Below are 126,863 nucleotides of genomic sequence, written 5' to 3' on the forward strand. Positions count from 1 at the left end.
TACGTTGCGTTGTGAAGGCAATATAAAGCTTCTCAATGATCAAAATAAGTGTTTGTCAAACTGCTATATAACCAGTCTAATTTTTCTGACAAAACGCTTGGTTAAAAATTTTTGATTTTTTTATATTTTTGTAAAAGGGTCAAAGTAAATACTTTGTCAAAATTTAATGAAAATTAAACGAGCCAAATTAATTTTAGTGAAAGTGTTGGGTACCACCTTAACCATGCAACTATCCCATGTGTAAATTCAGAACGTGATGTTTATGTCAATTTTTTTTTCAATTTCGTAACAGACAAGTTTTATAATGTTCAATTGTTGAATTTATATTGCATACAATTTTGTCATTTGATTTTTTATTTATGTCTTTGCTGTATTTTTGTTGTCAAGTTGCATTATATATTTTTTATATTCATTGAAATTATCGTGATCTTAGAGAAAATATTACTTTTTATATTAGTGTAAATGTATTGAGTGAAGAATCACATCGGTGAAGATCTTATTTTGAAAATTGCCATTGAGACAAATGAGACGGTATGATAAGCTAACATTTGGTCCGTTAATTTCGAGTTTGTTTTTTTCCTTCTTCAAAATTAGCCTCTTGTTATACATAGTATTATTAAATGTGAATCAAGGACCGACCCAAACAAAGATATGTTAATACCGTACAAAAAGATGACAGTCACTCCTATCCTCTTGTGCATAAAATTTTGAGTTAAGTTGTCGTTTTATGTCAATTTCCCACGTGTTTTATGACATCACAGGTAACATTGCTGCACAAGCACTAAAGTGTCAAGGTTAGATAATCCAATTCATTTCATAATAACTTTAATTTTGACTGACGTGATTTTTCAATACTATTTTTGCAACTGCAAAGTCCAAATAATTATATATCTTTTATCATACATCCTGCTACATGATTTTGTTATCTTTGAAATATGTTGTGTTGATAATTAATGTGTGTATTTTAAGCTTTGCAAATAAAAATTGTTGAATGATCATTTTTCTTTTTTATTATATTTGTTGACAACTGTTGTACTAGCAAAATAAACATGACGAAAGACACATGTGGAGCAGGATCTGATCACTACTTCGGAGCACCTGAGACCACCCCGAATTTGGTACTGTTGTTTGTCTTTTAGTCGCATTTCGTTTTATGGAAAGTTTGCTATCGCAACAGTTTTCTAAGCCATCGGCCTCAAACCGGAAATGGACAGACTATCGCAAATGTCCTACTCAAAGATAATGTAGTACTAGTGTTTGAATACTGATTCTAAGAAGATGCTTTTGAAATTTTGAGTCATTTTGAAAAGATTACAGCTTAAATAAAAAAAGGAATGAATGTTCATCGACATTTTAGATGAATTTAACTTCATTTTGAAAATGAGTATCACAAACTCGCGGATTTGCCATGCACTGAAGATAAAATCAAAAGAAATCTACGCAAGACATCATTTAATTAATGAATATTTCATGAATGAACATTTTCCCGCGCAATTTTTACTACGTACGATATTTACATATGTTTATTATTAAATATTAAGTAAAAGCCGAGTGTATCGAAAGAATCCGGTATGGCTGAAATTGCTGAAATGCATGTTTATATTTTGACCAAGCCGTCGGATAATTGACAAGTGATAATGGTTTGATTGAACAATCAAACAAAGGTGACAGAAATACTTGATAATCATATGGCTTATGTCACGCGACAAGGATGATTAAAGATAAATACCGGCTATGATAGAAAAGTGCATATTTTTGTCAAAATATCGATCGGAAAGTTTTGATGGCAAAACATTTGAAATTTTTTAAATACCGCTATTTTAATACTAACTTTATCACATTCTAATGCGGATTTAAGGACCTTCACTCGTCCATCATGCTCACAGTCACGTGGATCAAACTGACAGCAGAAAAAAACATTGACCCAACGACAGTTCATATCACAGCCTCCTCAGTGTTACAATTAACAATTATATTTGTACAAACTTCTACTTAGAATGCCTCAAATTTAAATTCACAGCATTAACTCAAAAATGTTACAGAGTTATAAGCACCTTAATGAATCTAGTGTATATAAACTTTTTATTTCTGTCGTCATACTTCTATTGCTATGCCCCCACCGTATTAGTTTTACCTTTTTTCCTCTGTAAGTATGTACATCCAAAGATTGGTTTCTGTTCTCTAACTTTTGTTTGCCTAAACCAAATTGTATGAAACTTATACGAATGCTTATTACCACAAAAACTAAAAATGGTACTGCGCAAAATTGATAAAAAAAACACCACAAAATAAGCTACCGTGTATAACATAAAATTCCATGACATATGAGGTGTAAAGTGTTTATTGAGTTGTATGCAAACTTCTGTTTATGCTAAACCATTCACGTCTAAAGATCACCCTTTGCATTGGTGTCATGTCATAGATTGAACACACACAATATATTTATACAAAGGCACCTGTATGCACGATGATTTTTTTGCCAATTTTATGGTCATTTTTAAAAAATTTCTGTTTACAAAATTTTGAATTTTTCGAAAAACTAAGGATTTTCTTACCCCCGGAGTAGATTACCTTAGCCGTATTTGGCACAACTTTTTGGAATTTTGGGTCCTCAATGCTCCTCAACTTTGTATTTGTTTTGGCTTTTTAACTATTTTGATCTGAGCGTCACCGATGAGTCTTATGTAGATGAAACGCGCGTCTGGCGTATAAAATTATAATCCTGGTACTTTTGATAACTATTAAGAAAGAAATTTCTTGCAGAAAATAATACAAATTTCAAATATTAAAATACAAGTCTAAAATGAGGGGGCCACCAGAAAGAATTATTTCGTTTACTGATTCTTAACACTCGTACATTCGTTTACTGATTCGTGCATACAGGTATCAGATGTAGAGGAACCATTTGTGGGACGAATCAGTAAACGAAATAATTCTTTCTGGTGGCCCCCTCATTTTAGACTTGTATCTTAATATTTTTGTATTATTTTCTGCAAGAAATTTCTTTTTTAGAATTGGCAAAAAAATCATCGTGCATACATGTTCCTATTTCCTTTAAAAATACTAAGTGTATAGTGTATACTGTTTAGGTGTAATACCACCAAATCATAGCACGTCACATCCGGTTGTATACGAAGAAGGATCGAGAAAAATATTTCCTTGAATTTGACAGTAGTGGGGAATTAATCATACATTTCATTGCAGTAAAACAAACTGTGTGATAAACATATATCTAGGGGGTTTATAAGCCCCATATATTATTAAATATTATGTTTCTATAGAATATATTGGAAACTTTAAATTACATGGTTAAAAAAAGCGATGAAAATGTAAGTGGTGAACTTCCAGTGATGGTTATTTTTGTTTGTATGCAATGAAATCTTAAATGAAATTTTGTCTATATAAAAAAAGAAGATGTGGTATGATTGCCAATAAGACAACTCTCCACAAAAGAACAAAATGACACAGAAATTAACAACTATAGGTCACCGTTCGGCCTTCAACAATGAGCAAAGCCAATACCGCAGAGTCATCTATAAAAGGCTCCGAAATGACAATGTAAAAAATATCAAACGAGAAAACTAATGGTTTTATTTGTGTACAAAAAATGAACGAAAAAGAAATATGTAACACATAAACAAACGACAACCACTGAAATACAGGCTCCTGACTTGGGACAGGCACATACATACAGAATGTGGCTGGGTTAAACATGTATATTACTGGACAGGATACAAATTTACTCATGCCAAGTATTTCTTCGTTTGAAACAAAGATAAATTCTGCACATTTTTTTGAAAAGTGCACATTTAAGAAAGACATATATGGGAAAAATCAAAAGTATAATCATCCACATTACACTTTTATACATCAGATCAAAGAAATAAACTACACAGTGCATTTATCAATCGAATGACCGCTTATTGATTATTATTTCAAAGTACATTGCATATACACTTTTAACTGGATTGGACAGTGATGTAAATTATCATATCTCAATATAAAAAAAAATCCACAATCATGTTTTGGACATGATTTGTGTCCTGTGGTTAAGCCTTTGTAGAAGACTTATTTTGACGATGTGCTGCCGGTTATTCGATTTTTATATAAAAAAAAATGCAACATCGACCTTCTTTGTTTCTTAGGTTGTTTTGATATTATGACCTTTTTAAAGTGATAAATTATATTCTATCATTGTTTACGTCATTCGAAAGAAAAAATCAAATTCACATATTTGAAAACTTCGATTAAAGTCCCGTAGGCATATGATTGATAAGACGTAGAAATAGACATAGTTCTCACCGTCACAGCTTCTTTCAACTTAATTTTAGACACTTTTGTTTTAAATTTGCATAGCTTTTTTAGACAGTTGCTATTATCACCTTTTTATGCTTTTACAATTATTTTAAATTCTTAACAATTTTCGCATGATTACCATTAAAGTTATTGTATTTATCTGATAATTTGTACAAAAAAATATAACAATTTGTTCACACCATATATATATATATATATATAAAGAAAAGCCAAAAAATAGATATTTATAAGAAGGTAAAAAATGGCTTAACAAATTGAAGAATGTCGCATTGTATATTGAAACTCTCATTTATTGATTGTTGGTTGCTTAACGTCCAGTGGCAAATATTTCATGCATATTCAGGACGAAAAAAAAACTCTCATCTAAGAACCAGATCTAAATAGCGTAGCATTCGATACTTGTTTATGTCCAAATATCATCAATAAGCATGATACATTGTATGGGTATCAATTATAATCACCCCCCCCCCCACCCCCCCCCCAAAAAAAAAACCCCAACAACAACAAAACACAACCAACCTAACAAACAAAAAACACTCCACCCCCCTAAAAAAAAACAACCCCAAAAACATCTTGATATCATAATTTCCACCTGCAATGGATAATTCTATGTAAAAAGAATATGAAGTGAGAACACGACGTAAACAGATAATTTCGGCCACCCACTTAATAAAGCACTATCAGTATAAGTCCTGATAACATAATTAAACCTTTTACGTTCGTTATCACTACCAAATATTGACACACTAACGTCAGATTCGGGTAGATATAGAAGTACATTGACTTTCGTGCATTAGTAACCCATTTATAATTTAGTTTTCTCTCTAAGATAAACACATATTGATAAAAAGCAAAGAAATCAAAATGATAAGTTATGTTTTCAATATATGAAAAAGCAAGTCCGTCAAAACATTTTTTAAAAAGAAAATCAGGTGATTTATAAGTCCAAACAAAACACTTGCACTGTGAACCAAACTCTTAATCTTTGTTCAACACAAAGTCCCTCTTATATTCAGGTCACGAAATAAACACACGGGAGTAGTTTGTACGACAAGATATCTAGGTATGTAGTGTAGTTTTGCAACTTTTCTTGTATCATTGTAAATCATTAAAATCCAAATCAGATCAATTCATACTGTTAGTAAGATGCCTTTTCCGTCTACAACACACCGTAAAAGGTGGTTTAGTTGTTATCTCGCCACACTTTTTCGGTTATCTATCGTAATTGTTTTTCAACGAATTCGTTCAAGTATCAATGGGTTGATTTGGATATTTAAGAATGGTTCGGTTTTGTCATATTGGTGACATAATCGATTTCCTTTCGCAATCACTTTGATGTTATAAAATAGGTCGTATTATTCCTTCCATGCAAACGCACTGCAGGTAACCTTCAAACAATTGTTAATAATTTTCCCTATAAATACTATCAAGGAATACTATTACAAGTAGATAAGTATTGTTTATACATGTATATATATATAGGTACGAGTAAAGTATTTTTTTTTTCATTATGAATGACTATTTGTATTGATAACTGGGAAATGTATTTTATTTTTTGTATCATTATATTTGTTTAGTATTTTGACAAAGTTCATGGAAATACATGTACAAATGTATACAAAATATTTTCATTGTCGGAATATTAGTAAATGAAATGTTTTTCTGCGAGCTTTAGAAACAGGACAAAAGACCACGGCTCGCTGACCTTTCTCCTGTTTCGTTGCTAGTACAATTACGTTTTATATTTCACACAATGTACATATATTGCTTTTATTCTGCAATTTATACCGGGTACTTGGGCGTTAGTTGTATCATTGCATCTGATTCTTCTAAGAAATCGACATTAGTTGAAACGCGGACCGCGAAGAGGACCCCACCATGGACAGAAACACATATCCATACTACCGCTTACTAAACATGGAAGCGGGTAATAGGATACATGTAGTCTCTTGTACATGTTTAAATACCTGGTATTCGTACAATAGTCGGCTGATTGCAGGATAATATAAAGTAACCGCAATAAAAAACAACACAGGACGGGAATATTCAATATGCACATATAAAGTTTTGGGTTATTAATTTTGTTTATAATTTTTTTTTACACTAGTAAGTTTCAGAGTTTATTGCAAACAGAAGTCATTGATGACGCAATGTTGTTAGCCGTCCCGGGCACCCAATAATGTTACCCGATAACTTGTTGTTTCTCTTGACATCGCTTACTGAGAAAGTGAACATAGTAACTAGTGTTGGAAAAAAAACCAGTGAACATATAGTAACTTATGTTGAAAAAACAAGTACATACTATTTAACTACCTTGTTGCGTTTGTTAATGTCTCAGTATTGGAAGTCTGTATTTATTTCATGTTAAAAAAAGAGGTTACGATTCGTTTCTGTTTGAAATAATATAGTTTTTCTAGATATCACTTTTTGAACCGTTTAGGTATATTTAAGTGCGTTGTATATGTGATACGTTTTAGTTTTATCATTGATAGAAAAAAAGTAGGTCACGAATTGTTGAAATAAATTTTCATCGTATTAAGGTGAAGTTAAACAGAACTATCGTTTTCTTTTTCAAACTATTGGATAAACCACACAAAATAAAAGAAATCCGTATAACCAATAAATCTGTGTATGCTTAAGAACTCAGAGTCAAGCTGACAAGTTTAATGTCGGATATACAACATCAGATTTGTTATACCCTTAATCACTTAATGCCTCGGTGGTGTAGCTGTTTACGAAAATGTAAGACAATAAAAATAAAAACCAAGGAGTAAATAAAGACTCACAAAACCAAGGGACATTTACATCAGCAGTTTGAATAATAAATAAGAAACAACACTGCCGCCACTAAAAACCGGGAGTGAAATCAGGTGCTCCGGAAGAGTAAGCATTTCCTGCACCGTATATGGCACCCGTCGTGTTATATCTTTGTTCAGTTCGGTAATGATGGAAGTTTATTATGACTGAGGAAGAATATCAGATATGATTTCTGACACACTTTTGTCATAATGGCTAATGTTAGACATATATAGTTACATTTTATGACTGAGAATGTATTCTATGGCAAGTCTCTTTCTGAGATACACGACTTAGATTTGCATTCAATTACTGAGACCAAAAATATTTGAATAAGTTATATGTTACCAAACATGTTTGGGCAAGACAAATCTTAAAGATAATTTCTCAAGGTTTTCTGTCATTTGGGTGATTATTGTTGTTGTCTGCTATTTATTGACAATGTGGTTGGATTCAGGGACTCAGAACTAGTCGCACGGTGTTAATGCATGTTAATTGTGGACTTAATAATATGATGACCTGAAGATGTTTGTTTAAGGCGACATATCTTGTATAATGCTCATCTGCATCCCCTTAAACTTATTTTTTTCATCGATCTTTAATTATAACTTTTTATGAAACGGAGAATTATCGATTGTTAAATATTAGGAGAGAAAAAGGAAAAATAGTAAAAGTTGCTTAGTAAAGATTTGAAGGGTAAGTTTTTTGTTTGTTTCAACAGCAAAAGATAGTGGGTTTTATGCAAATTAACAAAATTCAACCAAAAGTGCACATCTCAAATGACAAAAAGTAATTAATGTTACATTTCTTACACTTTCTATCATATAAAGACTATTTTTTTCAATTTTCATATTTCTTTTGGTGAACCTTGTAACAACGTCTCTTGAAACCATTACTTAATGTTTGCGCTTCTAACATACATGTATATGTCTGTTTATTTCATTATCTCGATCTTAAATTAAAAAAATAAGCAACCATAAATAGATAATTCATAGTCTTTATTCTCACTTCAGTCTATCGTTGTCAATTTCTTGAAAGATTCCTAGTGTTATGCTTCAATCAACACATAATAATAAAAGAGAAAAAAACGAAAAAGGAATCGTTTATGAATTGATACATAATCAAATTACGATATGAAGCGAGGACGTCTTTTAAGATTTAGATTAAGTATGTAAATCCACTGCACCCAAACCACGACTTTTATGAATGATATATGAGTCGTTGTAACAAGTTTTAGCGATAAATCCAGATATCTTACTATGAAATCATAGTAAGATAACTTACAAGTACTTCCGGTAAAAACCTTGATAATTAACCATGTCTCAATGTGGGATTTCTACAGATTGTAAAATATGTTAGTCTACAAACAATCCTAACATTGTATTCAATGGTCATTTTGCTTTGATAAAAAAGTATCGAAAGCCTAACGTTTTTAGATCAGTATCCTCGTAAACAAGTTAGGAGGTGTGGTATGATTATAAATTGATCAGCATTCCAACAAAGATAAAGAGATTAAGGGGATTAACATTAAACGGTCACTTTTCCGCCTTCAACATTGAGATAAATACAGGCCGTCATCTTAGGGAATTGCATTTAATGAAAAAAATTAATCAAGGACACCGCGGGACTGTATGGCCATGTCTTGTTGTAAGCACATACAGAATTAAGTGGGATTGTTATAATGTACATGGTTTATCCCGGTATCTGAAAGTTAACTGAAAAAACAAATACAATCTTAATGTTTAACATGTTAAATGAATGGGCATGTTAAATTCTTTAGAATAGTGTTTATCTAAATAAAATTGTATCTGTTCCAAAAAAGCGCCTTTGACCGTGCTAAGAAATAAATACAAAGTTACTCGACCGAACCTCGTAGCCGGATTCATCTTAATTCAACTGTTCTTATTCAAAAGTTTTTCTTTCGACATATACTTACATTGTTAACTTGCACTTTTAAATTAACTGGCGCGACGATTTGTAGTACAAAAACACGATAAAAAAAACATAAACAAATAGGTATATTATATTTGCCACTGGACGCTAGACACAAATTAATCAAACCATTATTTATCTTTTAATTTTTTATTGATTGTTATCATTTTGAATCGCCACATGTTAAAGGCTTTGCAAATGATGGTGTTTGTATCTGGCTTCAGGTCACAGTAAAGTCTTTTTTTTTGGGGATTCGAGCGTCACTGATGAGTCTTTTGTAGACGAAACGATCGTCCGGCGTATATACTAAGTTTAGTCCTTGTATCTATGATGAGTTTATTCATAAGAAAAAAATCAACAAAAAAAATATAAAGAGATGGTAATCCCGGAATACTAAGATTTGTTAATATTCTATCTGTATTTATAATAAAAATATCGGAGAACTGAATTGATCGATGAATTACAGTTTGAAACGTTCATTGGCTAATATTACATTCATGATAAGGGCACAGTCTTGATACAATGGGAAAAATGCTAGTTGTTGAATAAGTTGAAGAGTCGATTGATGCTGGCAAGTTTAAAAACTTATCTGGGTTAACAGAACACCATGATAATGGTGCGAAAGATGATCAAAATTTATCAGAAAATTATTCAAGAGAAAAGTAGGAAAATCCATAAAAGCTGTTTGTGAATTTTCGTTGATGACAATACTAACTTACAAGTCCTTGAAAAAATGACGAATAAAACATTGAGAATAGAAACAGGGAATGTGTCAAAGAGACAACAACCCGACCAAAGAGCAGACAACAGAAAAAAAGACTGCTACTATTAATATAAACATTTACTTTGCGTTTATTTTTTATCAATATATATATTTGTAAATCTCAAGCTGATATATGATTATTTTCTATCTAGTTTATACTTGAATGTTGTATTTCTATTTCATAAAGGACCCCACTTCATAGAAGTCTATTTTTTTTTATAGTCAAGGTCTACTTCAAAGGGGTCTATTTGATAATTCAAGGTCGATACAAATGCATATCCTTACCTTGAACCTATTGATAAAGCTATTTATCAAAATAAATTATCTTAAGTAACTTATACAGACCACCATAAGATGTAGTTGTGCGTTCAGTGCATAGCCTTGAAAATATTCTTCGAAACTGTAAGAATGTTGTCAACGTGCACACATTACAGATCGGTTAATCGGATCGTTAACATTTATTTTAAGATGTGTTGAGAAATAATTCTTTAATTAACTAATTTCTAAAGGTTTCTAATCAGTTACATATTTATTTATTTATATATCTATTTATTCATTTGTTTATATACTTATTTATTCGTTTATATTTAGTTTTGATTTCCCTTTTTTATTGATTTAATTTGTTCTATATCCATCGCATCGCTGGAATTTTACAATGGCTAGCGCTTTCAAACTTATCGAATATTCGAATGTCTGAAATAGCTTTGGACAACGAGCAAAATGGCTAAGTAAAATAATTCAAATGATTGATGTTATTTATATATTTATAAGAATTTTTATTTTTCAGGCGACTGTTGAAGAATTGGATATTTGACAATGAAGTCTATTTTGCCGATAGTTACAATTCTATGTATGTTAAGTGTCAACCCCTGCAAGAGTCAGTTAAGTCTAGCTGGTGTCGACATTGCTGGTATACTAAGTAACTTGACCATAGAGCAAAAGGCTGGTTTTTTAATAAGTTTTATAGAAAATCCACCATTATTCGATAAACTTGAAAATGTTTTTATTGCCGGTTATGAACTATTTCATGAGGAACCAACGTTTGAACCAGATATATTAACCAATCTTATAGAATGGACTTTAGATGAACTACCATTTTTATTGCAGAATCAAACATTTAAGGACAGTTTGCATATTATTGTTGGAGAAATGAACAAGGCGAATCTAACTATTTTGAATATGACAAACGAATTTACAATAATGAATGGAATATTTGCACAAATGGACTGGTTTTCTATAATAGGTAAAATAGGAGTAAAAATTGTCCAACCTTGGCTGATAAAATATGGAGTCGATAAGAACATTGTAAAGGCTGTCATACCAGCAATTCTTCAAGAGGGAGAGGTTATGATTAAGACTTATCTGCCTTCATTACTACCGGGCTTAATAAGGGAATTAAATAAGTTTGATGCAGGTTCAACGGCAGTTACGCCGACTCAGGTTGCGTCCAATACTACTTTAACCCTTGAACTGCCTTTGATAGCATTCCTTCACAACAATACAACAACTCGCAACGCTAAACAGTTACTATTATTTCATTATATAACAAATCATTCAGCGATGTTTCCGAAATTGGAACGGCTCCTTCTATCAGCAGTCCCTTTCCTAAGTGAACCCCCGACAATTCGAGATGAAATTTTACCTGTCTTACTTGCATGGGGTCTTGGTACTATTCCAAAATTCTTACAGAGTGAAATGTTCAAGAACAGTTTCCATTATTTCGTGACGAAAATTAATCAAGCCAATGTAACTGGGTTAAACATTTCGAACGAATACGAGTTCATAAATGGCGTTTTTAGCCAGATTGACTGGTGGGATATAATTAGTAAGATTGCGTCTGAATTTGCTGTTCCTTTGTCTGCCAGCGTTGGTATGCAACCATCCGTGTCGGCAAGTATCATCCCGCAGTTAATCAATGAACTAACAGATTTACTTAAACAGAACGGAGGGAAACTAGCACAAGAAATAATAGAGGAAATGAATAAAGCTGATATAGCGAAATTAGAAAGAGTTAATTATACCAGTAGCTTTATTCTTAATTTTCTACAAAACCTTGTTCTACAGGATGTTCTTCCCGATATGCTTTCCAAACCAACATGGAAAGCGCTGGTGTCTGCAACAGTTAAAATTCTTCCAGTACAACAAAAGCTGTCTGTAGTCACGTGGTTTTTGTCTCATAATGTGCAGTTGTTTGGTCAACTTGAAGATATTCTTTTATCAGCTCTGCCTATTCTTGTTCCGATTTCGCATCTAAAGCCTGAAATTAGGCAGCATCTTGTACCTTGGGCATTAGAGCACATTCCTGATTTTCTCGATAGCAAATTATTTCAGAATGCTGTCGATATAATGGTGTCTGAAGTTAACAGTGTGAATACGTCAAGTTTTAACCAAACACATGATGACATGTACATGAGCGAGTTGCTATCTGGGTTAGACACAGTTCGTCTGATACGAAGAATAGCAACGGAAGTAGCCTTACCACTGTCGATGCAGTCTGGCCTGAGACCGGAAGTTGCAACATATATGATTCCTGTAGTCATGCAAATACTAGAACAGGTAACAAAGACTGATCTAGCAAACGGATTGAAAATACTTATAACTGAAATGAACAATGTAAATTTGACTGGCTTGGATGTACGGGATCCGAAAAGTTTCGTTCAAGGATATGTTGAAAAATTAAATATGAGAAATATATTAACTGGAATACTTGTGCAGCCGCATATTAAAGCATTTTTGGTTTCTTCATTGTTAAAATCACCACAAATAGTTCTAGACATTGGAAAGATTTTACTTTCATCATTCAGTCTAAGCGACATTCTTTCCCTGCCAGCAGATGCCACACTTACGTCAACGCAACAATGTTATAATGGTTTCATTGACTTTATTGAAAATATACTGAATGGACATAAATCAGCCATAAAAAGTAAGTAAAATTGTAATTTGTAATTTGTACAACATTACAACTTGTACACAACATATATACTTCTCACGACAAAATATATTCATATCATTTATTTAACATGTTCTCAAAACATATTTGACCTTCTGCTGTTGTCTGCTCTATGGTCGAGCTGTGGTTTCTTTGACACATTCTCCATTTCCATTCTCAATTTTATTTCATGAATGCTTATTGATGAAATTGTTAAATAGCAAGCAATAAGGAATGGTATTGTGCGTTCGGTTATCAGTCAAAAACTAAAGTTACGTTGGTGAAAATATTTGTGACAACAAGACACCGGCATGTACTTACGGTCATCCGATGTAACAAAAGGATTAATATAATCATAATAATGGAACATTTTTTTTAAAGAAATGCATATAAGACTTATGTCCTTATCATTTTGTTTTAGTGTTTGATGCTTTTGGAAAGCCACCAACAGGTACATTAGACGGCAACCTGCATTTCATTGGTTCATACGACGAATGTTTAGGAGTAAGTCAGATGCCATCAGCACCTGCCACAAGATACTGCAGAGCAACATTCAAACTGCCGGAAACACTTATCAACCAGACCATGGGACATATTGTGAGTTCTATAATGAATTTAGATCATTATTCTGACATACCAATGATCATAAAACTTTACATTCAGAATTATTTTTAATCTCAATTAAGCATAAATAGAAGAAAGAAGTCTTGCGAAAGAGCATAACACTAATTCGTTACATAATTAACGTAACAAAAACAAAAGAATAATCCAACAAGAACAACAAAATGTTTGACGAAAATAAAATTTGAAAATTAATCATAAAACATAAATAGAAAACCAAATAAATACAAGTAAAACTATTTTAATGACTTTTCTATTGACAAGCACGAACATCAAGCTCAAATTCATTTTTTTAACGTAACAATATCTTTATTGCATTAATGTCCTGTATCAATTTACTAAGTTTACTAAGTCATATCCTGCATATACGATTTCAATCAGCCCTATTCTCAACTATATTACAAATGGCAAATGGATTCTAATTTTCTCTCTGTATTGAAGATCCATTGATGGCCTTGGCCTGTTTCTGCTCTTTGGTCGGGTTGCTGTCTTTTGTTTTATACATTACCCGTTTCCATTCTCTATTCTAATGTATATTTGTTTCCTGAGATATTTGTTCCGACAATACGTTCGTAATTAGCAATAATAATTTTACCAATGTGCAGAAAATAGTACATTTATATAAAGTATGAAAGTCTAAAAGGCTCGTTGGAGATCCGAAATTGAAAATTCTCGATTCAGTTTCTAATTTTGAATTTCAAAATAATCGAATTTCAACTTTAAAATATCGAATTGTAAAACTTCAGATATTGAATCACCAACTTCGAATACATGATTCTTTCTTGCTTTCGTAATACATATTGTCAATTATTGTTCTGTACTATTATAGGAAACATTTGGTGTACCTATAGCTTTAACTTGGGGTATGTGTCTCGATTCCAAATGTCATTCTGAAGATATACCTGTTTTATTTAGACTAGGTATGTTTACATATAAAAGAGCACATTTGTGGAAAATATATTTGTATTTAAAGAAACAAGCTTGCTTTATAATTATATTTACCATGAAACTAATTGAAATGGACCAGAAAGAATGGATATCATATATGTAATCAGTTAGTTTTCATAATGAAAATTAAATTATAAACATTAACTATTTCATGGGAAAACAGCATAAAACGCAGCCTACACGTACATGTACATTTTAAACGAAAGTTTTTCTTACTACTTTTTGTACGCGTCAAAATCAGTCTGAATTTTCTTTATACTTTTAAGTTTATTACGATATCAGAATGCGAAGTTGAAAGTAAAATAAATTCGGTACAATCTTACTTTCAAGTTTTATTCATATGATAAATGTAAATATGTTATAGGCATGCTTCAGATGTTTAATTTGACTCCTGACAGTGTTGTTTGTAGTGGTGAAAAGCCTGACTTCTCTACGGACACTCCAGCAATCTCAATATTGTAAGAATTTATAATATAACAATAACTATAGAAAACAAGGGAAATGACACAAAATCAGTACATACACAGAAAAAAGCTTACAATGCGAAGGAGCATAGCATATTATAGATTCCTTTCACTGCACGAAACAATTGCTTACTAATGCCGTTTTTTTTATCTTAATGATTTTTGTCATTTCTTGCCAAAACACAGCAATTTGTTGCTCATGCGGCGTAAAGCAAATACCAATCAACCAATCAACCAATCAACCAACCAACCAATCAACCAATTAATTGTTCTGTATGTATATGAGTGTGATGTATGTTAACACAGTTTTGGTTGTTCATGTTGTTGGAATGCAATTATTGTTAATTTATCAATTTATGTCTGTTCGGGTTGCTTAACCAATTTTGTCTTTATAACGGAGTTATACTCAACTGTTATACAATTCGAGGTTTAGTTAGCTATAAAACCAGATTAAACCCATGATCTTTTGAAAATGTATGTACCACAACATGTATATGGCAGTTGGGTTTCATTCGTTCCACCGATTGGAGACTCTAGATTTTGTCAGTATTAATTGACCTGTTTTAATTTGCTGTGTAGTACGGTATTTTCGTTATTTCTTTTGGATCTTGGAACAAGTGGAGTATGGGAGAAGAACCTCGTTTCTCTATATTCATCCCTTTTACTTATAATGTTCGACATTTGTAAGTGTTCGTGTTTTTATGTCCAAAGATTGAGGTGAAATTGTGTCTGACAAAAACAACTTAAATCCTGACCGTTTGTCAACTGCTAGATTACTTTCGACGTTTAGTTTGGTTGCTGACTCATTGATTTATGCCCTCTATCCTTTTATTTTGTATTATATAAAGCTTTGTTCATTTATTGTTTTTATCAACCGCAATCCTTCAAATTATTCATACAGTGAGACATTCAGCTAGCTATAAAACCAGGTTTAATCCACAATTTTCTACATACAGATACAAAAATGTCTGTAACGAGTCATGGATATGACAGTTGTCTTCCGTTCATTTATTGTGTTTGAGCATTTTATTCTGCTATTTGTTAAGGGCTGTTTCCTTTTGAATTGCCTTTGGGTTCGGTATTTTTATTATTTTACGTTTCGAATTAGATAATTGCATTTTATGAGCACCGTTTTATAAACTTTCTATTATTTTTATTATTGTAATGCATTACTTTTTAAAATAATTTCTTTCAATTCCAAAAAAAATCAATTTGTAAATACAAATCAGATTCGTGCATACACAAAATAAAATTAACAGTGATTTTTCCCCTCTTTATCTGAAAATTTTATAAATCTTTTGACACTTTAGAGCTATCATGGTTGTTGTCGTTGGAATCGTGGTGTTAGCAACAGTGTTTAATGAATGTTATGGAAATTTGTCTGGAAAATCGGAAGAGAAACGGAACAGTAAAAATATTTATACAAACCCCTCATTCCTTGGTGAAAATGGTACAGCTTTAAATTTGATGCCAGGTGAACTGAAAAATGGTTCTTTTAAAAAGTCTTTGGAAGAAAACGAACAAAAAAACGATGTATCTGATCTTGAAGATGATGAATTAGGTGAGGTATTTAAAATGAACAGTTTAAATACTGAGTAAAAATAACGCTCATAAAACACCATCATCAAAAGAACAAGAATGTTTACCCTTTGAAATGAATTTGAAAAAATACATCGGGGCACCTTAACTTGATCCCCCCAGCTGCTTCTGAATTTCAAACAAGGTCAAAATGGTCATCGCTTCGTCTGTTGTTGCCAAACTAGCTTTGCAAGTTTACTAGCAACTTCTAAAATAATGTTCATGAAAGAATAATGTTACTTGCTGAAACGTTCATTTCTTCTTTGAGAGGAATTTTGGGGTTTCAGTAGTAAAAGTGTGGTGAGGTTGTTTGTTTTAAACGAATAATATAGGAGTTAAAACAACAAATTCGTGTTTCTAAAAATAAGTAATAGAATTGCGAAACCCCTGAAAATTGTAAGCTTTAGTCGTATGCAACGCAGGAATTGCGATTTTAATTGATCTATTCAAGTAATTTTTCAGAAAGACCTACCAAAGTCACTGTCGGAATTGAGAAATTGATAGTTGCATCTTACATACAAATAATGTTATCTCAAAATTCAGCATACTCAAAAATAAAAAAGCAGTAAGGAAACAGTAAAAAGATGAATTATAATCAAATATTTTTTAAATGTTAATTTGATGTACTTTCAGGTGTTTTACGTCGGATATTAGGATCATTTTCAATAACTTCTAATGTGCGGACATTGGCATCGTTTGATAGAGATCCGGAGGAAATTTCATGTCTTTACGGTATTCGATTCCTAACAGCTTTATGGATATGTATTGGAAATGCCTACCTTTATAATGCCATATGGCCTCGAGTTGCCGGATCAGATGGTTCTGTTATTTGTGAGTATGAAGGATAGCTTTTACGCTCACAAATTTTGAAACTCACATAAGCAGTTATTCATTGTTTCTTACTTTGTGTTAAATGCTACAGTTATGTTCGTCACTAAAGCTGAACTTTGATATTTGAGTTACTTTTTGTGAATTGGTTGTTATATTTTGCATTTAAACATTGTAGCAAACCAAATGCCAGCTGTAAGCTTATTGAAAAGATTTACCTTCCAGTTTGTTTTCTCAGGAGTATTTGCTACAGACACGTTTCTTGTTATCAGGTGAGAAAACGTAGATATTTTTATATAAGAATTGTAGCAAACAAAATTAAAAAGTAAAAAAAAAGAACTACGCCACTCATTAAAGTTATTGTAATTTGATTTTGTCATTTGATTAGGGACTTTCTGTTTTGAGGTTTCCTCGGAGTTCAGTATTTATGTGATTTTACTTTTTTCATAATTGTTATGTAGATGGATTACGCGCCTGGTGTACAACATTTTAAGATTGGTATCTCTGATTTTTCTTGTTTCCAAACGCCAATAAAAGAGTATGTAAAAGAACCAAATCATTTTATTGCTGTATTGTTGATGAGTTAAGGTATTTCATTTTGTATGTATCACCGCCAAGTAGTCGAAACTTTAGTGAGTACAGTATGCAAATACCTTTAAATTGAAAACATTAAGTTAAACTAAATTTACTGTCAATTGACTTGTTATATAAGCAGATCATGTAGATGGTGTGGTATATTCTGTTACTATACATATGCTATGTGTGTGTTTGTTATGTCCTTGTTTGTTTGTGGGCAGATGTCTCTCTGCATAATTTTTCTTTGACGTAGCCAAGAAAAGTAATTGCACAAATTAAAAAAAATGCTGACATCCCAGTCGTCATTACAGTGCTTATAAAGGTAAGCTCAGGCTATTTTTAAACAAGTGTATTACTAATAACATTTGTTTGCGCTTTATTTGATTTTTAAAAAGATTTTCACCCTTATGATATGGAATTCTGGTAATAATGTCTGTGTCAATGATAAAAATTCGTATTCGTAATTCTATCTTAAAATTTCTTGTACCTCTTTTTGTGATATATCAAAATATCTTTATTGCACTTAAATTCAGCGTATAACATATCTGTGTATTTGCAGTGGATTTATTGTAACTAGCAAACTCTTATCAACAATGGTCAGAGATGAAAAAATGAAGGTTACCGGCATCCTTGGTTTCTACGCCCGAAGATATATCAGGTATTTCCTTTAAATGTTTAACTCTTATATTAACTGATGACCTATTAAATAGCACACTGGATATCATGTAGGGACAACATATATTATAAATATCACTTTTCAACAATCGGAGATTGCGAGATTTTCATGCTGAAAATATATTGATGCAAGTAGAATTCTTGCAAAAGACAGAAACAAACGTAATGTATCTACACCTGGAAGAAACGTTTAAAATAGAAAAACTCAACTTCAATGTGGAAACGGAATTGTTTTTTTCTCAAAGGTTTTTGTTTTTGTTTTCATGAATGGTTTGTACAATTATACAAAAATTGATATATGTGAGGTCGATAAGCAGGCATGCACAAGTTTTCTATTGAAAACGGATTATTTTTATCCCAAAAGAAATATATATATATGTCGAAAGGAAGAAAACCGTCTACAAATCCGAATTTTGAGCAATTATATAACATTTCGCTCATGAAGGTACAGTATATTTTTTCTATTTTTGTTTATAACATATTTGATTTAATCAGGCAAAAAACGCCTTTATGCAAATTTTAATATGGATTCAAAACTGTTTCGTTTGTCCTCCATGTAAAATCAACACGGCTTTGTTTTCAGATTAACACCTGTCTATATGATAATTCTGATGAGTTATGCGTTTCTATATGCATACATCGGTGATGGTCCAACATGGCCTAAACAAATAGGCCTAGCTGACAGTTGCAGACAACGTTGGTGGTATCATTTATTGTATGTTAATAATCTAGTTGATGTTGATGGACACACGATTTTTCAACAGGTATGTTTGTGCATCGATACAGACTGAGTGTCAACCATAAAATATCAAGAGAAAAGAACTGGAATTTAGTTTAAAACTACATTTCCAACTACGTTTTATATCTGCTCTATGATCTGGTTGTTGTCACTTTGTCACATTCCTCATTTCCATTCTCAATTTTATTAATCATGACAGTTAAAAAACAAGAAGAAAAAAAAACATCACCAAAGATAAATATTATTACATGCATATATATTACTGTCCCTTTGCAGTGAAGAAAGATACATCAATGATATTCAAACTAAAAAGACGAAAACAAATAGACAATGTCATGGGGAAATAAACAATACAGAGACAAGGTAGAAACACACAACATTAAATAAAACACAACTTGTAAAACTAAAGACAGAGTAACACGAAGCAAAGTAAATACAGGTTCTCCGGACTGGTAATCTTATTTTGTACAGATAAGCGTTGCACAGTGACGAAACAAGCAATGAAACATATTTGTAAGAGTGGTTGACAATGTTCAATTTATGTGCGATCATAAAGATTCCCCTTTGAAAATAAATCTTACCAACCTGTGTACGGCCATTTCTTTTGAATAATTGTCGTAATTTTCATTTAACTTATGATAGTCAAAAAGGGTACATGTATAATAACATGTCATTGATGATATTAAACGTTTCGTTTTATGTTATTACAGTGTATGCCGTGGTCTTGGTTTAATGCTGTAGTTATGCAACTAAATATTATAACACCTATACTCATCATATTATTCCTCATGTAAGTTTTAGCTAATATTTTAGAGAGAATTATTTTATACAGACACATAGTGATTTGAACTGTATTAGTGTATTATTACAACTGGTGTTGTTTACATAACACTTGATACAAACGTTTGAAATTATCCCCATAGTGCGCATGTTATGCTACAGTAGAAACAAAATATTCAATTTAAATATCAGCATCTTTTTATGCATATTTTTTAATTCTTTAGGGTTTTTTTCTCTTAAAGTTTGAACAATTTCGGATTCAATTGGTGATAACGCAAAATAAATCACGTAAAGCCTCATTGATATCGTTGCTTGATGACGAATTCAACGGTTATCGATCTTTCTCAACTTCTTTTTTTATTTTATGGTAATTTTGTTTAAAAGATAATCTTCATTATCATAAAGTTTGTCTTAAATTAAGAAAAATCTATCAATTCCCCAATTTGTCATACTGTTTTAAATAATCATCTTTTTTACAATTTTACAACAGCTCCCATCGGCTAGGTTTTGTCGTAGCGATCCTACTTATGACAGGAGGGATAACTGCGACTGGTGTGAAGGAACATAGATACGGTGGAGACCTGCTTAGGTATATACATTATAGGCTTTATATTTTTAAATCTTTTGATATATTTTTTTAAAATTTTTTCTTATACATAGTTATCTTTTAAAAGTATAACAACAGAACCGAATTAAATAAGCAAGTATGAAAGACATGAATAAACAAAATACATATCACAATAACACAATAGCGGGATCTATAAGTGCAGAAATATTCTTGGATTTAGACAGTTTATACACAAAAGGACTAAGAGATTGATATATAAAACATAATCATTTTTTTGTGATGCGTATTTAAAAAAAATCAAATAAGTTTACGTAAAGGATAAACACAGGTGTTTTGGTTCATGCAAAAGGAAAGCTTTGAATAAATTACGAGAGATTTTTTCATGACTTTAGTCTACTAATTATTAAATGCAGGATACACAACTTCAAAACAGTACTTGAGCCAAGTTCATTGAAATTAACCATGTTCAATCATCAATTATTATACAACTTTACTGGGAGATGGATTTATTCATTTTTCCCGCTCTTTTTTCGAATACTATTTGACTCCTATATAAAATTGCACTATTATAATGTTTATCAATAAGCAAATTATGTTTTAACTAACTTTGTAGTGCTGTAACAGATCACGGGAACTACTGGAATTATATATTTACCGCTCCATGGTGCCGTGTAGGGACATATTGTGTTGGTGTTATGTTGGCGTATGTTATGTTCATCAAACGACGAGCGAAACTTGATGTGGTTTGTATTTCTTTTAAACATATTCAAATTCACATGCCACTATTTTTTATTCGAATCTATTTGTAAGATATGTAGACGAACAATAGACATAGACGAGTAAGTTGAAGGCATAATGAATATTACAAGATTAAAAATGTAAATAAATTGGATAACTAAATAAATTAATTGGTCGATGCCATACAAGGAATGCATTGATTTTAACCGGTATGATATATATTTATAACATCAAATCAGATTTCAATATCAAACTTAAATTAGACAAAAAGTGGAATCCATTTACAGAATATCATGACAAACTTTTTCCAATTTTTTTATTGCAAAACATTTTATTCAGACAGTTTTATAAAATGCCTTTTGGAACAGCACCTGAGTCTTTTCATGTAGGTATATATATTTGAATGGTTTCAGATTTTGTCATGTTGAGCACTATCGGATCATACGGTTTTGATTTTGATAGTCGCTGAAGGAAGTAACGGGACCTGTATAACCTTAATTTCCATTTATTTGAATTATACGGACTTGTTGTCTTAATACCATTTATCCTTAGTTATTTTACATTTTTAAGTAGTGCCAGGTGTAAAATTGAATATAGTCTTTTAAATTTTTTTGACAGTTGGTAGCTGTGATTGGTTGGATTGTTTCCATATTGTTAGGAGTGTTTATCTTATTTGTATCCTATCTAAAATATATGGAGAATGCACCAACATGGACGTTCCCCGAACAAGCAGCTTATGAATCACTTAGTCATCTGGCATGGGCCTGCTGTATTGCATGGGTTATTTATTCATGTCATCATTACAGAGGAGGTTAGTTATAACATTGTAATTGGCCGTTTAAGAATCTAGAGCATCATGGGTGATTTTATTGTTCGTACCCCAAAGTGAAAATAACGTTACGCCATTGGTTGAATTGTTTATAACGTTTTAAACCAATCAAAATGCTATGGTGAACGCTTTCAAAAATATTACCCAGGAGGCGTTTGATTCTGAAACGGCCAATTGCAGGGGATATTCTAAATATGAGGCTCAACAAATACAAAATGCTTAGTTCCTTCAACAGAAAACTGCTTGTTCAGGAAATGCATTGTGATCCACTATAAAAACTATTAAATCGAATAAATTGCCAGACAAATCTTCGTTCAAGTTATATTGCCTGTTTTTCATTGCCCTACATTTTGAAAGCTCTATTTGATTTGTATTAATATGGTAATACAATTGTAGTATATACCGCAAACTTTTAGATATTATGTAATATTTTATTATACCTCTCATCATAGCGCTGCTCTTCAATGTTAGTGATAATCTTTGTTAGACATAAAATAAATTACTCATTGAAAATATACAGATTTAGACATAAGGTACTCAGTAATGGTATGATTTTCATTTTCTGTAAAACATACCCCCTTTCAAACAACAAAGGCTAGACAAATTTAATCACACTGGCTAGAAAACAGAAAACAGAAAACAGAGAGTGATGCAGCATTTACGCGCATATACCCTTGACATTAATGACACCAATGAAAGTAAAAAAACAGTTTTTGGGTAAATTTGTTAGCACGGGATCGATCGGCGAAATCTTACCGACTAATAAGTCTTATAAGATGTAAAAACTTTTACCGAAAATTGCGCTAATTCTATAAACTTACGGTATTTTGACAATTGATTTACATTGTCATTTCGGGCCTTTATAAAGCTGAGTACTGTGAAAGTACTTTTATTCGTGGGGTACCAATTTTCGTGGTTATCGTGGATGACTTTATCCACGAATTTAAGTGTCCAACGAAATCAAACAATCTGAGAATACTTTAATGGCAGTCACAGATCTACAACCGCATGCACGATTATAACCATTTAATCTTTAATAACCGAAACTGCACAACTTTTGATCTTTTCATTCTCATAAAAAAATATTTTGGTCGATAAAAGTAAGATTTCGGTATTGTTATGCAAGTATGATAAAGTGGTCATTTTATATCCTCATTGTTTTCGTACATATGGGAAATAATAATTTCATGCTGGGCTTGATTTTGATAAAAATTAATTGACACTTCAATTTACGTTTATGGCATTTGTTTATGTTACAGTTCTCTTAAGTGACATTTTTATGACCTCATTAACACATTTGATGGTCTTTAATCCGTTGATCACTTTATCATGGGTTAATTAGTGTTATCACAACGATTTACACGGTCAATGTTTACTTTACAATTTCAATCCAGACTATTTGTAACCTTTTTTTCTATAATTCTTTTTTTAAAGAAAACTTAAATCCACGAATTTAAAAACCCACGAACATGTAAATATTGCTAAAACCACGAAAATTGATACCCACGAATTAAAGTACTTTCACAGTATGCGATATGGTCTTTCTTATTGTTGAATCCGTACGGTGACATATAGTTGTTAATTTCTGTGTCATTTTGGTCTCTTGTAGACAGTTGTCTCATTGGCAATCATACCGCCTGTTCTTTTTTTATATAGTATTGATATGTATACTTTCGTATCTAGGAACTTTTCAAAACTATTTATAATGTAGTATTCTTTAGTTTCTAGGAATGTCTTGCATTATAACCATGTAATATCTGTATCATTTCTCGATGCTATCTAAAATTATAAAGAAAACGTTTTGTATATTTTTCAGGATTGATCAATACAATGTTATCATGGAGAGGATTCATTCCACTATCAAAATTATCATATACGATATACTTATTGAACCCAGTTGTTATAGCCATATACATTATGTCAAGAAAGAGCTTATTATATGTAGATGATCTTGATATGGTAAGAACATATTGCATTTTTCACTTATCATGACAAATGAAGATCAGGTTATGATATGAAAAAAAGTCTTAGTCCGACATATTGTTCACAAGATAATTCAACTTATGTAGTTTGTAAGTAGGTACATACTATGACATTGTGTGTCTTCATTCATAACACCTCTTAAGTTAATTCTCTGCCGGATTATGAAATGTTCATTCTGAAACGTGTTCGAGTTACGTGGTCATTGTTTGTTGATTTATTTTGATAGATATTGTTATTACATATTTTATAAATATTTAGATTAAGTGTCACGAATGCCTTCTAGCAAAATTACCAAGTTAGATTCGTTGCCTATTCAGAAACTGTATTACGTAATTGAGAAATTGACAACTGTATAATATTATATAAGTACAGCATACAAGCTTCTTATTTTGTTACATTTTATATGGTTAACAAAGTTATTGATTTTTTTTGTTTTACAGGCTTTCCTAATAGTTGGATATTTTGTGGTCACCATCATTGGAGCCTCTGTGATATCTGTATTCTTTGAAAGACCATTCATTGCTTTAGAGAAGGCATTCAGCCGAAGCTCAAATGCCAAAATTGAACTAGGCAAAGATGTGTAACTCTTACTATCCTAGTAATTTTCATTCCATAAAACTTTGATGAACAAATACTGATAACTGACTTGAACTTGTATAACATGTATAAGTAGAAAGCAAGCGATGTGCCAAACAGCTCATAATTGTAAATGTGCCATATAGTATTCTTTGTTTAATATTGAATTCCTTGATAAAGAACATATCAGTATTGCATGCTAGTTAAACACTAATTGATATTTTGTATAAGTTGAAAACAAAACCGAACACGGAGCAGTTAGATGTCAACATGCATTTAATGTTTGTAATAAGTCTAAATTGAATGCCATTCTAGTCATAAAATACAATGTAATGATTATAAGTTATTGATAAATGGTGTACATGTTATTGATTTAAAACATATATCATTCCGATTTATACGGTAATGATGTTTAACAAAATATGGTTATTTTATGAGATATTAGCATTATTATCACCTAACGTTTATAAACGAATATTTAAGTAAGACTTCATTTTTTACGAAAGACAGTCTGCTTATATCTAAGGCTACAATAAAGCAGCATTACATCTCATATTGTTGAATCCATTAACCTTTTGTTTAAGGGGGTACCTAACACTATAGGGAGATAACTCAGCTGAACGTTTTAATGACGTTGTGTTCATAAGGGAAATTAAGCTTCTCAATGATCAAAATTGGTGTTTGTCAAATTGCTATATAACCAGTGTATTCTCTCTGACAAAACGGTTGGTTCAAAATTTTTAAATTTTTATATTTTTGTTAAAGAGTCAAAGTAAATACATTGTCAAAATTTAATGAAAATTAGACGAGCCAAATTAATTTTAGTGAAAGTGTTGGGTACCACCTTAAACGTCAGGTATTGCATTTCGTCAAAACAAACATCTTTGGTATACTATTATGAGTTTCATTATTGTGAATACAATTAATGGAATGTCATAGTTTTACAAGTATTGTTTGCATGTGATTTTTGTAGATAAATAATTTTATTATCATTTTCATTTTTACAGTTCAACTGTTTGCTTGATTCTAAATATGTAGGTCTTTGTAACTTTGTAATAAAATTATTTTTGGCTCTGACGTATTTTTTAATTGCATATTACATTAGAAAATGGGGTATGAGTGCAAATGAGACTCTCCCTCCAAGTTATATTGTGTAAAAAGTAAATTTTGGCTCAAAACAATGAGCAAGCTATAAAGGGTCCCAAAATGACTAGTGTAAAAAGTAAATCCACCAAAATTTTGAACTCCGAGAAAAATTCAAAACGGAAAGTTCCTTATCAAATGGCAAATTCAAATTATAAAATACATCAAACGAATGGACATTACCGGTCATATTCCTGACTTGTAAAACATTTCAAACAGGAAAACCACTGGTCCTATCTATATAATAAACGAGACAAACTTATGAACCAACAAACGACAAACTCTGTACAACATGTTTGTTTGTTAATAAAGCGTAACCGATAATTTCTTTAACTCATATATTTAAGGTTTCTTACAACTTTGTCATTCGTCTTTTGATCTATTTAAACCTGAAATCTTTAATGATGCTAGATACATTAAGTTAGCATTGAATGACAGATAAAGAAATGTATTAACCTTTATAAAGATCGTTGTATCCACCAAGTGTATATGTTCCGGACCATATGAGTATTTAGACCATACGCGTATGGTCATGACCATATGGGTATATACTCATATGGTCGGGGTAATTAACACTCTGTTACAGTTTACTTTTAATACTTCTAAACCCTTCATATGGTATGACCGTTCATTCAAAATACGCTATCATATAGGTAATTTTATCATTATATTATAATAAAAAGATAAGCTAAATAAAAATAAGAAGTTTCACATAGTTAATTTTACTTATTTGTCAAATTTAAAGTAAACACATTTTATACCGATGGTCATTACCGATTAGTTATTACGAGTAATTGGCAATATGTCGACTAAAAAATTAAATTCCAAAAAATTCTTAATGAACTGTTACATAAGAAGTCACTGGAAAGTAGCATACTATTAGTTTATTTAAGTTGTGTTGTGAAGATGGTGTATTGCAGTCATTTTACGATATTTGAGATCTAGAGCTTCTCAAAAACACCGTAGACATCAGAATTGCCAAAGACCTCGGTATCACTGTACGCCGCTGCAAAAAGACTAGTTTTTCACTCGCAAACAAAATGTGTAAATGAAAAAGATCGTGCAAATGCAAAAAAGCTATGATACTGTGTGGAAGTGAATGTCATTCAAACCTATATGCACGAATGTAACTAGCGATGAAAACTAACTATGGCATCAATACTTTTTTTACGTAGTTTTTTGGATTATAAAATTTAAAAAAAAATGTCATGTTTTAAACCATCACTGTTTTTTTAGATAAAGTTTTTGTATTATTGAAACGTTTATAATGTAATTTGAAAAAAATACCTATACCTATATGGTCCAAATACTCATATGGTCCGGCCCGTTAATAACCAAACGAGTATTATACTCATCTGGTCCGACCATACGCGTACGGTCGGACCATACGCGTACGGTCGGACCATACGCGTATGGTCGGACCATATGAGTATACGCATACGGTCATGACCATACGCGTATGGTCCAAATACTCATATGGTCCGGAACATATACAAAGCACATCGAAATTGCTAGGGTAAGCAAATCATAAAATAAAAGTTCACAACAATGATGTGCTGTCGTTTTGTTATAGTTATATATGTTGATATATATGATGATAAAATAAAGAATTTAAAGTCGAAATTATAAAAAACAAGTACAAACAGACAATCATGGATAGCTATATATAGGACTATGACGTGTTTCATGGCACTACAACGACTACTAAATACAATTGAAGACGTACACATACCAATTGCGATTATTCACAGTTACAGAAAGCTATTTCCAAGTCAAATGGTTCCCATGGTTATCAACCGTCATGCTTATACCGTGAAGGCCGTACCTTGACCTATAATGGTTTACTTTTATAAATTGTTTTTTTTGGATTGAGAGTTGTCTCATTGGCACTCATACTACATCTTTCTGTATATATTATGTTGAAAATATAGACGTTGCAGATATTACAGAATCTTTTCCTGTATGTCTGCTAAAGCTTTCCAAACAATTGTTTTCGTATAAAATATATGTCAAAAACGTGTGTATGAACTAAATAAATTGTAGGCATATTCAACCAAACTAACTTTTTTTATTTTATAAGATTGTAGAGAGACAAAAAACTTAAACTAACTGTGCATTATGAACAATTTCGAATCATTCCCATAAAGCAAATTGACAATCAATCCCATCAGATAATTGAAAAGTAATCGCAGATATTGAAATAAGCAGGTGAAATATAAAAATAATTAATTTTTATTACTAGTATTTACAGTTCTGTTCTATGTATCTTCGCATAGATTTACAATTATATGAAAACTTTCAAGTAATGTCTTGCTGTCAAACTCGCTGATGATTCTATTTAATTTCAATATTGGAAGTTCATAATGTATTTCATCAGTTGTTAATATCCTTGTCCTTTGATCTCTGGTGTCATATTGACAATACAAACACCTTTACTTGTTTGTATTCAACTGAAAGACTGAGAGAAGTTTAGTATTAGATGTATGATGTTTTTTTATTGTTGTTAATGGTTTTGAACTATGTTCGTAACTACTAGTGGTCTCAGATCTGTACTTGGTGTCTGTTTTGTAAGGAATATAAGTATACCCTTCTACATTTGTATCATTGCTTGTGGTAATACAAACACGTTCGAACATTCATCACAAAATAAACACCGATTGTTCATGGCCATGCACATTTTTGTCAGAATAAACTGCTACACAGCTGCTTTAGTACAAATAATCTTGATGTACTGTTTTAAAGATGCATATTAAATGTACATCTGTAAAGCTGCAAGGCTGTATATAAATTGTACGTCTGTTAAGTTTTATCTTAAAGCTGCAAAGCTGTATATAAACTGTACGTCTGTTAAGTTTTATCTGAACTGTACAATATGGGACAATATCCCTAATGCGCCTTGAAATCGGGAACTCAAAAGTCACGTTTAAACAAAAAATGTCTGTGTAGTGATATTTGACACTTTTCTATGATAAACAAGTGAATGAGCTTAACCATTTGAGTTAGTTTAGAAAGTAGGGGAAAACAAATGTGTAAAATCTATGGAGCTATTAAATGTGTTCAAAGTATTAAATTTTCAAAGAACTTATTGTGTTAAAAATGGGATTATTAACCATGAGGAGCCTTATCACAAAAGCATACTCCGGGTTTGCTAATTAAAGGGAAAAGTAATCTCACTTCGTACCCCGAAAATTTAACCACATATGTCAAAATGTCTCAGCTTCGAAACGAGCCATCACACATATCGAAGTTAACGATATGGACTTAGCAATAGAAGAAAACGTTACCATTACGGCCTATGTAGAAACTAATGCGCATCTATCCCCAGTAGCTGTCGTTTGTTAATGTAATTTTAACGTGTTTCTCGTTTCTCGTTTTGTTTATATAGATTAGACCGTTGTTTTCCCCGTTTGAATGATTTTACACTAGTAATGTTAGGGTCCTTTAAAGCTTGTTGTTCGCTGTGAACCAATGCTTCGTATTGAAGACCTTATATTGATTTATAATGGTTTACTTTTATAAATTGTTATTTGGAAGGAGACTTGTCTCATTGGAACTCATACCACATCTTCGTATATCTATGTACATCTGTAAAACTGTATATAAACTGAAAATGTTTAAAGCTGTATATAATCTGCAACTCTGTACAAATGTTTATTAACTACACATTTTTAAATCTGTGTAAAAGCTGAACACATAGATTCAATCCCTGCATCTTGTGTGATACGATATCTATCCACATTTATATATACAGCTTCACAGATGTAGTTTATATACAGTTATACAGATGTACAGTTTATATACAGCTTTACAGCTGTACAGTTTATATTCAGCTTTACAGCTGTACAGTTTATATTCAGCTTTACAGATGTACATTTGATATACATCTTTAGAACTGTACATCAAAATTACTTGTACTAAAGTAACTATGTATACTTGACTTTAATGTACACATTTGCTTTTGTCCCGAAACATTATATTATAACAACAACTTGGAAACTGGCTGAAAATTAAAATTAAAAAAAATATGTTGTACAAAAAATGTTCCTGAAATATACAACTCAAGTCTGATTGAAGTTACGCAGATGATCATGTGATTAAACTAACAATTGTATATTCCTATACCGTACTTAACCGTGGTAACAAATATCAAATACTAGCTCATTTCTGTTATATGTTACGCATTTACTTCCTACAAAATATTTGTTCTGAAAACAATTGTTCGAAATGATTTAGATAAGGAACACAACATTGTAATATATTTTATAAAGAGAACACATAATTGACATATATTCTATAAAGATCCGTATTTGGTACATCTTTTGGGAATGTTGGGTCCTTAACGCTCTTCAACTTTGTACTTGTTTTGGATTTCTAATAATTTTGATCAGAGTTACTGATAAGTCTAATGTAGACGAAACGCGCGTCTGGCGTATTTTAAAAATTATAAGCCTGGTACCTTTTATAACTATTTACATTTACTGGCGTACAAAACTTGTCTTTAGACATCAATCATTATTGACACAATGCATTGATTTCACATCTATCTAACACCGACAATTGTTTGACTTTTAACATAGTCTTCTGTAACGATTAATTTATTTTCTATTTATTGCCATCTTATTTGTTTTCTTTGGACACTTGCTGCGTGTTTTGAATAAGATTTGTCATAATATCAAACGGAAATTGCGTCTCAGAAATCCGGAAGTCGTCAATTGTTTCAATAACATGCATCGGTTAATAACGTTTGCTTAAGGTAAAAAAATCCATTAAAAAGTATGAATGTATGTACTTCTTTCATCTAAATATATGAGAGTAATAGGAAATTCAATCAAAATAAAGGCTAAATTACTCTATTGAGATTCCATAGTTTATCACGGACCAAAATAAATCTGAAGGGAAAAAAAAGGAAAACAAACACCATAGCAATATTCAATCTTACATTGTATCAGATCAATGAGATGGGATGAGGTAAATTGAATCAAATGTCATGTGAATAAAAAAAAAGGGGGATTAATTATGATTGACAAGATACGAATTCTGATAGTATATTAAAATATAAGAGAACTTTTGCTTACTCTTACCGATCTATTGGTATTAGATCCCTATACAGTTATACAGATGTATAGTTTATATACAGCTTTACAGCTGTACAGTTTATATTCAGCTTTACAGCTGTACAGTTTATATTCAGCTTTACAGATGTACATTTGATATACATCTTTAGAACTGTACATCAAAATTACTTGTACTAAAGTAACTATGTATACTTGACTTTAATGTACACATTTGCTTTTGTCCCGAAACATTGTATCAGATCAATGAGATGGGATGAGGTAAATTGAATCAAATGTCATGTGAATAAAAAAAAAAGGGGATTAATTATGATTGACAAGATACGAATTCTGATAGTATATTAAAATATAAGAGAACTTTTGCTTACTCTTACCGATCTATTGGTATTAGATCCCTATGTTTAAACGGACATAATAAATTATCAATGCAATGGTTAATAATTCTAATTCTATAATATATTATGATCCAATATCATAAATGCTTTATTTTCATATACAGAAGAAAGAAGAGAATTTGTAAAAACAATGTAAAGCCAAGGTAAGCATAAAAAACTGTTTTGGGTTTCTGTTTGGTGTTTATCCCACATATATTTCATTTCAATTCATTTTGTTGTCCGATAAAATGAGAAATATGAAGAAAATCTAAAAAATTAAAAAAGAAAAAACAAACAACTCCGGGGAAAATTCTAAACCAGAATTCCTTTAGCAAATGGCAACATAAAAAATTCAAACATATACAACTAATGGATACCAACTGTCATGTTCCTTACATGGAACAGACATTTTCTTATTTTAATAAAAAATGGTTGAATAATTCTAAATTAAATGTCTTATAGCTAGCCAAACTACTCACTTGTATGACAGTCGCATAAAATTCCATAAAATAGCGACATAATCGGTAAAAATGTCAAAAATAGGTGTTCAGTCGTAAACATTGTAATATAATCTTTATCCCTATATAACAAGCAGATTTGTCAACAAGGATAAACACATATCGACAAGGCAGATGTGCAAAAACAAAAGGTAAAGTATACAAATCTACCGTAGCACAATTACACAATGTCAGGATGGACGAGCACAGAGCCACATCAACTCGATATCGCCAAAATAAAGACTAAACAGTTAACGTCATAATTTACAAAGAAAAAAAAAAAGAATTAAATCAAAAAGATAACCAACGTCAGTTCCTTATAGTATAACTAATCGCCGTATTTAAATATAAAAAAATAATACAACGCGTGACCAAACGACGCATTGATTAAACGAGTGCGCTGCACGAGTTTAATCCATAGTGGCGTTCGGTCACAAGTTGTCTTATTTTTTATATTCAAATACGGCGATTAGTTATACTTTTTATAACATTGTCAAATTGCTTTTTTTTATGAAATCAATGTACAAAATGTAAGGAACTATATGTTTTTCCTACGCATGTTTTGTTTTGACGTTATTGACGTCTTGACGACGCCTATTGTTGTATGACATCAGAGACTGAAATAACCACATTTATTTCACATGTGAAATTATCGGTTTTTATCTAACTGGGAAATCAATGTAATTCATTGCAACCAATGTAATAATAGAATTTATACGTCAGACCATCGAGTATTATATTTGAATATGTTTAAAAGACAAGACGTTCTTTGACATACACTTTGATTATGAACTAACTGCTCAGACTCTGTTCAGACACTTGTGACGTTTTACAAAGTCTGTTTTTCGAAATTATATGTTTGAATCAAGACAATAAATACTAAGCTTCAACAAAAAGCAAAAATATGATATTTGGGCAAATTTTGGAATGAATGTTAAAACCCTAACAAGTACTATATGAAACGAAATATACGGACTGCAGCTTGTATATGAATAGAATAGACATGCTTTATTTCAGAGAAGGTATTAATGAATTACATTCAGTAGCTGTAACATATATTTCGCATGAAATTAACCTTACATCTCAGTGTATCTGTACTGAATTCAACTGGTATTTTTTTTTTTTTTTTTGGAACAAGTCTTCCTTATCTCTAAAACTAACTAAGGCCGTGTTCACATTGACCTAAACTCGGTGTTGTGTTAGTGTAACTCACACATAAACTAAACATCATTACGTTCTCATTGATAAAACTCAATGTTTACATGTACATTTAGTGTAAATCATGTTTTGTCTACATGCAGTCGATAGTCGATGTAGGCCTTGTGTAGGTGTAAGCCAAAAAAGTGTCCCATGAAATTGTGTCATCTAGAACATTATTTCACAGTTCAACTGTGAAATTTTGTTCATGGGACAAAATATCACATTTGTAAACCATAAAATAGTGTCTCATCTAGTGAAAAATTGTCCCTAGTACTTGCACATAATTTCATGGATGATTTATAAAATTATGTCCCAAAGGACAATATTTCATAGTGTAGCTATTTTTTCTGTCCCTATGTCCCTATACAAGGGAAATAATTAAGAAATCATTTAAATGTTTTAATCAATTAGTTAAATCGTAATTGAAAATTAAATAAAGACAACACAGATGTGAACAAAAATGGAAAGTGATGAATATAAACAGCTGTATAATTATGTGTCTGATGGTCAATACCCTCCAGCTAATATATGATAGGAGATCATTTAGAAGGAAGGCAAAGCTCTTTCAAATTAAAAACAATGAAATGTATTATATAAATCCCCATTAAACACATCATCATTTGTTGTGTACACAAAACTAGGCATTCAGAACTTTAATTTTTCCATGTATATTTGAAATAGAAGCGATTTTTATATAAAATTGATACTTATAACACTTATTAATAAAGTTCTTTGCAGAAATATTTGTCAAAACTTGATATATTTATTTGTTATAAAAAAAATTACGTAGCCTTATTAACCCCTTATCAAGACAAACAAGACTCATTCATCATCATTGTCGAACACATAATTCGTTTGAAAAGGTCTTCCCGAATCGACTGGACGTACACACTGACAGAAATATTTGCCACTGGTCTTTACTCAAACAACGATTCACTCATAAATGCATTACTGAAAAGGGTGGGGCTAATTGTTTGTTTGTGCAGTATCTCAAGTCCGTTAAAATACAGTAAGAAAAAGACATAACCCCCTCCTTTTGCTAAATACTCCTTGGAGAAAAAATACCATTTGAAACAAACAGAAAACTAAGATAGAAATGTAGTGATCCTTAAGCTCGCAATTCTATTTCTTCGTCTGGTCTGTAAGCAAGCTGATGCAGCCTACGTTTATAATGCGCAATCGAGACATCTGTAAACTACTGCAAATCATCCAAAATTACTTTCTTAAAGGAGCAACCACTTTATTTCAAAAAAGGGGGAGGGGGGTCAGAGTCAGATTTTTTTCTCTGGCGAAAGTTTATATTTATTTCTTTTTTCTATGGTACCAATTCAATATTTGACACTATAATGTATGGGCAAACTTTGGATTCAGAATATTTGTTCATTTCAATCATCTGTGTGAACCTATTTTTTTTAAAATCAAATTGCGGTAAAATCACCCCCCTTTTTTTAAAGTCAAATGGTCGTTCCCTAACTGTTAGAAAAGTTGTTCGAAAATTTAAATCGTGTTCTACGTAATTAACATTTAAATGGCATATAGTTTACAAGTGTGAACAAAACTTATGCACAGGTAGCTAAACAAGGTGTATAGATGTGAACAATTTTAATGTGAAACTAGTGTACATTACATTAACCCAAATGTAAACATGTTTACTGTACACAGCGTTTGGTGTAAACACGGCCTAACAAACATACAAAAACTTTATGTTCAACGTTTCATTAATTGGAAGTACGTGCAATTTTGTTTTCATTAATCTGTATTTGTTAAAATGTTTCTGGTATTTGAAATGATAAGGGGATGTGTAAACATTGCATGTTAGGTTCTTGTAATAGTATTATAAAAATGGAACCAAAGATACCAGATGAACATTTAAACTCATAAGTCGAAAATAAACTGACAACACCATGGCAGAACAGGAAGTCAGACAGACAGACAAAAAAAACAAACAAATAGTATATTAAAGACAACAAGACTAGTATTTCATTAACAGTCCTGATCAAGTCAAAACTAAATTATTATATAATATGACATTTAACAAATTCAAATGTAAATGCCCAAAACACTTGATATTGAATATCAAATTTATATGATCTAATATCTTTTTATTTCGGAGCTTGCTAATGAACTCCTTTGGTGATAACTTGATTGAAAGGATATCATGCAATTTCCGTTTTAAATTTAAATAGAAAAATATGCATTGATATGCATTTATTAAATTTGATGTTAACTTTCTGACTTGGTAAAAAGGAAAGATTTTATCTCGAACTTGTGGAAACCTCAAAATTTGATACACATTTGGTCTCGCCTCTCATAAGTTCACATGATTCCAGTTGTAAAGTCTAAATAGTTAAAAGAGATTTGAAAATGCATCTTCTAATAATCTTTCATATTGTAAATCTATTAAGTGGGATTTTTTAAAATCATTTAACTACTGACATAGAAATCCACCAAACGCAACAAATTTGTTGTTGATCAAAACGCTAATCAATTTTATTATAATATCTTCGGTGTATCTGTTTTCATAATAAGTGTGTTGCTTTAACAGGTAAGATGTTGCTTGTACGAAAAAGAAAGTTGTATCAAAGTTTCCCCTTTTTGTAAAATATGTTCTGGTTGACGGACACACATATGTCTTAATATAACAGGAGACATGTGTAGATTACGATTGTAGATTTTGGAGTAGATCATTAGATTATTTAAGAATCTACATTTGATTGTATGCATTGATGAATGAATTTTAGTCAGAAAGAGTAATTTTTATCTTAACAGGATTTAAGTCTGAAACAAAGAATATTGAGCGATGTTGAATTTTTCAGTCAATATCCAGACTGCAGTAAATTCAGTTTTGTTTAGAGAGTTTGCCTGGAGTCAATTCAATACTGTTCAGTAGCATTTTAGACAATGCAATATGTTGTTGATAAGAACAGGTAGATAACAGCTACTAAATAGCATAGACTGAACTGATTTTAATTCACTGGAGCGAAATGTCTACACAGTATAGAATTTACGGCAGAGATAAGTCTTACAATCGGCTATATAACTGGAAACAAAAGTAATATTGTATAATTGTTCACTCGTTAAGGTGCAGTTCAGATCAAAATGACTATTTCAGATTTTTAACTATTTGACACCACTGGGTAAATATCCCTACTCAATATTTCTGAAGGCAATTTTATTGTAGAAAAAGATATAGGTTAATGTGATACGAAACTTAGACAAGAGTTAAGTACAAACTGCCATGTACTTTTTATATGCGTTTGAGTATTAAATAGTAGTTGAAAGGGGGATTAAATAACACTCGTAAACCATTTTGATTTTAGGTAGATTTATATTGGACACTGTACTCTGCTCACCATACAATTACATATCTTGCAGTGTAGGAGGACATGAGTTTATGATACCATTCGAAGTATTTACTTACTGCATCGACGCCTTCAAATTATAGTATTTTTTGTTGTTTTACAGATATCACTGTACTTTTGTACAACAACTTTACGACAAAAGAGATGATTTCAGCTTTCCAATTGTGAACTTTCCATTTCTAAGTAGCAACATTCCAGCAGCACCTGCATACGGGGTATATATCTCCCAATTGAAACGATATTCCCGTGCTTGCGTTTTCCTATCATGATTTTCTTGATAGAGGGTTACTGCTCACAAGGAAGCTATTAAACTAAGAGTTCTAAATGGTGAAGTTGAAATCATCCCTTCGTAAATTTTACGGACGCCATCACGAGTTGGTTGACCGTTATGGAATAACCCTTTCACGAATGATATCGGATATGTTCCTTACGTCGTAACTACAATCCCCTTCCCTTTCATGAATTTGACCACCCGAATTAGACTATTTACCGGATTTGTAATCACATAAGCAACACGACGGGTGCCGCATGTGGAGCAGGATCTACTTACCCTTCCGGAGCACCTGAGATCACCCCTAGTTTTTGGTGGGGTTCGTGTTGTTTATTCTTTAGTTTTCTATGTTGTGTCATGTGTACTAATGTTTTCCTGTTTGTCTTTTTCACTTTTAGCCATGGCATTGTCAGTTTGTTTTAGATTTACGAGTTTGACTGTCCCTTTGGTATCTTTCGTCCCTCTTTTGTCTATTATATCGTTTCATTGAAAAGTTGAGTGGCTTTTCTGAATTCGTTTTAATGTATTTTTTGTAATAATTATTAAGCGATGTTGAATTTTTCAGTCAATATCCAGACTGCAGTAAAATCAGTTTTGTTTAGAGAGTTTGCCTGGAGTCAATTCAATACTGTTCAGTTGCATTTTAGACAATGCAATATGTTGTTGATAAGAACAGGTAAATAACTTCTACTAAATAGCCTGAACATAGACTGAACTGATTTTAATTTACTGGAGCGAAATGTCTACACAGTATAGAATTTACGGCAGAGATAAGTCTTACAATCGGCTATATAACTGGAAACAAAAGTAATATTGTATAATTGTTCAATCGTTAAGGTGCAGTTCAGATCAAAATGACTATTTCAGATTTTTAACTATTTGACACCACTGGGTAAATATCCCTACTCAATATTTCTGAAGGCAATTTTATTGTAGAAAAAGATATAGGTTAATGTGATACGAAACTTAGACAAGAGTTAAGTACAAACTGCCATGTACTTTTTATATGCGTTTGAGTATTAAATAGTAGTTGAAAGGGGGATTAAATAACACTCTTAAACCATTTTGATTTTAGGTAGATTTATATTGGACACTGTACTCTGCTCAACATACAATTACATATCTTGCAGTGCAGGACGACATGAGTTTATGATACCATTCGAAGTATTTACTTACCGCATCGATGCCTTCAAATTGTAGTTTATTTGTTGTTTTACAGATATCACTGTACTTTTGTCTATTTTATCGTTTCGTTGAAAAGTTGAGTGGCCTTTTTTGAAGTCGTTTTAATGTATTAAAAAAAAGAAATGCAGGGAAATTTAACAATTGGATAACCTCTTTATCGTCGTATTCATATCAAATATCACCACTTCTTTTAAGTAACATATAAATGTTTTGTTTCTTATAATGGGAGATTTTTAAGAGATCTTTTAAAATGAATTAACAATATTCTAAACTCTGAATGACAAAAACATTTGATATACTGTAAAGGCATATGTCTGCAATCAAAACGGCGGACTGCAGCGTAATACCTAAGTGTCTTAATTTGTGAATCATTTTGTCTTTCTGGTTATGTTTTCTTCCCACAGCTATTGTTATTCATTATTATATGTACCTTGTAAAAGATGTATATTTACAGTCAGTAGTTGAGCTCTTTATTTTACTTTGTAAACGATGTGAAAGTAAAATAAGATATTCATTTTAAGAATATCTAAATCATACCATCTCTATAAAAAGAAAAGAAGATGTGGTACGATTGATTATGAGACAACTATTAATCAGGGGTTCAAATGACGTGGATAGAAGCAATTATAGGTCTTCCTTCAACGTATGTCGAAAGCCACGCAATATAGTCAGCTTCTAAAAGTCAGCTTTCCTATCATGATTTTCTTGAACAAGGAAGCTATTAAACCAAGAGCTTCAAATCGTGAAGTTGAAATCATCCCTTCGTAAATTTTACGGACGCCAACACGAGTTGGTTGACTGTTATGGAATAACCGTTTCACAAATGATATCGGATATGTTCCTTATGTCGTAACTACATCCCCTTCCCTTTCATGAATGTGACCTACCGAATTAGACTATTTACCGGATTTGATATCACATAAGCAACACGATAGGTGCCACATGAGGAGCAGGATCTGCTTACCCTTCCGGAGCACCGGAGATCACCCCTAGTTTTTTGTGGGGTTCGTGTTGTTTATTCTTTGGTTTTCTATGTTGTGTCAGGTGTACTTTTGTTTGTCTGTTTGTCTTTTTAATTTTTAGCCATGGCGTTGTCAGTTTGTTTTAGATTTATGAGTTTGACTCTCCCTTTGGTATCTTTCGTCCCTCTTTTAAGAAAAAAACATGACTGAACAGACCAAACGGTATTCGCTGAGTTACAAATTTACTTTTCTTTTTAAAAACACACACATATTGTAGAGTTTTAAATGTAGGTATAAAGAAGTGATGTATTAAACCTTGCAGTATGGTTAGGTTTACCAGGTGAACTAAAAAACATTGATTATTTACATTTTTTAAAACTCATTTTGTAAATTTTGAAACTGGGTCAAATTCTGGATACATTTTTCTTAACTTTTTTCGGTATTTAAGAGCTTGCAGCTGCTACTTTGATTGTGTATAAGTCATCAGTGTCAGAGTAGAATGTTGTGAACAAGTAACACTTCGTCCTTTATCTAAAACAAGTTCCTTAGATGGTACCAAGACCGTGTGGATAGATACTCCGTATCAAATTCACAAATAATACTCATTGGTCTTGAAGTATTGAGTTGATGTAATGTCTTCCTTTATCATTTTAATAACGTGTTATAGTATTCATTTATTTGTCTTTATGAATATTACTTCAACTGTTAAATCTGTGTATGTTGATATTCCTTTAACGTTGCTCTGTTTTTATAGATCATGTCATTGTGTCATTGTGTTATTGTGTTTTGTTTTCTTGTCTTTCATTTTTTCTATTGTACTTTGTTTATATACCTTTTTTGTGTGTCTTTGTTACATATGACGTGGCTATTTACTTTTACATCCCGTCTTTGTGATATTGTGCTTTGGTAATTTTTAATGATACGTAAATTCAATTATTTGTATTATCTATATATAATTCGGCTTGTGACGTCGGATATTTCCATTTTTTTCTTCTTTTGAATTTTAGTTGGGACGTACATGTATATATAATTTATATTTTAATTGAATGAAAATAGAACAATGGAAACTAATGAATAGTTATGAATTGACAAAAAAATAAGCATTTAATCCTGATCGATTATCTACCTTCCAAATATCACCGCCGTAAAGTATCATTATGAAACTACGGTAATCTGACTTTGGTTTTTAGGTCTGTATTATTTTTTTTTATTATGATACTCTATTCTTTTTATGCTAGCCTATACATGTTTTTATTTTCCTTATATGCCTTATCTATATTCTATATTGCTTGTTCATCTTCTATAGAATACGCCCATTATTCTCTATTCTGAAAAACAAATAGAGACTATCACCCAGATAGTTAAATAATCAATTTAAAAGTCCGAGCCTTTATTTTTCTAAGCATTCTACATTCTACAAGGTTGTCAATTGCATTAAGACCTGTTAGAATAAGTGAGCTGCTAAGGGTTGTGACCCTTAAATTGAACCACTCATCTTCTGATATCACCAACAACCACACGTTGATTACATTTTTAGTACAATGGGTTAAGAAAGGGTTAATTTTTCCTAGAAGTAGAGAAAAAAGGATAAAATCCGATTTACCTTTAAAAAAGTTTTTTTTTTCGAAAACTCACTTCTAATTAACAGCATCATGAAAAATTCACAAGTCAGAAATAGATTATTTTCTAACATTTATTTGAAAAGCGATTAAGACGATTAAAACTGTTTGTCTTTTTTTTTGATTTTTAGTCTGTTTTTGACTTACAAAAATGTATGTGTTTGAACGTTCCTTTAGTATGTTTCGCCTCTTTTTTCTGTCATATGGCTCTTCAAATTTTTCTGCTGCTGAAGATACATATGCATCAGCGGTTCGGACGCATGGTTAAGTTTAATAGAGCAAAATTTGTTTTTCTCATCACTTGGCGCGACTATCGGCGTCATCTGTCGTCGTCGGTTAACTTTTACAGCATTCATCTTTTGTTGAATTATTCAGCCAAATTAAACTAATTTAGCTGCAGTCATCAGTAGAGTAGAAAGTGTAAAAAGTGAAATCACAAAACTGAACTTAAAGGAAAATCAACTCGGAAAGTCCATAATCACATGGCAAAATCAAATTACAAAACGCACCAAAACCGAATGGAAAAGAACTGTCATATTCCTGACTTGGTACAGGCATTTTTAAATGTAGAAAATGGTGGATTAAACCTGGTTCTATAGCGCTAACCCTCTCCCTTAAATGACAGTCTCATCAAATTCCGTTATATTTACATTGATGCGTAAAATAGACAGACACAATAAATAAAATAGTAAAAATATTGGTACATCAGTCATCATCGTATAACAATTTTAAAAGGAACAATTTAACAGAACCCAAAAACATCTACTTTCTACGAACCGAAAACATTCATTGATTTGAATAAAATATCGGGTCAATTACCCAACACTTAAACCAAGATGGCCCCAATGGCTATCAAAATAATTAAGGTGAAGGTTGAAAACAATTATAAATAGTCAACAATGTCACTTGTATATATTTTCTATTTACGTCAAAATTATCAGACGGCTTCTTATATGAGTGATTTCCTTTAAATGCTGAATTCGAAAATTGCTGTTTTTTCCCTTTTATCTTGAAATGTACAATAGATAGAGAGAGAAACGTTGAACAGCAAACATTATAACAATATCTTCACAAACAAGTCACATAGCCGACATATTCAGAAGAATACTTTAATGACGATTTTAACAGTCAAATGTTTTACATTTTGCTGAATATCTTCAAAAATATATACTAGTCGATAGAAACTTTATAAGCAAATATTGTCAGGAAGACTAGATCAACAAATAAGTTAACTATATTTGTTTAGGGGCCAGCTGAAGGACGCCTCCCGGTGCGGGAATTTCTCGCTACATTGAAGACCTGTTGGTGACCTTCTGCTGTTGTTTTGTTTTTTGGTCGGGTTATTTTCTCTTTGACACATTCCCCATTTCCATTCTCAATTTTAACATTACTTATTTCTCCAGAGGACTTATTATTGAAGTTATTGCTCTCTAAGATTTTTAATGTGTTCTTGTCAATTGAAAAGAAACATATAATCATGATAATAAATAGATATCAATTAAATATCAAAACCAATCAGAAAGACGAGATTGTTAGTTGACCTGTTGTTGTCGTTTGTCTCTTTATTGTGATTTTTACCAATATTTGTTTGGATCTTTCGTTGTTTTTTATTTTAAAAACTATAACAGATAAATAAAATATAACACATGTAACACACATATATATTATCACCAATACAGGATCTACTCACAATTCTAATTATACCAGGATCAGGACTGATTGACTTTAAATGACGATTTTGTATACCTCTTTTGTGCTTTAAGCAAAAACTTAAGATTATATACATAAACTGTAAACTGAAAAACTTGATCAGCAAACCAGATCAACAAGAAAGGAATTGCATTCTACTTCTCAATGAGAAAAAGGATAGTGTATATTGTTGAAAATAACCAGACACCTAGGCGAGCGGCAAAACATCATTGAGCTGTCTGTTAATTTGTCGTTGCATTTATGTAAAATAAAGAGTTTTTTTTCATATAGTTTGAGGGCTAATATGTGAAAAAACAAGAAGGTGTACATAGTACACAGATGCCTCTACTCGCACTATCATTTTCTGTGTTTAGTTGACCTAGAAATTGGGGTAAAAACTCTACATTGGCATTCAAATTAGAACATGACTGTAAACTAAGTTTCAAGTTGATTGGACTTCAACTTAATCAAAAACTACCTTGACCAAAAACTTTAACCTGAAATTTGCACTATCATTTTCTATGTTCAGTGAACCGTGCAATTGGGGCCAAAACACACATTTGGCAATAAAATGAGACGGATCATATCATAGGGCACATGTGTACTGAGTTGTAAGTTGATTGGACTTCAACTTCATCACAAACTACCTTGACCAAAAACTTTAACCTGAAGCGAGACGAACGGACGGAAGGAAAGACAGACGGAGGGACGAACGAATGAACGTACAGACCAAACCATAATGTCCCTCTACTATCGTAGGTGTGGCATAATTAAACGCACAATTTTAAATAGACGTTAAGGTCTCTTGACCAAAATAACGTTTGATAAAAGATGCTAGAACTGTATTTATTGGAATGGTGATCAGTTTCAGCTAAAACTTTTAGAACTATTTTCTTTTGTCGGTTATGAGTTCGAGATTATATGTAAGAACACGCAATGACATGTTCTTTTAACGGAAACAAGTTTGCGATTATGTGTCAAAACTATGTGTGTGTCCGTAATAAACTGTATATTTGGTGAACGAACTGTGTTCCTTTGTCGGAAAGAAGTTTGAGATAAAATGCATCATATTGACAAATAAACAAAAGATTCACTGTTACACACAGAAAGAAATAGAAAGAGTCAAAAACATGTTGATGTACCCGAAATTAATTTAATATTCCACAATTTTACAATATCATAACAAAAAAGCAATCATGATGGTATGTACAGTGTTTTCAATAAATATAATCATTCAAATAGTTAAACGATTGTCTTCTATGAATGGTTGATTTCAGATACACCAAAAAATCAAAGAATGTCCTCTGCTTTATAAGGCTTTATTCTTATCGTCGCTTTTTATAACAAGCAACAACATTAACAAGGCATTGCACATGGCTTCGTTTCTTGGTTCGAACAGCCTCTCTTTGGTCGTGAAGAATGTCCAATTGTTGCTGAATAAAGGCTTCCTGCTCTTGAAGCTGCTCTAATTGACTTTTATAGAATACTTCTAGTATTGATTTCATGAATCGATAGTCTTCGACAGCCTGCTGAAAATAGAGAAGACTGAATGTTAACCACAATCTTAACAGCAAATTCATAAACAGATTTAGAAGCACTTTCCAGGTTTATCTAATTCAACGTCTGCTCTTGAATTACCTTATCTTTATTCTCCGAAGAGCTTCATCAGTTGAATTGTACAATATGTTTGTACTAAGTTGCATACATTTTCATCTTATATGGCGAAATGAAACCTTCTAACTAACACGTACCAATACCAAGCCAGAAACCTCATCATATTTCTTTGATCAAATATTTATTGTTTTTCTTTCTGATAAAGTTTTGTCTGTTGGTGAAAGGTCTTTAAACGAAAAATGAAGATGCAAATGGAAAATTCAAAACTCATCAAGAAAAAACAATCTTGAGAAATTCAAAACGGAACGTCCATTATCAAAACATCTCAAGATCAAACGAACTGAAATCAGCTGTCATATTCCTGACTTAATACAGACATTTCCGCATCTAGAAAATGGTGGAATAAACCTTATATTATAGATAGAAAAGATTAAGAACTCCTAAAATGTCCCACTCTATTGAACCATGATAAGCAGACGATCGCTGGAGTATCATTTCAGCTTGTTTTCGACTTACGAGTTCGACGTTTCGTTTGGTTATTTTACCTATCTATCAAAAGCTCAAATGACATTTGTATTTGAACATAATATACTTTAAAAATTGGTAGATCTTCCGTTTTTACAATTATCTTGGATATACATTTTCTGTATTTCTAACTTTTACGTAGTAATTGAGTTGACGATTAGCATATTTTCCCCCTTAAGTCTGGTTTCAGTTTTGAACACAGTATATGAAGGTAAAAGTATGAGGGTTTAAGTTTTTGTTGTGTTTTTTTCATAGAATGAAAGCATATCATAGATTTAATCTTTTTAATTATTTTTGTTATTCTTATGCATGCAAAATTTGTATTCATTTGTCTTGATCGTCATCTTTAGATAAACCTGTAATTGAAACTATTTGCTTTTATCTTTAAGCTTTTAAGATTGGTATTTCACGATCGTCTTAAAAACTTAAATCATGTCAATATTAAACAGAAGATAATATTATAGTATTGTCTCGTCAATCGGGTAATATTTACATAAATCTGATTTATAAATTTTGATAATGCTACTAAGTGTTTACAATTTTGGACAAAATGTGGGATGTATTCAAAGTTGGTGACATGAATTGTATTGTCATAGACTATTATACGTGTATTTTATTACAGAATTCATTCAAATTTCTTTAGTGCAAATTTTGAGTTTGTAAATATTTGTACGCCGACACAAAACATGAAGTGGAAAAAAGATATCGAACTGAGGAAATAAACCGTCAGCAATCTTTTTTTAAATGACATTATGCCATATTTTGATAATGGACTTTGTTTTAAGAAATAAAACGTGATGCTTAATGGCTTTCCATGTAAATGCACAGAACAGTTTTTTTTGTCTGATCAAACCAGACAGATTTTAAGTGTTTGGTAGATTCTTTTAAAATCATTTTTTTTAAATTTTCCTGCTTTTAAAAAACTAAGTTAGGAATTTGAATTATAAAAGAAAGCAAAATAGTATCTTATCATTTTTACCACCTTCTAAGAAAAAGACCCTGACATTTACGATGTAAAACTAAAAATATCCAGTATGATTTACCGTCAGAAGTATTGTATTATCCATACTTATTACTCAAGGTTACATCTTGTTCATAAACCATTCTCATCAAATGTATTCTCTTTTATGCTTAACATCATTATACAAGATCAACCAATTTCCTTGAAACTTTCGTCCTTTCGTATGATTTTGTTTTAGTTTTGAAATCTTGCTGAGGATACATCTACCGTTGCTGGTACATTTCTGATATATCTTAAGGTGGTACCCAACACTTTCGCTAAAATTAATTTGGCTCGTTTAATTTTCGTAAAATTTTGTCAAGACCCTTTAACAAAAATGTAAAAATTTCAAAAATTTGGAACCAACAGTTTTGTCAGAAAAATTACATTGGTTATATTGCAGTTTGATAAACACCAAATTTGATCATTAAGAAGCTTTTTATTCCTTTTACAACAAAACGTAATCAAAACGTTTAACTGACTTTACAGAGTTATCTCCCTGTAGTGTTAGGTACCACTTTAAATCGTGTTACTCTTTAGTTTTTCTTTTGTTGCGTTTTGTGTTCTGTTTGTCATTTCGTAGTGTTGTTATTTTTGCCATGACATTGTCAATTTGTTTTCGACACATGCGTTTGAATATCCTTTCAGTTTCTTTCGCTCCTTTTTGTAAATATATTGTATATACGGCACATATCGCCTGAGCTAGCTTCTTCTATTGACTTAGCATTAGCAAATTATGAAATATTTATGATTTTCATTTTTCAGTGGTTTTGAATAAAAACTCTTTTCATGGAATCTACTGACCATAGTTTCACCTTTATCAGACATAACCATCAATGATAGTATTTAAGTACGACCTGAATGTTTTTGTCGCTTAGAATTGATATTGACTTTGTATCATTTAAGTGATTGCATCCCATTTTTTCATTTACTCGTGAAGTTACATTCAGAGAAAACATAACCGTTACTTCCTTAATAATAACGCTTGGTGATGTAGCATTATTGTTATAGATATTTCTATGTGGACAAAACGGCCCTACATTTTGCAATTAGTTTATGTTTAATGATGGGAAAATGCATTTTCATCAACAAACGTATTAGCGTAGCTTTTACTGGGATTGTTTAAGTGTGTTTTAAATATTTTATTTGTAAATTCAATATTAAAAGAACTTAAAAGTATATTGTTTTGGCAAATTAAATACATAAGTATTTGGAAATATGTTGTATATGTATAAAAACGGTTGACAGTGATAACATTATGTGGAGGGAAGTTATTACAAACTAATATTGACTGATAATCTGTGTTCTGTATGTTCATGCAGCATTGCTCTAAATAGTTGCATTGTGCCTTTGCCTAACTTTCTGACTATCCAAAAAAATACGAAATCTTGTATCTGACAATGAATAATAAATTATTATAAATATATGCTTAATTTAGTCCTGGTATCTATGATGAGTTTATTTAAAGCATATTGGTAAAGGTTAGTTACATTGAGTGCAAAACATTTTGTTTATTAATTGAGTATGAAAAAAAAATATTTAAATTCTTCATCTTCAGCAGATTTCGAACACAAATGAATGCAATTCAGATAAACAGTTTGCATGGTAGTAGTGTTAAACATATTTATTGCGTATTGTATTCAAAGTTCGTTTTCTTCAGTTTAGTAAAGTCTTATAACAAAGTTTGTGATACGAATTACAATTTAGTGTTTGAAAACCAAGGAAATCAGTTGCAGTTAAGCGTTTATAGCTGTTATACCTTGACCGGCTTTAGCAATACATTTGTTCCTTATTTTTGTTATGTCTGCTGTTAAACTTTTGTATTGGAAATTGGATTTTCAGTAGTCTCGAGTATCACTAAAGAGAAATTAATTGTCAAAATGCGCATTTGATGCACTAGACATGGTAATTCTATCAAATTGACATGCAACAGATACATGGTTGTGAGATTAATAACGGAAATATTATTCCATTTCCTGAACTAGTGACATTTAAGTGATATCAATATGATTAAAACATATTTTCTATTCATTTTTGATCCCAAGATATACATATTGATGTGTTGTCTCATTAACTTGAACTAAACAGTACATAACACTACATCTTCATCCCAATATGTCGACCTTACTGCGATGATTTCCATTCATTTCGATTGCATCTAACTAAGAACAATATTTTATTATAATTTATCATATAGTATATATCAATTCACAAAAACTGGACCGGATAGCCTGTTATTTTGCTTAAATGGTGAAATTAAGACAAACGAACTAAATAACAGATAAAACAAGCCCTAGTCTGAGGCATGCAAATGACTAACACCGATACACAAACGCATTGGTTGATCTATTCAATGTCAAAAGGGTAGAAAACATTGCGATAAATTTCTTTAATGTTACTTAATACAGGAAAAATAAAGGTAAAATACAGAATGTTTGCCTTAAAATTGGTTTATAATTCAATTTAAGTTGACTAATAGCTAATATTTTTTATTGTGTAAATTGTAAGTTGATTGATCAAAAATGCAATTGTTCAAAATTAAAATTATTCTGACGCTCTCCTGAAAGATTTCAGCTTTACTATTTAAACTGTTAATGTATTGATGCAATTGGGTCATATGACAAGGTATATGTTAAAATAAATTGCATGCGCACTGGCAGCAATATCAAATGTTTATATCAATAAGAACGAAGAAACTGAAAAAAGTAAAATAACAAAAATATCGAACTCCGAAGTAAATTCAAAACGAAAAGTCCTAAATCAATGGGAAAATCAAACAATAAAACATATTAAACGGATAGACAACAACTATCATATTCCTGACTTGATACAGGCATTTTCAAATATAGAAAATGGTGAATTAAACCTGTTTTTTATTTAGCGCTTGACAAATGTTTATAGATATAAGAGCGTAGAAACTGGAAAAAGTAAATTACTAGTAAACCGAACTCTGAGGAAATTAAAAAAGAAAGTTCCTTGTCAAATGGCAAAGTTAAAAACTCAAACACATCAAACGAATGGATAACAACTGTCATATTTCTGATTTGGTACAGTGAGTTTTCTTTCAAATAGTAGAAAAACTGTGCGTACGCATTTCTACATAGTAAATTTCTGTCAAATTGAGAGACTATCTTTTCAACGATTGTAAAATATTTCACACAGGGGAATGAAAATCGTTTATTGAAAAGATATTAAATTGATAAAATCATCTCCATTAGGTTAGAGAAAGGTCAGAATTCAGATCGACTGGTATTGGCATTTTTCGTCAAATCCCTTGGTGTGAAAGATAAATATATTATCGATGTCTGATTACGACAATAAAAGACGTCAGAAGGCCCTACATAGTGCAAAACAGTAACTACTAAAACGTTTCTCCCTCAACGGACTCAACGTTAATGTAAATATATCAACGACACATGACTGATGTGCAACACGGATACGTTAGAGATAGGTAATAACACCAGGGGGTGCTCAAATTGATTTCAAAGCCACAAATATTCATGTTTTAACGACAGATTTGATAGGTAATCGATGATAATTGGTCAAAGTAGACATAAGTAACATAAAACCCGCAAATAGATAACGTAATCTGTTAAACTTTTATTACAAGGTTCACGAGACCAATGATGTTCTAACGATTTGAAGTTGTTTTGGTAATAATTTTTATTGCCGGTCAACTGAAGACAGAACATGTAGGAGGACGTCGACAAAAGTTTATGTAATGCCTTGATCAGCCCAGCGTCGTAGAGAGACATTTAATTTGATACTTAAGACTTATGGCTAATGATTTGATATGTCTTGTCATATTCCACTAAATTTATCGTTTTGGTTTTATTTTTACAGAACAACACTTTTAATATCAATTACAAGTTATGAACTCAAATGCGCAAATGATTAGCATTGCTTTTTTTTCTTTTTTACTCAAGAAATAAAAAAAAACTTTTAATTGAATACAATGTCTTTCATTCAACTTTACTTAATTAAAATCGAAATCGATGTAAATAATCATATCAAAATGTTAGTGATTTCACAAAACGGGCAGGAATCGGATATTCAGTGGTTAAGTTTGTTATAGTTCGTAAGTGTTTTTCGATTCTCATTTTTTTTAATTTAAATTAGACCGCTGGTTTTCTCGTTTGATTGATTTTAACTAGTAATTTTTGGGGCCTTTTATAGCTTGCTACTCGGTGTGAGCTTATGCTCCATGTTGAAGACCGTAATGGTGGAGAGTTGTCTCATTTGGACTTAAACCACATCTTCCTTAATCTAGCACATAACATACTGATCATAAATCTTATAATCTGTTTCCTTAATTTTGAAACTATTCTATTTATGTGTGGTAATTTTGCTTTTATATACCTCCAAACATCGCACAATGACACAAACATGTGAATTAACAACTGGTTACCATATAACAATAAGTTTACAAGACTTATTTATAAGATTTCGAATAATTATCCATTAATTAATAAGAACTGGACAACGGGAAAATACAGAAAAGAACATGTATCATGAACCTAATGCTGATTTTAATATGAACTGATTCACCCTCATTTCTCAAATGCTATTTGATGATTTTACGATTAAATACAAATTTGCAATAACATTATAGGAAAAAATAGTGCATAGAAAATAAATATACTAATCTTTAAATCAATCTATTCATTTCCAAAGATATATCACAGAGAAAATGTAAAATTAAATGACAAGGGAGTTTTATTAACAAATCAATGCGTATTAAGAGAAAATTAAACATCAAACTAATAACTCTTTATTAGCAATCTTTATCCAAATCATAACAACTATTTAATCCTCTTCCCCTGGTTACCATTTTACAAGTTTATTACAGATTTATACATGCCACTCCACAATTATCATTTTCAGCTGTGATAGAATATACAAAATACATCAAATTTGTACAAGTAGAAAAAAAAATGAGAGATGAAAAAAAATACGGCAGCATTTAAATCTGTATAATAATGTTCAGGATATGATGATTCCCCTGATCATTATCAACTGCAAAAACTATAGTCTCTCAAATATCAGCTTCTACATATTTTTATACTGTGTTATATTTATATCTCAAGGGGTTCGAATGTCTAGTATTGCATCTCCAACTGCAAAGCATGACGACCGAAATAATCTCTTTTTGATATCTTGTTGTCAGTATGTATATATGAGACAAGTCTTAATGCAAACAGATATTTCAGTACACGTGTTTAATACAAATATATCGATGAGGGTAATCTTTTATTGCCGACTATATGGTACTTGTTTTCTCAGTATTGAAGACCGTATGGGTGCTAATAAACAGTGTTGACCGATCAAACAAAGCTAACTTGTCAGATAGATAAAGAACAACGTTCTTAAATGAACACCCATAAAATTAATATAATCGTTCGAATATTTGAATAAAACCTCTTCGATGATGCTAAAATACCAGATACGTTCAATCACACGAACAATATAAAAAAGAAGATGTGGTATGATTGCCAATGACACAACTATCAAAAAAGACCAAAATGACACAGACATTAACAACTATAGGTCACCATTCATATATGGTCCTATCGTGACAAATGTTCAAACGAAATAAGTATATTTCCCGTCAAATATATGCTTTTGATACTCTTTTTTTTTAATCTCGATCATTATGGAGATCATGCGATTCTTTCTTTAAGTTTTTTTTCTCGATTTGAAGCCTTGGGAAAAAGAGTCAAATAGTGTTAGTTTTATCTTTCTTATGTGTGTTGACAATCATAAACATGTTTAACCCCGCCGCAATTTTTCGCCTGTCCAAAGTCAGGAGCCTCTGGCCTTTGTTAGTCTTGTATGATTTTTAATTTTAGATTCTTGTGTATAATTCGGAGTTTAGTATGACGTCCATTATCACTTTACTGGTATGCATATTTTTAGGGGCCATCTGAAGGACACCTACGGGTGTGGGAAATCTCGCTACATTGAAGATCCATTGGTGGCCTTCGGCTGTTGTCTACTATATGGTCGGGTGGTTGTCGCTTTGACATATTCACCATTTCCTTCCTTAATTTTGTTAATAATAAAAAGTAAAATAACAAAAATACTGAACTTAGAGGAAAATCAATTCGGAAAGTCCATAATCACATGGCAAAATCAAATGACAAAACGCATCAAAAACGAATGATCAAGAACGGTCATATTCCTGACTTGGTACAGGCATTTTCAAATGTAGAAAATATAGTAAAACACCCTAGAAATATGACCATGAAAGAAACATCAATTGCATTTAAATAATTAGTAACAAGAACAAACATTTCAAATTTCTGAAATATCTGAATGCAAAGCAATCATTAATGCTTCCTGTCTTAATCTAATTTTCCTGGCATTAAAATCATTTTATAGCTTCATTCATGATGCAAGTTGGCTGATTATTAATAGCAAAAATATATTGATCATTTGGTTTGAAAACAAAATAAACCACATTGGAAAATCATGTTAGCTTTTAATTGCTGCACATTTTTTTGCATCAATCTTGTGTAAGGTTTTTAATTCATTGCTGAATAAAATATAAGCACTAGTTTCTTATCTTCATGATCAGTGTTCTTTCATATATGGGGAAGAGAAAAGACCACTAGGAGTATCTTACACTGCAAGACAACTTCAAAAGGTCTGCTGGTTGATTATCAGAACCTGCGAGTGACATCATGTCAGTTGTTAGTGCTTCGGTACTGGTATGATATTCAACACACTTTTCGGGAACGTGATTTGCCAAAAACAAACCAGAAATATGCAAGAAACTAATGTTCGATGGTACTATAATTTTGCAAAATTTAGCTCAGTTTATGTCCCTTTTTAGTTATATAATTTCTCGTGCGTTCCGGTAAAATTTAAATCTTTGTCCTTATGGTGTTCGGTTTTGGGCGTCCCATATTAAGGCTTATACAGGAGAATGAAATTATTAATTGATGAATTTATCTCGTAAGTCGATAACAAAGTAATAAATAAAACAATGGGATAAGTGAATGAAATTTAAAAAAAAAGCAATACTAAGTGAGTCGACAAGGTTATCGTATCTTGCTAGGTTTGCATTGGGATTGCATTCCGCAATGCGTTTTCACACTCAGTCAAAATTTTACAATCAGAAATAGGACATACAAGAAGTTTGATTTAAGATCAAAGCGATTTACTGAAATAATATGATCTAAGATCGCGAAAACACGTCTCTACTAAATTGAGATACCTACACATCGATAACGCAATTGTCAAGTCAAAAAGACAATTTGAAAAGAGGGGCGAAAGATACAAGAGGGAAAGTCAAACGCATAGCTCGAAAAAAAAATTACATACCATGACTAAAAGGTAAACAGACAAACAGACAAACAGACTTGGGTGGTAGCATTAAAAACGCACCATATCAACAAATTGTCTGTCGATATTATTGTAAAATGGTTTAGATGTTTCGACGATCTAATTTAGAACAAAATAGATCTTTTCAAAAATGAAAATGTTAATCTGCATCAGCAATGAAGGGTATCGCTAATATAAGCGCGACTCATTTATAAATAATAAAATTAATGAAAGAGAGGTGTATGGTAGTAATAGCATATTCAACTGAGGTGAACTAAAACGTAGAGACTCTTTCTGTTAGTAATGCTGTTTTAAAAATTATCAATTCATTTTAAAAAAAAATAGGTAGTTTTCCAATCGATAATCATACGACAGGACAGAATAAACGAATGTCTCATGAAATATTAAATTATTAGACATCTAATTTTACAGGCAAATGAATTATCTTTATTTTCTTCGTAAATCACGTGATTGTAACAAAATCAAAATTTGATAATATATTTTTTTTTATTAAAAACCAAAGACACCATTAAATAAAATCTTAGCTAAACAAAATATCGCTGAATTAATTTTCACCATTGGTGATAAGATTTAAAAAAATCATTGATATGTCGATAGTAAAAAAGTAGTAGCATCGGTACTGATTTCATTTCACTATAAATTTAAATTCTTAAGCTGAAAACAAACGACATAATCCATTCAAAAATTCGTTTTAAAATTATCTTTGCAGTGCTGCCGAATGAATTATAGTGAGATTTAAAAATACTCTAACGTAGCCCTTGAAAATCATATGAGACCATTTGTTGTTTGAAACTTAATCTTGTAATAGTTCATCAACTACATTTTAATGACTTTTTAGGAACATAAATTTGTCATGATAAAATTAATTTGAATAGGAAGACAAATGTCCCTTAGTTGTAGGTGGATAAACTAAAGAGTCAAAGATATTTCTCGGTTTTATGTGGGAATAAATTAATACATAGTTCTATCTTATAATTTGTAACTGAATGTCATAGCAGTTTTTCATTAATAAATGATGAAGTAATCTTTTATAATTTAGTTAGATGTATGAAACACACATCGATAGAATGTGTTACCTTTATTCTTCATATCGCGTTTTGTCAAAGGATAGCAAAAATTGCCAGTTAATAATTTTGCGTGGTATGATGCAGGATATTAGTACTTAAATGTCAGACACATTTACATGAAAGGGGGCAGTGTTTGATATGGCTTTGACTTCGCTATTGGAAATTAAGAAACTTTTTTGATATGTTCATATTTAACTGTTTTACAAAGCTTTTAAATTTTTTGAAATACTAAGGCTTTTCTACCTTAGGAATAGATTACCTTAGCTGTATTTGGCAACCCTTTAACGAACTTTGGTTCTCAATGCACTTCAACTGTATAATTTATTTGGCCCTTTTTTCTTTTTTTTTCCTTTTTTTTTTTGGGATTCGAGCGTCACTGATAACTGTCTTTTGTAAACGAAACGCTCGTCTTGCGTAAATACAAAATTTAGTCCTGGTTTCTATGAAGAGTTTTTTTTTGTTTCATCATACAGCAGCTTTATTTCACATACAACTACATGTTTTGTCGACAAAAAGCTTCATTTTAAATTATTGAAATCATATACTATCCGCTGCGGAATATAGAGTGCATTGATTGGTGGAGATTTATTTCCCCCGAGGGTATCACAAGCCCAGTAGTCAGCACTTTATTTGCTGACATGAATTATCATTGATATGGTTATATTTATAAATTAACTGTTAACAAAATGTTGAATTTTTTTGAAATACTAAGGCTTTTCTACCTCAGGCATAGATTACCTTAGCTGTATTTGACAAAACGATTAGGAATTTTAGTCCTCAATGCTCCTCAATTTGACCTTTTTTTCTTTTTTTGGATTCGAGCGTCACTGATGAGTCTTTTGTAGACGAAACGCGCGTCTGGCGTATATACAAAATTTAGTCCTGGTATCTATGATGAGTTTATTGATACCATCATTTTAGATTTTTTTGCAGTTTATGTTTGGTCAGGGTTTGTATTTGATATCACCGTACTGCAGCTTACTGACAGTCATACATATATTTATCAATCTACATTTTACTTTATATACAGCAGTTGCATTATTCGTGTATTTGATGGTGTATCCATATCAACGTATCGTATAACACGTTCATGAGGAAAGAATAAATTTAGTCAAGTTTTCCCGATTGAGACATTTTATACTGTATTTAATTTCAATTTAATTATAATTAGGGTAGGGGCGTTATCATTATTTTCTACAAATTTGCCCGATTAGTATACGTCGATCCGTTCAGTTGTCCAGATACGTGAATATTGTAAAAAACTTTTCAAGTTGATCATCACAAATTGCTATAAGCTTTTTTTCCAGGTCGTAAAGGAATAATATGTTATATTAAATATTAATGATCTGGACACTTGAAGCATTTGTACTAATTAATTCATTGCAAACACAATGTAGGGGAAGCAAATGACATCTCAACCGAAATTGGTTCAGGTCACACCAGAATCTCATTTTTTCTAGAATAGTCATTTTGATCTGACCAAAACTTTGTTAGGTCATTTTTAGTTTTTCAGTCTGTTTTCAGATTTATCCACTGCAGTAAATACATTTTTGTTCAGACACTTGCAAATCATATATTAATACATGTTTGATCAGTGTACTTAAAGAAGGTGTGATCAGCCTGTATTAATCAACAGGATGCAAAGTTCTATGAAAATCTATTGAACAGTACTGAAATGACCGCAGTGCAAAGGTCGTCAAATAAACAGACAAAGCAACATTCCTGAATTTCCGATGAATATAAAAAGATGTGGTATGATTGCCAATGAGACAACTATCCACAAAAGACCAAAATAACACAGACATTAACAACTATTGGTCACCGTACAGCCTTCAACAATGAGCAAAGCCCATACCGCATAGTCAGCCATAAAAGGCCCCGATAAGGCAATGTAAAACAATTCAAACGAAAAAACTAACGGCCTTATATATATAAAAAAAAAGTGAACGAAAAACAAATATGAAACACATAAACAAACGACAACCACTGAATTACAGGCTCCTGACTCGGGACGGGCACATACATAAATAATGTGGAGTTCTGTTCAAAACGACCGTTTAAGTCTAAAAAGATTTACGATGGCTAGTTATAACAGATAAAAATGAAATTCAGCAAAACTATTCCCTAAAACATAAACAAAAACAAAAACAGAAAGGCATATCGACAAAATTATGACCAGGATATTTAAAAAAGTGAATTAAAATTATCTAAAAAGACTGATCACATTTGATAGATACCAAAACGATATCATTTATAACAACTATAAAGGTAACCGTAATCCGTACGGATAATAAAGAAGGTACGATGGAGATCAACAGTTTTCTCGATTGCACGAAAACTTACAGTCAAAACTTAACTATTTTTTTTATCTTACCGCCTCTTTCATTATTTGGCAATTACTGGTAAAGTTTTCAGTATGGTTTTCTGAATAACTTGACAATAAAAATAAGATTTAAACTTGAAATGTGTTTCAAATTTGCCTGATATAGCGTGAACTTTGGTTTGTAAGTGATTTATTAAAGATTAACCATTTACAAATCTAACACATGTTTTCTTACAACAACATCCCTTGGTATGTGGTTGATATTTTTCTAATTACCAATATTTTTCTACTGATTGTAATTTATGAAAATGTTGTAATTGGTTCGCAATGTCACAAACAATTCTCTTTGATATATTTGTTCAATTTAATTGGAGTAGGTACAATGGTATTATCCGAAGATCTAGATTCTGCAACGGCAATTAAAACAAGGATCATTAAAGATCGTTATTGTACAGAGAATATAAGACTATCAATCAAGGTCTTTTATAACAAAATTAAAGTTCCAAATCAAGAAAGAATATATAGTTTTACATTGAAATACTTGTTCTGTTTTTCCCTTTTGGTTAATTAGTTCTATAGCTTGGATTAGCTTATATTTAATTGTCAAATATATAAGATGACAAGACATTAGAACATCATTAAACGGCAATTGGATTATATTGAATAAGCCTTTATAACGAATTAATAGACAGTAACCTTTCAGCAATTATTGATATAATGTGGACAAATTGGTATTAAAGTAAACTATATTTAATCAATGTATATTTATGCTTTTTAAATGCTTGATTTATATCTACATGAGAGTTAAATGTTACAAATAAAATTGCATTGGCATTTTAGCACAGTTATACTTAACTGTCATTTCAACCTTGCGGATAAGTCCTTTTGTTTTCTTTCTTTTATCTTTTATCTTAAGAACATGTGAACGTTAAAATGCTTAAGGAATAATGTGGCTACTCATATTGAGATTCAACATAAGCAAAATATAGTGTTATTGGTTTTAGATTTTGTAGTACATCTATCTTATATGGATTACAAATTTTAGTTACATGTAATTTGTAGATAGTAAATTTGTTTCAACGAGGTGATAAGTTTGAAATCCTTGAAGAAGATTTAATAATGAAAATTATAATTATGGCAAAAATATCTTCATTGAAGTAGACTGTACATATTTCTGTTTATACTTTTCATTTATGGGAGTAAAACACTTTCTTGTCAGATTTGATGTGTTGAAGCAACATGATTTAATAATAATCTTTGTTTTGCACATTTTGGTTACTTTGAAGTGAAGTAATATTCTTCATGTATGTGTCGCAAAGTATTTAAATTGCTGATGTATTTGATACATGGCTAAGAAAATTGAAAAAAAAGTAAATAATTTGACACTTTATATCTGCTAGTTTTTTGCAATGTCCATTAACTTATAAATTTGTCCTTGAGTAAACTATTTGAATTACAAATTATCAATGCTACAATCATTTTACAAGAAGTGTTATTCATCGCACTATTTCTTCCTAGAGACTTTTATAACAATCTTAGAAAAGACAGATGCTGTCGCAAACATGTAAGATATATTTCTTCTTTATTGACCATACTCTCATTGGTTTCTGTGAAAAAGAAAACAAAATTTTCATTTCCAATTCAGTTTTTTAATGTTAGCATTATTTGAATAATGACATAAATTTGTCGTAGTGTTGTCAATGACAATTTGTTGTTTCTTGAGCAAGCTGTACTAAATATAATTGAGGAATGACTGTAATATTTTTTCTGTCTATGAAGAAATAACATGAACAAATTTGATGCACACTGAATAACGCGCGTATCGGGTTATTTAACAGTGTGCACCACATTTTTATGTAACATGTATTTCGAAAAGACAGAATTTTTTTTACAGTCATTTCTTATAATTTAATTCTTTATTCCAATTTAAACCGTAGAAAACCATTAAAAAAACGTTGATGACGTCACGGTCACATGACTAAATTATGTCCATGGGCTCTGAACAAAATAACGTCAGCCAATCAGAAGACACGTTACATCAAAAAATAAATTATTCATAGATAGACTACAAAAGTAACGAGTTGATGACACTGTCACACGTTTTCATTCTTGTATAGAACTTGCGCAAAACCGAAATTGAAAAACCCTTTCTATATAAAGACATGTCTATACCGATATGGAATATGCAATGAGGACCGAACCGATGTGAATTTCTGCATTTCAGTTTACAAAAGAAGCAATAAAATAAACCTGATTTTGTGTTGATAAAATGTTTAAAAATGACCGCATAATGTGTACATTAATAGAAAAGAAAGGATGTATCAATAGAAAAGAAAGGATGTATCAATAGAAAAGAAAGGATATGACGTGTCCGTTCAATCCAAAAAATTAATACATAAAAAGCATAAAAACACAAAACAAAGGAATAGCGCATGGATTTTAATGGAGTGCATTGGACGATTTTTGTCTGTTGCGTCTGACGTATACATAGATATAGGAAGATGTGGTGTGAGTGCCAATGAGACAACTCTCCATCCAAATAACAATTTAAAAATTAAACCATTATAGGTTAAAGTACGGCCTTCAACACGGAGCCTTGGCTCACACCGAACAACAAGCTATAAAGGGCCCCAAAATTACTAGTGTAAAACCATTCAAACGGGAAAACCAACGGTCTAATCTATATAAACAAAACGAGAAACGAGAAACACGTATATATTACATAAACAAACGACAACTACTGTACATCAGATTCCTGACTTAGGACAGGTGCAAACATTTGCAGCGGGATTAAACGTTAGATTAAACGTTAAAATGTATGCAAAACCATGAAAATGTCGGATTGATATAGAATTAATATTAAAGCTCTTTATTCCTTGTTAACCACTTATAAAATGACTTATTTAATAGTATTATCCCATTTTTTTCCTTTTAACTTTATATTAGAATGAACTATAGATAATCTATAAAGTATATGTACAGGAAATAACAAGACATTGTTAACCCGTTAAAGTCAGATAAAGACTGATCTTATAGAGAGGATTAGAGTGCAATGACTTCTATGAAGATTTAATTGCCATAACAAAAGAGTTCAGAAACACACAAATGCATGTCAAACTTTTTATCACGGACAAAAGAAAAACAGCTATTGTCTGATTTTATATTTTTACCAAACAAACAAATCGTTTGTATATATTTACAAAAGTTGAACAAACAAAAAGCAAGAAAACAGAACCGAACATTGCAAAAGTTCAATTATGATACAAAAAAGGTATTGACAACAAATTGAATGTTGGCAAAGACGAAACCGTTATGTGTTTAAAGAATAATATAAACGTATATAGACACACAATTATATCCCCTGGCTCTCATTCAGAAATCATCTCTCTTCACAAATGTAAATTTTATTTAAACATTTCCATTTCATAGTCCATAAAGTACATTGAGATGTTATCTAATAAAAATATCTTGATTAGAAATCATATTATATCATGTAAATTACTTCTCTTTCCTGTTAAACCTCTAGTTTTCCATTATAGAATAATTTTGCTTTTTCATGTTATCATATTTGTATTGCTTTTTCCACGCACATTAATCCAACCTTTTTCATGTAGATCGCTAATAGTAAGTCGCAGTATTTTCATGTTTCAAATCTTAAAGAGATTTGGGATTTCACCGATGTAAGCAGGTAATGAAGGAATCATTAATTAATTAAACATGGTCACTTAGGAATTGCTATTACGTAATTATAATCTAAAATATCTCCAGTTAATCGATTTAAAATTAAGCATTGTTTTCTTTATCAAAATTTATGTTTACATGTAAGCTTACGTAGTATTATTCAGAAGTTGGCATAGCTATTTGTGTCAAGTGCAGTGCTGTATACTGTGGTTGACTAAGGTTAATAACTTGAGTCGGATATAATTGACCCATTAACAGTTGTTGTTAATTACTAAAACGAAATGTAGGATATTCAACAAAATGTAGGATATTCAATAAAATGTAGGATTTTCAGCTAAATGTAGGATATTCAACGAAATGTAGGATATTCAACGAAATGAAGGATATTCGTCTTTGACAAGTTGATGTCGTAATGGTTAAAATAGTTTTCAACTATTTACTGGTGTCTTTACATTATATTATGCCCTCAATCCTCCAGATTCTAAATTAGTTTATGAGCAAGTTCAACAGACACTTTAAAAGAGCTCAACACCGATCAAAGGTTATTACTCAGCACGTTAGGCACACGTTTCAATAAAAGACCTAAACGTGATGCTGTAATTGATGCAGTTAATGACTATTGAAATAAACAAATCCAAGAAAGTCCGCTTTGGGAATTTACCTGAATGGAGGGGACAACCATGTTAATGATTCCAATAATTAAACAATTTGTAAACAATAAGTTGAAACACATTGCTTGTATCATAAGTTTTGCAATTTTGACACAATAGTTGGCTGGCGATACACTTAAGGACGGAACGTCTTTTAGTGACATTGACCCAGTTTGTTCATTAAAGACATATATTCAAAACAGTTTTGGCCAAACAGATAAGTGAGAAAAAATATCTTAGCGTTTCGGATAATGCAACGTTTTATAAACAGTAATTTTGAAAATAGTTATAGTTTTTATTATATTTTATGTCAACAGAGGTGACTTGGAGTCTAGGCTAGTGATGCAAACGTTTCAGATAGTCAACCAGCAGTGGCATAGAGTAGGTGGTTGTAAATTCTAATCAAAGATAATATTTATATCAGTTTGTATCACATATTCACGTTCAGTTTAAACAAGACCCATTGTTGACACTGCTTTCTGAACAGTTAAATGCCAGACAATTATGCGAAGTTAAAGAACATTGAGGATGTTAAAGGAGAAGGTCCGGGTTTTTTTTTTTGGTGTTTTAATGATATCATTCATTCAAAAACAAGTCATGTATAATGCCATTACAGGTCGTACATGTACCAGTTATAAGGTGGCTATTAATAGCTGGGGAGTTTACAGCTTTCAGAGCAGACACACTGGTTCGATTGTCATATATTGATGATATTTTTAAATGTGTATATTTTTTCTATTTTTCCTTCTCTTTAATCCCTGCCATTTATTGCTCTTCTGATCTCTGTCAGTTATAATCCTATTTCTTATCCATGCAACCATTTTTAAGGTGTAATGCCCGTTATTCTGAACTATATTTATGTAAACATATGAATTCGGGCATACACTCAACATGCCAAAATATTAGTTCAGAACTATTTAAAATACATTTAATGAGAATATAACTCCGTTAATAAACGTATATTTTAATAATGAAAGAAATTAAAAGCAGCGTCAATGACACCATAAATTGTGGTATAATTCGAAACAATTATATAGTGTGCGTTCGTCATAACCTTTTTGATATGAAATACATTGTACATTGTATGACAATTTGTTTTTTGCTATACATATATATATTGTACTTTAATTCATGTTCAACACTTCAGAGGAAATTTATATATTTTTTCAAATTCTGTGGAATGAATATTTGAACTGATTAATAATACATTGGAAATTCTACAATTAAAAACTATGGAAAATTAATTATTCGCTCGTGTATTAGATTTTAAAAGTTTGGCTTCTTTCTCTGTGTGATCTGTTATAACCGTTCTACAATTCTAGATGGATTAAAATTAAAACTGATTAAATACAAGAAAACTGTATTCCATATTGGGTTAAGATTGATAACAAAACAGTTGTGTCAGCAGGTTTTAAAGAAATGTGATCTGTTTCATCATATGTTATTCAAGTGTGAAAAGGAATTCGAATAAAAATATTTACATATCAATGTTGCAAATCATCAGAAAACTTATCGTCCAGATACATACAAAAAATTCCTAGTATGACTAAGAAAAGAACCAACAGACTTCCTATAAGGCTATATGATTTAAGACGAGAATTTTCATTTCAAAAGATATTTAGTATTATTGCGTAGCAGCTAAAAATATGAATATTATGTAAACTATCCGAACACTCCGGTGATAAAATGCAAACAGCAGTAAATTGAACGTTGAACATTCAGTTATGACGAAGCAAGTTATTGAACAAATCGCGACCCATAAAGTTAGTTTATACATTTGACAATTTCATTGACTTCACTTTAATGTCTATAACCTTATGATAGAGACAGTTATGTTTCTTCTACCCCAGGCATAAGTGGCATTATACAGATGCTTGTGATACTAAATTATACTTTTTTGTATCTTCAATGACTTCTTACATCAATCAAATTTAACATAAGTGGTTTATATTTCAAATGGTTCGAGCACAATACCCAATCGTGCAATATTTGAATTTTTGAAGTTTGGATATAAATCATCCACAACAAAAAAGTAAAATCACAAGCATCTGTATAATGCCACTTATACCTGGGGTAGAAGAAACATAAGTGCTTCTATGATAAACGTTTAATGAAATGTAAATTGACAGAAAAGACCATACCAAGGATATTTCATGTAAGAAGACTACTGAACGTGTAATACCATAGTACCATATTAGACGTAGCGTCCACTAGAAGTTATATCGACCAGGTGATTTGTATCCGTCCTTATTTGATGATTTGCTGTTTATAAAGGATCCAAATTGTGTAAATATATACGTGTGTCCCAATTGAAATAACTGCCTATGTTCATATAATGTGCGGTGGGGTCCTAGTTTTACACAATGATGGTGTTTTCACAATCAAAGAAAATTCTGAATTTAAAAACTTATTTCAAAAGAAACGATCTCAAAATTGATTGTTCTAAATTTTCCTTAGTTGTAGCGAATTGAAGTTTAGATAATGCAAAATGTGTTCCCATTTTTTTTTGCACGCGTGTATTTGTCATGGCACCTAATTTTTCTCATAAACATCACAGTTATGAATAAAAGAAAATGTGATGTTCATTTTTATCAAATTGAATTAAGAATACCTTTATCTTTAGTGTATATATCATACTACTTTTACATCTTCCAGGGAATTATTATCGCAATTGACCAGAACCCAGATATGTATGCCACATTTATCCTATTCAGGTATAATTATGATACAAATCTGCATTGTAAACATCTAAAACTTAATAGTTATGACATGATCTAAAAATCTAGGATACTAATATCAAATCATAATATTTGGTATTTATGCTATTTATGTTATGGTTAACCTTGTTGCACCGAGAAGTACCACAGTATTTTTTTCAAATTAAGTTTGTTTTATGGTAATGTAATTAATATAATTATTAAAGCGAAAAGGTTAATGACTTGTCGTTTTAATCATTTTTCCTTGTTAATGAAAATATTAAATAATAATATAATTGCATGCAAATTGATTTCTGTATTTTAGAAATTATATTTTTAGTTTGAATTGATTATACACAATTTACTTAATCTCTTGTTCATTCATAAAAGTACTGTGTTCAAATAAACCTTGTGTATTTTATAAGGTCGTGGTGCACACTACTTTTTTTCTATATCAAATCTATTTTTCAAATCAACGGCCTTCATGATTAAATTGATAAAAAAAAATGAATCAATGACATATAAAGAAATGCATATATGAATTCAAATATATGATAAAGCAACCTAACGTTACAAAATGCAAAAGCCATCCAGAATTCAACGGTCTTTATCAATAGACAAGAAAGTGAAATATTAAATTTTTATGGCCAGAATCAGTTTAGTCATTATCGATATCATTTAGTGTATAAGGTCAAATAAAAGAGACAAGAACCATTTTTTTTCAATAATGTTACCGTAGAAGATGATAAAAAGATTTTGTTCCCAGTAAATGTAACAGTTTCAGCTTTTTGTTATGTTCGGATTGGGGTGTTGAGCAAAGTTACGATGACAAATAACATTGTTTCATCATTTTCAAAATAAACCGGGATTGTTGTATATCAAACTATAAACGATATCAATTCTGACTTTGGTTTTGCTAGTAAGCAATATTCACAGCTTTAAGAGATGGGCTGTACGTGTTCACTATTGGTGTATATCTTCTCTTGTTTGTCAATACACCAGTTTTGTTTCAATTGATTGATCTTGATCTTGAATCTCTGTTTTAACATATCTCCCAAGTCACCTTTTTTACCAAGTTGGGGTGTAAGCGTCCGTAATTGACCGTAGTATCTAATAAAAGTCATTGATTAACCAAAAAGACTTACCGCCGTCTAGATATAAGGCATGGGAGTCTCATTCACTGCATGTCAATAATGTGATATTCAATATACAGAGGACAACTATTAGCGTTGTTCACAAAAGTCTTTATAGGATTTATTTCATTATTCCTGAATGCAATCCTTCATACGAATGGCCGGATTGTTCTTATAAACGGAAGTTATAGACATTTTCAGAATAATCATTGCTATTTTTATGTTTTCCTAAGAATTAACTGTCTCTTTGATTTGCAATTTCTTCATCTTCAAACTTTTCTTTCTTTATAGAATATTGCCTCCTTGCACAATAATTGATCATTCTTTATTTAATGTCTCCCAATAATTTTTAAATGATTCCTACCATTAAGAAAAAAATTAAATGATAGGTAACTGCATTGAAAACTGTTCAGCAATTCTAAACCACCGGGACCTTGTTTGATAGAAAATTTTATAGTGCCTACAATTTACTTGTGTTTCAAAGTTTATAATCTTTTAATCAAACTTTCATTTTATTAAAAAAGTATCGAGTTATCAAAAATTCAAATCTGATATGTTTTTTTCATAAACGTAACATAGATGAAGGCAGACATATAAATCAATGAATGATATATATGTTCCGGATCATATGAGTATTTGGACCACAGGCGTATGGTCATGACCATATGGGTATATACTCATATGGTCTGACCATACGCGTATGGTCCGACCGTACGCGTATGGTCGGGGTAATTAACACTCTGATACAGTTTACTTATAATAATTATAACTCTTCATATGGTATGACCGTTCATTAAAAAGACGCTATCATATAGTTAATCTTATTATTATGTTATAATAAAACGATTAGCTAAATAAAAATTTAAAGTTTCACACAGTTAATTTAACTTTCTTGTCAAAACTATAATAAACACATTTTTCTACCGATGGTCATTATCGATGGTCATTACTAATTTGTTATTACAAGTGAATGGCAATACATGTATGACGACTTAAACAAAATCAAAAAATTTCTTAATGAACTGCTACACAAGACGTCACTGGAAAGTAACATAGTTTATTTAAGTTATCTTGTGAGTATGGTGTATTGCAGTCATGCTACGATATTTGAGATCTAAGCTTCTTAAAAACACGGTCACCGTAGACAAATCTAAATGGCCAAAGACCTCGGTATCACTGTACGCAGCAACAAAAAGGCTAGCTTTTTCACTCGCAAACAAAAGGTGTAAATGAAAAGGATCATGCAAAACCAAGACTTCTTGCCAGAATGTAATTAGCGATGAAAGCTAACTATAGCATCAATATTTAATTTTTACATAGTATTTGAATTATAAAAATAACACATTGTCACGTGACCATCATTGCTTTTTAAATAAAGTTTCTGTATTATTGAAATTTTTATAATGTAATTTAAAAAAATTTTCTATATGGTCAAAATACTCATATGGTCCGACCCGTTAGTAACCAAACGAGTACCATACTCATATGGTCCGACCATACGCGTACGTTCGGACCATATGAGTATACGCATATGGTCATGATCATACGCGTATGGTCCAAATACTCATATGGTCCGGAACATATACATAGTGATTCAAGCACAATCCTTGAACCAGTATTTGTCTATGACATGTTATTCTATGCTTTGTTGTTGCATTTTTAATATGGATTTTGTCAAAATCTATATCATGTTACAAAAATTATTGTTTTGATCAACTTTGTTATACTAGGCGAAAAACATATGTATTAAAATCAAAAAGTGTTGTCTCTCAGTCTGTTTTTAATATTGTGTAAATGAAACGGATATATCTAGACACAAGATATCTCTATATCATCAACAACTGAAACTCTTATTAAATTCTATACAGATCAGAATGTCATGTGAGTACATAATTTAATAAACTTTATAATCAAATTGCACGGTATCAATGCTGTTATCATATATTTTTCAACAATTTGATATTTTTAGAGACGTAGAGAAACCATTCAGCTTCTCTCACAGCTTTTGATCGGCTTCTGAAGTTCTATAAGTATGTACGCGTGGTTAAGTTTCAGCAGTTTTAACTAAATCATAAGCTATAAGTGAACCTTCGATTAAACTACGTCTTTATAATAGCACATGAAACATCGAAAACAATTTTTGAAATAGAAACGTGGATTTGCTTCTGTCTGAATATCATCATTAAAATAAAGAGCAATTGGGTCCCAAAGGGTACGTTAATAATTTTTTTAAAAAGTTTCAAAATATTATTACACTTGAACAATACATGCATGTTAAGGTCTTCTTATGGTAGAATTCATAATTCAAAATGCAAGCCAACCAAAAATTAAACTGAAAATATAAAACTTCTAGGAAAGGGCATTAGAAGACGTGTAGGATCTAGTAGGCAGACATTCAAACCGATTATTTAGCTTATTATCTGTTTTCTAAAACAATACGTTTTCAGACATAAAGAGCAATTAAATCCACCAAATATTTTACTTGATAATAAAAGCATTTAAATGATTAAATTCGTGTTATTAAGGAAAGAAAATAACGTCATACAATCATCATTATTGTTAAACATGAAATAAGAGTTTCCCTTCTATTTTTCTGACTAATCTTGTATTTTTAAATTACATTAAAAAGTAAAATAAAACAAATACAAAAGTCCGGGGAAAATTCAAAAAAGGAAAGTCCTCAAATTGATTTTTGTTTTTTTCACTATGAATTTGTTACCATTACAAATGCTGATACGAAACTCAAGCAAGTGTCAAACTATTTGTAGTTCGTCTGCCCGACCCATATGACATCTATAATATCTCCCCAGAAAGTTATATCGATCTAGACGACATCTTCAATTTCACAGTTCATTATAATTGTATAATTTTTAATGATATTCACTAAATAATGAAATATATGTCATAGTATATGAAGATGGTGTACGATTTCCAACAAGACAAGTATCCATTACAATCTTCTAAGCCACAGTATTTTCCCAAAAAGGTTATTTATGATGTATTTGTTTTCATGAGGGTTTGAATTATATAGACAGGTGTTTTATTTGCTTTCTGGAGTTGCATGTACATTTTGACTTTAATTTGAGTTGTTTTATTTTGACCGATTAGTTCTAATCTATGTTCAGAATATAGTTTCCTACTAACGTTTATCTTTTAACAACTCTTTGTATGGGGTACAATATCATAAGTCATTGTATAGATGCAATGTAAAGCTTTCAAAAAGACAGTAATAGACTCCATACCATATCTTTATTGATAGATTTATTAGCAGTTGCTTTGTGTCCTGCGCAAGTGAGAGTTTAACACGAAATGGAAAAATCAAATTGAACGTAATTGTATATCACCACTTAAAAGTAAACTTTCTGGGTTACATATTACAATTTTATTAGCAATTACAATATTATTTCATGTTAATTATATTAAATGTAAACATATTATGAAGTTGTAGTGAATTACATGCTTTTCATCTCTATATGCCGTGTAATGAAGCATGGTTTGTCGCTTTCATACTCGTTACAATTGGAGGAGTATGGCAAATACAATAATGCAGATTTTAAATCCGAGTTGGAAATTGTAATTATGAAAGAGCCGTTATTTAACCATGTGCAATATTGTCTAATTTAATAATTATATTTGTCGTCATGATGAAAATCAAGTAAAATCAGATATTATTTTTCATTTTCTTATTTCAGCGTACTTTAAAGTTTTCCCTAAACTCCATATTTCCTTGAAACATTGATTATTTTGTTGGAGATGCGTACAATAAGGAATTCAAGGATATTGGTTTAATAAGGTAACGGAAATAGAAATATTTCCTTTTTTGCTAAAGAGTTCACATCGGGATGTCCAGTTTGAATTAAAAAGTATTGATTAAATCGAAAGAAAATTGGACAATATAGACATTTTCCAACTGACACGCGAGCTAAATTTAACCTATACTTTAACGAAAAAACTATCACAACAAAAACATATTGAATGTTTAAATATACATTGATTCCATTCAAAGTGCAGAACTTGGTGAAACATAAATTATTATCAACAAAAAAATTATAATCGAGAAAACAGCGTAAAATGAAAGAAAAGAAAACCCCCAAGAAAAAAATTGATCTTATGCTGATTACATAGTTGATAATGGTTCCAAGTTTAATGCAACACATACTCATTTCGATAGTAACCGTTTCTTTTTTGTGTTGCTTGTTGACAAATGTATAAAAATATAAAACATAATACAAACGTGAAATCGTGGTAAATAACCCCAAAACGACTGTATATTCCGCCTGGCCTAGACAGGGATAAAACTACTACTATCAAAAGTCGGATAATTCAAAATTTTTAAAATAAGAAATATTTCATTATTTCTTTTGCGTGTGGTTCATTCATATCGGTCAATTAAATATGTCCGTTAACAGCCACACAAAAATTTTCACTTACATTATTTGAAAACGCTGAGAAATGAGTTAAATACAAATTTTTTCACAACATTCTTTGCAATTATGATTGGGGGAATTACATAACTCACGTCATTTGACGCTTGAGCTGTTTTTTTATACGCAAAACCCACACATTTTATCATCCGGGCACGTCATAGAGTTTGTCTCCTCACCATTTTTCTTCTTTGATGCACTGAAATGTCTTTTACTATTGAAAGTGTTATTTTACTTGTTTATTGTAGCTTAAAAATCTTCTGCATGTACGCTCTGTTTGCTTTAAACGATTTGAACATAAGTACGCAACTGTCGCCTCATTTCATCAGCCATTTATTATTTGAGTTTCCTAATACATGCATGTGTTTATAGGAGATCACGATCCTCATTACTACTTACGTTTTGTCATATCACAATGGGTTTTGTTTGAGATATTTTGTCCAGATACCGTATATTTTGTAACTTTAAAATTTATTACATGAAAACGAATAAAAAGTAAAATAACAAAAATACTGAACTCAGAGGAAAATCAATACGGAAAGTCCATAATCACATGGCAAAATCAAATAACAAAACGCATCAAAAACGAACAGACAAGAACTGTCATATTCCTGACTTGGTACAGGTATTTTCAAATGAGGAAAATGGTGGATTAAACCTGGTTCTATAGCGCTAACCCTCTCTCTTTAATAACAGTCTCATCAAATTCCGTTATATTTACATGATGCGTTAAATAAACAGTCACAATTAATTAATAAATTAATTAATACCGTGTACCTTTTGCCAAAAAAAACGACAAAAGAAAAACAGCTCCATCAAATAATACCAAATAAAACATCAGTTTGAAATCTGCTTGTTTCTTCTTATATGTCGGTAAATTCACAGCTTAACATTTTTAAATTGTTCGCTATATCTGTCTTTTTATTATTTGTATTGGATAGTGGCTGATCCGTTACCTTTTAAGAAATTTCACGAGCGTCACGGATGAGTCTTCTGTAGACGAATCGCGCGTCTGGCGTATATACATAATTTAGTCCTGGTATCTATGATGAGTTTATTTACTACCACTGGGTCGATGCTACTGTTGGTCATGTTGGTAAAGATTTATTTCCCCGAGGGTATCACAAGCCCAGTAGTCAGCACTTTTTGTGCTGACATGAATTATCATTGATATGGTTATATATTTATAAATTATATGTTTACAAAATTTAGAATTTTTAAATACTAAGGCTTTTGTACCTCAGGCATAGATTACCTTAGCTGGATTTGGCAAAACTTTCAGGAATTTTGGTCCTCAATGCTCTTCAACTTCGTACTTCATTAGGCATTTTAACATTTTTGAATTCGAGCGTCACTGATGAGTCTTTTGTAGACGAAACGCGCGTCTAGCGTATATACAAAATTTAGTCCTGGTAACTAAGATGAGTTTATTCATCTCTCTTGTTTGTGTAAAATCCGTAAATAATATTTAGCTAGCAAGTAATTTCATTTATAGTTACTATTGTATTAGTAACGAAATGTTCTTATAAAAGACAATTAACGGTTTTATGGGCCTTTTTAAAAATATTGGTAATAGAACTAATATATAACAAGGCCGGAGCTCAAGTTCAAATGATTCTATAGGAATGCAACTCTTATAACATAGATCATCATATCTTCAACCGAGGGGTTTGGAATCCGATAACACTAGAGTGTCAATTTTTTCAGGAATTCAGGGTACCATGAAGACAATATCAACGAATGATTACAAAACAACTGATACATTTACTCAACATGATATAGTATGATACGATTGGAAAATAATGCAAAGAAGTTTTTTTTCACGATATTTATCAAAACTGGAAACGGAACGGTTGTGAATAGTTATGACACTATTTGGACTCCATGACATACTAGGGAATCAAACGATTCGATTTAATATCATAAAGGGAAAAACTGTGGCCTGTAGTTAAAAATATATATATATTGATGAACAACCACAAGGAGAAGAGACATAAGTCTTACTTATGGTACTGACATGTCTGATATGCTTAACGAAACATTACTGCTAAGCAGTTTAAATATGTATTTTTCAAGGCATCAGGAGCCTGTAATTCAGTGGTTGTCGTTTGTTTATGTGTTACATATTTGTTTTTCGTTCATTATTATACATAAATAAGGCCGTTAGTTTTCTCGTTTGAGTTGTTTGACATTGTCTTGACGGGGCCTTCTATAGCTCTGACTATGCGGTATGGGCTTTGCTCATTGTTGAAAGCCGTACGGTGACCTATAGTTGTTAATGTCTGTGTCATTTTGGTCTTTTGAGGATAGTGGTCTCATTGTCAATCCTATCACAGCTTCTTTTTATATTTGACGTCAAGTTTACACTATATGTTATTATCTCTTTCAATGTCTTTATATATGTAACATTGTGTTTGATTTTAAATCGCTTTCATGTTTTGTAATACAGAAATTGTTCCAAACTTATCTCAATACGTTTGATGTTTAACATTGGTTATTAAACATTTTCAACTATTTGCGTCAACGTTATTCTTCATCGCTTTTTCGTCCGATACTTATACGGTGTTTTGTAATAAAAACATCTACTTTGAATTTTTCATAACATTTGAAAAATACTTTTTTAAAGGTGAGAATGTTTATTTACAGTTACATGCCAACCAATAACCACTATGGCAATTTATCAAACTATCCTATCAGGTAGATCACAGAATATATTTCTTACTTTGAAAGTTCGATTAATATGTTCGTACATTGTATTCATTATTGTCATTCTTATTTTATATACAGTAGAAGATGCTTTGTTATAAACATTTTCATTCGATGTTTTACACCACCATTTCATAACACGTTTCCATGTTTCATTTTTATATAAGCATATCCACATGTATATAACAAACAAATATTCAAATTAATTCAAGCTTTATAAACATATAATATACAACCATTACATCTGCTCTTTGGTTGGGTTGTTGTTTCTTTGACATATTTCCCATTTCCATTCTTAATGTTACCATAAAAAACATATTGATTATATGTGTATCAATTAAACATGCAAGTCGGTCAGACAAAACTATCAACATCTGTATCTAGTTCAATTATCTCAACCGAAAAACTTAAACATAAAAAGACAATTTCTTTTTCAAAAAAACACTTCCGGTGCATTATAATTGGTGGTGTGAGCCATTAAATAGGTCCTTTTGCCAATATATAGAACACATGCTAATATAAAAGTAGGACTCAAATTGTAAAGCTCTTGAATTTAATTATGCTTGAATGACTTCCGTCAATTTAGAAAGCTTAAATAAAACAATCAAGTGCATTTAAACAGATAGAAATAAAGGAAAAAATTAGTAAATGCGTAATGAGTTTTTAAATTCCCATTTCCCTTGTTGATATAAATTTAGAGCTAGTATGTCTCATACGGGCTGTCAGTATCGGCAAAACTATACCAATAATTATTTTCAAAGACCATCTTCCGAGTAAAATCAGTTGAAAGTCATAAATAATACAATATTTGAGGATTAGTTTTCGATTTTGATTGATAAGTTACAAATACGTTTATATTTCTGATATTCACAAATGGCATATCACATAAAACTATCACGTTTCATATTACATAATTGCACTCTTTTATTAAGTTTAACTTCCACGTTGATATTTATAACCGCAAAGTGTTGACGTTAATATGTCTAAAAAAGGGATATATATCTGTATGCTGTTATTTTTCCTTTAAAAGAGCAGCTTTGTTTTACATTAAAATTGACAGACTTACTATTGATAGCCTAATATAAATAAGATCAAAGGACTGTATTAATCATTAACAAAGAACATGATCAGCAATAATAACTCTATATAAGCTAGCATTCATACTAACTATTGAATTTCGTTTTTGAAAATTCAATTTCATCTTCATAGAATGGCAAAAAACACGGTGAAAATAATAAATTTGTTTTTGCCACATCAACTCAGAAATCTTATTTATGGGCGCCCATAACTTCTTATAATAAACCCCATTGCATTTGCGATCTACAATTTCGATTAAATCCTATCAATCAAAATGTTACTTTCGAAAAAAACACGTTATGAGTTCCTTCCACCCATTATTACACAGTTCTTTAAAAGTCAGTTTATCACATATAGATTCATGCAAATATACATCGTGTACAACATTTCAATTCAATATGACGAAAGTTATATTGTATAGTTGATAGGATGGTCTAGAACTATGCAAACAGTTTAGAAGGTTGTCATGATGTCACATAATTCTGTATCCAAATCCCTCTTATGTTATTACCAGAATTGATAGTGAATGTGACTGTCTTAAACTGTTGGGTATCATTGCATATCCAGTATATGTATTCATTGTGTAAGCCCCGTATAATGCATGATATATCAGAATGACAATGTTTTTTAGACGTATATAAAATTTGTGAGAAAGTGAAACATAGTGACGCCACTTCGAGGTCAGTAATTCTTTTAAGACTGACGAAAAATAGAAGTTTATGCCATCAACCATTAAATTAAACGAAACCTACGGCTAAAGACCTAATGGTGTAGAGTATTGCACACAGAGCAGACTGGGTTGTAAAAACATCACAAAAGCATAGTTCAAATCCCGCTCAGGAAAATGACAAAACTAGCAGATGATCAAACTTTGGATGATTTCCTAAGGAATCTATGCTGAATAAATAGAAAACATATTCTGTCATTTATATAATGACAGAAATTACCAGGTACTTATAAATGTAAAATCTAAACCATTGTTTATCTGTATTATCATAAATAAGAACAAATTAAAATATGTTTGATAATATATTTGTTAGCGATAATATTATGTGTGGGACGTTATTTTATTTATAAGGACTGACACCTCATGCTGGGTAAAACGGACATTATAACCTGTGCAAACATTACAGATTACCAAATTTTAAAGAGATGATATTGCACATGAAAAATGTTAACAGGCGTATGATTGGACACTTGATTTCAAAATATCCGGTTAGGAATGTCATATGTTTGCTTTGGGTATCAAACATTGATTGAAATTTATAAGAATTGAAACGTTTCCTTGCATGTTTCTGTGCACTAGTTTAAATGTGTGTGATTTGTGGAAAAATAAATAAATGTACTGCTTCGACGACGAAACTCCTGCTTCTTTGTTGCATTTATCTTTACGAAACCAGAAGGCCATTGAATTATTATTGATTTGTATCCGCATGATACAAGACTGGTTAGTCTTATATTCAAAGAAAGCGAAACCATTGCAATAATAGAAACTTCCAATTTAAGCATAAAAGTATGGTATTGTTTAGGACTAATGAAACTTTACTTAAACTTTTGGTTTTATTTTGATTAACTTGATAACAAATGATAGAATGACCTATCTTAATGGCTTGTTATTACTAGTATGCGTAGTGTTTATCGAATTATTCATATGTATACATGAAACAAAACTTGAAATATATGACCTATGTATGTTAACGTTACCAATAAAACTAATACAAATATTTAAGAAAAACTGCTTAACAATGGACAATACTATATAATACAAATAAACAACTGTTTTCATTATTTTTTGTTTGAAGAGTTTTATTAAAAAGGATTGAAATAAAGTAAAATGCCTTGCAGCTCTAAAAAGAGTGAAATCACAAAATTACTGAACTGCGAGGAAAATTCAAAACGGAAAGTCCCTAATCAAATAGCAAAACAAAAGATAAAACACATCAAACGAGTGAATACAACTGTCATATTCCTAAAAAAAAATATTTTTTACTCCCACTACGTTGCAAAAGCAAACAACCTAGCACATAAACGATAATTTTGCTTATTTTCTATAAAACATCTTATGTGTAAATAACGAGATTACTCGCATACGGACAGATATATTAGAAATGTAAAAATTGCCACTGCTCTCTGTTCCAAAGCTAGTTGTGGTATTATACCATCCGAAGCATTATTCGTACATAACATTATCAATTTAAGATGTCATTCTTTGAGTTGTGTTTCCGTTGATATTTAAACTACATATTTTTGTCATTTTAACTCTTCTTTGTTATCAAATCAACTATGTCTTAATCTTTAATATTGACAATACACTTAGGATTGATCAATCTCGTTCTGTCATCAAAGGCAAAAATGTTATAGTATTCCTTCAAAGTCAAGTATAGTTAAGAAAGTATTTAATAAATATTTACAAGTGTTTAATATTAAAGCTGAAATCAAAATTCCAATTTTTTCAACTGTTCGTTAATTTCATACAAATTTGAAATCGTAAATATTTCAACTATTTTACTGATTAAAAAGGCATTTTTATTTTGAAGAATACTTTGCAATAATCAGTGAAAAAAATGAAAGAGTAACTACAAAATACTTTATGAACTTACTGTTGAAAGAGCCTTTTCGCCAACATCCATTTGTGCATTTGTCGATAATGCCAGTACCAGTAAAACTGTCAAAAACTTTACAATAATTGATAAACTTTTGCTGAAATTCATAATTCTATTCTATTACAACTTCACTTCTTTTGGCTCTGCTATAATTGTATTGTCTTTATCAATTCATTAACTTTTGTTACAAGAGAAAAAAGCAATGTATAGGATAGAGTTATATATGTTCCCGTACCGCCCACAGAGCATACATTAATACTAAACAAATGTAACGTCACAAATCTCTGATTTGGAAAAACGACGCTAATCAATCCTGTAAAAAGATTTTATAATCTCAGTTTTGATTGGACAATAACGATTACATATGCTGCTGTCATAGTAAAGCAGATAATCTTTTTGTACAAAGTAATTAAATCATTACATGTATTACAATTATTTGAAATGTGAACAAGTATCATCTAAATTAATAAGTTGTATCGTTTTACGTCCTATTTATTTCAATACTACTAAGAGAGAGAATGAATTTGATTAAATGAGATAGAATTATGTTTCAAGTATAATCACAATTGTTTCGTATTTCATGGATATGTTTGCTTACTTCAGTAATTGAATGATATTAGTATTTAATTTAACAGAAACTAGCTCATCCTTTCGGATTGTTTTTTTCTATATCCAAATATCATAAATATTACTTTCTGTCATATCAAAGAGTATGTATTACCACACGTGTATCAATTGATATATCGGGTTTAAGTAAATATATAACTTTCATTCCTCTTTTGAAACGTTGAATACAGTACATGTAAATATCTTGTATTGATATATAGATACATTATGGAGAGTTGTTCATTGTTAACTTTTTAATCATAGCATGAGTAAATAGCCTTTCATTGTTTTACATTTCTTATCGGAACCTTTTATAGCTGACTATATGCGGTATGGGCTTTGTTCATTGTTGAAGGCCGTACGGTGACCTATAATTGTTAATGTTTGTGTCATTTTGTTCTTTTGTGGATAGTTGTCGCATTGGCAATCATACCACATCTTCTTTTTTTATATTTCGTTATCTTACCGGTTCATTATCTTAGGAAATAAAAAGCATTGTTTTCTGTCCTTTTTTTTTGTCTTGTAAATGAAAAAAAATGTTTTAAATAATTACCATCAAAGATAGTAGGCTTATAATTTTTACGTCAATAGTTTCAATTACAAAAAAGTAACGTATGACGCTAGAATGAAAACGTCAAATAAAGTATGAAGTTCAAGAACATAGAGGATCCAACTATCAGGTATAATTATAATATACTACGTACGATACTCGTCCCATTTTATATAATAAGAGACGCTTGAATGAATTTGAAAATCAAACAAATAATTAAATAGAGAATGGAAATAAGGAGTTATCAAAAAGACAACCACCCGACCAAAGAGTAAAAACAGCCGAAGGACACCAAGTGGTCCCAACACAGCTAGGAAATTCCGCACCTGTTGACTCTAATGAAAAAGGTGTACTTCTGTAGTTCTATAAAAATTGACGTCATACTAAAGCCCTTATCATAGGCTAGAGGTTTTTGTTTAGCTTTTGAAAATATTATTCAACTAACAAATAATGTCACATTTCAATTTTAAATTATTTATGTTATGTTGTGTTGTATGTTGTGTTTTATCATTTGTCTGTTATTTTTTGTCGTTTTAAGTCATAGTGTTTTAGCAGTCGAATAGGTCTTTCTAAATATACCTCAATCATGATCGCTCAAAGCCGAATAAGATTATATAAGAACCGAGAAATTAAGGAGCTTTTTAACCAATAGGACCTTAAATAAATGACCAAACCAACCATCTAAGTCAACTTTGTCTTAGAGAGTAGAAACCCTTGTTTCTTATTATTTTGTGAATTTATAGACACACAATTACAGAATGTTTTTTTATAAAGGTTTATTTATTGCATAGAAACGTGAGTATTGTTGTCGCTGTCGCATGTGTTACTCATTTTTTTATTTTGTATATTAATAAAAAAAAAAACATTTGTTGCACCAAAATGTTATTTTTTTTAATTGTAATAGAAAAATAGATGTATAACTGAATAGTAAACACTTTTTAGAATGATGCCAAAGCTATCGATTATAATCTTAAATACTCAGTGTCACAACCATTTCTGAACAAAGCTGCAGACGCGTTGTCACATTACCAATAAGGCCACATATCGGTGTTATTTTTTGAACAATTCAGTGTGAATGTAGACACAGTCATAACTATTCTCCAGTGTGAGCAGATAATAGTTTGTATGTTCTTCTAAAGAAAGTTTGTTTATTTCAACCCTGTTTTCCTCATACTACACGAAATCTTGCATGACAAAAAAATATTCTGGATATTAAATAGACAGTGCAATACATTTTATCTTTTTGTTGGGGTTTGTGTTGTACAGTCTTTTGTATTCTATGTTGTGTTTTGTGTACTATTATTTGTTTGTTGGTCTTTTCAATTTTTGACCATGGTGTTGTCTGTTTGTTTTCGACATGTCAGTTTCTTTCGCCTCTCTTTTAAAAAGGGCGCAGACTTTTTTCACATCGAAATCATTGTTTGGTCAGTCTTAGTAGGAAACTAGTGACATACATAAGATTTCTTAAAAAATCAGCTTGGTCATTTTAGTCTTTTTAAGAGACAATTATAGTATAGAGGGTTTCTAATAAATAAAACTATGTTTCAGTAGAAGAGTGGAAACAAAGTTTTATAAAGTACATCTGACAAAAACTTTTTAACAGTAAATTTCAAAGATAAATAAACTCGTCATAGATACCAGTACTAAATTTAGTATTTACGCCAGACGCGCGTCTCGTCTACAAAAGACTCATCAGTGACGCTCGAATCCAAAAAAGTTTAAAAGGCCAAATAAATTACGAAGTTGAAGAGCATAGAGGACCAAAATTCCTAAATGTTTTGCCAAATAACTATGCCTTTCCAGTCTCTCAACTAAACCTCCACACTTGATTCCTAAATCAAACAAATAAATAAATGGAAAAAAAACTAAATTGCAAACGTTTATCTACGAAGGTATTTTCAATAGCACCGATGTTTGGAAAATAGGAACTATAACAAGTATCAACAATGTATTTTAGGTTGGTTATTGTGGTGGTGTTTGGTAAAAATGGGAGGTGACGAAAGATACTGATGACGCATGTTCCAAGACAGAATATATAGAGTAATATTCCAAACTATCTAACCATATCCAAGTCTTGTGATTGTTTGCTTTTAACAAAGTTGGGAATGGAAATGGGGAATGTGTCAAAGAGTAAAATCCCCAAAAAATACTAAACTCCGAGAAAAATTGAAAACGGAAAGTCCTTAAGCAAACGGCAAAATCAAAAGATCAAACAGATAGATAAAGAACAACGTTCTTAAATGAACACCCATAAAATAAATATAATCGTTCGAATATTTGAATAAAACCTCTTCGATGATGCTAAAATACTAGATACGTTCAATCACACGAACAATATAAAAAAGAAGATGTGGTATGATTGCCAATGAGACAACTATCAAAAAAGACCGAAATGACACAGACATTAACAACTATAGGTCACCATCCATATATGGTCCTATCGTGACAAATATATCTTCAAGTTTTTTTCTCGATTTGAAACCTTGTGACAAAGAGTCAAATGTGTGTTGACAATCATAAACATGTTTAACCCCGCCGCAATTTTCGCCTGTCCCAAGTCAGGAGTCTCTGGCCTTTGTTAGTCTTGTATTATTTTTAATTTTAGTTTCTTGTTTATAATTCGGAGTTTAGTATGACGTCCATTATCACTGTACTGGTATGCATATTTTTAGGGACCAGCTGAAGGACACCTACGGGTGCGGGAATTCTCGCTACATTGAAGATCCATTGGTGGCCTTCGGATGTTGTCTGCTCTATGGTCAGGTGGTTGTCGCTTTGACACATTCACAATTTCCTTCATTAATTTTGTTTATAATAAAAAGTAAAATAACAAAAATACTGAACTTAGAGGAAAATCAATTCGGAAAGTCCATAATCACATGGCAAAATCAAATGACAAAACGCATCAAAAACGAATGGGCAAGAACTGTCATATTCCTGACTTGGTACAGGCATTTTTATATGTAGTAGAAAAGACAACAACTCAATCATAGAGCATAAATAACCCAAGGCCACAAAGCTAGATAATTTCGCATCCGGTGGCATGCTGCGGTTTGCCACTAAATAAATGTCTACTAGTTCAGTAAAAATGGACGTCTCATTATACCCCGAAAGATGCAATGCGCTATAATTAAAGAAAACATGCAAAACTAACAAAGGGTAGAGGTAAAAGTCTTGGACAGGCGCGAATAGTGCGACTTGGTTAAACATGTTTTGTCAGAACTTTTTTTTATGTCTTCGTGCTGTATTAAATTTCTTAAAACATACAATTATGTATATACATGTACATGTATAAACAAATGCTTTAGATTAGATTTATCTGCCTTTTCCAATCAACCAAATTCTTAAAGGATGAAAAAATAAAAACTTAAAATTAGATTTGTCTACCTTTCCCAATTAACCAAATTATTTAAGTATATTTTTCTAATTATTGGTGAAACATCTGTCTATAAAGTACCATTGACGTTAAAAGTATCTGCTATTAAGTTTCAAGAAAGTAATACTGATTTGTCCTATTATCCGCCAATTATCTGAGAAATGAACATCTGTATTGTTGATACGTGTCATCGAATCGGAAATGTATCTATGAAAGGCATCGGTGTTCTAATTCAATTATAGACAGGATTCTTTTGATCGATGACGTAGCCATTATTATCAAATTACCGAAAACACCTTCTAAAAATCAACCGCACACATCTCAAAAAATATAAACTTAGTAAAAAAAAATATACTACAGATAGAATTCTGTAAATTAGATAAAAATCAAGTATCTTGAATGGAAGCCTTGAAACTTGTAATCGATCATTTTTATTATTTTTTGCGACTTTGAGACTACCGTAGAAGGTCTCCTACATATTTACCACTGTATGAGAAATTATGTCTAGCTTTATTAAGGAATAACGCTTCATAAATTCACCCACTATTCATTATTCGCACCATATAGACTTGATCGTAGTAGCACTTTTCTACATAGGGCGTTGTAATGTAATGGATTGCTAAATTCTGTGTATATTTTAGTACTATTCAAGACGTTTTCCTATAGGTAAGACTGCGTTGATGGTTACGGGGTTGTCTTAGATTCATTCAGTTAGTGTGTGTGTGGGTGTGTGTAAATATTTGGCGATAGTTTAAAAGTACATGCACCACTAGACCAAGTGTTATACTGTTATCCCACTGTCCCATGTTAGGACCGTTAGTTTTCTCGTTTGCATTGTCATTTCGGGGCCTTCTATAGCTGACTATGCGGTATGGGCTTTGCTCATTGTGGAAGGCCATAGGTTTACCTATAGTTGTTAATTAATAAGTCATTTTGGTATCTTGTGGCGATTTTTCTCATTGGCAAGCATACCACATCTTATTTTTTATAAGTGTAAATACTTAGATTTAGTGCCTAAATATCATAATTTGAAATGAATATATAAATCTGACTTTGTTGAAACCTGGAATTTAAATGAACATATCATTTGCCGAGAAATCATGACATCCACATTAATGTAGTCTTCATGTTCTGTCATTTTATACTAATTCAATTATAGCTTAGTTCACCGATTCCAATATTATGTATTACTTTACTTGTATCAAATATTGAACAAAAACATCGAATCGAATGGCATTGTATTTATGGCTTCTTTTACCAAAAATAAATTGTTTGTGAAAGAAAAACGAAACATTATACCTGTCAATTCTCTTTATATCAAAGACCTTAACTCTTAAAAGTAATGGTGTTATATATAACACTTCACGATCGGTTACTGAGTGTCAACAAAACAGTAAAAATGTTATAAAATATAAAAAATTAAAAAAAAAAAAAAAAAAAAAAAAAAAAAATGTTGTACAGTTTAAAACCTTATTTGGTATAGCGTTTGAAACTGTACTTGAGAATATATTAAAACGATACATTCCCATAATTCACTTACATTTTACCTTTGTGGTTACGTTGCAATTATCCTACAGACCTTCAGGCATACAACTGTACTGAGTACAAAGAGTACAAAACATGTGCTCGAAACGATAATGTGTTCAAATCATACAAGAAAATCGTATGATTGCAAAGCTTAAAATTTCAATTATAGATCAGAACAAACCAAATGCAGATTATTTTTAAATCTTGTATTGTTAATGTTTTAGCATTTTTTTAAGGAAGTTTTCAAATCTGAGTCCATTATATTTGTACATAAATTATGAATAGGTTGTGTATTTAGACAAAACTACTGTAAATCAAGAAAAAGCTGCACGATTTTTTTTAATTTTATTTTTCGATTACAGATACAATATAACCATCCTGAAACAAACATAACCATGACAAATAAATTAAACAAAGCGTACTTGATATAAAATTCATAAACAAATTTATGTCTTTTATAACGACGTAATTACGCATTACAAGCATTGAAGTTGCAAGATCAACATGACGGATACCACATGTGATGTAGAAACTACTAACTCTTCTAGAACGCCTTATCATTAATATTGTTATATCTATAAATTAACTGTTTATAAAAGTTATTTTTTTTAAATACTAAGGCTTTTCTACCTCATGCATAGATTACCTTAGCTGTATTTGACAAAATTTTTATGAACTTTGGTCCTCAATGCTCTTCAAATTCGTACTTTATTTGGCCTTTTTAACTTTTTTGGATTCGAGCCTCACTGATGAGTCTTTTGTAGACGAAACGCGCGTCTGGCGTAAATATAAAATTTAGTCCTTGTATCTATCTATTTACTTAAGTTTATCACCAGTTTCTGTGGTCTTGGTATCGGACACTTTTTGTTTTTTTTACTTATTTTTTTTGTAGACGCTTTTTTTTTTTTTTTCCCATGGCGTTGTCAGGTTTACTGTTTTTACTTCTGAGTTTTTAATGCATCTTGGTATCTTTCGCCTCTTTACTTGGTCGAAGTTTGGCAGTTGTTCTATAATTGGTAATAAAAAAAACATCATTTTATTATATTAACACACTATGAACAAACTCATCATAGATACCAGGACTAAAATTTGTATATACGCCAGACGCGCGTTTCGTCTACAAAAGACTCATCAGTGACGCTCGAATCCAAAAAAGTTAAAAAGGCCAAAACAAGTCCGAATTTGAAGAGCTTTGATGTCCAAAATTCCTTAAAGTGTTGCCAAATACAGCTAAGGTAATCTATGCCTGAGGTAGAAAAGCCTTACGGTGACCTATTATTGTTAATGTTTGTGTAATTTTGGTCTTTTGTGGATAGTTGTCTCATTGGCAATCATACCACATCTTCTTTTTTATATTAGTATTTTAAAAATGTATTTTGAATACATTTATGTTAATGATATGTAGTATCCATCATGTTGATGTAAGAATTGGAACAAAGCTGGTCCGAGTACACAGTCATTTCGTAGTGCATTTCTTTTAGACAATAAATGTAAATAAAAAAAATCCCACCTGCGCTTTCTCAATAACATTTTTACAGTGTGTTGTACTACTTTTGGGACAAATTATATCAAAATTATAGAAAACTTCATCAGCTCTAACTCAAAATATGGACAATTTTGTGTTAAGGGGGTCTTGAAATCTTTTGACAGCTTCCGAAGTGCTAATTTTTGACCTTTTTCAGCTGGACCTAATCACTACTTTACCTAAATATTTATGACCCAAATTTTTGTACAGTGTCATTTCAACCCCCAACTTGCTATATGAGGCATAAAACATGGAGAATTAAATTTGGAAGGGGTATAACAAAAATTGGCAAGTAACACACTGTCCACATTAAGGACTATACGGACCAGCTATAGTTACATAGAATACCCTTTTCTACTTAGGATATATTTCCGTCGTTGAATTGAGAATTCACGATTCTTTAAATCAAACGTATCGTTTATGTTTACCTACGAAAACAATGACGTATTGTTGGTAAAAGTACCATTCTCATTTCTATTACGCTGATAAGAATACATTCAAAGCAGTATCCTGTTTCATATTGTTTTTACATGATACCGTCTAAGGTAAATGAGCCCATATTAAACTGTTTATATACTAGTAAATATGATACTCAATCCTATATCAATTTTAGTAGTTTAACCAGGCATGGGGAAAACGATCCTGTACTAAAATTAGCATTATAATATGACGTCCTTATTACGCTTATTAGCACAAAATATGTTTGGCACATGCGCACAAACTGACTATATATTTAAGTAGTTTACATAAAATTGTTATATATATTGTTACAAAACATCATAAACCATTAACCTGCTATTTGTTTTTAAACTTATTAAATATAGAAATGTAATGAACACAATTCATGTGGAGGAAACGGGAAAAGCCAAACATTCCTTAGGTATTTTCCTTTGCTTCGACACTACAAAAATACCAAATTTGTCCTATTAAATTCAAATTGATTCATGTATGTTATGCTCTATGCTCATTTTGACATGTGTAGGCTAACGCTCAGTGTAAACTATCGACAACTATAATGCCTACCCATGTAAAAATTAGCTTAGAGCATGACATGAAGGAATTATGATATAATCAAACGTTTCTTTTTTGAAAATCATTGTCCAACATGATTGTATGCTTTATTGTTTGTGCCAACACATTAGAATTTCTATATGTTTCCTAAAAAATGAACAAGCTGATGCCTAACAAGTTATTTTTGCGATATTAATTTATCAAAGAACCGTCTATTAGTGTGTACTCAGTGTTCAAACACATAATTTTATTAAAAAAGGGACAAATGATTTTTGAGTAAATAGGGACATTTCACATATTAACCTTACCTAGATTTGCAAACAAGACGTTTAGGCGAAACTTCCTGTAATACTTTGATATTTATTAAGGAATTTTTTTTTAAAGTAAGAAACAGTTAAAGTTTTTATAATGGATATAGTTTTATGTAAGATGTCTATGATGTAAATTTCAATACCAAACTGACTTTTAAACAACGTCATTAACGATGTTTTATTTTTTTCCGATAGTGCTTTTTTATATATTTTTTTTAATTTTCTAAACCAATAAAAAATAAGATAAATTAAACTTAGCACATTTTAACTCCCCATTGTAATAACCGTATCCCGCCTGAGAATTATTCTTTTACCTCCTCGTTGTAAGCAGAGGTAACATATTATATCTGGTGAACGGAAATTTCATTCGTTTATGATTCTTAAGTATTTTTCGTTCACATGTCCTACAATTTCGGCGCTCTCAAATGTCCTTTAAGGACCTGTCAACTTCACCTATCAAAACACTCTATGGATATATCTTTATTTCTCAACAAACCAAATTGCATTGGTATAGAGATACACACAACAAATATTACATAATGTATATGTACATACATACAAAAGTTAAGTGAAAGCAAGTGTGAGGCAAACATCATACATTTGTATGTTACAATATACATATTAAACTAAATGATATCCAGTACATCTATTATCCAGGAGAGCCTAAATGCGTATTTACTAGTCTTATAAAGGATTAGGTCCGGTAAGGGCCGATTTTGGCCTCAAATTTCAGGCTCATCTAACGAAATATTTTGGACACTTTTTAAACACTTAAATGTCTATTTCAATTGATTCAATTAGTTAATGTGAAAGATTTTAACCGATTAAGTCATTTAAAACGCTCCGATTCAAGCTTAAATATGAAAAATCTACCAAATATGCAAAAAAAACGTCACTTTTGAGATGGTTTTTGTCACAAATGAAAGTGGCCACATCCGTCTTCATCCTTAACCTTTTTATATGTTATGTATTATCATTAAATGCAACTTCGATTTCAATATTATGAATGAACACGAATGCGGCCACTTTTATTTAAGACGGAACCCGTCTCAAATTTAACTAGATTTCAAAAATTTTGAAAATTTCAGTAATTTTGCATGACTTAATGATGTAAGTACCCGATGTATGTGAATTATATTGTCAAAAACAGCCAATATTTATTAAGCAGAAGTATTCTACTTTCCAATAAATAACCAAAAGATTACATTTTCACAATTTTGTAAAAACTGTTATATTTTGGGACCAAAAAGGGGTTTTACTGAACCTACTCCTTTGCACAAGTTGCAAAGATCAGAAAGATATTTACTATTCATCAGTTCATTAAATTTCAATGAATTTGGTTCATTTTTTTCAAAAGCTTTTTTCTCAAAAACATCCTACGACCATAATTGAATATAGAACATATAAAAATAATTTTATAATGAAATTCATCTCCGATGTCGCCAAAGTAATCATTTTCTATTGTATTTGCAACATCTACCAGTCTCATATAGGAAATCTATGATTTCTTGTTCTCAATCTACATAATGTAATAATATTTCTATCATCTAAATTTTAAAAATAATATTCAAAATCACAGTAAGAATTTCGCGTACAATATAGATATAAGAAGATGTGGTACGAGTGCCAATTAGACAACTCTTCATCTAACTCAGAATTTGTACTTGCTGTTCATCTAAATACAAAAACAATAAAAGAATCAGTTCATTTATAGGTGTAAGTTGTTGCATTGTATCATATGTAAAACTCAGGAGAGACAAAAAGAACTTTCATCGTGCCCTAGAGCTTCTTATCCGTCTGCACGTCGTGTTCATACCATAATTATAGTAAGCTTTAGAAAGCTGAAACATGACAAAATGTTAATTGAAACAAGAAAATCTACGGCTTTATTTTTTGGACAATTTCTCACAAACTAAAAGGCCCTCAAAAAAATAGAAAAAAACGAACAACAGCAACTGAATTACAAGCTCTTGACTTCTAATATATGTGGCGGATTTGAACATTTTTGTGAGAGCTTAATCCTCCTCCATTCTGCAATGATACATGTAGTAGTGTATTAGAACAGCGATTAGAAATAATAATGTTTCAAAGTCTGTGCACTTTTACTTGGAAATACGTGTTGTGTTGCATTGGATTTTTCTGATCAGTTTTTAATTCTTAAAAACCTTTTATATCATTTCTTCAGTAGGAAAATCCATAAACCATGAAAACACAAAGTGACAGTTATTCAATTTGGGTTGGCTTGTATAGTTTCAGTTGTTCGATTTTATTAGCATTCTTAAATCAAACTGCATGTTATTTAATATCACGTTTTTTTCTTATAGAGAAAACTGCTCAGCATAATATTCCTGACAGCATGTATGATTTAATGTAGATAATTTGACAACCTTGTAGGCAAAAACAAAGAAAGTATTGCCATATTCACAAAGTATGGTACTATTCTAACACATAGTACTTAATTCGTCTTCACTTTCAATTTATTGAAATTAAAATCACTCATTAGGCTGTTCTGGTCATCTACATTTATATGAATATTAAATATTAATAAAATTGAGAATAGAAATGGGGAATGTGTCAAAGAGACAACAACCCGACCGTAGAAAAAAAAAACAACAGCAGAAGGTCACCAACAGGTCTTCAATTAAGCGAGAAATTCCCGCACCCGGAGGCGTCCTTCAGCTGGCACCTAATTGCATTCTATATTTGTAAAAGTTGAATGTGTCAGATGCGAGAAAGTAATATATCAAAACTTAAAGTCTCGCTGTATATATGTTCTGAACTTCATGAATTATTTATTTCCAAATATTGTCACTTTTTATAATAAACAAAAATTATTAGTCCATGTCTTATAAAAAGTTGGAGGAAAAGTGATGATTTTTAACAATCTAGATCATTTGTAAATATTGCCTCGAGATCACTTATGATTATTTGTATCACCTGGGTTGCTGTTTCATTTGCACATACATATAACGACCCATATGATCCAGTATCTCCTTTGATTCATATTTCAATGGAAGGAACGATGATGCTGAACTGAGATATTTTGTAGTTTTCATATTTTTTTATGCTTATACATTTTGAGCTGAAAATTTCGTAACAATTGTTTGTTAATTTTTCTTTATTTAAAAAAAAATCTTTTTGATTTTTATAAAAAAAAAAAAAAAGGGAAACCGGTATCGTTTACATGTGAAAGAGAAAACAACCCGACCAAAGAGCAAAACCCAGTCCAAGGCCACCGTTAATTTTGATGCCCGATCCAACCTTCGATTTTCAAAAGTATTGTACAGCGTGTGCGATGTTAGATTAACACCGTTTAACGGCTGTGGAAGTTCTCTGTTAAAATATGATAAAACAAAGAATTTGTTATTGATCACGTCACAGAGTTTCATTTAGTAAAATTATTTGTTTTATGCACAAAAAAAGTATGCTTGTTTTTTATTTCCTTGTGATGAGTTGGCAAATATTGTTTGAAAGATATTATATCTCATTTTTATTGTTGTTTTGTATCAACAGACCATGATGAACGGTTATAATAATAAAGTTCCTTTGAAATTAACGATTCTAGGGAGTATGTCTCGCCCATTTAGGAATTGATTTAGTACTCTTCGTGAAATTTATATGACCTCGTGGGATATTATATCTTATTTTAATGGCGTATTCGAAGACATGTATAATAGATGAAATTCAAGGATACTTAAAGTCAGAATTATATAATATCTTACAACAGAGACAAACATCTTTGTACACTTCATCCTTTTTTCATATTTGAATAAAAAAATTATCAAAAATACTAATCTCTAAATCCTCTCTATAAATCCTCTCTGTAGAGGAAGAGCATGTATTTATGTTGAACTTATAAACACTTAAGCAACTATATTCATCCTTATAGTTTGAGTTGAGCTCGTTTTGCTTAGTAATACTCTTTATTTTTCTTTGTGGTGTTCGGTGAACTTTTAACTGTTTTTCCTATTGTTTTTTTTTTTTTTAATTTGGTCATAGGTGTAATACATGTGCGTTGGTATCTCCTACCATGCTTAGGGAACTATACGTGTGAGTCCTATCTGAATTAATATTTAAGGAATTATGACTGCAATATTTTTTCTGTCTATGAAGAATTCTAACATGACGTCCTTCAAACGCTTTGAGTACACACCCGTGGTAAAATATGAATATATTTCATGGGCTGTTCCCATTGTACCCCCACGTCATATGTTTTTTAATGAATGAGCGACTCGACGTCATAGAACAATGACGTCAGAATATAAGCAATTTACGGGAAAATACACGCTTGTGAAACGGAAAATCATCACAACAAGGAAACGTTAACAAATGATGCTAAAATGAGTTATATTAGCAGTTTTTGTATACATATGAGACATATAAGTACAATAATAATTAGATTAATCTAAAATTATCTAAATATGTTATTATAAATAGTTTAAGCATCAACATTTATTCAGTTTGCTCCGTTATTTTACGTCAATTTAATAGTGCGTTTATATATTGGAACGGCAAATAATGCCATCACCTAGAGCGCTTCGATCCTAAATAATTGCCGTATTTGTCCTATTAGAAATCGAAATAATTCATGGGGGCTTGAATATATCTAGATTTTACCACGGGTTGTCCCTTTATGCCGATATTTTACCCCTCGCTATCGCTCAGGGTAAAATATTTGTCATAAAGGGCCAACCCGTGGTAAAATCACGATATATTCAAGCCCCCATGAATTATTTCTTAAATAACATAAAAAATATTGTGCACACTGGATAATGCGCGTAGCGGGTTATTTAACAGTGTGCACCACATTTTTTTTTATGTTATTTCGAATAGACAGAAAAAATATTGCAGTCATTTCTTATAATTTAATTCAAAATTTCATTTTTAACCGTAGAAAACCATGAAAAAACGTTGATGATGTCACGGTCACATGACTAAATTAGGTCTATCATGGGCTGATAACAAAATAACGTCAGCCAATCAGAAGACGCGTTACATTCAAAATTAAATCATAAAAATATGGATATATGATGTGATTCACAAGGTTTATGCTCACATGTCGGTATTGAATATGCATGTTTGCTGCATATATTATTTTTCTTTCACATTTTAACGTTGCAGGTCATTTCTGAAGACAAATAGCGCTGGGCAATACTGAGATATCGATTGTGCTGACCCTTTATCAATTTGATATTTCTATTTAAACGTTGTGCACGATGTTCCTACAACACGACGTTACAACACCACGACGTCAAAGAGAGTTTTCTGAAACTTTTGACGTTCAATTTGCAAGTTTCATTTGCTTTTTTTTATGTAGTTGGTTGATTCCAAATCTTTCTCTATTAATTTTGTGATGTCTATTTACCATGTTATATTGTTGTAAGTAATGAATTTGAAGGAAGGAAAAATGGGACAAAAGTATACGGTTTTCAATAAATAAATTATATCAAAACTTTAATCACAGGCTGCTAAAATTGCATGGTGCATATCATCTGTCATTGTAAATTTTTCATATCTTGATTCAACCCTAATACAAATATATCCGACACTCCGCAAGTAAATAAAACCATATTTACCCTTGATTAATTTGAATTGAATTGTATTAAAAATTTGCTTGACATGTAACTTGTCGAAATACATGTACAACCATTGAATAAAATTGTTATAACCCGATCTTGAAAATTATTTTCCAAGTCATTTGAAGTTGCTTGCTTTCAAAATGTACTAATCTTCTCCTGAATCGTCCGTATAATACGGGGTTGCATGAATTCAATGAATTTATTATGAAACTGTTTTGTCGTTGATTCCGATAAGTCTTCAGTTAGGCTCCGTTTCATGCACAACATGCACCGTAAGGTTTTTTTTCGACAACCAGCTTTTTTTTTAAAATTTCACCACGCGATTCGTTTTAAGTATCAGGAATATAGAGGGAGGGTAGGAGGGGTCCTGATCCCGAAATCCCGGACTTAAAAAACCCGAATTCTCGAGGTCCTATCCCTTCTCAATATACAATTGAACAAATTTTGCACATGTAACGTCGAAAAAAAAACCGTTTGTTTGGATTTTTCGACGTTTTTCGACCGTAGGACAAAATGGCTACCGTTTTGTAATGTTTCGTAGCATTTTATTCCTGTAAGACCCAAACATGCAGTTAATAATAAAATAATCTAGACTTTATGTTCTTTTCGTGCATCTAACTTTTGTTTTGGTAAATTATAAATTACTTATTGAAATATCAGGTAAAAAACTCACATTTATTGCTTGGACAAATGAAATATCAACTTGGACAAAATGGCTACCGCTTGTAAAACGATTGTGTAGTGATGGGTTTATAGAATCTACAATTTTTGAACTCACGAACAAAGAGGCAAATGTTTGTTCTTTCGGTAGATGGTATAATTATCTCACAATTTTTAGAAATTTTTAGCTATGTCTACATCTAAAACTACCTTTCAGCCGTTAAGTCAACGAAAAACGTCATTGGACATTTTTCTTGTTCCAGCTTAATATGCAGCCACCGAGTCAAACAAAATTCAACAAAATAACGGCTTTAATTTAACCAAGATCTGACCCACTCCGTTGCTTCTGCCAAGTTTCGGGAAGATCAGAGAATAAGAAATATGATCACTTTACATAAAAGATAAGACAGTTGTTCAAAAATGTAACGTTGGACATCCGTTTTTTTCACATAGGTTTGTTGTTTTAATCCTCAAATATACTAGATATTACTAAGCATATGACCAAGAGTAATAAAAACATAAAGGATAACATATACTGAATTCGTTTTTATAGTGGTTAGTGTTTGTTAACAGTTTATTTTGTTTTGCGGAGGAAATTTCGAAGATTTAGTTTTAAAATATAGAGGTTGTAGGAACAGCGTGCGTGACGTTTTAACACAAGACGTTGAAATGACAAGTAGAATATCAATTGTATGACAGTAAGTTATCAAAAGTCTTTTTTCTACAATCTGTAAATGGTTAATCGACTATGGTACATGTACCAACTAACATTTGAATAACGTACAAAATATATATCATTGATGTGATAAGAAATAGAAACTATTTCATTTTAGATGTTAGGAAGGATTGCAATAGTTTATGTACTTAAATGATCAACGAAAACTAAAACGTGTTGTTGTTGTAGAGTATTTTTTTTGAGTTTATCGATTATTTACATTCCTCAAAACGTACATTAGAAACTCTTTTGTATGAAAACAAAACAAAATCAATAAGGTGGGCACAGGACGTTTGCGCTGTTTTACCTGTAAAACGATAGGACATTTGCGCTTCAAATACTTTGGACATTTGCGCTTTTAATTTTGATTCACCTGTATTAAATTGACCGGACATTTGCGCTTTTTACCTATAGTCGACTACCTGTAATCATAATGAGAAGTAATAATTACGTAAAGAAATATAACTGAACTTAAAAATTGGAGACCTTTCATGGAGATGTACCGTTAAAAATTGTAATGCAAGAATTCAAACGGACAATGAGACGTCTAATATTTTGAGTCAGAAAAATAATCATTATCATCAACAATGCGAATACAAGGAATGTACAACTGAAGTGGTATTATTATTTAATATTAATATTTCCACCAATATTATGGGCTGAACAGCCATCATACAGTAAGCGTACAACAAATGGTCCAGAATCATTCCATTCTCACTACAATGCACAGTTTTACATGACTCATCCTGTCATTTTTACATTTTTGAAGAGCATTATTGAACAACAGTCAGTAAATTATATTAAGATTCAGTACACTGATGAACAGGCTCCCCAATCAAGAATTGAGAAGGAGAAACGCGATCATTTATATGAGAAGTGGGCTAAGTTCCAATCTGGACAGATAACAAGCAAAATGTGTTCACTCATTGGGCTTCAAATATCAAGCTAAAACTGACCTGTAATTTTGATGACAGTACTTGATTCTATTTCTTAAGAATGTTTACTTTTAGCTGTACATAAACTTTTAAACACATATCAAAAATGTGCTATGAAATGAATGTGCTATAATAGATTTTAAAACTTTTAACCATAAAGAATGAGGAGAGAAGTCATAGATTTTTAAAAAAGCGCAAATGTCCTATGTTTTGAAGCGCAAGTGTCCACAAAAAAAAGCGCAAATGTCCTATGAAAAAGCGCAAACGTCCCGTGCCGAATAAGGTATGCTGAAGGACGCCTGCAGGTACGAGAATTTCTCGCTGCATTGAAGGCCTGTTGGTGACCTTCTGCTGTTGTCTGTTTTATGGTCGGGTTGTTGTCTCTTTGACACATTTCCATTCTCAATTTTATTATAATTAATAATAAGATAGGAAGAAAATGAACTCATGTTTAAACAAGTTCAAAGTATTTCTTGAGGATTCGACGCTATTTTGCTTTTAATGACTTCCTCTATAAGATCTAGGATTTGAGTGGTATATTTTGCCACGTCCATAATTACTGAACTAGTATACATTTTTGTTTAGGATCCAACTGAAGCACGCTTCCGCCTCCACATGTCTCTTGTTGTCTCTTTGACACATTCCCCATTTGATCCATTTTCAATTGTATCCATCAAGCCCTTGAAAAACACATTCGCCACAAGGACTGACTTATTATTTAGACGATATTCATTTTTAACTACTTTTTTCTTTTTTCTTTTGGCATGAAGACGACATGATATAAGGAATCATGTTTACAAATCCTCATGTTTAATACTGCAATCATTATTTTGTATGTCAGGGTTTGAAATAAAATACGTTTTAACTAACGCCGGATTCCATAAATGAAAAGTTTCAGGTCAACACACAAGGGATAAATAAGACATATAACTGTCTTCCTCGTTTTCACTCAATCTTAGGTCATTTGTAAAACAATCCGCATAATCTATGCATTGAACAACTTGAGGCGTAAAAAATTTTAAATCTGAGTAAGACGGGAACAATTTTTTTTTTTGTTTTTCAAATTGCGTTTTGTATTAAATACTCAAAACATTTAAAAAAAAAATTGTTTTATCATTGTATCAAATGATGTGTCCTGTATGCTACCTTTGTGCTGAAATCCATTTTGAACGACATCGAAAATCTTTTTTTTTTTAAACATCACCGATTTGAATATTTGTTTTATCTTCTATTAATAATAAAGCGCCAGTCTCCATTTCTGCGTGTCTGGTAATTCGAGCAATATTTATATACAATTTGGTTAGAATGATAGCAAGATATGCAGTTATATCCCTTTAAATGTCATTGTTTAGTACAGTGAACATAGTTGTAAATGTAACGGGATTTGATGAAAGTGAGAGATTTAGCGCTATAAAACCAGGTCCAATCCATCATTTTCTACATTTGAAAATGTCTGTACCAAGTCAGGAATATGACAGTTTTTTTCAAGTCGTTTGATGTGTGGTGTCATTTGATTTTGCCATGTGATTAGGGACTTTCCGATTGAATTTTCTGCGGAGTTCAGTATTTTTGTGATATTACTGGTTTTTTATTCAACCAAATCATATCTTGAATTAACAAAACAAGGAAATGAAACGAACTTTATATTCATGTACAATTATACATTCTAAACTTAAGTTGAGTGCGTGGGTTTTTGTGTGTCATGTTTTCTTCACTGCCTGATTCTTAGGCAGACTGGCACGTAAACACGACTGATCAGATTGCATGAGAAGGTAAACAGTCGTCAACAGAATCGGCAGTCTTTTAAGTTTTTATACCTTTAACAAATAATAGGAGCGGGTCCGTCGTTATAACCTTTGAGTAAATATAAACATTCTGATGATAACGGCTTGTATCGAATTTTACATTGTTCTCAATTAACTCATTTTCATTTTATTTTACCTAAACTTACTTGATGTGTGCGTTAATGTTCAAAGATGTATTTTAATTTGTACATATTTCTATTTATAATGAATTTGCGTAAATACTTATTTTTGGAATTAATGTTTTAATGTTTTATCTGCGGCGTTAATAATTACATAGCACATAGTTTCTTTGTCGCCTCTTTAAGCATAATCTGGTCAAAGCAAAAAGATGTATTTTAAAACAGACTATTGTTTACCTTCCCTTTATATTGCACATTAAAGACTATTTTTGGATCTAATATATTTTCTAACGTGTTTTAGTGTTTCTGGTAGATTGTTATTATATTGCAATCAACATATTTCCTGTCTATAGTTCAAAAGTCGCCAAATACATTTTTGCATCAAATAATTGTTATGTCTTCGGAAATTACAAAAAAAACCAACAATATGAATAAAAGGAAATGTGTGGTATATGAATTGATTTCGAAGGACTATAATTGCCTATTTATGTATCTTTTACATATAGATATATATATATATATTATTACTTACACATTATTAATCAGAGTTTGTTTCATAATGAAATAACATTTGATGAAGTTAAGTCTTTGAAATATTTAAAATTATTAACTTTGACAGATAAAACGAACATTGTATCGTACTATGGTACTTTTATAAAACACGAAGCATACACTTTTTTTGTATAAAGCCGCATCGTATAACGACGAATCCGGATAACACTGTAATACGTGCCGCTGGACATGAAAAAGCTTAATTAATCTTTAATACTTTTGAATGATAAGAAGAATAGATGAATTTTAAGACAGAACTATTTAAACTTGAAATCAGATATTTGAGGGGAAAACATTGAGTGATGAGAAGATATTTAAGACTTGTACGGATAAGGCAGTATAGAAAGGGACTATCTTTATAGATTGATGTGTCCATCATATTACATATGTGGCAAGTTTATACTAAAGTTTTATCTCTAATGAAACTTTTTTTTAAAGTTGTTCAAGTTTCAATACTAACTTCGAGTCGAAACATTTAAATGTAGAATATCTACTTCAAATAGAAAAGGGTGTTTTCTTTGTCAAAAGATTGCAAAATTTCTGAGAATGAATAGAGTAGTTTCTATTAGAATGCAGCATTCGGTAACTTAGTAGACATGTCTTTGACAAGCAATACCTTGAACCAATGACAGGGTCTTTAACACCAATGCACAAAAATGGCAAAATTGAAAACAGAGTATTGTCCCTGTTAACAAAAAGAGTGTAGGTTTCAGCTCGAGAGTTCCCAATGAAGACATTTTTTTTCAGTTAAAAAATTTGAGGTACAGTAAATCAGATCATTCGTTCTTTTTCTATTTAGTTCTTTGAGTCTCTTTTTTGCTCATTTTTTTAATGTATGTTCTAAAACAATATGTATGTGTGCATTGTGCTTCAATGTGAAAAGTTGGGATAAACGTCAATGAGACAGCCACCTAGTGACAGAAACAATCAAAAGAAATGTGTTCGGTTTGACGGTAAACCAGATATATGTGAAATACCCTCACGGGAGAAAGGAAGAAAGACCATTCACAATTTGCCATACATCTGTTTTTCACTCTTTTAATTTGATATAAAAAAAAATCAAATGTAGATGCAAAAGATAAAAATATTACTTGTGCAAAAACCCGTTCCCCCCTTTTTTCGTGTTCTCCGATTTTAACCCTCAAATACAGCTTTCCAATCTAATTAAAATAAAAACCTTGCTTTCAAACCGATCCATTCATGTACCGAACTGACAACTATCTTCATTCGGTAAGGAAATATACATAAAACATGCATGTTGTCTGCTGGGAGTCTCAGCCCGAAAAGAAAGAAATAGCCTAACTCACTGCAAGATACAATATTCCTGCATCACGTGATTTTTGCCACGTGGAGCTTACATTATAATGAATACCGAATAGGTCGAGGGAAATTAAACTACAATTCAAAACATAAAGTCCAATAGCACATGTATGAAAAAGATTTTTTTTTGGCAAATAGTGACGGGGTTATCTTCTTTGTGTTCATCATATACATAAAATATTTGCCACAGCTCCTTGTCTGATCTCTAAATTCTTACCCTGAATTTTCTATCTGTTACATGCTAACCCAAAACTAGGGGGCTTTTTATGTGCTCCGGCAAGGTAAGCAGATCCTCCTCCATGGATTTTTTTCCTGGACAAAATATTTTTTTGGCAACAAGTCGAAAACAATTTTGTCTTTCAATTTTAGCATTACATATAGTGGCAGCTGAGGGTGAAACAAACATTTTTTTCTCAGGGTCATAAACACATTATTTTTTTCTCCAAAAACTGGAAAAAAACTTTATTTTCCAAAAAAACAGATAGCCCCCCCCCCCCCCCCCCCCCCCTTTTCTCAGAAAATCAAATGGTTGTTGCCTACTCGTATAACACTATGAAATAGTTAATTTATTGAATATTAAACCGATTTGAAAAAAGAAAAGACGAATATGTAAAAATCAGTGATGCTACCTCAGACTTGTCTGTCACGGTAACCTGATCAAAAACTAAACATTATGTTTAACATGTATTCTTCTATACTTATCATTATCATGCGATTGGGATGCATTCCTTGATGCTATACTAACAATGTTATATGCTAATCAAGTGATCGTCGAATTGACACAAAAAAATAAATAAATTGAGAATGGAAATGGGGAATGTGTCAAAGAGACAACAACCCGACCATAGAACAGACAACAGCCGAAGGCCACCAATGGGTCATCAACGCAGCGAGAAACTCAATTGGCCCCTAAAAAATTATGTATACTAGTGCAGTGATAATGGAAGTCAAACTAGACTCCGAATTATACACAAGAAACTTATTTATACTTTCAAAACGCTACACCACAAAGTTTTCTTTTACATCGTCGAATAAGTGCTTCTTAACAAGATTGGATTGTCTACCGTTAACCACAAAACATATAAGTTAAAATTTCAAATCCATTCATTGTTAAGATAAAAATAAGATAGAACTACAAGATGAACGCGAAATCGCGGTGCAATTGGCCAAGTGTTGAAACAACGAGTTTTTTAAAATTCACGAGCAGTACCTCGACTGAGCATAAAAAGCGTATAAGACATGGGCCGATAACGGTTTTTGAAGTTGGAACTGATCCGGTGATGCGTCAACATATCATCGGAATGAATCAGTACCATGAGTACCATAGCAATTCCTTAAAGAAAGAATGTATATCTGATGTCTAAAAGAAGTCAGTTTTGGTTTATCCTTTCCAAAACAATTACTTCTTATGAATTATCCGGATGCAAATTGGGAAGATAAATTGATGTTTCCATAGCACCGGATTAGGGTTTTGAAAATCATGGCGGTCCAAAAAATTGATATACTGAGTAATAGGAATCAACAACTGTATTGGAAAATACAACAGATCACACCTAGTACAATGCACCACCAACAGACTTATACCAAACATAGATCAAGAACAGCGACGGACAATTTACACATGTTACATAATAATGCGGGGGGTTTAACCTGTTTAAAGTTGTTACAGACCTCTGATGTACACACAAAGTTTCAGGAAATATATACATACGAAGAGAGTTCTTACGATTAAGAACGAGAGCAATGATAAAATATAAATGTATTTAAAAATGATTTATGGTCGTCTGCGTGTTACAAAATTCACAAGAGATAATAATTTAACTACATTTCAATTGGTTGTTCAGGACCATTTGGTTCTCCGTCATCAAAATTATATGATTCAATTCCCATTAACATTTTTGCTTCCTTTGTTTTAGCTATTTCTGGTAGCTCTGATAGTGTATGAGAGTTTGATGATCGGATGATTTGAAAATACATACACCCTTAGACGGCCAATGTGTTGTGTTTTCTAAATTTTCATAAGCATTGCGCTTTTTAGCTATCAGCTGGGGTAGTCCAAGCTGCAGGAGTCATACAAACAAATACAACATGGCGCCACCTGTCTTTATTAGGTCGGCGAAACTCCGGACGAGAATTATCGTGAATCGTCCTTGAATCCCATAAGATTATTCCACCTTTAGGACAGGGAACTTTTGTTATTTTGCATCCTTTTTCTTCAATATACCATTTTCTCTCTTTCGCTCAATTTGAAAAATTCTGTCTTCTTAGTTCTTTGAAGTACATCCGGAAATGTTTTCATAAAATTGTCATGCTCTTTGTGAGATTTTGCCAATACACGAAAACAATGATCAGTGTCAACTGTTTCTTCTAGATATACTGCTCCTTGATAAGCATGAAGGCCGACCCTTTGTCCGCCTTGGTCTAAATGCAGCCAGTTCTGGTCTGGTTTTGCATACAAATCGCTTCCTGAAAATTTAAATGTAGTGTTTCAATAAAGCATAAGAACATGTATATATAAAAAGAGGATGTGGTATGATTACCAATGAGACAACTGTCTACACAAGACCAAAATGACACAGACATGAACAACCATATGTCATCGTACGACCTTCAACAATGAGCAAAGCGCATACCGCATAGTCAACTTTAAAAGGCCCCGATATGACAATGTAAAACAATTCAAACGACAAAACTAACGGCCTTATTTATATAAAAACAAATGAACGAAAAACAAATACATGCATATAACACATAAACAAACGACAACCACTGAATTACAGACATAAATAATGTGGTGGGGTTAAATATGCCAGCGGGATCTCCCCTAACCACGGACAGTGGTATAACAGTACAACATAAGACCGAACTATAAAAATAAGTTGAAAAAGGCTTTACTCATCAGATGGGCAAAAATACAAGTGGACGTGGCCGGGTACTTGTACATCTCGACAACAAAAAGACACAATGAACAGATCTGAGAGTACACGCAGTTATCAGACAGCTAGTTCAAAGCCACTAACAACTGATAAAAAAATCATGCATCTAAGACTAAACTATCAACCAGGACACATCCAATATCCAATGGATTTAGTGTAAAGACGTCATAAACGGTCAGAGAAAAACATGACCTTGTGCAATGCCAAGTTACAGGTATCGACAAATTGTAGATCCATGAAAATGTTTATGTATATAACATACTAGTTATATTTAGTTTGCTTTTGATTTACTGATAACAAAATCCATATTTATACCAATAAACACAATATTAAATTATCTTATTACAGTGTTGAATCGGTAACCTTTTAGAATAAGTTCAATATTTAAATTTTAATGCAAATATGCACTCATTGGTAACGCAATCATACCTAATAGTTATCAAAAGTACCAGGATTGTAATTTTATACGCCAGACGCGCGTTTCGTCTACATAAGACTCATCAGTGACGCTCAGATCAAAATAGTTAAAAAGCCAAATAAATACAAAGTTGAAGAGCATTGAGGATCCAAAATTCCAAAAAGTTGTGCCAAATATGGCTAAGGTAATCTACTCCTGGGGTAAGAAAATCCTTAGTTTTTTCGAAAAATTCAAAGTTTTGTAAACAGAAAATTTATAAAAAATGACCATATAATTGATATTCATGTCAACACAGAAGTGCTGACTACTGGGCTGGTGATACCCTCGGGGACGAAACGTCCACCAGCAGTGGCATCGACCCAGTGGTGTAAATAGTTATCAAAAGTACCAGGATTGTAATTTTATACGCCAGACGCGCGTTTCGTCTACATAAGACTCATCAGTGACGCTTAGATCAAAATAGTTAAAAAGCCAAATAAATACAAAGTTGAAGAGCATTGAGGATCCAAAATTCCAAAAAGTTGTGCCAAATATGGCTAAGGTAATATTTTAAGTCCTTATTTAAATTTATAAGTATTGTCCAGTACCAATATGACTAAATATTTTGAATTATTGAATGTGTTTTTTCTCGTTTTTATACGCCCGGGACGGGACGTATTATGGTATACCGTTGTCCGTCCGTCCGTCCGTCGTACCGTCCGTCCGTCGTCCACACTTCGGACAATAACTCAAAAACACCTTCACCAATTTCCATGAAACTTTGGTGAATTGTTTATATCTATTGACGTAAGCTCCCTTTTGGTTTTTTTTCAAATTCAGATTTTAAGTTTTGGATTTATGGGGCTTTATTCATAAAAAAGGGGGGATTTTCAACACTTCGGACAATAACTCAAAAAGGCTTTCACCAATGTCCATGAAACTTTGGTGAATTGTTTATATCTATTGACGTAAGCTCCCTTTCGTGTTTTTTTTAATTTCAGATTTTAAGTTTTGGATTTATGGGGATTTGTTCATAATAAAGGGGGGATTTTCAACACTTCGGACAATTACTCAAAAAGGCTTTCACCAATGTCCATGAAACTTTGGTGAATTGTTTATATCTATTGATGTAAGCTCCCTTTCGTTTTTTTTTAATTTCAGATTTTAAATTTTGGATTTATGGGGCTTTATTCATAAAAAAAAGGGTGATTTTTAACACTCCGGACAATAACTCAAAAAGGCTTTCACCAATGTCCATGAAACTTTGGTGAATTGTTTATATCTATTGACGTAAGCTCCCTTTCAATTTTTATAAATTTCAGATTTTACATTTCCGTGTTATGAATTTTTATGCTTAAGAAAGGGGGGGTTCCAATTTTGGGACAATAACTAACACTTTCACAAAATTTTATGTATGGACGAAAAATTAAGACAATAAACTTAGTTAAATTTGAGGTAGCCTTAATAGTGCCAATTTTTTTGTGCATTTTATTTATTATTTGGGGGGGGGGGGGGTATTTGACAGGGCTCACACTATAGCTACAGTGGAGATCACTTCTAACCTCTCATTAAATCTGTCAGAATCTGTCAGGAGAACTGTTCTAGGACAGTACGTAGAACTGTCAGCCTGACACCTTTTAGTCAGTTCTAGGTTAGAACTGTTCTAGCTAGAACTGATTTGGTCAGTTCTACCTAGAACTGATTTGGACAGTTCTACCTAGAACTGATCCTGACAGTTCTACCCTAGAACTGATTTGGACAGTTCTACCTAGAACTGATCCTGACAGTTCTACTCTAGAACAGTTTTAGTCAGTTCTATTTGTAGAACAGTTCTGATTACAAATTCTACGGCTATAATTGATTTATAAATTCTACGGCTAGAATTGATTTATAAATTCTACGGCTAGAACAGATCTATTAATTTTACGGCTAGAATTGATTTTTAAATCCGACGGCTAAAATTGATTTATAAATTCTACGTCTAGAATTGATTTATAAGTTTTAAGAACTGTTTGTCTAAATATAAAGGCTTCGTCAAAATAGCGATTAATATTTTAAAGAGTTTTGCTATTTTGCCGGTTTTATTTCAAATTTTTCGTCGGCAAGAGAACTTGTTTAACCCCGTCATATTCTGCATGTATGTGACTGTTCCAAGTCTGGAGCCTGTTATTCAGTGATTTTCTTTTGTTGATGTGTTACATAAATTATTTGTTTTTCTTTCATTTTTGAACATAGATTAAGCCGTTAATATTGGGAAAAAGGGGGGGGGGGCATTTTTATTTCAATTGTTTTACATTTGCCATTTGGGGAGTCAGGATGGCTCATTTTACATAAAAAAAATATCTGACCTTAATCTTTGTGTAATATGTTATTCTGGCCCAAACCACCAGGGACGGATCCAGCAGTTTTAAAAGGGGGGTCCAACTAAATGTCCTCATTCAAATGCATTGATCGTCAAAAAAGGGGTCCCCCCACCGCTCTGGATCTGCCATTGAGCCACTATTAACTTAAACTGATCACATTTGATTTCATCATATAAATCTATATACATTTAGCTGCAAACTGCAGGAATCCAGTTTATCTTTAAGCAAGGATACCAATTATATTGGAAAACATTAATGATTTCAAAATTTTATTTGCACTCAATTTATAGTACTAGCATGTCCTCTTTTTATTTAAAATATTGAATTGTAAACAAATGTGATATCTTTTTACAAGTAGTTTTCATACCTCGGACGGACCTGCTATACAAAAATCTGTTGACCGCATCAATCTAAACTGACCTTATTTGCTCTTTCTTCCTGCAAATCTATATAGCTGCACTGTAATTCAGTTATAAATTTAGGTCAAGAGGGACTGTAATATACAAGTTACAGCAATATTGGAAAACAATGACCTCAAAATTTTGTTCACATGAATTTAAAGTGCTAGCATGACCTCTTTTTGTTCAAAGTATTGAATCATAAACAAATATCAGTAGTTTCCATACTTCAGACTGAGTCGTGTAATAAAATATTTTGACTGCACCAATCTAAACTGACCTTATTTGCTCTTTCTTTCTACAAATCTGCTTAGTATATAGCTGCACAGTAATTCAGTTATAATTTTAGGTCAAGAGGGACTATAATATACAAGTTACAGCAATATTGGAAAACAATGACTTCAAAATTTTGTTCGCATGAATTTATAGTGCCAGCATATCCTCTTTTTATTCAAAGTATTGAATCGTAAACAAATATCAGTAGTTTTCATACTTCAAACTGAGTTGTGTAATAAAATCGTTAAACGCATCAACCAAAAATGACCATATTTTCTTTTTTTTTTATGCAAGTCTATATAGTTGGACAGTACATCAGTTATAATTTTAGTTCAAGAGGGACTGTAGTTTATAAATAACTGCAATATTGGAAATCAACAACCAAAAAAAAAATTCGCATTGATTGAGAGTGCCATCATTTCCTACTTTTATTCAAAATATCGCATCAGAAACAAACATCAGCTAGTTTTCATGCCTCAGACTGACTCATGGAACAAAAATATGTGTCTGGGCAACAACAACCCAACCATAGAGCAGACAACAACCGATCACGATGGATTGTATAATTCAAATGACAGCGTGTCCTCTTTTTATTCAAAATATTGAATTGTTAACAAATTTCAGAAGTTTCGATGTGTCAGACTGAGTCGTTTTAATAACAAAATTATTTGACCGCATCAACCAAAACTGAACATATGGGACCTTTTATAGCTTGTTGTTCAGTGAGCCAAGGCTCAGTGTTGAAGGGCGTACATTGACCTATAATGGTTTACTTATTTTTAAATTGTTATTTGGATGGAGAGTTGTCTCATTGGCACTCACACCACATCTTCCTACATCTATATATTCTTTATCATGTAAATATATATGGCTTCATTGTAAACCAATAATATTTCTAAGTCAGGACAGATATTGTATGACACCAAATTTTATCCACATCATTTTAGAGCGCCATTATTTTCTCTCTGTATCGATAATATTACTATTTAAGGAATGACTGTAATATTTTTTCTGTCTATGAAGAAATAACATAAAAAATTTGGTGCACACTGATAAATGCGCGTAGCGGGTTTTTTAACAGTATGCACCACATTTTTTACGTTATTTCGAATAGACAGAAAAAAATATTACAGTCATTTCTTATAATTCAATTTTAAATTTCATTTTAACAAAATGTTTAAACCTTGGCAAACCATAAAAAAATTATAACAAAATAACGTCAGAAGACCCATTACATCCAAACTTAAATTATTAAATATTGAACCGTCACAAAAGTGACTTTTCAAGTCAGTAGTTCATGATGTTTTTTTTAAACAAAACTATTTAACGGCATAATCCAACACTCACATGACTGATTCATATACTTTATTTTAAAATGAAAAGTACATGTATGAGAAGTTCTCTTCTTGGAATAGTATACTGACTATACTGTTAATATATAATTTGAAGAAGGACACTGATTGGTTTTGTTTGTAGCCTAACGTCCAGTGGCAAATATTTCATTTATGTTCAGATCGAGTATATTTTTCAGACTTTCAGGACTCCCAGATATTATTCATAATCGTTATGGATAAGTTTGGCAACGAGCTAATGCAAATGTACATAGTTTTTTTTTTACGTTTAACATCACTGATTTCATTAATCCCATAATCCATCCACTGTACAATTTTCGTTTGAACATTTGTCTAAACAGAATCCTAAATCATGAATGTGAATCCAAGGCAAACAAGGTAAATTAAGATTAAATTTCCATGAATTAAATGCAGAGTTATATTTATGAAGTTAGAGACTGTTAAAAACGGGGAACGAAGAAACGTAAACAATGAATGTATGTGAAGTTAGCAGCCGGTTCGTTATTCGATATTCGATATTCAATATCCAACCGGCTGCTAGCAGTCGGTTGGATATTCAAAATTTTGTTGAAAATCATCAAAAAAAGAAATACTTGATAACATTAAAAACATTATTTTCATAGTTAAGAAGACTGATAAGATACGTAGGAACTTATCAAAATGACCTCTTCAAGCTGTTGTAAGTTCTCGTTGTCCTCGAATATAAACCCTTTTCTAAGTTGCAAATTTGTCTTTATATAATATAAATTGGTGTCAATAAAAAAACTGCAAAGATTTACTTTTATACATGATAATTCTTAAAACAATAAGAAGAACCGCTAACTCTAGAAAACATTAAGAACTATAAATAGAAATAGTTATGGAACGCCCAAAAAAGAAATATATAGTGAAACCTACCTGAGACCGCTTAAATGAGGTTGAGACCCCCCTGGTCTTTAAATGACTATAAAAGTCAACCAAATCATTGACTCTGTATATATGAAGGTTGTATTAGATGGATTTTTGAGAATAACGTCATCTTCAATATCTACGGAGGGCTAAGATTGTCACTTTTCAGTCAAAAAATGTCAAATTTTTAGGACAAAGGGCACAGGGTTATGGTGAGAGCCCCCTGATCTCTCAATCTTTCTAATATTTTACAGACATTTAGTCAATAGGAAGATACAAACGTGACTAAAAGGAATTTGGGTGCACTTCCTGTCTTCTATGTTTACGGTACGCCCAAAGTGCCAGTTGGATATTCAAATTTTATATCAAAAATCGACCCGAGACCGCTTAAATGAGGTTGAGACCCCCCTGGTCTTTAAATGACTATAAAAGTCAACCAAATCATTGACTCTGTATATATGAAGGTTGTATTAGATGGATTTTTGAGAATAACGTCATCTTCAATATCTACGGAGGGCTAAGATTGTCACTTTTCAGTCAAAAAATGTCAAATTTTTAGGACAAAGGGCACAGGGTTATGGTGAGAGCCCCCTGATCTCTCAATCTTTCTAATATTTTACAGACATTTAGTCAATAGGAAGATACAAACGTGACTAAAAGGAATTTGGGTGCACTTCCTGTCTTCTATGTTTACGGTACGCCCAAAGTGCCAGTTGGATATTCAAATTTTATATCAAAAATCGACCCGAGACCGCTTAAATGAGGTTGAGACCCCCCTGGTCTTTAAATGACTATAAAAGTCAACCAAATCATTGACTCTGTATATATGAAGGTTGTATTAGATGGATTTTTGAGAATAACGTCATCTTCAATATCTACGGAGGGCTAAGATTGTCACTTTTCAGTCAAAAAATGTCAAATTTTTAGGACAAAGGGCACAGGGTTATGGTGAGAGCCCCCTGATCTCTCAATCTTTCTAATATTTTACAGACATTTAGTCAATAGGAAGATACAAACGTGACTAAAAGGAATTTGGGTGCACTTCCTGTCTTCTATGTTTACGGTACGCCCAAAGTGCCAGTTGGATATTCAAATTTTATATCAAAAATCGACCCGAGACCGCTTAAATGAGGTTGAGACCCCCCTGGTCTTTAAATGACTATAAAAGTCAACCAAATCATTGACTCTGTATATATGAAGGTTGTATTAGATGGATTTTTGAGAATAACGTCATCTTCAATATCTACGGAGGGCTAAGATTGTCACTTTTCAGTCAAAAAATGTCAAATTTTTAGGACAAAGGGCACAGGGTTATGGTGAGAGCCCCCTGATCTCTCAATCTTTCTAATATTTTACAGACATTTAGTCAATAGGAAGATACAAACGTGACTAAAAGGAATTTGGGTGCACTTCCTGTCTTCTATGTTTACGGTACGCCCAAAGTGCCAGTTGGATATTCAAATTTTATATCAAAAATCGACCCGAGACCGCTTAAATGAGGTTGAGACCCCCCTGGTCTTTAAATGACTATAAAAGTCAACCAAATCATTGACTCTGTATATATGAAGGTTGTATTAGATGGATTTTTGAGAATAACGTCATCTTCAATATCTACGGAGGGCTAAGATTGTCACTTTTCAGTCAAAAAATGTCAAATTTTTAGGACAAAGGGCACAGGGTTATGGTGAGAGCCCCCTGATCTCTCAATCTTTCTAATATTTTACAGACATTTAGTCAATAGGAAGATACAAACGTGACTAAAAGGAATTTGGGTGCACTTCCTGTCTTCTATGTTTACGGTACGCCCAAAGTGCCAGTTGGATATTCAAATTTTATATCAAAAATCGACCCGAGACCGCTTAAATGAGGTTGAGACCCCCCTGGTCTTTAAATGACTATAAAAGTCAACCAAATCATTGACTCTGTATATATGAAGGTTGTATTAGATGGATTTTTGAGAATAACGTCATCTTCAATATCTACGGAGGGCTAAGATTGTCACTTTTCAGTCAAAAAATGTCAAATTTTTAGGACAAAGGGCACAGGGTTATGGTGAGAGCCCCCTGATCTCTCAATCTTTCTAATATTTTACAGACATTTAGTCAATAGGAAGATACAAACGTGACTAAAAGGAATTTGGGTGCACTTCCTGTCTTCTATGTTTACGGTACGCCCAAAGTGCCAGTTGGATATTCAAATTTTATATCAAAAATCGACCCGAGACCGCTTAAATGAGGTTGAGACCCCCCTGGTCTTTAAATGACTATAAAAGTCAACCAAATCATTGACTCTGTATATATGAAGGTTGTATTAGATGGATTTTTGAGAATAACGTCATCTTCAATATCTACGGAGGGCTAAGATTGTCACTTTTCAGTCAAAAAATGTCAAATTTTTAGGACAAAGGGCACAGGGTTATGGTGAGAGCCCCCTGATCTCTCAATCTTTCTAATATTTTACAGACATTTAGTCAATAGGAAGATACAAACGTGACTAAAAGGAATTTGGGTGCACTTCCTGTCTTCTATGTTTACGGTACGCCCAAAGTGCCAGTTGGATATTCAAATTTTATATCAAAAATCGACCCGAGACCGCTTAAATGAGGTTGAGACCCCCCTGGTCTTTAAATGACTATAAAAGTCAACCAAATCATTGACTCTGTATATATGAAGGTTGTATTAGATGGATTTTTGAGAATAACGTCATCTTCAATATCTACGGAGGGCTAAGATTGTCACTTTTCAGTCAAAAAATGTCAAATTTTTAGGACAAAGGGCACAGGGTTATGGTGAGAGCCCCCTGATCTCTCAATCTTTCTAATATTTTACAGACATTTAGTCAATAGGAAGATACAAACGTGACTAAAAGGAATTTGGGTGCACTTCCTGTCTTCTATGTTTACGGTACGCCCAAAGTGCCAGTTGGATATTCAAATTTTATATCAAAAATCGACCCGAGACCGCTTAAATGAGGTTGAGACCCCCCTGGTCTTTAAATGACTATAAAAGTCAACCAAATCATTGACTCTGTATATATGAAGGTTGTATTAGATGGATTTTTGAGAATAACGTCATCTTCAATATCTACGGAGGGCTAAGATTGTCACTTTTCAGTCAAAAAATGTCAAATTTTTAGGACAAAGGGCACAGGGTTATGGTGAGAGCCCCCTGATCTCTCAATCTTTCTAATATTTTACAGACATTTAGTCAATAGGAAGATACAAACGTGACTAAAAGGAATTTGGGTGCACTTCCTGTCTTCTATGTTTACGGTACGCCCAAAGTGCCAGTTGGATATTCAAATTTTATATCAAAAATCGACCCGAGACCGCTTAAATGAGGTTGAGACCCCCCTGGTCTTTAAATGACTATAAAAGTCAACCAAATCATTGACTCTGTATATATGAAGGTTGTATTAGATGGATTTTTGAGAATAACGTCATCTTCAATATCTACGGAGGGCTAAGATTGTCACTTTTCAGTCAAAAAATGTCAAATTTTTAGGACAAAGGGCACAGGGTTATGGTGAGAGCCCCCTGATCTCTCAATCTTTCTAATATTTTACAGACATTTAGTCAATAGGAAGATACAAACGTGACTAAAAGGAATTTGGGTGCACTTCCTGTCTTCTATGTTTACGGTACGCCCAAAGTGCCAGTTGGATATTCAAATTTTATATCAAAAATCGACCCGAGACCGCTTAAATGAGGTTGAGACCCCCCTGGTCTTTAAATGACTATAAAAGTCAACCAAATCATTGACTCTGTATATATGAAGGTTGTATTAGATGGATTTTTGAGAATAACGTCATCTTCAATATCTACGGAGGGCTAAGATTGTCACTTTTCAGTCAAAAAATGTCAAATTTTTAGGACAAAGGGCACAGGGTTATGGTGAGAGCCCCCTGATCTCTCAATCTTTCTAATATTTTACAGACATTTAGTCAATAGGAAGATACAAACGTGACTAAAAGGAATTTGGGTGCACTTCCTGTCTTCTATGTTTACGGTACGCCCAAAGTGCCAGTTGGATATTCAAATTTTATATCAAAAATCGACCCGAGACCGCTTAAATGAGGTTGAGACCCCCCTGGTCTTTAAATGACTATAAAAGTCAACCAAATCATTGACTCTGTATATATGAAGGTTGTATTAGATGGATTTTTGAGAATAACGTCATCTTCAATATCTACGGAGGGCTAAGATTGTCACTTTTCAGTCAAAAAATGTCAAATTTTTAGGACAAAGGGCACAGGGTTATGGTGAGAGCCCCCTGATCTCTCAATCTTTCTAATATTTTACAGACATTTAGTCAATAGGAAGATACAAACGTGACTAAAAGGAATTTGGGTGCACTTCCTGTCTTCTATGTTTACGGTACGCCCAAAGTGCCAGTTGGATATTCAAATTTTATATCAAAAATCGACCCGAGACCGCTTAAATGAGGTTGAGACCCCCCTGGTCTTTAAATGACTATAAAAGTCAACCAAATCATTGACTCTGTATATATGAAGGTTGTATTAGATGGATTTTTGAGAATAACGTCATCTTCAATATCTACGGAGGGCTAAGATTGTCACTTTTCAGTCAAAAAATGTCAAATTTTTAGGACAAAGGGCACAGGGTTATGGTGAGAGCCCCCTGATCTCTCAATCTTTCTAATATTTTACAGACATTTAGTCAATAGGAAGATACAAACGTGACTAAAAGGAATTTGGGTGCACTTCCTGTCTTCTATGTTTACGGTACGCCCAAAGTGCCAGTTGGATATTCAAATTTTATATCAAAAATCGACCCGAGACCGCTTAAATGAGGTTGAGACCCCCCTGGTCTTTAAATGACTATAAAAGTCAACCAAATCATTGACTCTGTATATATGAAGGTTGTATTAGATGGATTTTTGAGAATAACGTCATCTTCAATATCTACGGAGGGCTAAGATTGTCACTTTTCAGTCAAAAAATGTCAAATTTTTAGGACAAAGGGCACAGGGTTATGGTGAGAGCCCCCTGATCTCTCAATCTTTCTAATATTTTACAGACATTTAGTCAATAGGAAGATACAAACGTGACTAAAAGGAATTTGGGTGCACTTCCTGTCTTCTATGTTTACGGTACGCCCAAAGTGCCAGTTGGATATTCAAATTTTATATCAAAAATCGACCCGAGACCGCTTAAATGAGGTTGAGACCCCCCTGGTCTTTAAATGACTATAAAAGTCAACCAAATCATTGACTCTGTATATATGAAGGTTGTATTAGATGGATTTTTGAGAATAACGTCATCTTCAATATCTACGGAGGGCTAAGATTGTCACTTTTCAGTCAAAAAATGTCAAATTTTTAGGACAAAGGGCACAGGGTTATGGTGAGAGCCCCCTGATCTCTCAATCTTTCTAATATTTTACAGACATTTAGTCAATAGGAAGATACAAACGTGACTAAAAGGAATTTGGGTGCACTTCCTGTCTTCTATGTTTACGGTACGCCCAAAGTGCCAGTTGGATATTCAAATTTTATATCAAAAATCGACCCGAGACCGCTTAAATGAGGTTGAGACCCCCCTGGTCTTTAAATGACTATAAAAGTCAACCAAATCATTGACTCTGTATATATGAAGGTTGTATTAGATGGATTTTTGAGAATAACGTCATCTTCAATATCTACGGAGGGCTAAGATTGTCACTTTTCAGTCAAAAAATGTCAAATTTTTAGGACAAAGGGCACAGGGTTATGGTGAGAGCCCCCTGATCTCTCAATCTTTCTAATATTTTACAGACATTTAGTCAATAGGAAGATACAAACGTGACTAAAAGGAATTTGGGTGCACTTCCTGTCTTCTATGTTTACGGTACGCCCAAAGTGCCAGTTGGATATTCAAATTTTATATCAAAAATCGACCCGAGACCGCTTAAATGAGGTTGAGACCCCCCTGGTCTTTAAATGACTATAAAAGTCAACCAAATCATTGACTCTGTATATATGAAGGTTGTATTAGATGGATTTTTGAGAATAACGTCATCTTCAATATCTACGGAGGGCTAAGATTGTCACTTTTCAGTCAAAAAATGTCAAATTTTTAGGACAAAGGGCACAGGGTTATGGTGAGAGCCCCCTGATCTCTCAATCTTTCTAATATTTTACAGACATTTAGTCAATAGGAAGATACAAACGTGACTAAAAGGAATTTGGGTGCACTTCCTGTCTTCTATGTTTACGGTACGCCCAAAGTGCCAGTTGGATATTCAAATTTTATATCAAAAATCGACCCGAGACCGCTTAAATGAGGTTGAGACCCCCCTGGTCTTTAAATGACTATAAAAGTCAACCAAATCATTGACTCTGTATATATGAAGGTTGTATTAGATGGATTTTTGAGAATAACGTCATCTTCAATATCTACGGAGGGCTAAGATTGTCACTTTTCAGTCAAAAAATGTCAAATTTTTAGGACAAAGGGCACAGGGTTATGGTGAGAGCCCCCTGATCTCTCAATCTTTCTAATATTTTACAGACATTTAGTCAATAGGAAGATACAAACGTGACTAAAAGGAATTTGGGTGCACTTCCTGTCTTCTATGTTTACGGTACGCCCAAAGTGCCAGTTGGATATTCAAATTTTATATCAAAAATCGACCCGAGACCGCTTAAATGAGGTTGAGACCCCCCTGGTCTTTAAATGACTATAAAAGTCAACCAAATCATTGACTCTGTATATATGAAGGTTGTATTAGATGGATTTTTGAGAATAACGTCATCTTCAATATCTACGGAGGGCTAAGATTGTCACTTTTCAGTCAAAAAATGTCAAATTTTTAGGACAAAGGGCACAGGGTTATGGTGAGAGCCCCCTGATCTCTCAATCTTTCTAATATTTTACAGACATTTAGTCAATAGGAAGATACAAACGTGACTAAAAGGAATTTGGGTGCACTTCCTGTCTTCTATGTTTACGGTACGCCCAAAGTGCCAGTTGGATATTCAAATTTTATATCAAAAATCGACCCGAGACCGCTTAAATGAGGTTGAGACCCCCCTGGTCTTTAAATGACTATAAAAGTCAACCAAATCATTGACTCTGTATATATGAAGGTTGTATTAGATGGATTTTTGAGAATAACGTCATCTTCAATATCTACGGAGGGCTAAGATTGTCACTTTTCAGTCAAAAAATGTCAAATTTTTAGGACAAAGGGCACAGGGTTATGGTGAGAGCCCCCTGATCTCTCAATCTTTCTAATATTTTACAGACATTTAGTCAATAGGAAGATACAAACGTGACTAAAAGGAATTTGGGTGCACTTCCTGTCTTCTATGTTTACGGTACGCCCAAAGTGCCAGTTGGATATTCAAATTTTATATCAAAAATCGACCCGAGACCGCTTAAATGAGGTTGAGACCCCCCTGGTCTTTAAATGACTATAAAAGTCAACCAAATCATTGACTCTGTATATATGAAGGTTGTATTAGATGGATTTTTGAGAATAACGTCATCTTCAATATCTACGGAGGGCTAAGATTGTCACTTTTCAGTCAAAAAATGTCAAATTTTTAGGACAAAGGGCACAGGGTTATGGTGAGAGCCCCCTGATCTCTCAATCTTTCTAATATTTTACAGACATTTAGTCAATAGGAAGATACAAACGTGACTAAAAGGAATTTGGGTGCACTTCCTGTCTTCTATGTTTACGGTACGCCCAAAGTGCCAGTTGGATATTCAAATTTTATATCAAAAATCGACCCGAGACCGCTTAAATGAGGTTGAGACCCCCCTGGTCTTTAAATGACTATAAAAGTCAACCAAATCATTGACTCTGTATATATGAAGGTTGTATTAGATGGATTTTTGAGAATAACGTCATCTTCAATATCTACGGAGGGCTAAGATTGTCACTTTTCAGTCAAAAAATGTCAAATTTTTAGGACAAAGGGCACAGGGTTATGGTGAGAGCCCCCTGATCTCTCAATCTTTCTAATATTTTACAGACATTTAGTCAATAGGAAGATACAAACGTGACTAAAAGGAATTTGGGTGCACTTCCTGTCTTCTATGTTTACGGTACGCCCAAAGTGCCAGTTGGATATTCAAATTTTATATCAAAAATCGACCCGAGACCGCTTAAATGAGGTTGAGACCCCCCTGGTCTTTAAATGACTATAAAAGTCAACCAAATCATTGACTCTGTATATATGAAGGTTGTATTAGATGGATTTTTGAGAATAACGTCATCTTCAATATCTACGGAGGGCTAAGATTGTCACTTTTCAGTCAAAAAATGTCAAATTTTTAGGACAAAGGGCACAGGGTTATGGTGAGAGCCCCCTGATCTCTCAATCTTTCTAATATTTTACAGACATTTAGTCAATAGGAAGATACAAACGTGACTAAAAGGAATTTGGGTGCACTTCCTGTCTTCTATGTTTACGGTACGCCCAAAGTGCCAGTTGGATATTCAAATTTTATATCAAAAATCGACCCGAGACCGCTTAAATGAGGTTGAGACCCCCCTGGTCTTTAAATGACTATAAAAGTCAACCAAATCATTGACTCTGTATATATGAAGGTTGTATTAGATGGATTTTTGAGAATAACGTCATCTTCAATATCTACGGAGGGCTAAGATTGTCACTTTTCAGTCAAAAAATGTCAAATTTTTAGGACAAAGGGCACAGGGTTATGGTGAGAGCCCCCTGATCTCTCAATCTTTCTAATATTTTACAGACATTTAGTCAATAGGAAGATACAAACGTGACTAAAAGGAATTTGGGTGCACTTCCTGTCTTCTATGTTTACGGTACGCCCAAAGTGCCAGTTGGATATTCAAATTTTATATCAAAAATCGACCCGAGACCGCTTAAATGAGGTTGAGACCCCCCTGGTCTTTAAATGACTATAAAAGTCAACCAAATCATTGACTCTGTATATATGAAGGTTGTATTAGATGGATTTTTGAGAATAACGTCATCTTCAATATCTACGGAGGGCTAAGATTGTCACTTTTCAGTCAAAAAATGTCAAATTTTTAGGACAAAGGGCACAGGGTTATGGTGAGAGCCCCCTGATCTCTCAATCTTTCTAATATTTTACAGACATTTAGTCAATAGGAAGATACAAACGTGACTAAAAGGAATTTGGGTGCACTTCCTGTCTTCTATGTTTACGGTACGCCCAAAGTGCCAGTTGGATATTCAAATTTTATATCAAAAATCGACCCGAGACCGCTTAAATGAGGTTGAGACCCCCCTGGTCTTTAAATGACTATAAAAGTCAACCAAATCATTGACTCTGTATATATGAAGGTTGTATTAGATGGATTTTTGAGAATAACGTCATCTTCAATATCTACGGAGGGCTAAGATTGTCACTTTTCAGTCAAAAAATGTCAAATTTTTAGGACAAAGGGCACAGGGTTATGGTGAGAGCCCCCTGATCTCTCAATCTTTCTAATATTTTACAGACATTTAGTCAATAGGAAGATACAAACGTGACTAAAAGGAATTTGGGTGCACTTCCTGTCTTCTATGTTTACGGTACGCCCAAAGTGCCAGTTGGATATTCAAATTTTATATCAAAAATCGACCCGAGACCGCTTAAATGAGGTTGAGACCCCCCTGGTCTTTAAATGACTATAAAAGTCAACCAAATCATTGACTCTGTATATATGAAGGTTGTATTAGATGGATTTTTGAGAATAACGTCATCTTCAATATCTACGGAGGGCTAAGATTGTCACTTTTCAGTCAAAAAATGTCAAATTTTTAGGACAAAGGGCACAGGGTTATGGTGAGAGCCCCCTGATCTCTCAATCTTTCTAATATTTTACAGACATTTAGTCAATAGGAAGATACAAACGTGACTAAAAGGAATTTGGGTGCACTTCCTGTCTTCTATGTTTACGGTACGCCCAAAGTGCCAGTTGGATATTCAAATTTTATATCAAAAATCGACCCGAGACCGCTTAAATGAGGTTGAGACCCCCCTGGTCTTTAAATGACTATAAAAGTCAACCAAATCATTGACTCTGTATATATGAAGGTTGTATTAGATGGATTTTTGAGAATAACGTCATCTTCAATATCTACGGAGGGCTAAGATTGTCACTTTTCAGTCAAAAAATGTCAAATTTTTAGGACAAAGGGCACAGGGTTATGGTGAGAGCCCCCTGATCTCTCAATCTTTCTAATATTTTACAGACATTTAGTCAATAGGAAGATACAAACGTGACTAAAAGGAATTTGGGTGCACTTCCTGTCTTCTATGTTTACGGTACGCCCAAAGTGCCAGTTGGATATTCAAATTTTATATCAAAAATCGACCCGAGACCGCTTAAATGAGGTTGAGACCCCCCTGGTCTTTAAATGACTATAAAAGTCAACCAAATCATTGACTCTGTATATATGAAGGTTGATTAGATGGATTTTTGAGAATAACGTCATCTTCAATATCTACGGAGGGCTAAGATTGTCACTTTTCAGTCAAAAAATGTCAAATTTTTAGGACAAAGGGCACAGGGTTATGGTGAGAGCCCCCTGATCTCTCAATCTTTCTAATATTTTACAGACATTTAGTCAATAGGAAGATACAAACGTGACTAAAAGGAATTTGGGTGCACTTCCTGTCTTCTATGTTTACGGTACGCCCAAAGTGCCAGTTGGATATTCAAATTTTATATCAAAAATCGACCCGAGACCGCTTAAATGAGGTTGAGACCCCCCTGGTCTTTAAATGACTATAAAAGTCAACCAAATCATTGACTCTGTATATATGAAGGTTGTATTAGATGGATTTTTGAGAATAACGTCATCTTCAATATCTACGGAGGGCTAAGATTGTCACTTTTCAGTCAAAAAATGTCAAATTTTTAGGACAAAGGGCACAGGGTTATGGTGAGAGCCCCCTGATCTCTCAATCTTTCTAATATTTTACAGACATTTAGTCAATAGGAAGATACAAACGTGACTAAAAGGAATTTGGGTGCACTTCCTGTCTTCTATGTTTACGGTACGCCCAAAGTGCCAGTTGGATATTCAAATTTTATATCAAAAATCGACCCGAGACCGCTTAAATGAGGTTGAGACCCCCCTGGTCTTTAAATGACTATAAAAGTCAACCAAATCATTGACTCTGTATATATGAAGGTTGTATTAGATGGATTTTTGAGAATAACGTCATCTTCAATATCTACGGAGGGCTAAGATTGTCACTTTTCAGTCAAAAAATGTCAAATTTTTAGGACAAAGGGCACAGGGTTATGGTGAGAGCCCCCTGATCTCTCAATCTTTCTAATATTTTACAGACATTTAGTCAATAGGAAGATACAAACGTGACTAAAAGGAATTTGGGTGCACTTCCTGTCTTCTATGTTTACGGTACGCCCAAAGTGCCAGTTGGATATTCAAATTTTATATCAAAAATCGACCCGAGACCGCTTAAATGAGGTTGAGACCCCCCTGGTCTTTAAATGACTATAAAAGTCAACCAAATCATTGACTCTGTATATATGAAGGTTGTATTAGATGGATTTTTGAGAATAACGTCATCTTCAATATCTACGGAGGGCTAAGATTGTCACTTTTCAGTCAAAAAATGTCAAATTTTTAGGACAAAGGGCACAGGGTTATGGTGAGCCCCCTGATCTCTCAATCTTTCTAATATTTTACAGACATTTAGTCAATAGGAAGATACAAACGTGACTAAAAGGAATTTGGGTGCACTTCCTGTCTTCTATGTTTACGGTACGCCCAAAGTGCCAGTTGGATATTCAAATTTTATATCAAAAATCGACCCGAGACCGCTTAAATGAGGTTGAGACCCCCCTGGTCTTTAAATGACTATAAAAGTCAACCAAATCATTGACTCTGTATATATGAAGGTTGTATTAGATGGATTTTTGAGAATAACGTCATCTTCAATATCTACGGAGGGCTAAGATTGTCACTTTTCAGTCAAAAAATGTCAAATTTTTAGGACAAAGGGCACAGGGTTATGGTGAGAGCCCCCTGATCTCTCAATCTTTCTAATATTTTACAGACATTTAGTCAATAGGAAGATACAAACGTGACTAAAAGGAATTTGGGTGCACTTCCTGTCTTCTATGTTTACGGTACGCCCAAAGTGCCAGTTGGATATTCAAATTTTATATCAAAAATCGACCCGAGACCGCTTAAATGAGTTTGAGACCCCCCTGGTCTTTAAATGACTATAAAAGTCAACCAAATCATTGACTCTGTATATATGAAGGTTGTATTAGATGGATTTTTGAGAATAACGTCATCTTCAATATCTACGGAGGGCTAAGATTGTCACTTTTCAGTCAAAAAATGTCAAATTTTTAGGACAAAGGGCACAGGGTTATGGTGAGAGCCCCCTGATCTCTCAATCTTTCTAATATTTTACAGACATTTAGTCAATAGGAAGATACAAACGTGACTAAAAGGAATTTGGGTGCACTTCCTGTCTTCTATGTTTACGGTACGCCCAAAGTGCCAGTTGGATATTCAAATTTTATATCAAAAATCGACCCGAGACCGCTTAAATGAGTTTGAGACCCCCCTGGTCTTTAAATGACTATAAAAGTCAACCAAATCATTGACTTTGTATATATGAAGGTTGTATTAGATGGATTTTTGAGAATAACGTCATCTTCAATATCTACGGAGGGCTAAGATTGTCACTTTTCAGTCAAAAAATGTCAAATTTTTAGGACAAAGGGCACAGGGTTATGGTGAGAGCCCCCTGATCTCTCAATCTTTCTAATATTTTACAGACATTTAGTCAATAGGAAGATACAAACGTGACTAAAAGGAATTTGGGTGCACTTCCTGTCTTCTATGTTTACGGTACGCCCAAAGTGCCAGTTGGATATTCAAATTTTATATCAAAAATCGACCCGAGACCGCTTAAATGAGTTTGAGACCCCCCTGGTCTTTAAATGACTATAAAAGTCAACCAAATCATTGACTTTGTATATATGAAGGTTGTATTAGATGGATTTTTGAGAATAACGTCATCTTCAATATCTACGGAGGGCTAAGATTGTCACTTTTCAGTCAAAAAATGTCAAATTTTTAGGACAAAGGGCACAGGGTTATGGTGAGAGCCCCCTGATCTCTCAATCTTTCTAATATTTTACAGACATTTAGTCAATAGGAAGATACAAACGTGACTAAAAGGAATTTGGGTGCACTTCCTGTCTTCTATGTTTACGGTACGCCCAAAGTGCCAGTTGGATATTCAAATTTTATATCAAAAATCGACCCGAGACCGCTTAAATGAGTTTGAGACCCCCCTGGTCTTTAAATGACTATAAAAGTCAACCAAATCATTGACTTTGTATATATGAAGGTTGTATTAGATGGATTTTTGAGAATAACGTCATCTTCAATATCTACGGAGGGCTAAGATTGTCACTTTTCAGTCAAAAAATGTCAAATTTTTAGGACAAAGGGCACAGGGTTATGGTGAGAGCCCCCTGATCTCTCAATCTTTCTAATATTTTACAGACATTTAGTCAATAGGAAGATACAAACGTGACTAAAAGGAATTTGGGTGCACTTCCTGTCTTCTATGTTTACGGTACGCCCAAAGTGCCAGTTGGATATTCAAATTTTATATCAAAAATCGACCCGAGACCGCTTAAATGAGTTTGAGACCCCCCTGGTCTTTAAATGACTATAAAAGTCAACCAAATCATTGACTTTGTATATATGAAGGTTGTATTAGATGGATTTTTGAGAATAACGTCATCTTCAATATCTACGGAGGGCTAAGATTGTCACTTTTCAGTCAAAAAATGTCAAATTTTTAGGACAAAGGGCACAGGGTTATGGTGAGAGCCCCCTGATCTCTCAATCTTTCTAATATTTTACAGACATTTAGTCAATAGGAAGATACAAACGTGACTAAAAGGAATTTGGGTGCACTTCCTGTCTTCTATGTTTACGGTACGCCCAAAGTGCCAGTTGGATATTCAAATTTTATATCAAAAATCGACCCGAGACCGCTTAAATGAGTTTGAGACCCCCCTGGTCTTTAAATGACTATAAAAGTCAACCAAATCATTGACTTTGTATATATGAAGGTTGTATTAGATGGATTTTTGAGAATAACGTCATCTTCAATATCTACGGAGGGCTAAGATTGTCACTTTTCAGTCAAAAAATGTCAAATTTTTAGGACAAAGGGCACAGGGTTATGGTGAGAGCCCCCTGATCTCTCAATCTTTCTAATATTTTACAGACATTTAGTCAATAGGAAGATACAAACGTGACTAAAAGGAATTTGGGTGCACTTCCTGTCTTCTATGTTTACGGTACGCCCAAAGTGCCAGTTGGATATTCAAATTTTATATCAAAAATCGACCCGAGACCGCTTAAATGAGTTTGAGACCCCCCTGGTCTTTAAATGACTATAAAAGTCAACCAAATCATTGACTTTGTATATATGAAGGTTGTATTAGATGGATTTTTGAGAATAACGTCATCTTCAATATCTACGGAGGGCTAAGATTGTCACTTTTCAGTCAAAAAATGTCAAATTTTTAGGACAAAGGGCACAGGGTTATGGTGAGAGCCCCCTGATCTCTCAATCTTTCTAATATTTTACAGACATTTAGTCAATAGGAAGATACAAACGTGACTAAAAGGAATTTGGGTGCACTTCCTGTCTTCTATGTTTACGGTACGCCCAAAGTGCCAGTTGGATATTCAAATTTTATATCAAAAATCGACCCGAGACCGCTTAAATGAGTTTGAGACCCCCCTGGTCTTTAAATGACTATAAAAGTCAACCAAATCATTGACTTTGTATATATGAAGGTTGTATTAGATGGATTTTTGAGAATAACGTCATCTTCAATATCTACGGAGGGCTAAGATTGTCACTTTTCAGTCAAAAAATGTCAAATTTTTAGGACAAAGGGCACAGGGTTATGGTGAGAGCCCCCTGATCTCTCAATCTTTCTAATATTTTACAGACATTTAGTCAATAGGAAGATACAAACGTGACTAAAAGGAATTTGGGTGCACTTCCTGTCTTCTATGTTTACGGTACGCCCAAAGTGCCAGTTGGATATTCAAATTTTATATCAAAAATCGACCCGAGACCGCTTAAATGAGTTTGAGACCCCCCTGGTCTTTAAATGACTATAAAAGTCAACCAAATCATTGACTTTGTATATATGAAGGTTGTATTAGATGGATTTTTGAGAATAACGTCATCTTCAATATCTACGGAGGGCTAAGATTGTCACTTTTCAGTCAAAAAATGTCAAATTTTTAGGACAAAGGGCACAGGGTTATGGTGAGAGCCCCCTGATCTCTCAATCTTTCTAATATTTTACAGACATTTAGTCAATAGGAAGATACAAACGTGACTAAAAGGAATTTGGGTGCACTTCCTGTCTTCTATGTTTACGGTACGCCCAAAGTGCCAGTTGGATATTCAAATTTTATATCAAAAATCGACCCGAGACCGCTTAAATGAGTTTGAGACCCCCCTGGTCTTTAAATGACTATAAAAGTCAACCAAATCATTGACTTTGTATATATGAAGGTTGTATTAGATGGATTTTTGAGAATAACGTCATCTTCAATATCTACGGAGGGCTAAGATTGTCACTTTTCAGTCAAAAAATGTCAAATTTTTAGGACAAAGGGCACAGGGTTATGGTGAGAGCCCCCTGATCTCTCAATCTTTCTAATATTTTACAGACATTTAGTCAATAGGAAGATACAAACGTGACTAAAAGGAATTTGGGTGCACTTCCTGTCTTCTATGTTTACGGTACGCCCAAAGTGCCAGTTGGATATTCAAATTTTATATCAAAAATCGACCCGAGACCGCTTAAATGAGTTTGAGACCCCCCTGGTCTTTAAATGACTATAAAAGTCAACCAAATCATTGACTTTGTATATATGAAGGTTGTATTAGATGGATTTTTGAGAATAACGTCATCTTCAATATCTACGGAGGGCTAAGATTGTCACTTTTCAGTCAAAAAATGTCAAATTTTTAGGACAAAGGGCACAGGGTTATGGTGAGAGCCCCCTGATCTCTCAATCTTTCTAATATTTTACAGACATTTAGTCAATAGGAAGATACAAACGTGACTAAAAGGAATTTGGGTGCACTTCCTGTCTTCTATGTTTACGGTACGCCCAAAGTGCCAGTTGGATATTCAAATTTTATATCAAAAATCGACCCGAGACCGCTTAAATGAGTTTGAGACCCCCCTGGTCTTTAAATGACTATAAAAGTCAACCAAATCATTGACTTTGTATATATGAAGGTTGTATTAGATGGATTTTTGAGAATAACGTCATCTTCAATATCTACGGAGGGCTAAGATTGTCACTTTTCAGTCAAAAAATGTCAAATTTTTAGGACAAAGGGCACAGGGTTATGGTGAGAGCCCCCTGATCTCTCAATCTTTCTAATATTTTACAGACATTTAGTCAATAGGAAGATACAAACGTGACTAAAAGGAATTTGGGTGCACTTCCTGTCTTCTATGTTTACGGTACGCCCAAAGTGCCAGTTGGATATTCAAATTTTATATCAAAAATCGACCCGAGACCGCTTAAATGAGTTTGAGACCCCCCTGGTCTTTAAATGACTATAAAAGTCAACCAAATCATTGACTTTGTATATATGAAGGTTGTATTAGATGGATTTTTGAGAATAACGTCATCTTCAATATCTACGGAGGGCTAAGATTGTCACTTTTCAGTCAAAAAATGTCAAATTTTTAGGACAAAGGGCACAGGGTTATGGTGAGAGCCCCCTGATCTCTCAATCTTTCTAATATTTTACAGACATTTAGTCAATAGGAAGATACAAACGTGACTAAAAGGAATTTGGGTGCACTTCCTGTCTTCTATGTTTACGGTACGCCCAAAGTGCCAGTTGGATATTCAAATTTTATATCAAAAATCGACCCGAGACCGCTTAAATGAGTTTGAGACCCCCCTGGTCTTTAAATGACTATAAAAGTCAACCAAATCATTGACTTTGTATATATGAAGGTTGTATTAGATGGATTTTTGAGAATAACGTCATCTTCAATATCTACGGAGGGCTAAGATTGTCACTTTTCAGTCAAAAAATGTCAAATTTTTAGGACAAAGGGCACAGGGTTATGGTGAGAGCCCCCTGATCTCTCAATCTTTCTAATATTTTACAGACATTTAGTCAATAGGAAGATACAAACGTGACTAAAAGGAATTTGGGTGCACTTCCTGTCTTCTATGTTTACGGTACGCCCAAAGTGCCAGTTGGATATTCAAATTTTATATCAAAAATCGACCCGAGACCGCTTAAATGAGTTTGAGACCCCCCTGGTCTTTAAATGACTATAAAAGTCAACCAAATCATTGACTTTGTATATATGAAGGTTGTATTAGATGGATTTTTGAGAATAACGTCATCTTCAATATCTACGGAGGGCTAAGATTGTCACTTTTCAGTCAAAAAATGTCAAATTTTTAGGACAAAGGGCACAGGGTTATGGTGAGAGCCCCCTGATCTCTCAATCTTTCTAATATTTTACAGACATTTAGTCAATAGGAAGATACAAACGTGACTAAAAGGAATTTGGGTGCACTTCCTGTCTTCTATGTTTACGGTACGCCCAAAGTGCCAGTTGGATATTCAAATTTTATATCAAAAATCGACCCGAGACCGCTTAAATGAGTTTGAGACCCCCCTGGTCTTTAAATGACTATAAAAGTCAACCAAATCATTGACTTTGTATATATGAAGGTTGTATTAGATGGATTTTTGAGAATAACGTCATCTTCAATATCTACGGAGGGCTAAGATTGTCACTTTTCAGTCAAAAAATGTCAAATTTTTAGGACAAAGGGCACAGGGTTATGGTGAGAGCCCCCTGATCTCTCAATCTTTCTAATATTTTACAGACATTTAGTCAATAGGAAGATACAAACGTGACTAAAAGGAATTTGGGTGCACTTCCTGTCTTCTATGTTTACGGTACGCCCAAAGTGCCAGTTGGATATTCAAATTTTATATCAAAAATCGACCCGAGACCGCTTAAATGAGTTTGAGACCCCCCTGGTCTTTAAATGACTATAAAAGTCAACCAAATCATTGACTTTGTATATATGAAGGTTGTATTAGATGGATTTTTGAGAATAACGTCATCTTCAATATCTACGGAGGGCTAAGATTGTCACTTTTCAGTCAAAAAATGTCAAATTTTTAGGACAAAGGGCACAGGGTTATGGTGAGAGCCCCCTGATCTCTCAATCTTTCTAATATTTTACAGACATTTAGTCAATAGGAAGATACAAACGTGACTAAAAGGAATTTGGGTGCACTTCCTGTCTTCTATGTTTACGGTACGCCCAAAGTGCCAGTTGGATATTCAAATTTTATATCAAAAATCGACCCGAGACCGCTTAAATGAGTTTGAGACCCCCCTGGTCTTTAAATGACTATAAAAGTCAACCAAATCATTGACTTTGTATATATGAAGGTTGTATTAGATGGATTTTTGAGAATAACGTCATCTTCAATATCTACGGAGGGCTAAGATTGTCACTTTTCAGTCAAAAAATGTCAAATTTTTAGGACAAAGGGCACAGGGTTATGGTGAGAGCCCCCTGATCTCTCAATCTTTCTAATATTTTACAGACATTTAGTCAATAGGAAGATACAAACGTGACTAAAAGGAATTTGGGTGCACTTCCTGTCTTCTATGTTTACGGTACGCCCAAAGTGCCAGTTGGATATTCAAATTTTATATCAAAAATCGACCCGAGACCGCTTAAATGAGTTTGAGACCCCCCTGGTCTTTAAATGACTATAAAAGTCAACCAAATCATTGACTTTGTATATATGAAGGTTGTATTAGATGGATTTTTGAGAATAACGTCATCTTCAATATCTACGGAGGGCTAAGATTGTCACTTTTCAGTCAAAAAATGTCAAATTTTTAGGACAAAGGGCACAGGGTTATGGTGAGAGCCCCCTGATCTCTCAATCTTTCTAATATTTTACAGACATTTAGTCAATAGGAAGATACAAACGTGACTAAAAGGAATTTGGGTGCACTTCCTGTCTTCTATGTTTACGGTACGCCCAAAGTGCCAGTTGGATATTCAAATTTTATATCAAAAATCGACCCGAGACCGCTTAAATGAGTTTGAGACCCCCCTGGTCTTTAAATGACTATAAAAGTCAACCAAATCATTGACTTTGTATATATGAAGGTTGTATTAGATGGATTTTTGAGAATAACGTCATCTTCAATATCTACGGAGGGCTAAGATTGTCACTTTTCAGTCAAAAAATGTCAAATTTTTAGGACAAAGGGCACAGGGTTATGGTGAGAGCCCCCTGATCTCTCAATCTTTCTAATATTTTACAGACATTTAGTCAATAGGAAGATACAAACGTGACTAAAAGGAATTTGGGTGCACTTCCTGTCTTCTATGTTTACGGTACGCCCAAAGTGCCAGTTGGATATTCAAATTTTATATCAAAAATCGACCCGAGACCGCTTAAATGAGTTTGAGACCCCCCTGGTCTTTAAATGACTATAAAAGTCAACCAAATCATTGACTTTGTATATATGAAGGTTGTATTAGATGGATTTTTGAGAATAACGTCATCTTCAATATCTACGGAGGGCTAAGATTGTCACTTTTCAGTCAAAAAATGTCAAATTTTTAGGACAAAGGGCACAGGGTTATGGTGAGAGCCCCCTGATCTCTCAATCTTTCTAATATTTTACAGACATTTAGTCAATAGGAAGATACAAACGTGACTAAAAGGAATTTGGGTGCACTTCCTGTCTTCTATGTTTACGGTACGCCCAAAGTGCCAGTTGGATATTCAAATTTTATATCAAAAATCGACCCGAGACCGCTTAAATGAGTTTGAGACCCCCCTGGTCTTTAAATGACTATAAAAGTCAACCAAATCATTGACTTTGTATATATGAAGGTTGTATTAGATGGATTTTTGAGAATAACGTCATCTTCAATATCTACGGAGGGCTAAGATTGTCACTTTTCAGTCAAAAAATGTCAAATTTTTAGGACAAAGGGCACAGGGTTATGGTGAGAGCCCCCTGATCTCTCAATCTTTCTAATATTTTACAGACATTTAGTCAATAGGAAGATACAAACGTGACTAAAAGGAATTTGGGTGCACTTCCTGTCTTCTATGTTTACGGTACGCCCAAAGTGCCAGTTGGATATTCAAATTTTATATCAAAAATCGACCCGAGACCGCTTAAATGAGTTTGAGACCCCCCTGGTCTTTAAATGACTATAAAAGTCAACCAAATCATTGACTTTGTATATATGAAGGTTGTATTAGATGGATTTTTGAGAATAACGTCATCTTCAATATCTACGGAGGGCTAAGATTGTCACTTTTCAGTCAAAAAATGTCAAATTTTTAGGACAAAGGGCACAGGGTTATGGTGAGAGCCCCCTGATCTCTCAATCTTTCTAATATTTTACAGACATTTAGTCAATAGGAAGATACAAACGTGACTAAAAGGAATTTGGGTGCACTTCCTGTCTTCTATGTTTACGGTACGCCCAAAGTGCCAGTTGGATATTCAAATTTTATATCAAAAATCGACCCGAGACCGCTTAAATGAGTTTGAGACCCCCCTGGTCTTTAAATGACTATAAAAGTCAACCAAATCATTGACTTTGTATATATGAAGGTTGTATTAGATGGATTTTTGAGAATAACGTCATCTTCAATATCTACGGAGGGCTAAGATTGTCACTTTTCAGTCAAAAAATGTCAAATTTTTAGGACAAAGGGCACAGGGTTATGGTGAGAGCCCCCTGATCTCTCAATCTTTCTAATATTTTACAGACATTTAGTCAATAGGAAGATACAAACGTGACTAAAAGGAATTTGGGTGCACTTCCTGTCTTCTATGTTTACGGTACGCCCAAAGTGCCAGTTGGATATTCAAATTTTATATCAAAAATCGACCCGAGACCGCTTAAATGAGTTTGAGACCCCCCTGGTCTTTAAATGACTATAAAAGTCAACCAAATCATTGACTTTGTATATATGAAGGTTGTATTAGATGGATTTTTGAGAATAACGTCATCTTCAATATCTACGGAGGGCTAAGATTGTCACTTTTCAGTCAAAAAATGTCAAATTTTTAGGACAAAGGGCACAGGGTTATGGTGAGAGCCCCCTGATCTCTCAATCTTTCTAATATTTTACAGACATTTAGTCAATAGGAAGATACAAACGTGACTAAAAGGAATTTGGGTGCACTTCCTGTCTTCTATGTTTACGGTACGCCCAAAGTGCCAGTTGGATATTCAAATTTTATATCAAAAATCGACCCGAGACCGCTTAAATGAGTTTGAGACCCCCCTGGTCTTTAAATGACTATAAAAGTCAACCAAATCATTGACTTTGTATATATGAAGGTTGTATTAGATGGATTTTTGAGAATAACGTCATCTTCAATATCTACGGAGGGCTAAGATTGTCACTTTTCAGTCAAAAAATGTCAAATTTTTAGGACAAAGGGCACAGGGTTATGGTGAGAGCCCCCTGATCTCTCAATCTTTCTAATATTTTACAGACATTTAGTCAATAGGAAGATACAAACGTGACTAAAAGGAATTTGGGTGCACTTCCTGTCTTCTATGTTTACGGTACGCCCAAAGTGCCAGTTGGATATTCAAATTTTATATCAAAAATCGACCCGAGACCGCTTAAATGAGTTTGAGACCCCCCTGGTCTTTAAATGACTATAAAAGTCAACCAAATCATTGACTTTGTATATATGAAGGTTGTATTAGATGGATTTTTGAGAATAACGTCATCTTCAATATCTACGGAGGGCTAAGATTGTCACTTTTCAGTCAAAAAATGTCAAATTTTTAGGACAAAGGGCACAGGGTTATGGTGAGAGCCCCCTGATCTCTCAATCTTTCTAATATTTTACAGACATTTAGTCAATAGGAAGATACAAACGTGACTAAAAGGAATTTGGGTGCACTTCCTGTCTTCTATGTTTACGGTACGCCCAAAGTGCCAGTTGGATATTCAAATTTTATATCAAAAATCGACCCGAGACCGCTTAAATGAGTTTGAGACCCCCCTGGTCTTTAAATGACTATAAAAGTCAACCAAATCATTGACTTTGTATATATGAAGGTTGTATTAGATGGATTTTTGAGAATAACGTCATCTTCAATATCTACGGAGGGCTAAGATTGTCACTTTTCAGTCAAAAAATGTCAAATTTTTAGGACAAAGGGCACAGGGTTATGGTGAGAGCCCCCTGATCTCTCAATCTTTCTAATATTTTACAGACATTTAGTCAATAGGAAGATACAAACGTGACTAAAAGGAATTTGGGTGCACTTCCTGTCTTCTATGTTTACGGTACGCCCAAAGTGCCAGTTGGATATTCAAATTTTATATCAAAAATCGACCCGAGACCGCTTAAATGAGTTTGAGACCCCCCTGGTCTTTAAATGACTATAAAAGTCAACCAAATCATTGACTTTGTATATATGAAGGTTGTATTAGATGGATTTTTGAGAATAACGTCATCTTCAATATCTACGGAGGGCTAAGATTGTCACTTTTCAGTCAAAAAATGTCAAATTTTTAGGACAAAGGGCACAGGGTTATGGTGAGAGCCCCCTGATCTCTCAATCTTTCTAATATTTTACAGACATTTAGTCAATAGGAAGATACAAACGTGACTAAAAGGAATTTGGGTGCACTTCCTGTCTTCTATGTTTACGGTACGCCCAAAGTGCCAGTTGGATATTCAA

At 32.4% G+C, this 126,863-nt stretch overlaps 2 protein-coding genes and 1 pseudogene across 3 annotated transcripts; 1 reads left to right on the forward strand and 2 right to left on the reverse strand.

Annotated features, from left to right (window-relative positions):
• The first annotated feature begins 5,337 nt into the window (after positions 1-5,337).
• On the forward strand, positions 5,338-25,218 carry LOC134693218 (uncharacterized). 2 transcript variants are annotated; one of them, XM_063553958.1, is made up of 16 exons: positions 5,338-5,380; positions 10,596-12,731; positions 13,159-13,334; positions 14,188-14,278; positions 14,671-14,764; positions 16,081-16,331; positions 16,982-17,179; positions 17,355-17,448; positions 18,312-18,410; positions 19,011-19,191; positions 19,877-19,956; positions 20,437-20,535; positions 21,128-21,257; positions 21,871-22,063; positions 23,898-24,040; positions 24,505-25,218. In XM_063553958.1, the coding sequence occupies exons 2-16, from the start codon at positions 10,625-10,627 to the stop codon at positions 24,646-24,648; spliced, it is 4,080 nt and encodes a 1,359-aa protein (XP_063410028.1). In that variant the 5' UTR covers positions 5,338-5,380; positions 10,596-10,624; the 3' UTR covers positions 24,649-25,218. The 2 variants fall into 2 exon arrangements, with proteins under 2 accessions (XP_063410028.1, XP_063410027.1); XM_063553957.1 differs by lacking the exon at positions 5,338-5,380 and adding an exon at positions 10,170-10,317.
• Positions 25,219-43,161: 17,943 nt separating this feature from the next.
• On the reverse strand, positions 43,162-75,116 carry LOC134692969 (uncharacterized). The gene is made up of 2 exons (XM_063553638.1): positions 74,858-75,116; positions 43,162-43,543 (listed from the first exon to the last, which is right to left on the reverse strand). Exons 1-2 carry the CDS (start codon positions 74,966-74,968, stop codon positions 43,340-43,342), a joined length of 315 nt encoding a protein of 104 aa, XP_063409708.1. The 5' UTR covers positions 74,969-75,116; the 3' UTR covers positions 43,162-43,339.
• Positions 75,117-97,239: 22,123 nt separating this feature from the next.
• Positions 97,240-101,335, reverse strand: LOC134692302 (uncharacterized; annotated as a pseudogene).
• Positions 101,336-126,863: the final 25,528 nt, after the last annotated feature.

This window comes from Mytilus trossulus, chromosome 12 (genome assembly GCF_036588685.1).
Source record: "Mytilus trossulus isolate FHL-02 chromosome 12, PNRI_Mtr1.1.1.hap1, whole genome shotgun sequence".
Taxonomy (NCBI): Eukaryota; Metazoa; Mollusca; class Bivalvia; order Mytilida; family Mytilidae; genus Mytilus; species Mytilus trossulus.

Bases quoted from the DNA above. Each gene is read 5' to 3' on its own strand.
- LOC134693218 (XM_063553958.1), top strand. From the start codon at position 10,625: ATGAAGTCTATTTTGCCGATAGTTACAATTCTATGTATGTTAAGTGTC. The intron at 19,192-19,876 runs GTATGTTTGTGC...ATGTTATTACAG, and splicing joins GACACACGATTTTTCAACAG to TGTATGCCGTGGTCTTGGTT. The intron at 22,064-23,897 runs GTTAGTTATAAC...TATATTTTTCAG, and splicing joins ATGTCATCATTACAGAGGAG to GATTGATCAATACAATGTTA.
- LOC134692969 (XM_063553638.1), bottom strand. From the start codon at position 74,968: ATGAATTTCAGCAAAAGTTTATCAATTATTGTAAAGTTTTTGACAGTT. The intron at 43,544-74,857 runs GTAAGTTCATAA...CTCTATTTTCAG, and splicing joins GCGAAAAGGCTCTTTCAACA to CAGGCTGTCGAAGACTATCG.